Source organism: Syzygium oleosum, unplaced genomic scaffold (assembly GCF_021117445.2).
Source record: "Syzygium oleosum isolate NSW1041296 unplaced genomic scaffold, Sole_v2.1 Sole_v2.19, whole genome shotgun sequence".
Taxonomy (NCBI): domain Eukaryota; kingdom Viridiplantae; phylum Streptophyta; class Magnoliopsida; order Myrtales; family Myrtaceae; genus Syzygium; species Syzygium oleosum.
In genome coordinates, this window is record NW_026607503.1 from 2351587 (window position 1) to 2492686 (window position 141100).

The window sequence follows — 141100 nt, forward strand, 5'->3', positions numbered from 1 at the left end:
ATTCTCAGGCACGCAAATCCAATGCGCATAATTAGTTGCTAAATAATTAAGGGAAATATCTTGTTTGTTATCTCTCTGGCATTGAATAATATAACAAACGAATTTTCCTCCAAGGATTTGCCTTCTTTAAATGTACTCGTTGACAAAGGAATCTACTATATCTTTGTATTTACTTGTTGAGCTTTGTGCTCGTTCTTCTCCTTCCTCCACTTGCTTCAATTCCCTCGCCGGAAAAGGTACAACTTTTTCTTTTGTTTTCTGGCCTTAGGGTTTCACTGTCGTTGTTAAGCTTCAACCATTCCTATCATGGGAATTTGTTTCCTTTTTTGCTGTTGATTCTCGCTCGATCGTCAAAGGGAACGCGCTAAGCTTATTCAGTTTACACTCCGAACAAACACGCGATAGGTTGCGGAACTCATGGACGTGAGGCCTCTGGTTCAAAAAGCTCAATGGATGAACTTAAATGAAGGGCAAGATGTTCGCAGCTCCACGCAGTTGTGTGATTTGCACGATAAGATTCTTTGGCACGTCCTAAGTTTCCTCCGGCTGAAAGATGTGGTGAGAATGAGCACGCTGTCGAAAAGGTGGGAGTACTTGTCCAAGAACAATCCTAGGCTCGATACCTCAGAACGCAATTTCCCGGGGCAGACGCACTTTGTGAACTTTGTTGACAGAGCATTGCTGCTCCAGGACTTTCCCCTGAAAAGGTTTTCCATCTCCAGCCAAACAGATTTCGATAGATCTCGCATCGATGCTTGGATTACAGCCGCAGTGAGGCGCAGAGTCGAGGAGCTCCACGTGCGCAGACACGGAGGATTGCTCGAATACGTGTTGCCCAGTTGTGTCTTCAACTGCGAAACGCTGATCGAGCTCCATCTATTCATGTCGCATGAGCTGAGGCTCCCTGCTTTAGTTTGTCTGAAAAACCTCAAGGTCTTAACTCTTGCGTGGGTCGACTTTGGGGGCGACAGTTCAGTAGAGAAGCTTCTCTCGTGCCCTTCTCTTGAGGAGTTGTCTCTTATCGCCTGCAAGTGGAGGAGACTCAAGGTTCTTCATATCTCTGCTCCCAAGCTTTTGAGGCTGGACATAGTCGAAGATAGCTTCTATAAGAACTTGGAAAGCACCTTCTATGTAGGTGTCCACGGAGCTCGTATCGAGTCCTTTACTTATAGCGGGCAATTCATCGATCGCTATACGATATCGAGTTCGTCCTCCCTGGTTGTGGCTCGCATTGATATGTTCATCTGCGAAAGGCCTCATCATCATGTTGCTTACCATGGATATAAGCTCTTAAAGGATCTTTCTTGTGTGAAACGTCTTACTCTACATAACGTGGGTGAGGTACGTGTCTTTTTATTGTTATACTCTTCAGTGCTTCAGTATTGGATCATACAATGTATTTGTTACGGCACTGTTAACGTATGTCTTTCGGCCTTCTTATTCAGTTTCTACACGAGAGACCAGATCTTCTCAAGTCTCTCCCGGTCTTCTCTAACCTCACTGAGCTGGCATTGGACGCGTTTAATGGTTTGCCCTTAGAATCTAGATTCCTTGTTGCGATGCTCGATAAGTGTCCTCGCTTGAGTCATCTGAGCTTTACGCGGGTATGTAAATTGTCCTGCTGTTATTGTTTCCAGACGATTGTACTGATGAGATTTGATCAACTAACCCGTGAATGCAATGAATCAGGGCATTCATTCGGAGTCCGAAACGGTGGATGCAATATTCAACCCCACGCCTCGGTGCTTCGTATCGTCACTTAAGGTGATCAAAATCAGTAGATTTCAAGTCGGGGATAAAGCACTCTTAGCTATAAGAAATGTACTGAGGACTGCCGGAGTACTGGAGAAATTATTCGTACATCCTCCATGGGGAAAGCAACTCCCGGAGAGCTTGCTGCCACTTTTGAAGGGGCTTCCTAGGGCTTCAGATCAATGTGAATTTTTTCTAGGCTCGTGATCCTTTTTCCCATGTCTGAGTGCACGCAGAAGTCGACTTTATTTTATTAGTAAGTGACACTAAGATTTATTCACTTGTGATCGCAGTTTCTCTTTTGTCGAGATTTATCTTCATTAGTCTGTTTAACTTTTTTTTTTTATGTTGTTTGCCTTCATTAGCATCATCCTTTTTTAGTACACTATCAGCGGTTGTGCCTTCACTTTGGGTGAACTCCTGGAAGTCGCATAAGATATTTCATTTGTCTATTCATAATTTCTTGAAATGCTTACATACCACCACGTGACATAATTGTTCTAGTACCACTAATCTATCAATGAGCACACAAGTATGACGAAAGTGCAGTCAATACTATCAATGAGCACACAAGTAGTTCCTGTTCTATTGCATGAATCTTCTGCCGACGTCCACGATTAAGAGAATAGGTACAAGAAAGTAGACTTAAGAACAATGAAATAATCAGTTTCCACTTAAATGATGCCGCAGCAACATACATCACGTACCTGATGGAAATGTGACAGAATGGTGGACCGTCAACATGGAGCAGCAATGCAATAACCGGTAATGGGTACTTATTCTTTCGCAACGAGGACACGAAATCCATGCGGGCCACATAAGAAATTCTCAAGAAAGCACATTTATAGTCAGTTGTAAACAATACTAACAAAATGAGGACGTTCAACAAGCTAATCAAGGAAAGGAACCTTAGAAAATAAATGTGTCCAATCCATAATATGAACCTTAAGAGCCAGTGGCATAACACAAAAGCAGTTGTGAAAAAGTCAACACTTGCCCCACGCAACAGCTTTTGAACTTTTTTCATACGTAGGTTTATATATGTTTGTAAATATGTACACACATGTATGTTTATATATTTATACATATATATGTTTATATGTCATTAATTCATGTTGCGGCTCTCCCGAATGGGTGGGTTTGGGTTGGACGTGGGCTGGGTTGGGCGTGGGTTATCTAAATTCTTTAGGGAATAAATGGGTTAATATGAGTTAAATGGATGGATTTGGGTTAAACCCATTTATGACCCACCTATTTGTCGTCCCTACACGCAGCAACTCTCATGAGCTTAGTTCAAATTAAATTCAATTTTTTAAAGAAACTAATTTTCATATATTTAAACTATTGAAAATCGCAAATTTCTAACCTATTTGTGTACTATCTAATTGAAACTAAACTAATTCTAATACTAAAATCTAACAACCTAATCCGGGCAAATTTTTCTAATCTATTTTCCCTCGATGGAAAAAAAAAAACACCTTCAAAAGTGGGGAAATGATTAGAAAATCATTTCCCCTTTCTCCTTCTTTCACCTTCTAATTTTTAATTATTTTTTTTCTTTTTTTCTTTTTATTAAAATTCGAATTTTTAATTATTTTTTTCTTTTCGTTTTTTTTTCGACATACCGTGCCTTAACCCATTGGGCACGAGGCAAACCTACCCCAAGCTCCAAAACGGTCATGGGTTTGGCTTTTCCCGGGCTAACTTGGGTAAAACCATCCCAAACGCTTGCACAGAACAGAAAGGATAAAAAAGGAAGACGTTCAAGCGAATACGAGGGTTGCGGGCCCTCTCCAACTAGTGGCGAGGCCAGCGAGGGCCGTAGCCTTGCTTGGACTACATGCTCTCTCTCTCTTTGCCAAGCCCCGACGAGGCTCGCCAATGGCTATTACAAGGCGACCCCGCCATCCTCCGTTGGTGAAATAACTTTTTTTTTTTTTCTTCATTTTCTTTGCAAATAACGTTAATATAATTCGTGTTCAATTACTATGGCCTGATATGTGAAAAATCGATATGGTTCTTAAACGGCCACGTCAGCATTTCATTAATGTTTTTAATGGTAGGATCAACACGATACACACGCATATATATATATATATATATATATATGTATGTATGTATGTATATATACGTATACACACATTTCGGTAAAATATAGCGGCTCCCACAAGAACCCCCGGCATCGAGAGAGAGGGAGAGAGAGTAGTGTCTCTGCTTTGCGCGCTCCATGAACGCATCGTTCGCGAGCAAGCGGCTCTCTCGAGCTCTGCTCGCCGCTGCTGCCTCCTCCGCTCCCCGCTCGTCGGCGGCGGCGGCGACGACCGTCGCATCCTCGCTGTTGCACCCGCCGCCTCCGCCATCTTTCGAGAGCGATGGCGCAGCCAGGCCTCTCTTTCACTCCCCATGGTCCGTCCTCCAGCAACGCGGCGTCAAAGTCCGCGGATCCGACGTAAGTTCCTCTTCACGCGCGCATTGGCGCAGGCTAGCAAGAACTCGTTTTTCAGCAGATAGCTTAACGCGCTCGGCTTGCGTGGTTCCCCCATCTTGCTGGGTTGGCGTCGGAATTCGCGATAGTTTCGGTTCGTTCGATGCGCGAACAGTTTGGCGCAATGGGTTTTTTGTTACTTGAAAGCCCAGCTGAGTTGGGGTCTTGTAATGCTCAGGGCGTCTTGATTTCAACTTTTCATTCTTTAAAGTATGAGGTCGTGAGTTGTTGAGATAAGAGGTTGGAGAGCGCGTGATGTGTTTGATGTTATGCTCCATTCATTGGAGATGCGAATAGGGGTTCCTGGGTAGTTACGTATATGGCCTTGCTGTTATGTGATTATTGGATTATTCCTCTGTGGGTAAATTGTTCTTATTCTCAAGGATTTCTCTATGCTGGCTGCACTGTGGTCATTGGTCGAATTTCGTACTCCGAACATGCTTACTAACAAGATTAGTGAGTCGACGGTCTATTTAAATGGGTTCGTAGGTTTTGCGCAACAGGGTGAGTCCCCAGTTGATGAACTTGACATTTCAGGTGGCGAATTTTGAGATAGTTAGATTCGAGATGCGGCAGGATAAGTTTGGTGTGACTGTGAGAGATTCCTCCAAATAATTGGATAGGGATATCCAACAAACATCAAACAGCATACAGGGTAGCCAGTTTGATGAGTATCAGCTGTTTCATATTTGGACTTGATTGTTAAGTAGTAAATCAGGATTTGCGCATTGAGTGAGCATATCATGTTGTTCAGTTTGGTATTTTTCGTGCAGTAGTATCTTTATTCATTTCCAATCGCATCTTCAATATTGCAGGTAAGACCTGGCAATGTTGTTGAAAGAAAAGGTTGCATCATGATTGTATGGACTATTATAGCTTCACTTTTTGTTTAACTTCAACATACTGATGGACTTCACTCATCTCTGTACACTGATGTGTATTTCAGGTCGTCTCTACGAGGTTGGTTCAGTCTATTCATTTTAAATTTTGCCTGTTAAACATGTCTAAACACGATAACTTCTCTAATATTGTTAGATGCATTTGTTTAGGTTGTGAAAGCTGATCATAACCAACAGGGCCGAGGATCTGCCATGATACAGGTTTTATAACAAATGTCCATGTTTCTGCAACATGCTTTCACAATTTATTTTGGAATATTGTGATGTTTTTCTGGCATCAATTGTTTTACAGTTAGGGTGTGTATGTTTCCCATAGAATCTACAATTTGGAAAATACTTTTCTAATATTGATCACTTGTTTTTCTTATAAAAATTAAGGAATAATATTTTCAGCATCAACAAAAATGTTTAACCATAAATTTGTTGTTTATAATGAAAGTTTTTTCCTTTGACTAGTATTTCTAAACGATATAGAAAATTGTTTTTAGGAAAATATATTAACAAATCATTACTTTTTTATGAAACAAACACACGGTTTACATTTGGCCTATGATCTTCCATGGCTATCTCAATCCCTTATGATTTAATTTGTCTTAGTCAACTCATTATTTTATTTCATCTAAGTTTGGTCCAAAATTCTTACCCTGGCTTCTAATATGACATTCTGAGGCATGTTATGTTTACAACATCTTTTCTCTACAACAGAATTTCCAAAGTGAAGTACATGTCTCCTCTTCGTCTAATTTGGAGTGATTTAAAAAATAGCATGTGATTTTTGAATGTCATAAGCTAGAGAAAAGGAGTATGCAAAGTATTCTAGCCTTACCCATGGATCGAATTTGCTCATTTTATGCCACGGGCTTTGAGTGGGATTGGAACTAGGCTCTGAGCCAAATTGAGGAAAAAATACAACTTCAGGAGGTTGACTGTGACCTTTTAAATAGTAGAGGTTGACTGAGGCACTCCTAAAAGTATAAAGGGCAATACTTGATTTTCTCAGTTGCTTATTAAGGTTGGTCTACAAGAGGCAAAAATAACTGTTAGTGAAATGTTTGAGATTTTGTTCTCAGAATTTTATCCCAAATTAGTCCAAGAATGTTTTGACATTAATTACATGGGGTACGTGGAACGTTTGATCAAGTGGCATAGAACCGTACAGGTCAGATTGATGTTATCTGATGCTTGCTAGTGATGCGGGACCATTCGGTTATTGATTTTGCAATCTTAAAATCCTGATGTTCATTTGAAGTTGCTTAAGTGAATGAACAAACACTTGTGTATCTTGAGTGGATTTTGGCGGGGAAGGAGAAATTAGCGCATCTACATCTTTTCACCATTGAGCTAGGACAGATCTAGGTTGCAACGAAGAACTTCATCCTCACACGGCCACTGATCATCACCTGGAAGAGGACTTGTACTGGATTAATTTGTTTTGCAACAAAAAGTTGACATTATTTGACGTGTCTGTGCCAAAAGTGGTGCTGTCACTTGGTGCAAGTTGATTACCCAAAGGGAAAATTAGACAAGGATTATTATAGCTAGCTTCAACATGGAGAACTTTTAGGTGGGTGTATGTTCATGGATTTAACTTTAAAGGAGACTCTGTCTTTTTTCCTGATGTTTATTTTAAAACCTTATTTCCCTTTTTGTCTGGTGCCCAAGGCTTTCTACTTTTCAATCTTAAACTCTTTATGGTAGGTATTATGCTGATCAACCAATGTTGTAATAATCATTGCTGTTTCCGCAATATCTTTGACTGCTTGAATGAAAGTTATGTACTCTTTTCTGTTGCTCCTATGAAGATTCTGAATGCCTGGTCGCAGTATAATGTCTTTATGTTCATTCTCTACTGGTCACTTTATGTTAATTTCTTCTTTGTTGCTTTTGAGTTTGCACTAAATTGATTGCTTGTCATAGGTGGAGCTCCGTGATGTTGAGAGTGGAAATAAAACGAATGCACGGTTTAATACAGATGAATCTATTGAAAGTACGCATCCATCTTCCCCTTCCTTTCATGCAAATATTAGCCTAACTTAGAGAGATTAGAGAAGTTTATAACATACAAATGTTTGGGTTTTGATGTGGAACTGTCCTCCTCTGACATAGTCAGATCCAGTCGACCATTGCCATATTAAAATTAGAGCAGGCACTTCTTTCTACCTTTTCTGAATTATAATTTAGTCAATAGTAGAGACCCTTTGTAAATTTTTTTTCCTGTTTATTAGTTTAGAAAGCTTAAATTAATATTGTAATTTATTATTTTTTTTGGTCGAAATTGTAATTAAGTTTAGTCACATCGATTTGTTTTCTAGCTTCAGGTTTGTGGTTTCTGGAGTCTTGAGTGAATTTGGTAGTGCTTTAATAAGGGTGTTCTACTTTAGAAGTTGTGATTAAGAAGCGACCTGTGGATGCTTTTGCAGCTTATACTTACTACTCTTCTTCATATATGAAAGTTTCTTCAGACCTCAGTGGTTTTAAATCTTAAAAGCCTTTAATAAAAATTTTGTTTTTAGTATTGGACAAACAAATTTAGTCTTGCAAAGTTATATTGTGTGTTCTATTGAACTCCTAATAGATAAGCACCTCACAGCATTACTTGTCAAACACTTTATTAAGCACCTTCAGTGCAGCATTTTTAGGATTTTTCTAACAAAATGCCCTTTACACTAGAGCTACCTTACGAGTATACAACCCTGTAAAGCACAATAACTCCAACACTAAATGTCACGGCAAACCTAAGCAAGCTTTAAATCTACTTAATCACCTAACTTATTCGTCAGCCTTAACTCCGATCTTGCATTTGAAGATGGATTTTATCCCCTATAGGAAGATTCTTTTTAATAGTTAAATCATGAAACTAAATCTATTAGAGTATGCTGCCATCACATATGTCCTAGTTGGGCCGATCGCAAATCATTTGAGGCTTGCCTTGTCAGATCACTCCAAATAGAGAGTATGATCAATTATTAATCACCTAAGTCGTTCGTCAGCCTTAGCTCTGAACTTACATTTGAAGATGCATTTGGAACCCTGGAGTTGTTTCATTGTGGAACAGGTTGACCTATATGAGAATTCTTTTCCATAGTTAATCATGTGACTGAATCTCTTTAGAGTATTTTGCCATTGAAGAGTAGACAAGATCACCAAGATTAGTCCTAATTGGGCTGATAGCAAGCCGTTTTAGTCTTACCTTCTCAAAAAACTCCAATATACAAAAAGAGAAGAATGAACTCGTATTGTTCAATGCGTATTTAATAAAGTGAAGTAATTTTCTCTCTATCTTTCATCCGATCCAGAAGTATTTGTCGAGGAGAAGTCCTACACATGCATGTGCACGATGGCGGACGAAGTCGCCTTGGTAGAGTAAGCTACACCACCCCCCTCCTTTCTTTCTAGTAAAAGCTAGGTCTTCACCTTGTATATGCCACATGTAATTTCATTTATTATCAGCCCTCGGACATTTGAGCAAGTGGATGTGAAAAGGGATTTGTTTGGAAAAGCTGGTGTTTACCTGAAAGGTACGTAGAATATTACCTTCCGCGTTTGCTTTGAGAATATTGGAAGGAATTAAAGGAAAATGATAACATAGGGAATTTATTTCTTGCTTTCTCAATAAAGTTGGTGGGAAAGAGGAAAAATGGGAGGTAACCAATTCCTCATGGGCCTCAGCCTCCCAAAAATGGGAGGAAATGAGAGGGAAATTCCGCCAACTACCTTTTATGTTGTCTACACATGTGAATTGGTGGAGCCTCTTTAGTCCATTTTCTTACTTTATTTCCCTCCACTCTTTTCTATTTTAAATACACTCAAACAAGAAGAGGAAATTACGGTTTCTAATCACTTCTTCTTATTCCATGCTACTTAATCTATAATTAAGGTTGGCATGATATGTTTCACTGACAGAGGAAATGAAGGTCATGTTGCGGTTCTTTGACGATATACCGTTGTCAGGATCAGTTCCCAAGCGTGTGATATGCACTGTTGTGGATACTCCACCTCCATTGAAAGGGGTTTCAGCTACACCTGTGTATGTTTGGTTTAATTGTGCTTTCCTGTCCTTTTTATTCCTTGTTGTCATGTATATGTTATATGAACTATGTAACTTGTTTCAGTCTCGGACAAGATTTTTCTCATGCATATCCTGGAACAGCACTACTATATGCATGTATATGCTGCTAGCAGCTTTGAGATTGTTATCTTTTTATGTTGATTACAAAAAAGAAAAAACCCTGACTAGCTTCTATTTAAGAAAGACGACCAGTGGAAAAAAACAGTGCCATGAGTGTGTCAAGTACTGAGGGAAATAGAATGATTATGTTTAATTGTTACATCTAGATATGAAATCTGAGGAAAATTAACAAATCTTACTTTTCAACATCGATGTCTTCCAAGGTTCTCCTTTTTAATTATGCAGTTGTCAAATTTTAGGCCAGTGTTATTTTGATTGGGTTGTGCGGCTTGTGCCATGCATCTCACCGCAAGTTATAATCTTCTCCTTAGGAACATCCTATAAAATTACAGTCATGCTGTTGACTATTTATTTCTTTATTTCGTAATGGTGACTCTTGCTAGCTTTGTTAATGACACGTGGTAGTGCTGAATTGTCAATCTTTCTATCGCGAGAACTATAAAACAATATTGGCAAGTACCAACGTGACCAGCATGCTTCAAGTTTCTATAATTTCAACACTCGTCAGGTGATTGGTGACTAGGATTTTGTATGGTTTATGCTGATCTATTCTTTCAAGACTTTTTGGCGGCATATATTCTTTCCATTGTTGATTTTTTTCCCTGTTGATGATGGATCTGGCTGAGAAGAAAAAAGCTTTCATATGCAGGGAGAAAAGGGCTTTACTGGACAATGGTCTGACGGTGAAAGTGAGTAGGGATGACCTTCATCTTGTATTCTTTTCAATAAATGAGCTACAGAAGATGGTTTTATTTCTAATTTCCCGTAGTTTGTTCATGATGTTAAGTATTCTGTTTTGATGCTTTTAAATTGCTAAATATTCTATCCGATGTGCTAATTATTGCTTGCATTGCAACAAGTTTGTGTGAGTAGTAAATAGACTCAATGCACATGCACCTGGAAATTTTGACAAACTCTAGATAAGCAATTACCTGAACCGAACTATTACACAGCAGTGCCAAAAAAATAAAATACAGATTCTACAAAAGGAAGTTGATGCATACTCATTGGGGATGGCTTCATATATTCATCAAAGTAGTAAGTGCATGTCTAAACTTCAAAATAAATTTTTCTGGCATTTGAAAGAACAGGGAGCAACCAAAGCAGGGAAATGGGTGGCATGCTGCTGGTAAAAGGTGTCATTGGTTGCAAGTATCCTGTGATGCACATTGATCAAACCGAACATAGTCAGTTCTGTAGGCTTCCTGAATATTACCAAAGCCCTCATATTTCGTGAAACTGAGTTTTTCTGAGCTGTCCAGCATCAATTCTTGAGTTAGCCATCATCTGTTCAAGATGTTGTCCATTATCTTCCTGGGAATTTGTTTATGAACACTGCTGAGGTACTTTAAGAATGCAGAGACTGAGTGCTGTGTACTGGTACAATTTCGTGCACATTTACAGGTACCAGCTTTCATTGAAAGTGGTGAAGCTATACTTGTCAATACAGAGGACGACTCTTACATGAGCAGGTAAGTCTAGATATACGTTGTAATCTGAAACTTGAAATCAACTTTCACCACTTATGTTTTACTTGTATTAGAAGCTACCTCCTGGGTCAAATATATACAACCTCACAGTCGCTAGGAATGTTGACGGGTGCTCCGTTTACAGGGCAAAGGAATGATTGCAAGGTATTGGAGGTTATGTTCTTGGCTGTCTCCAAATAAGATTAAAGCAAACTCTTTTTGAGATTCTGAAAGTTAGAAGGCCGACGAATATGTTCTGAGAAATAGCTTCTCTATTGACACAGCAACGGTTCAGTGTCGATGACGCAGTCTTGTGGATTTAATTGTTTGTTGAATTAACGTGTCGTCATGAAGGTATCCAGTGTTATTCAAGTTTAGGAATGCTGCTTTTTTTTTATGAACTTATGCTTGAAACATTTGTCTGAAGAGCATGAAACACGATCTTTATGAGATCCAAATAGAGAAAAGGTGTGCTACTGCATTACATAAAGTGATCTTTACTGTTTGTTATTACTAGTATTTAACACTCAGTGCTTTGAGTGGTTAGCTCCTACTCCTACTCCTTCTTTTCCTTCACTGTCGTAGTAAAGCGTACTCACTCTAACGGCGTACCTTTTCATAATGGGTAAGCGAGGAAATGGGAACAGCAGTTTAAGTCATTAGGTGTAGGCACTTTCCAGGATTTCCCGAGGATCTAAAACTCAAATCCCTTCTGAGGGCCAAATACCTCCGATCTCTACCGTAGGTGCCAAAGAAGAATGAGAAGAAGCCCGAAAAAAAGCAAAAGGGAATTAGTCCGAAAAAAAGCAGAAAGGAACACAACCTCCGATACAATGGATCGAATAGAACCATTTTGAGGTCCTAGTTAACTAGATATTCTTCCTTTTCTAGTAAATTGCAATCTGCATGGTCACATTCACGAATGTAGTTTTTTTTACTTATCATTAGTGTTTGAAATTTAAGATCATTAGTAACGTTAATTATATGAGATGTGATAAAAAAAAAAAGAGAGAGAGAAGGAAATATCTATTGAATGATAATATTTACAACTCAGAAAAAAATTTGCAGCAGATTTACAGTTAACGGGAAGAAAATAAGCCTTATTAGTAAATTCTATATGCGGGTCAAATAATATTTTTAGTGTAGATAATTGTTATGTTTTTAGTGTAGATAATTGTTAGGTCCACCGCCCGCGCGTCAGTGTAGCAAAGTTTTTACACGCGTACCGTTGGATATTTGACATTGTGTACTTGGAAATAATAATACAATCGAATTCTTACACATATCAATATCCAACAGTAAATGTGTAAACCAATTTTTACATCGGTAATTAACCTAATAAACATCCTTTCGGTATGGGTAATATTCACCTCCGTAAAATGCAAGAAAATTAACGATATAATAAATGCGCCCAATTTATTTACATTTTAACTTCAATTTCTTCTCCACAAAAGTTCCAAATCTATTGCAATCCTCAATTCTAAAGGAAAAAAAAAGGGAGCATGTTAGTTTTCCTTCTCTTGTCCCCAGTCAGTGATTTGATATTCCGTTTATCGTCGAGTGCTACTTCGATGAGCATTATAGTAAAACCAGATTTACTTTCTTGCTAGCCAGCGACAAATCAGATTTGAAATATCAAAGCAATCACTCTTTTGGGACCTGTTGCAGCATGTGAAGTTTCAAAAGTGAAGCCGCATTGTGCTCCTGCTCAACGTATATAGCTGACTCTCGATGGCAACAACCAACAATACTCACTGGCCATCTTAACTGGTCATTCCTCGAAGCTAACCAACGGATCAGTATTTCTTTGACAACTCCACTTATTATTCTAGCCTGATGTTTTCGTTTCCTGGAAGAAAGAACACCACGTGAAGATTCCATGAAGATCGATCGCGAAAGCATAGGTTCCTCAGAAGACCTGTCATTTAAAAAATGTCACGTTGAAGCTTCAAACAGTACGGAAAAGCATTACCTTATAGAATGCACCAAGACCCTCCTCCTTGAGCATGTTTCTAGTCACCTGAGCAGCTGATCCCTGACCCAATTGTATCCTCACCTACACTCCACGACGCAATGAACCGTCAAAGTCTCCCATTTCTCTCTCTTCTTGGTTGTGAAGATGGCCCTGCGCGCGAGAGAGAGAGAGAGATGAATGGCAACTTTCAAATATGAAACAGAATCCCACGCAAGCAAAAACGCTTTCCTTCGGCTCGTGGGTGTGCATCGAAGGAATCTCTCGCTGCCGTCACCCTTGTTAATATGCAGAGAGTTATGGACAAAATAATATTCACGCACTTCCTTTTTGAAGTAAGTACAAATGATCCGTTCGAGATTTTCCGAGAACCAACTTAATAAATATCCTTCATTTCAAATTTCCTCAAACTCGGGATTATCTCGATATTTTCTCATCAAACTAGTCCACAAATAGTTGTTACTTAGCTCTTTTTGGTGAAAAACCTTGTGGTAATGTGGACACCATAGTTCTAAGGCCACTACAATCTTTTTCACTTGAATGGATGATTCTTTAGTAGTTTTCTTTCAGCTTCTCTATCTCCATCCACAGTACAAGTTACTCACAAATGAGAAACTTTTTTTTTATTTCTGATAAGAAAAAGTTTATAAGGTGGGGAGGTTACCCCATGCCAACGCCAGAATATACAGGCCTAAAGGTCATATTACAAATCACATATCAAAAGAGATTGCGGACATGATGCGAATCATCAATCGTTTCCAACTGAGTGATTGGTTCCAGAGTGGGTAGGTTCCAGACCTAAAATTTGGAACCTACCATGTTAGAACCAGTTTCCAAGTTTTGGACTTTGGAACCTAGCTTCTTTTTTTTTTTTCCGATTTGGTTTTAGGGTCTACCCAAGAACCGGTTTCTTATTTTTTAGCAAAAATCTACGAGGAACTAATAACAGTTTCAGCAAAATAGTACGAGGAACAAAATGGCTCAATGTTAAATATTGATACAAAACAAGCAGAAATATAAAGAAACAAGGAAGTAGAGTTCATTTATGAAAGATAAATTATTTTCTTCCAACTTCATAAATAGGTTCCAACCGTCATTTCTCGAGCGGGTGGGTTCAGAACCCAAAACCTGGAGCCTCCTTGCACAGTACTAGTGTGGACCTATTTTCTCTGAAACCAAGAATCGAACCTGTTTCCATGACCAGTTCGGTCTGGTTCCAAGGTAGAATTTGACCTATTGCACAGCCCTAGTTGTTGTGGCTATGAACTTGAACTGCTTGATTGTATGGGAAAGACTACGCACTTCCTCTTTTATCAACTCCCGCAAAGTGACTCTAACAGAAATTTTAATTGTTCATCTACATAGTAGATAATCTTAAGCTCCGTTTGTTTTGCGAAAAATGAATGATTTGAAAAATATTTTCCTAAAATTGATTATTTATATCGTTTGAGATAATTAGTCAATGAAAATATTTTCATTATCGACGATGAGTTTAAATATTTTTGTGGATAATAAAAATATTTATCGTTCATTCATTTTCATAAGCGATACAAGATATCATGTTTTTGAAAAATGGGAACCTTAATCTCCTCTTGCACACGCCTAGCCCATTAAAATTTAGCCCCTGCCTTGCCTCCCCTCCCCCTCCGACCACCATCATCATCACCGGGCCCAAGCTGGGAAGTGTCTCCTCAAGCAACCACCGCGATCGCCTCTCTTCCCCTCTCCGGCTAGTCATGTACGCCGAGCTCGCATCGACTCCATCGCCCCCCCGTGACGAATATAGCACCCAGATTTCGCAATTTGTCAATTGCAAGAGTCAAATTTCAAACTCATCGAAGGGAACGGTAACTCTCTACTATAGAAGCATAAAATGATCCGCTCGGCCACATCGCGCTCAGTCAAAACCCAAGGGGTCGTCCAGTTTTCTGCTTTTTATTATGATCGGGCTCCTTTGGAGTCATCAGAGATATTGGGGGAGTGCAATTGAATTCTCCACTCAAACTGCATGAAAATCAATACTTTGTCCACCAGATCCCCTTGCCAAGCCTATAGACATGCATCAGGATTCACATCTGCTAACCCACACATTACTGTTATTAGGTGTTCTTACACGAATCGAGATGGTGAGTATGAGACAGACGCGGCCTGACGGCAAACGGTAAAGCCGATGAGTTCGGAACGAGACAGCAGATTAGATCCCCAAGCGCTCAAACCGATCTACAGTGGGCACTTAGGGTGCATCCATATTTGCGTTTCGGGTGTATCCATCCATCTGTCTACACAAAAACATAGTTAAAGTTTGAAGCTTGAAAGAATTTTGATGGAAGCAATGCAGCAGAGGACCTCAGATCTTTCCAGACAGGTCTTCCATGCAATTTACTCATGACTGCGAAATTCCACAAAGCCCTACTGCTTAGAGCATTGGCAACAAAAATGGACAATTGCCAGAAAATTATAGTGGAACTCCACATTGTATACCAAAACTCAAAAACCTTCAGAATATAATTTAATTATTCACAAAATTTCAAGAAGCGACACCAGCCCCCACCAGCCCAGTGTTCAAATACAAGGTGCAGACCCAGTGAAAGAATTACAATGCATGATTTCCGTTGATACATTATGCCAGCAAGTATGAGCCGAAACAAAAACGGACGACACATAAACAAGATGGGACCAAAACTGCCACAAGAATTGCCTGCCAGACAATCCTCAAACCGCATGCACCAAAGGGATGTTGATCCTTTTCATGGCATAGTATGGGACTCAAAACTTAAGTATAGACTTAATGCTTGCACTATACACATGCTACAGAAAAAAGTTCACTTGTAGAGGTGACTCCACACTCATCACGCAGGAATGCTCTGAAGCATATCATGCAATGGTGTTGGTTGTTTGTTTGTAAAACAAACAAAATAGTCATTTTCTTTGTCACATAGAAAGTTTTGAGAAAGTGGCCACTTTATAACTGGAATATCTTGCTCTTTAGAGTGAAGACAATGGGGTGCTAGTCCACACAATACCTCGGGTGCGCGATTATTAGGCGCACTTAGCATTAATCCCTTTATATTTTTATTTTATTTCGTAAGATTATCTTATTAATTTTTATTATTTGAAAGGTTGTTTTTTTGTTTATTAAGTAATTTTCGAAATTATAAAATTCGGAATTATATATTTATTTATTTATTTATTTTATTCCGAATTTTACATGTGTCTTCCAAGAAACTTTTGGAGATTATATGTTTTCAATCTTTCGAAGCATCATGCAATGGCAATCATTTATGGAAAAGAATGGGTGACAAATGCATGTATTCGACCCACCGACTGGACAGCAATCCTTGAGAAGAGCAACTTGTCAACCTCATTTTGCCGGTTCTACGAAGAGAGGATTGATTGCAACGCAAGCTGTTGTTGGGGCTGCAAAGATGACCAGGTAGAGGCCATAGCAGATGGTGGCAAAGTTTGCTGTAGTTGCCTTGACAGACTGATCATCGGGTTTGCAGTTTGTTCAGTAGCTAGATCCTTGCCGCACAAAACCTAACGAAAAGATGCCGCATAATGGACTATCGCAAAAAGAATGAAAAGGTATCAGCAAAGTGCATAAAATTGACGAGACAGAGTCGGCATCTTCAAGTGTCAAAACACGAGACAAAAGAAGCAAAAAGTAACCTCTTGTCAGGTCATGGTGGTCCTGTCTCTACAACTCTCTTCTTGTTGTTTCACAATTCCTGCTCTCCTTCACTCCAATTATCCCGACATTTGTTCCCAAAACGTAGGCTCGGATCGTTGTTTTGCTCGTAGATGAGGAAGCCTGGGCAACGGCTGCCCAGGCGAGGCCGCTCTTGAGGTGGGCGACGGCAACCCTCACCTAGGAGAGGCCAACTCGTCATCATCCATGGCCGGTTGCCGGTCACCGGCAAAAGGAGGAAGAATAAAGGAAAATAAAATAATTGAAAAAAATAAATAAAAAAAAACATTAAAAAATTAATAAAAAGGAGGAAGACCATTTTCCGCTAAAACCACACTAACCCCGCTCTAAGCCTTTTTCTATTATGACCACGTCAAGCCCAAACTTTATCCTCGTGCTAAAACCCCCTTTTTTTCATTTTGGTCAAAATAAGCCCATTATTAGTTTCGTTTATTCATCTTTTTTTAATTTCCAAGTTTTTTTCTCCTCCCATCTTTTTTTAATTTCCAAGTTTTTTTCTCCTCCCATCGTCTTGTCCCTATCGTCTTCCTCCGGACAAACCGCGAACTCGCAAAACCACAATCAGAGATCATCGCACCAGAACATCCGGATGTCGAACGAATATATACTTCGTTCGCAATCGATCGCCTGTGTTTATCACAGGGCCTGCGCCATCAACTATCAACTTCCGGGCGCTAGCCCCCCTTGCTGTGACTTACCGAGATAGGTGGGGAGCTGAGGATACGAATAAAACCACTCCGGCCATGCTCTCACCGGGCAGTAACCCTCATTTATCGGCGTTGGAACGTAAAAACACAAAAACAACGAGACCCCAGAGCTCAGAAACAGATTTGTCTATTTGTCTATTGAGGAACCACAAGAACTCGTTACTTAAATGACTTGAAAGCCAGTTAGGATCGCTTAATCTGAGTCGACGTATTTTCGGGTTGTGCAAAAGACGAAGCTAGAATCCTCTCTGAGATCTGAAAGACGATTCATCGAACAGGTGGTGATCATCTCAAATAACAACCCTATTGCAGTGTCAAGGCGGCATCTCACCATGATCGTCTCCCAGGCGAGTATCAACACAGGTTTTGAACTCAGTATATACTTGCGAAATAGCCGAAACGAGGTATTCTCATAACTACTTTTTCAAAGTAATGCAGAACCGGTAGTAAAATCGGCGTTAATTTGGCTCGGGCATTCTATCGAACACGTGGTGTTCGGTCTGAAACAAGTATGTAGAGCAATGTACGAAACTCAATCCGTTCTATAACTGATCTCGGCTATGACAGAACTCAATCAAATCACGGACCAATTCATATTTCAAGGACTATTTTCATGTCACTCGGGATTTTTGGATATAACTCGTGAAAACAGAACAAGGTAAAATTTCTCAAGTTGATTTCGCTACTCCGTAAAATCACGGGCTACTTAAGAGAAGGTGCCACTACAAGATTGCAAATAGGAAACAGAAAAATGGACGCAGCTCGGGCAATACTAATAGCAATTTATTTCCTCGTGCGAGTTTGCATTAACTGAATCGCATGCCAGCCCTAGATCAAAATAGATATTACCTGTAATAGTGCACATGCAGATAAACTATTGGGACAAGTGGGGGAGCTAGAGAAGACTTGGATGATAGCAGCATGAGATGCTTACTATAGGGACAGGGGCAGAAGCTGTCGAGCAAACCCAGCTATATCGCAAGAAACCAAGCTTCTTGATTCCAGATATTCCACAACCAGACCACAAGTGCAGGTTCATATTCTCCCAGAAAACTAGGTGAAGAGATTCATGCTATGGGGCCACCATTGTGATGCACAGAAAGCCTGAGGGAAATGTAGATTGTCTAGCATGATCAGTTCAACTCCGTGTCGAGCACTCGACCGTGGATTTACTTGGCTAGCTATTCGGGTTGGCTGGACTTCATAGTGCATTACGGAAATCAGAAATTCATAATCGCTGGACAGATTCACAAGCCCTAGATACATCGATTTATCGAGCCTCGATTACTTGATCAAAACATAGAACAGCATTTCAGCACAGAACTAATCCAATCACCCATGTCAAACCCATAATGGAATTCCAAACCGCAAGGCCGATTTCAAGTAAACCGAAATGAAATACGTGCGACAAAATGCGTAACTTCGACTTGAAAGAACAAAGAGGTTCGCGGGTATAACCAAATACCTTTCCTCCAGTAAGTTCAGCTCAGGAAAATCTAAAACCCACCACGTTCTCTTTTTGGGAAGCGAGATGAAGAAGACTCCAGACGGTTAGCTCTCAAAACATCCCTACACAATCACCTAAGCAGGAGGCACTTCAGTACCATCCCCGAGCGAAGAAACTCGATCTCGATCTGCCAACAACGTCTGTCCGACAGAACAGATCCAGATGACGATAAAATCCACGCCCTCAATCGGTTCATTAACAGCTCTCTCCAAAAACTGTTGCGCCTCGTCCTCCAATCCCAAATATCTCAGATGATTCCATATCCGCACCCCTAACACCCATCTCACGAAGCCATTCCTATCTTCAGAAAGAGTGTCCAAAAAAGTCACCGACGCAGTCCTCACCAGCCCTCTCTCCCAGGCCCTCACCCATTCCAGCGTAAGGCGACTCAAAAAAGGTTCCACCGTGGCTTCAGAAAACCTAGTCGTGTCGATAGAGAACGCGGCCATGTATTGGACGATGCCCTCGTTCAGCTGTCGCATGGCGTCCCTGCATTCCGAAGAAAAGAAGAAGAAGAAGACGTCGTACGTCGAAAAGGCACCTTGTGGATCAGGGAAAAAAGAAGGAAAATATACGTGAGAAGAGGCTGGATGGCCGTACGTGAACATGGAGTGCTCGTATGCGAACAGAGACCAAAAATACATGACGGCTGCGTCTTCTTCGACGTTGTAGGTATGCCCTCCACGAAGAACCCTCGGAACTGGCGGGCGATTTTGGAGAAAAGGACTATCGGCATCCTCCCTAAACAGTCTCTGGGCTAGATTGAAGCCCGCTGGTGGTGGTGGGGGTGGGGGTGGCGGAGTCGGAGTCGGAGGACGATCCGTTCCACCAAAACGAAAGGTGAAAGAGAAGGAGAAGGAGAGCGAGAGAGCTGGGCCCGGCGGTGGCCGAGGAGGGCCTGGCGGTGGCGGAGGAGGTGGCGGAGGAGGTTCTTCCTCCATCTCAGTCAGAGGGAGGGAGGGAGAGGAGCTGGGTTTGGGTTTGGAGGAAAGGAAAGGGTGCTGCATTGCATTGCTTATAAAGAAGAATCAACGAGATTGAAACATAAAAAAGACAAAAAAAACAATAATAATAATAATAATAATAATAAAAGAAATAAAAGAGAAATAAAAAAAAAAGAGGATGTCGTTCTGTTTTTGGTTACTCTCGTTTTTTCTGCCAAACAATACAGTCTATACGATATAGAGAGCAATCATTGTGCTTGGGGTTGCAATGCGCTAGGAGTCTACCAACAAAAGGTGCTCTCTCATTTATTCTCCGCCGGTTGATGGAATTCTCGCCTTACGCGTGTGTCGTCTACCAAGAAGAAGAAAAAAAAAACTAGCTACGAAATTAATATTAATAATCCCATGCATCACTCGTACGTAGGCCTAATCTTTCCCTCGAGAAAAAGACTCCTCGTCGAAATTAGATACTTTGAAATTTATATCTAGCGTTCTTATTATTCCCCTGCTTATCAATTTCCCACACGGTATGAGAATACATAATTTGTTTCGTACTCAACTTAATAAAGTGGGTGCACCGTAAAAATCGTGTTTACAATTTCGACCAAAATATCCGATATTATCTTCAAATTTAATCGTGCGATTTAAATCGATTCATTTAATTTTGGGTGGTTAAATGCACGATAAGGCATTCATGCACGTGCGTATTGCATGATATATGAACTACACGTTGGTAACTCGGTATTGTACTCGGCGTATGCCGATATAATGATGGGTTTTAGCTTTGAGGATACATGGGACCGGCGATCGTCCGGTTTTGTTGGTCTTCTTTGTTTTCTTTGAGGTGTCGTTGGCTCCCGATGATTCTCGCTTCTGTAATTCCGGTTATCCTCGGCCTGATCGTGCCCGTTTTCGATCTCGGTGTTCATAAAGCCATCGAAGGTGCCGTCGATCGCGATGTCTCCGTCGGGTAATTGTAAATAGTCTATGTCCACGGAGTTGTATCAATTGATGTATGTCTATCCGATGTCTATATGATCTGTGCTTCTTCTGTTTTTTTTTTTGCTGATAGTGATAGATGATTCTTTACTCAAATGACGTGTCTTTTCAATCTCCTGATAAGAACGCGTCCTCTATTGCCGATTTCTTTCTGGTCAGCAAGTGCATTTTTCTTTGTCTCGTGGGTGGACACCCATGACATAGACTAATCAACCGGTATTGGCTAAATTGATCGACGCGAACTCATTGAGAATCCTTTTGAGGTTGGGATTGGATCGATGAAGGAAGAATTATTAATAGATAAAGTATTCATTCGCAGTATTATGATTGCAATTCTCAATACACTGACCCCTCTCGTCATACGCACAATTTATGCTTTGAGAATTGAATATTTCCTCATTCAGTATGCCTGGGGCACTCGTTAACAAGATCTAGTGTCTTCGTATTAGCAGTATGCCCACCGGGCTTGATGAGGAAATGTTTTCGTTTCCGATATAATTGTCATACAAGAAAAAACGGTGCATTGGATATGACGGATATTCTTTATCAAAATAGTTAGGAAGTGTCCTGAAAACGGTTATTAATACAATCCTTGGTAATAACAACATCTTTCCCTCTTTAAACGAACAATTAATCATTTTAAAAACTACCAAAGAATGGCACTTTCCTCACTTTCTGGATCTTTTGACCTAAAATTGTCTATGGGTTCCCTTCATACAGTTAGCGGCCAATGCTTCAGGTTGACTCCACCCACCAACATAAGGGTCCAATTAGACAAAAGGGCGTATTGTCCGCAAGTCTCTATCTATCGAACAAATTGTTATGTCTTGGTTCAACGCATAAATTAAAAAGTTGCATGAAGTTCAACCAAAAAAAAGAATCATTACTAGGATACCATCAGCAATAAATTTTACGGGTCTGCTTCTTGAACTTATGCCGCATAATTTTGATTTTCCCTCTTTATTGTTGGTTTTGAAAAATGATAATATATACGCGCGCACGATTTTCTTTTGTATAGTTAATGTATTTCAAAGGATTTCTAGTGTTTTATCGATTTCTTCCATGAAAATTACCAAAAAAGTCAATTATGCCAATCGAGTCCTAAATATTTTCATGTTTTGCCAATTGAATCAATCTAGTCAATTTTGGCATGAAATTGTGGACGTGGAGGCCGACCGTCCTACTTGGCATGACTGACGATAACGTAGATTTTTTATAATAATATTTTTATAGTTTTTTTAAATTTTTTCATTTTTTTTTACTTCTCTTTTGCTTCTTCTTTTTTTTTTTTTTATACAGTGGCTAAGGAGGGTTGCTAGACCCTCGCTTGCCGCTGGCGAGAGCCACAACGCATTCGTCGGCTGTTGGCGAGGGCTGCGATGCCCTCACCGACCGCAGGTGAGGGTTGCCGCGGCTCAAGGCTATCCTCGCCCACGGTAGGCTAGGCCATGGCGACACCAGCCTTACCTAGATCTAAGCAAGGCCATCGCGGCCGCCCTTGCCCAAATCTAGGCTAGGGCGTCGCGGGCCTCGCTGGCCACAATTAAAAAAAAAAAGGAAGAAGGAAAACAGAATAAAAGAAATTTAAAAAAATTTAAAAAGTTATTCGCGTCAGCGCTAGTTGCACCACATAAGATGGCTGGCGTCCAAAATGGTCGGATGGACTGAATTAGTAAAATATGGAAAGGTTTAAAACTTAATTGGCACAATTGAAATATTTATAACTAAATTAGCATAAGTGCAATAGATTTAAGACTTTTTTGGTTATTCTCCCGATTCCCTCCCCCGCCTATTTATTTTCTTTCCCTCATTGGTTTTCAAATAAAGCACAAAGTTGGAAGATCGATGTCTAAAGTGTGTGAAATCATGAGAAAGAAAAATAATTAATTCGTTTTGGAGAGAATGTGGAGTACTAGTACATCATTCGCTCAAGACAACGGTTGCCATCACCTTTCTATTCTATTCCTCCAAGTATGGTATGCAGTTATTTTCCAGTTCTCTTAGGATTTGACCTGCAAAGGGACTGTTTAGTCACGTCGCAACCGATATTGCAGACATTACACTGTGTTCTCCCCATTGTTTGGGAAAACCGAGATTCCTCGAGGTATGTTAATTTTTCATCAGGAATTGGATAACCGGGTGAAAATGAATGCCGAGCGATGAATGGTGAACGATGGTCGCGTCGGATGGTTTTACATCGACCTAAGTTTCGAACTCAATCCATAGGCATTTCTCTATCGGCGCAACCCAATTTAAATTCATTGTTTGACAGAAAGAATCAATCACAATTTCATTGTGAAGTATATGGACTCGACGGTGTTTGAAAAAAGAATAGAGTACATTTCTGAAAAATTACAGTGCATGGTGGCGTGCGGTGGAGAAAAAAAATTTAGTGTTGAAACTTTATATTTGGGTTTGATCGATGAATTTTACATTACGTGCACCGCCGGAGTAAGAAGTTTTTAACATATTAGGTTAGATTTCAAGGTTAAAAGGTCCGTCATTTAAATTTGTTTTCCAAAATAAATCTAATCGTCATACATTTTTCTTGTATTACCATTTAAACAAATTTCCTCATCCTGTGACCCTCTAAATTCATCTTCTAGAATGCCTCAAGTCGAAATTTAAAATTTTTTAAGTTTGTTTGCACAAGTTCGAGTATTTGGTTTTTGCTAGGTGACAATATATGTTTACGAAAAATAATGGAGTCTATTACAGTCCATATGAAGAAAGTAGACGGATAATTAAGTTTAAATACCACCCAGTGAACGCGTGTAAATACATATAGATCAATGAGTTAGTGAAGTCCATAGTATTTAACGCGAGGCTAATTGGTGGAGTCCATAACATTTCTTAAAGTTTTATAGCATTTTTCCCATCATACAATGTCGTTCAATTTGTTTACGATTAACTTTGGAAAAGCCAATTATCAACGACGGATAATAATTACATTGATATGGTTCGGTACTCGAGCTCGACTTGGCTCAAACATTCAAGGATCGAAGCTAGACTTTAATAAGTACTCAACAAGCTCGAGCTTGACTCGAATTGATTACTCAAGGCTCCATACTTAAATAAGTTTTCAACAAGTTCGAGCTTAATATGGCTCAACATAATTTGCTAATGAATTTTACTTGAAACTCCAATTAAAGTCAAATTTGAGCTCGAATTTTGGAAATACAATATAGTCGAAAAAAATAATACGACAAAATTGATGTTTATTTATCGTCTCTAATGAGCAACAAAAAACATAAAAACTCTTTTTTGGGCCCAAATTGTGCTTGTATTCACTAACTGAGATTTGCTATACGCACGCGCACACATATATATTATTTTTGTTGGGGGCAAGATGATACTTATTAATTTGATACTGTCGCAACCCTCACGAAGCAATCCTAGGTCGTCGAATATATATATATCTTTATAAGAATGAACGTTTCATAATCTAAGGACCTGAGCCCGAGAATCGAAGACCCGCGCACAGCCTTTGTGAACCCAGGCCTGAGTGCCGGTGACCAAAGCTCGAGTGTTAGTGACCCGAGCACAATCTTTATGGACCCGAGCTATGGTGCCGGGGCATCAGGCACGGGTACCAGGGCTTCGGGCCCGGGCACTCGAGTCCCCAACCGGCCTCGATGCACCCGGGTCCAAGCGCCAGAGACCTGGTCCTGAACGCCGGGGACCCGTCAATCAGTGATGGGGATTCTGTGTCCAAGCGTAGGGTTTCAGGCTCAAGTGTCGATATCCAGTCATATTTTAAAAAATGTTTTACGATTTTTCGAAGAAGAAAACATTTTCCTTGAAAATAAAAATAGGTTTTCCGTTAACTATGAAGATATTTTCCGTTGACTCATTTTTTTAAGCGAACCAAACGCCGAAAAATGAGTAAAATGTTTTCCGGATAATATTTTTCGCAAAGTAAATGGAGCCTAACTGATTATATGTTGAGATGGGGATTTCAAGCTGCCGGACTGACGTCAAATGGCCCCGAGGATGTAATCAGTGCCCGAATTGGCCTTCGAACTAAGGAAGCACATGCTGCTAAGTGGAGCTTGATATGTGACTTGCCGCTTGTGCAAGGAAACACACGCCAGTTGGAGATGGCTTCGAGCGGTCCACTCACAATTGGGTTCTCCGCTTCCTTCAGTCTTGCTCAACTTTTAAGAAATGCGTTTCCATAATAATATTTGTAAAAAAAAAAATTACCAGTCTGATCCTAGTTGTTCGACTCCCACTCGGAATCAGGAACTACTCAGAATCGGCTGGTTCGGTCCAAATCCAGTGCTCATCCCTACCTCCATGTAGCTAATTTAGGTTAGGGCTAACTATACACGATACACAGCCAAAAGCATTCAAAAGGCATCGTGTAAGGGTGGGTAGCATGCGCCCACAGAAAATTAAGTGTCAATATCCATGCTTCTACATTATAAATATTTCATGTCTACAGCTTGTTTATTTCTTTCTAGTATTATGTTATGCAGGAGCCCTACATCCGATAATTTCTAGGAAGCCCGTGAGAATCGAATTGAATAAAAAAGCATACCCAAGAAAAGCTTATAAAAAGACACATGATCCCATGAAATTGAAAGGGGGACGAAATGGACTATCGCAAAAAGAATGAAAAGGTATCAGCAAAGTGCATAAAATTGACGAGGCAGAGTCGGCATCTTCAAGTGTCAAAAAAGGGACAAAACAAGCAAAAAGCAACCTCTTGTCAGGTCATGGTCGTCCTGTCTCTAAAACTCTCTTCTTTTTGTTTCTTTCGGACCAATCTCAGATTTATCACTTATGGATGCCTAGAAACAAGAAGATTCTTGGAGATAAACTATTTATTTCGAGTAATGCCATATTCCCTGAGATTCATTTGGATATTTTGTATAGATTTCATTCCCGAATTGTGTTGATGTTCACTTGATATAGAACGAATGGTATCCATTAATTGGTGTAAACATATAGTCATTCAGGAATTTTTTTTTTATGACACTTAACAAAAACCAATTACTCGAACTTAAGCACAGAACTTTAAAAATTGAAATTTCAAAAGAAAGAAGAAAGCGTTTCACAACTCGAAGCATTCTAGGAGATGAATTTAGAGGGTTATAGGATTAGCAAATTTGTTTAATTGGTAATGGAAAGACAAATGTATAACTATCGGATTTATTTTGGAAAACAAATTTAAATGACGAACTTTTAACATTGAGATTCAACCCGGTACGATAGGTGACATAAATCCTTAGATTATACCCAAATGTAAGGTTTCAAACTTAAAACGTTTTTCGACAAGTTTCATGAAAAGCATGATGAATTAAGATGGTATGTCGTTGAGTGAGGGACAAGGTCGAAATTAAAATTTAAGATGAATCTCTAACGCTTTAAATCATAATTTCTTACATCCCTGATACTTTTCAAATTCAAATGAAAATCTTCCCTATCTCTGACAAGCTAAACCATTCTTACTTATCGAAATGTCGGTTTGACAATCTTTAGTATCTTAATAAATCATAATTTATTTTCAGGCACGCAAATCCGATGCGCACAATTAGTTGCTATATAATTGAGGGACAGATCTTGTTTGGTATCTCTCTGCCATTGAATAATATAACAAACGAATTTTCGTCCAAGGATTTGCCTTCTTTAAATGTACTTGTTGACCAAAGGAATATACTATATCTTTGTATTTACCTGTTGAACTTCGTGCTCGTTCTTGTCTTTCCTCCGCTTGCTTCAATTCCCTCGCCGGAAAAGGTGCTTCTTTTTCTTTTGTTTTCTGGCCTTAGGGTTTCACTGTCGTTGTTTAAGCTTCAACCATTCCTATCATGGGAATTTGTTTCCTTTTTTGCCGTTGATTCTCGCCCTACCGTCAAAGGGAACGCGTGAAGCTTATTCAGTTTACACTCCGAACAAACACGCGATAGGTTGCGGAACTCATGGACGTGAGGCCTCTGGTTCGAAAAGCTCAATGCATGCACTTAAGTGAAGGGCAAGATGTTCGCTGCTCCACGCAGTTAGGTGATCTGCCCGATAAGATTCTTTGGCACATCCTCAGTTTTCTCCGGCTTAAAGATGTGGTGAGAACGAGCACGCTGTCGAAAAGGTGGGAGCACTTGTCCAAGAACAATCCTAGGCTCGATGCCTCGGAACTCGATTTCCCGGGGCAGACGCTTTTCGTGAACTTTGTTGACACAGCATTGTTGCTCCAGGACTTTCCCCTGAAAAGGTTTTCCATCTCCTGCCAAACTGATTTCGATAGATCTCACATCGATGCTTGGATTACAGCCGCGGTGAGGCGCAGAGTCGAGGAGCTCCACGTGCGCAGACACGGAGGATTGCTCGAATACGTGTTGCCCAGTTGTGTCTTCAACTGCGAAACGCTGATCGAGCTCCGTCTATTCATGTTGCATCAGCTGAGGCTCCCTGCTTTAGTTTGTCTGAAAAACCTCAAGGTCTTAACTCTTGCGTGGGTCGACTTCGGGGGGGACAGTTCAGTAGAGAAGCTTCTCTCGTGCCCTTCTCTTGAGGAGTTGTCTCTCATCGCCTGCAAGTGGAGGAGACTCAAGGTTCTTCATATCTCTGCTCCCAAGCTTTTGAGGCTGGACATAGTCGAAGATAGCTTCTATAAGAACTTGGAAAGCACCTTCTATGTAGGGATCCACGGAGCTCATATCGAATCCTTTACTTATAGCGGGCAATTCATCGATCGCTATACGATATCAAGTTCGTCCTCCCTGGTTGTGGCTCGCATTGATATGTTCATCTGCGAAAGGCCTCATCATCATGCTGCTTACCATGGATATAAGCTCTTAAAGGATCTTTCTTGTGTGAAACGTCTTTCTCTACATAACGTGGGTGAGGTACATGTCTTTTTATTATAATACTCTTCACAGCTTCGATATTGGATCAGACAATGTATTTGTTACGGCAGTATTAACTTATGTCTTTTGGCCTTCTTATTCAGTTTCTACACGAGAGACCGGATCTTCTCAAGTCTCTCCCGGTCTTCTCTAACCTCACTGAGCTGGCATTGGACGCGTTTAATGGTTTGCCCTTAGAATCTAGATTCCTTGTTGCGATGCTCGATAAGTGTCCTCGCTTGAGTCATCTGAGCTTTACTCGGGTATGTAATTGTAATTGTCATGCTGTTATCGTTTCCCAATGATTGTACTGATGAGATTTGATCAACTAATCAGCAAATGCCATGAATCAGGGCATTCCTGCAGAGTCCGAAACGGTGGATGCAATATTCAACCCCGCGCCTCGGTGCTTCGTATCGTCGCTTAAGGTGATCAAAATCAGTAGATTTCAAGTGGGGGATAAAGCACTCTTAGCTATAAGAAATGTACTGAGGACTGCCGGAGTACTGGAGAAATTATTCATACATCCTCCATGGGGAAAGCAACTCCCGGAGAGCTTGCTGCCACTTTTGAAGGAGCTTCCTAGGGCTTCAGATCAATGTGAATTTTTTCTAGGCTCGTGATCCTTTTTTCCATGTCTGAGTGCATGCAGAAGTCGAATTTCTTTTATTAGTACGTGACACTAGGATTTATTCACTTGTGATTGCAGTTTCTCTTTTGTCAAGATTGATCTTCATTAGTCTGCTTAACTTTTTTTTTATATTGTTTGCCTTCATTAGCATCATCCTTTTTTAGTACTATCAGTGGTTGTGGTTGTGCCTTTACTTTGGGTAACTAGGAACTCCTAGAAGTCGCATAAGATATTTCATTTATCTATTCATAATTTCTTGAACTGCTTACATATCACCACGTGACGTGATTATTGTAGGACCACTAATCTATCAATGAGCACACAAGTATGACGAAAGTACAGTCAATACTATCAATGAGCACATAAGTAGTTCCTGTTCTATTGCATGAATCTCGTGCCGACATCTACGATTAAAAGAATAGGTACAAAAAAGTTGACTCTATTGGAGTTGGCGAATACTTCGGGGATCCTTGTTTCTCATACTAGGTATGCCCACGTGAGCTTAGGGAAACCGAAAAATGAACCGACAACATGTGACCCCTACGCACGGAATGTCGGGGGTCCGGCTGCCCAGATAGCGAGCGGGGGTTCCGCTCCCTGGTGAGCGGACGGGGGCTCGGGGGCAGCGCCCACAAAACAACATCGGGTTTGAAGACCCGTTTGTTGTGGGATCAAAGGGATGTTGATAGGCTTGGGCTTTGAGCCCATTTTAAATCCTATATATATTGTACTCGTATGAGATATCATTGTAACGAGTGGCTGTGGTTGAAAACCTAAATATGATAGTGGAATCCCTTTGCAAAACGTAGCCCTATTATGGGGTGAACTTGGGTAAACTTATGTGTCAATTTTTTTCTATTTTCTGTGTGATTGTTCTGATTCTGTTTAGGATATAACCCATCAATTGGTATCAGAGCCAGGTTCGAGGAATTAGGGTTTATTTGAGATGTCAGGAGGGTCACGAATTGAGATAGAAAAATTTGATGGAAAGCGGTTTGGTCTGTGGAAGTTGAAGATGGAGAATCTTCTTTGTGATCGAGATCTTTAGTCGGCAATCGTAAGGGAAAGGCCGGTTGCTGCGACGACTAGTGTCGTGATAGGCAAGGAAGCGGATGCAACTCCCAAATAGCCAGATCCAAAGGAGATTGAGGACTGGGATCGGATCGATCGGAAAGCAAAGGGTTTGATCCGTCTTTGTCTCGCGGACTCCATCCCGACGAACGTGATGAACGAACCTACAGCCAGGGATTTATGGCAGAAATTAGAGTTGTTGTACCAAAGTAAGTCGCTAGTAAATAAGTTGTTCTTAAGGAAGAAGCTATATAATCTTCGGATGCATGAGGACGACTCGTTTTCTACATACCTGTATGACTTTAACACGTTGATAAGCCAACTTGTATCAATCAGTGTTAAGTTCCAGGATGATGATAAGGCGATAACGCTACTCTGTTCACTGCCGGATTCATGGGATAACCTGATTGTAGTAATCGGTGGTGGAGACAAGGAACTGTCATATGAGACCGTGTGTTCGGCCTTGTTATCAGAGGAGACACGAAGAAAGGGGTCAGAGAGTTTCGATAAAGAGGCGTTGGCGGCTAGGGGTAGACCAGTAGAGAAGGGGCTAAATCGGAAGGGTTCAGATCCAAATCTCGTGGGCGATCGAAGAGTAGGGAGAGGAGGGTACAGTGTTGGAAATGTGAAGAGTGGGGCCATATGAAACGGGACTGTAAAAACAAGCTCGTTCCTAAGAAAGAAGACGAATCATCCTTAGGGAAGAAGGAGGTCGAGACAGGAGATATGTATGTGGCTGCTGCATGTATGGCGCAATCAGACAAGGATATTTGGTTCGTCGACACCGGTGCTTCATACCATATGACGCCTCATAGACACTGGTTTTGTGAATATGAGCAATATAATGGTGGAGATGTCACGCTCGGAGATGATATTGCAGTTCAGATTGTCGGGCGTGGCAGGGTGAAGCTGCAGATGTCTAATGGCATAGTGAAGACTCTTCCGGACATGATGCATATACCCTCGATGAGTAAAAACTTGTTATCAGTTGGTACGATGGCTGATTCAGGGATTATTTTCAGTTGTGATAAAAATTCATGCAAGATGACTCGGGGTTCTATTGTGATTGCACGAGGAGTCCGTTACGGGACGTTTTACAAGCTGCTCAAAAAAACTTGACTGCTGGTGGCGGGTTCATCTCTGAAAAGCCAAAGGAAGATAGATATGATACGTCCATGTTGTGGCATCAGAGGCTAGGGTATATCGGTGAAAAGGGACTGTCTACCTTAGCTTCGAGTTAAATGGTAGAGGGAGTACCAGATTGCTCTATGGGTTTCGAGTTCTATGAACACTGTCTTCACGGAAAACAGAACCGAGTTAGTTTCCAACACGTCGGTACGAGAGCAACAAGGATTCTAGAGCTGATTCACAGTGATGTTTTCAGGCCTACTACAACTCCATCTATTGGAGGATCCAGGTACTATGTATCGTTTATAAATAATTTTTCGAGATATAGTTGGATTTATTTTATTAAAAGTAAATCGGATGCATTTGAAAAATTTCAAGAATTCAAGACTTTGGTTGAAAACCAATTGGGCAGGAAAATCAAAGTACTTCGTACGGATAACGGAGGTGAATTCTGTTCGGACAAGTTTGAGCAGTTTTGTGTGGATAATGGTATTGCAAGGCAGAAAACGACCCTATATACCTCAACAGAATGGGGTGGCCAAAAGATTAAATCGATCACTCATAGAAAAGGCGATATACATGCTGAGTTGGGCAGGTTTGAAACCTGAATTTTGGGCAGAAGCCGTAGCCACGGCTAGTTATTTGAAGAACCGATCACCAACCTCATCAGTGAAGGATCGTACACCATTCGAGGTAGTGTTTGGGAAGAAGCCGAATCTGTCACATGTTCGGGTGTTCGGGTGTGACGCATACGTTCATGTGCCCAAGGAGAAGAGGGGTAAGCTTGACAATAAGTCTGAAAAGTGCATATTCGTTGGATACAAGGAAGGGGTCAAGGGCTATAATCTATGGAATCCCGAATCAAAGATCATCGTATACAGCAGGGATGTTGTCTTTCGTGAAAAACAATCTCAGGCAAGCACACAGGAAAATAATGAGCCCAAGAAAGTAATAGTGCTTGAAGAAAACCTGAAAGCTGAAACTGTAGATATGGTTCCACCAGGTACACCAGCGGAGTCTGATTCTGATCCGAAACAAGGGGACTTGGTTAATGAAATTGAGGATGCAGATTCGGATGAAGGCCCGAACACAGATAGCATGCCAACTCTCAGGAGATCAACACGGGAGAGGCGAGTACCAATTCGATACTCGCTTAGTGCATTGAGTACGTTTCATGCTTTGAGCATTACCGGGGATGATCCTAGTACTGTAAAAGAGGCGAGATCCATGGATGACGCGAATCAGTGGGAGCTCGCAATGATAGATGAGATGCAGTCGCCTGATCATAACGTGACATGGAACCTGTGTAAATTGCCTAAAGATAGAAAGGCAATTGGGTGTAAGTGGGTGTTCAAGCGGAAATTGAAACCGGATGGGACTGTGGAAAAGTACAAGGCGAGGCTCGTAGCCAAAGGGTATTCTTAGATCGAGGGAGTTGATTATGATGAAATTTTTTCCCCCGTGGCGAAATTGACCTCGATACAGTTTGTTCTGTCCATAGCAGCTGCATACGATCTTGAGGTGGAACAGATGGATGTGAAAACGGCTTTCCTTCATGGGGACTTGGAGGAGGAGATTTATATGAGGCAACCAGAAGGGTTTGAAGCAAAAGGAAAGGAGAATCTGGTGTGCAAGCTGAAAAAGTCTTTATATGGGCTGAAACAGGCACCGAGGATGTAGTACCAGAAGTTTGACACGTACATGCTCTAGCTTGATTTTGTGCATTCAAATTCTGACCACTGTGTTTATGTGAAGAGGGCAGGAGATCAGTTTGTCATTCTCATGCTATACGTGGATGATATGTTGTTAATCAGGAATAGCGTGAAGATGGTGAAATTCGTAAAAAATTTGTTGGCTAGGAAGTTCGATATGAAAGATTTAGGGCCTGCAAATTTTATTTTGGGCATGATTACCAGGAACCTTGGGAATCGGAAGCTATGGCTAGGGCAAGAGAAATACATCAAAGAAATGTTGAAGAAATTCAACATGACGGACTGCAAGCTTGTTGGTACCCCCATACCTTTAGGGACCAAATTATCTGCGAAACAGTGCCCTAAAACGGATGAGGAAACTGAAAAGATGGCCTAAGTTCCGTCCGCAAGTGCAGTGGGTAGCTTGATGTATGCTATGGTGTGCACGCGTCCGGATATAGCCCAAGCAGTGGGAGTCTTGAGCCGATATATGTCCAACCCGGGTAGAGAACATTGGAATGCAGTAAAAAGGGTTTTCAGGTTTCTTCGTGGAACTTGGAATTTTTCTTTATGTTTTGAAGGTACAGGGAATGAAAACATCCTCGATATCGTGGGCCATGTAGATGCAGATTGGGGTGGAGACATTGATAGTAGACGGTCTACTAGCGGGTATGTTTTCACATTATTTGGAGCTACGCTAAGTTAGATGAGTAGGAGGCAAAGCATGGTAGCGCTCTCTTCTACGGAGGCTGAGTACATAGCTCTTACTCATGCCGGAAAAGAGGCCATATGGTTACGGCGGTTGTGCTTGGAGCTTGGTTTTGAGCAAGGTGCCGTGGAGGTGAGATGCGACAATCAAGGGGCTATTTATTTAGATAAGAATCCAGCATTTCACTCACGTACAAAGCACATTGACATACAATATCACTTTATCTGAGAGAAGGTGGAGAAGAAAGTGGTTCGTCTTGAAAAGATCAACACGGTGAAAAATAGTTCATTCTTCCTTACTAAAGCTGTCACGGTTGCGAAGTTTAAATGGTGCTCTGCTGCAATTGGATTGAAGAGGAGTGATGTTAGTAAGGCCCTCGTCTGCGTGAAGTATCCACCAAGTGGGAGAATGTTGGAGTTGGCGAATACTTCGGGGATCCTTGTTTCTCATACCAAGCATGCCCACGTGAACTTAGGGAAACCGAAGTATGAACCGACGACATGTGACTCCTACGCACGGAATGTTGGGGGTCCCGCTACCCGAACAGCGGGCGGGGATTCCGCTCCTTGGTGAGCAGGACGGGGCCTCGGGTGTGCGTGTACCCAAACAACATCGAGTTTGCTCAATGACCCGTTTGTTGTGGGATCAAAGGGATTTGGATAGGCTTGGATTTTGGGCCCATTTTAACTCTTATATATATTGTATTCGTATGAGATATCATTGTAATGAGTGGTTGTGGTTGAAAACCTAAATATGATAGTGGAATCCCTTTGCAGGACGTAATCCTATTTTTAGGTGAACCTGGGTAAACTTGTGTGTCAATTTTTTTCTATTATTTGTGTGATTGTTTTGATTCTGTTTAGGATATAACCCATCAGACTCAAGGACAATGAAATAATCAGTTTCCACTCAAATGATGCCGCCAGCAACATACATACATCACGTGCCTTATGAAAATGTGTCAGAATGGTGGACCGTCAACATGGAGACGATATGCACTCGACCATCATACATGCGATAGCTGGTAGTAGGTACTTATTCTTTCATTCTTTCACTACGAGGACACGAAATCCATGCGGGCCACATAAGAAATCCTCAAGGAAGCACATTTATAGCCAGTTGTAAATAATACTAACAAAACGTGGACAGTCAACAAGCTAATCAAGGAAAGGAACCTTAGAAAATAAAGGTGTCCAATCCATAATATGGACCTTAAAAGCCAGTGGAATAACAAAAGCAGTTGTGAAAAAGTCAACACTTGCCCCATGTAACAGCTTATAAACTTTGTTCATACGTAGGTTTATATATGTATGTAAATATGTACACATGTGTATGTTTATATATGTATGTTTATATGTCATTAATCCATGTTGCGGCCCTCCCGAATGGTTGGGTTTGGGTTGGACGTGGGTTGGGTTGGGCGTGGGTTGAGTTGGGTTGCGTTATCTAAATTCTTTAGGGAATAAATGAATTAATATAAGTTAAACGGGTGAATTTGGGCCGAACCTATTTATGACCCACCTAAATACAACCCAGCCCACCCATTTGTCGCCCTTACACGCAGCAACCCCATGAGATTAGTTCAAATCAAATTGCACTTTTGTCAATTCAGTTATAAATCTTTTAATTTTGACAATTGAATCCTAAACCTTTTCAATTTTTGCCAATTAAGTCGATCCGGTCAATTTTGGCCAGAAATTGCTGACGTGGATGCCAGTCATCCTACGTGGCACGGCCGACGCTAACGTAGATGATTTCTAATAAGATTTTAGTGTTTATTCGATTTTTTTAATTATTTTTCTGTTTCTTTTCTTTTTTTCTTTTTTTTATTTCTATTTCCTCCTTTTGCCGGTGAACGACCACCGGCCACAGACGATGGCCGGCTAGAGGGCTGGCCTCACCTGGGCGAGGGTCACCGTCGCCCACCATAGGCGAGGCAAGGCTGTGCGAGGGCCCTGGGTGAGGCCGACCCTCGCCGGATTGAAGTCTCATCTCGTCCCATGTTTGTCAGTTACTGAAGCAGAGAGCTCGACTTCAGCGTGTGGATGCTCCCTAACCTTTTTCTCTTTTCGTTCTTTTGCAATACTACCTCTGCCGCACTGTCGGGGTGGCTTTGTTTCGCCTATTATTCAATCTCAATCGCCATGTTCGAAGAAACGAGAGGAGGTTTTCGTTTTAACCATTGCTGGTTAGTGAGGATTTGAAGCAACGCTAGCTACTGAGGTCCGCTAATGGACACGTACTCCTCCGGAGAAGACTGTTGTTAAGGTTTCACAATTCCTGCTCTCCTTCACTCCAATTATCCCGACATTTGTTCCCAAAGCGTCTACTCGGATCGTTGTTTTGCTCGTAGACGAGGAAGCGTGGGCAATGGCTGCCCTTGCCAGATTTGGCGAGGGAAGCCCTTGCCGAGACTCGCCCCTGCCCGGCCAAGCTGGGCCGCTCCTGGGGCGGGCGACGACGACCCTCACCTGGGACAGGCCAACTCGTCATCATCCATGGCCTGTGGCCGGTCACTAGCAAAAGGAGGAAAAATAAAGAAAAATAAAATAATTGAAGAAATTGAAAAAAAATATTGAAAAATTAATAAAAGGAGGAAGACCATTTTCCGCTAAAACCACACTAGCTCCGCTCTAAGCCTTTTTCTATTATGACCACGCCAAGCCCAAACTTTATCCTCGTGCTAAAACCCCCTTTTTTTTTCATTTTGATCAAAATAAGCCCATTATTAGTTTCGTTTATTCATCTTTTTTTAATTTCCAATTTTTTTTCTCCTCCCATCGTCTTGTCCCTATCGTCTTCCTCCAGACAAACCGCGAACTCGCCAAACCACAATCAAAGATCATCGCACCAGAACATCCGGATGTCGAACGAATATATACTTCGTTCGCAATCGATCGCCTGTGTTTATCACAGGGCCTGCGCCATCAACTATCAACTTCCGGGCGCTAGCCCCCCTTGCTGTGACTTACCGAGATAGGCAGGGAGCTGAGGATACGAATAAAACCACTCCGGCCATGCTCTCACCAGGCAGTAACCCTCATTTATCCGCGTTGGAACGTAAAAACACAAAAACAACGAGACCCCAGAGCTCAGAAACAGATTTGTCTATTTGTCTATTGAGGAACCACAAGAACTCGTTACTTAAATGACTTGAAAGCCAGTTAGGATCGCTTAATCTGAGTCGACGTATTTTCGGGTTGTGCAAAAGACGAAGTTAGAATCCTCTCTGAGATCTCAAAGACAATTCATCGAACAGGTGGTGATCATCTCAAATAACAACCCTATTGCAGTGTCAAGGCGGCATCTCACCATGATCGTCTCCCAGGCGAGTATCAACACAGGTTTTGAACTCAGTATATACTTGCGAAATAGCCGAAACGAGGTATTCCCATAACTACTTTTTCAAAGTAATGCAGAACCGGAAGTAAAATCGGTGTTAATTTGGCTCGGGCATTCTATCGAACATGTGGTGTTCGGTCTGAAACAAGTATGTAGAGCAATGTACGAAACTCAGTCCGATCTATAACTGATCTCGGCTATGACAGAACTCAATCAAATCACGGACCAATTCATATTTCAAGGACTATTTTCATGTCACTCGGGATTTTTGGATATAACTCGTGAAAACAGAACAAGGTAAAATTTCTCAAGTTGATTTCGATACTCCGTAAAATGACGGGCTACTTAAGAGAAGGTGCCACTACAAGATTGCAAATTAGAAACAGAAAATGGACGCAGCTCAGCAATACTAATAGCAATTTATTTCCTCGTGCGAGTTTGCATAGTTTGCATTACCCGAATCGCATGCCAGCCCTAGATCAAAATAGATATTACCAGTAATAGTGCACATGCAGATAAACTATTGGGACAAGTGGGGGAGCTAGAGAAGACTTGGATGATAGCAGCATGAGATGCTTACTATAGGGACAGGGGCAGAAGCTGTCGAGGAAACCAAGCTATATCGCAAGAAACCAACCTTCTTGATTCCAGATATTCCATAACCAGACCACAAGTGCAGGTTCATATTCTCCCAGAAAACTAGGTGAAGAGATTCATGCTATGGGGCCACCATTGTGATGCACAGAAAGCCTGAGGGAAATGTAGATTGTCTAGCATGATCAGTTCAACTCCGTGTCGAGCACTCGACCGTGGATTTACTTGGCTAGCTATTCGGGTTGGCTGGACCTCATAGTGCATTACGGAAATCAGAAGTTCATAATCACTGGACGGATTCACAAGCCCTAGATACAATGATTTATCGAGCCTCGATTACTTGATCAAAACATAGAGCAGCATTTCAGCACAGAACTAATCCAATCACCCATGTCAAACCCATAATGGAATTCCAAACCGCAAGGCCGATTTCAAGTAAACCGAAATGAAATACGTGCGACAAAATGCGTAACTTCGACTTGAAAGAACAAAGAGGTTCGCGGGTATAACCAAATACCTTTCCTCCAGTAAGTTCAGCTCAGGAAAATCTAAAACCCACCACGTTTTTTTTTTTGGAAGCGAGATGAAGACTCCAGACGGTTAGTTCTCAATACATCCCTACACAATCACCTAAGCAGGAGGCACTTCAGTACCATCCCCGAGCGAAGAAACTCGATTTCGATCTGCCAACAACGTCTGTCCGACAGAACAGATCCAGATGACGATAAAATCCACGCCCTCAATTGGTTCATTAACAGCTCTCTCCCAAAACTGTTGCGCCTCGTCCTCCAATCCCAAATATCTCAGATGATTCCATATCCGCACCCCTAACACCCATCTCACGAATTCATTCCTATCTTCAGAAAGAGTGTCCAAAAAAGTCACCGACGCAGTCCTCACCAGCCCTCTCTCCCAGGCTCTCACCCATTCCAGCGTAAAGCGACTCAAAAAAGGTTCCACCGTAGCTTCAGAAAACCTAGTCGTGTCGATAGAGAACGCGGCCATATATTGGATGATGCCCTCGTTCAGCTGTCGCATGGCGTCCCAGCATTCCGAGGAAAAGAAGAAGACGAACATCGAAAAGGCCCCTTGGGGATCCGGGAAAAAAGGAAAATATACGTGAGAAGAGAATGCTCGTACGTGAACATGGAGTGTTCGTATGCGAACAGAGACCAAAAATACATGACGGCTGCCTCTTCAACATTGTTGGTATGTCCTCCACGAAGAACCCTCGGAACTGGCGGGTGATTATGGAGAAAAGGACTATCGGCATCCTCCCTAAACAGTCTCTAGGCTAGATTGAAGCCCGCTGGTGGTGGTGGGGGTGGCGGAGTCGGAGGACGATCCGTTCCACCAAAACGAAAGGTGAAAGAGATGGAGAAGGAGAGCGAGAGAGAGCTGGGCCCGGCGGTGGCCGAGGAGGGCCTGACGGTGGCAGTGGCGGAGGAGGAGGTTCTTCCATCTCAGTAAGAGGGAGGGAGTCCCCCGCGTTAAAGTGAGCACGACACGCTACGCTTTAGAAAAACTATTAACCGTGATCGAAAAATCAAATTCGCACTTGAAGCATTACTACTATGTTGCTAACATCCTACGTACCATACTATCTTTGCAATACAAATTAATATTAATAATCCCATGCATCGCACGTACGCAGGGCTAAAAGGATACCGTACGTCTTTTTTCTTTCTTCTTTTTTTTGCCGTCTAAATATCGAAATATCTAATACTAAAGAGCGGTCTCGATTATTGAATCTAGCTCCTTTCCGATCTGTTTGAGCAAAAGCGGAGAGTCGTGAGAAGCTTTCTCTTTTTTAATATGATACGTGCTTCGGTACATATATATTTCTTTCCCTCGAGAAAAGACTCCTCGTCGAGCAAAAACTCTGCGTTTCGTCGAAATTTGACGGCAAGGTAGGTCGAGACACGATGAAAAGAAGAGCAATGGCACAAGCCCAATCAAGGTGAGGGACAGCAATTTATCGTCTTGCAATTACATTGCGTGTCTTGTTCTGAAGTAGCTAGCAAAAGAGCACGTGCTTTGTGTACAGATAATTCGCGTGCATGAACCGAAAGTTCAATAAATAAGTATTTTAACTTACCGAAGATTAAAAAAAAATTATACATGTTTAATTTCGAAAAGTATTAGAGATTTAAAAAAAATCTTTGATTTGAAATATCCAAAATTCATCTTGCTTTCACATTTCAATCTTGACCATTATGTACCATTTTAAAGTGTTAGAGAGAAGTAGCCCTACACTCCTACTCTCTACTACTTCGATTTTCCCCTTTTCATTCATCCACCTGCTCCATTTCTTTTTTATATAATCATCTAAACATATAGAGATTTGTTTGTTTATATATTTGGCAAGTCTTGATGCTACATAAGTACGATCCATCATCACTAAAGCACGACTTGATCTCACATAAACCAACCAACTTGAATTCATTTTAAGTGTAATTGAGATTAGATACTTTGAAATTTATATCTAACATTCTTACTGTTCGCATGCTTATCAATTTCCTACACGGTATAAGAATGCATAATTTGTCTCGTACTCGATTTAATAAAGTGGGTGCATTGTAAAAATCATGTTAGCAATTTCGACAAAATATCCGATATTATCTTCAAGTTAAATTGTGCTGTTTAAATCGATTCATTTAATTTTGGGTGGTTAAATATACGAGAAGGCATTCATGCACGTACATATTACATGATATATGAACTACGGCTGCGTTTGGTCGTTCGTATAAAACTCGGTATAGGATATGTTTTATCCTATCCCGTGTTTGATAGGTGTCCTGGATAGTATAATGTCGGATATAGAGGGGGAGGGGGTAGGATAAGGTCGGATAGGATTTCTCCTGTCCGTCATATAAAAGAAAATTTTTAGAAACCCTACCCATCATTCACGCGCTCTTCACCCACGCGGCTCGTCGAGATGCTGAACTGGAAGGACCCGCAAGAGGAGGAGATCAAGTGGTCGTCCGCGGAAATACTGTTGAAGCTTGTCGGGAAGAAGCGCTTTTCCGCACCTCGCCGGCGACATCAGAGAAGCTCCGACCCTCTTTGTCGCTTCTTCTTCTTCTTCTTCTAGGCGCGCCGACTGCTCTGCTCTACTCAGCTCAGGTATTGTTACTGTCCTCTCCAGTTTCGTACCGTCGTCAATGGCGTTCGTCGTGTTCGTCGAATGGTATCTAGTTCGCGGTGGAGCAAGGAATCGGTGGCCCTTCTTCCTTGCAATTGCTGATTCAGTTATGTTCGATTTGTCTGTTTCGAAAAACAACGCGATTGCGGACGATGAAGGAACCCACCATCTCGCTGTTTCGATTGTTTGTTTTGTGCTTGCGATGCTCTGTGGTTCGATGGAGTTGAGGTTTGGTAACTTGGAGCTTGTCTCTCCGCTCTTCGCGGCTTCAGTTGATGTCGAAAGATGGCTTTTTTATTTCACATTCGAGTTCCATCTTTGTTATCCCATTTAAGATGTTCTTCCGACGTTGTTATGTGTAAACCCTGGTATTTGATGCTTTTGCAGATCAATGGGTGGCCTGGCTGTTAATAAGAAGAAGAAGGGTGCGGGTGCGGTGAAGCCTCCGCCTAAGAAGAAGCTGAAGAATGATTTGTTTGCGGAAAAGCGCTCGAAGAAAGACGATGATGACAATTTTCTTGTCTCATTTGTTTCTATTTTCATTTTATTTTATTTTTGCAAAGAAATTTGAAAATCTAATAAAATGTCATATTTTCAAGTTTATTTGTGTATGAGAATGTTATTTTTATAGTTAATAAGATCGAAATATTTCATGAGCATCACGTTGGGGTATATATGTCCTTTATATTGATATACAGTTTCTACCAAACGCAGGATAGGATAGGATATGAGAATATCCGACTTTACATCCGTACTTCACCAAACAGTGGATAGGATATGGCCAAATCCCCAGATTTCCTATCCTATCCTATCCAATCCTATCCTGACCAGAAATACGGACGACCAAACGCAGCCTACACGTTGGTAACTCGGTATTATACTCGGCGTATGCCGATATAATGATGGGTTTTAGCTTTGAGGTTACATGGGACCGGTGATCGTCTAGTTTTGTTGGTCTTCTTTGTTTTCTTGAGGTGTCGTTGGCTCCCAATGATTCTCGCTTCCGTACTTCTGGTTATCGTCGGCCTGATCATGCCCGGTTTCGGTCTCGGTGTTCATAAGGCCATCGACAATGCCGCCGATCACACTGTCTCCGTCGGGTAATTGCACATAGTCTATATCAACCGGAGTTGTATTGATCGATGTATGTCTATCCAATGTCTATATGATCCGTGCATTTTCTTTTTCTTTTTCTTTTTCTTGCCGATAGATGATTCTTTACTCAAATGACGTGTCTTTTCAATCTCCTGACAAGAACGCGCCCTTTATTGCTGTTAATTTTCTGGTCAGCAAGTGTATTTTTCTTAGGAGATACTTGAATAGTGAAAGAACGAGACATTACCGCCAAAACTTGGGCGAAAGAAAATTTACTCACTTTAGTCTCATTGGTGGACACATATATACCAATCAAGAAGTATTGGCTAAATTGATCGACGCGAACTTATTGAGAATCCTTTTGAGGTTGGGATTGGATCGATTAAGGAAGAATTATTAATAGATAAAGCGTTCATTCGCAGTATTATGATTGCAATTCTCAATACGCTAACTTCTCTCGTGATATGCGCAATTTATGCTTTGAGAATTGAATATTTCCTCATTTAGTATATCCGGAGCACTCATTAACAAAATCCTATATGCAGTTGTGTCTTCAGATTAGTAGTATGCCCACCGGACTTGATAAGGAAATGTTTTCATTTTCAATATAATTGTTGTACAAGAAAAACGGTGTATTGGATATGACGAATATTCTTCATCAAAATGGTTAGTAAGTGTCCTGGACACGGTTATTAATAAAGTCCTTGGTAATAACAACATCTTTCCCTCTTCAAACGACCAATTAATCATTTTAAAAACTACCAAAGTATGGCACTTTCTTCACTTTCTGGATCTTTTGACCTAAAATTGTCTATGGATTCCCTTCACACAGTTAGCGGCCATTGCTTCAGGTTGACTCCACCCACCATCATAAGGGTCCAATTAGACAAAAGGGCGTATTGTCCACGAGTCACTGTCTTTCGAACAAATTGTTATGTCTCGGTTCAACGCATAAATTAAAAAGTTGCATGAAGTTCAAAAACAAAAAATCATTAGTATACCATCAGCAATAAATTTTACGGGTCTGATACTTGAACTTATGCCTTATGATTTTGATTTCCCCTCTTTATTGTAGGTTTTGAAAAATGATAATATATATACATACACGCGCGCGATTTTCTTGTATATAGTTCATGTATTTCAAAGGATTTCTAGTGTTTTACCGATTTCCTCACGAAAAATTACCAAAAAATTCAATTATGCCTATCGAGTCCTAAACATTTTCATGTTTTGCCAATTAAATCAATTCAGCCAATTTTGGCAGGAAAGTTTTGATGTGGACTCCTACGTGACATAACTAGACCTATCAAAATGGATCATAAACCCATTTCTTAATACATATATTATTAAATGGGTCATAATGGGTTAGTTATATTTAGTAAATGTGTCATAAATGGGTGTATGTATAATATGGGTGTTAAATGGGCCGTAAATGGGTTTACAACATATTAAACTCAACTCATCTCTCTCACCCTCACTCACTCCACACTCTCATATCAATTTATGTATGAGTTTTCCTAAAGTTAGAAGTGTTTTAGTAATATGGGTTGGGTCGGGTCGGGTATGGGTCAAGAAAATTGCATTGCGCATAAATTGGTCATAAACGGGTTAATGGGTCAATTTGGGTCGGACCATTTGTGACCCGACCCGACCCACTCATTTAATAGGTCTAAACATAGCCGACGGTAACATAGATATTTTATAATAATATTTTTGTAATTTGTTTTCATTTTTTTTCTTTTCTTCTCTTTTGCTTCTTCTTTTTTTTATACAGTGGCCAAGGAGGGTTGCTAGACCCTCGCCGGCTACTGGCAAGAGCCACAACGCATTCATCGACGGTTGGCGAGAGCTATGACGCCCTCACCGACTGCAGGCGAGGGTCGCGACTCGAGGCTAGCCTCGCCTGCGATAGGCTAGGCAATGGCTAAGCCATCCTTGCCCAGATCTAAGCAAGGCCATCACGGCCAGCCTCGCACAGATTTGGGCAAGGGCGTCATGGGCCTCATTGGCCACAATAAAAAATAAAAAAACAAGGAAGAAGGAAAACAGTATTAACTTATGTCTTTTGGCCTTCTTATTCAATTTCTACACGAGAGACCAGATCTTCTCAAGTCTCTCCCGGTCTTCTCTAACCTCACTAAACTGGCATTGGACGTGTTTAATGATTTGCTCTTAGAATCTAGATCCTTGTTGCGATGCTCGATAAGTGTCCTCGCTCGAGTCATCTGAGCTTTACTCGGGTATGTAATTGTAATTGTCATGCTGTTATCGTTTCCCAATGATTGTACTGATGAGATTTGATCAACTAACCAGCAAATGCGATGAATCAGGGCATTCATGCGGAGTCCGAAACGGTGGATGCAATATTCAACCCCGCGCCTCGGTGCTTCGTATCATCGCTTAAGGTGATCAAAATCAGTAGATTTCAAGTGGGCGATAAAGCACTCTTAGTTATACGAAATGTACTAAGGACTGCCGGAGTAGTGGAGAAATATTCATATATCCTCCATGGGGAATGCAACTCCCGGAGAGCTTGCTGCCACTTTTGAATGAGCTCCCCCGGGCTTCAGATCAATGTGAACTTTTTCTAGGCTCGTGATCCTTTTTCCCATGTCTTGAGTGCATGCAGAAGTCGAATTTATTTTATTATTAAGGGACTAAGATTTATTCGCTTGTGATTACAGTTTCTCTTTTGTCAAGATTGATCTTCATTAGTCTGCTTAACTTTGTTTTATATCTTGTTTGCCTTCGTTAGCATCATCCTTTTTTAGTACACTATCAGCGGTTGTGCCTTTACTTTGGGTAACTATGAACTCCTAGAAGTCGCATAAGATATTTTATTTGTCTATTCATAATTTCTTGAAATGCTTACATACCACCACGTGACATGATTGTCTGTCTTTATGGAGAATAGGACCCCGATAACACAAACAATGTTATGTAACTGATCCCACGAGACGAAATCTCCCATCCTTCCATTTTTTGTAAGGTGACTGAAAAGCAATAAGGTTAGGATGCATGTGGTGTGCTGGGAAACAGAATTGCTTCGGCCTCTTTCCAAGCATATCCAGTTAGTCAAATTTGAGGTGTAATCCCGTGACTCAAATGTTGCCCAGCACAAAGTGTGAAACAAAATTCAAAAAATTATGTGGTACCATAATATGAGAACATTTTGTAGCATTCGGGAATTAGGGAAGTCAAATTTGAAGATCTAACTAAATATCTTCCTAGAAATAAAGTATGGTTAGCTTAACCTGCAAACTCGTTTAAACCTAGCCAGGGTATTGTCCCCAATAATGATGCTGAAGTTTCAACAAAGGCCTCTCCCGTTTGTAACTTTGGCAATAGAAAACAATCATATTATGATTAAAAAAATTAATGGCACCAGTAACTTACTAGCTAAGTTACATTTCACTTATGCATGATTAGGAAAAGTATGGTACTTAAAGTGCCAAGATTTAATCCACACACACATATTAGTAGGGGGAAGAACACTAGAAGTGCCAAAACTTATGTGACTGCGCTCACTTTAACGCCGAAAGTTTTCACCTGGATCACTTAAGTGCTACAATGGCGAAATTCCGGCCAAATTAATACGTGACTTTTATAATTAAAATTTTAATCTAAGTTTGGGTTTTTTTTAAAAAAATCAGTCTATGTGCCATTTCCATATGTATATTTCGATTTTAAATATTTTTTTCTAATGTTTTTTCTTTTTTTCCTTCTTTTCTTTTTTCTTTTCTTTCTTCTTCTTCCACCTTTAGACTGATGGCTGACCGGACACCAACCACCGGCCATGCCGCTCTAGCCTCGCCGACGAGCCCGTCGCCCCGCCCTCCACGTGCGAGGGCCCGCCGACCCTTGCCCGGGCGAGCGAGCGAGCCCGGCGCGGAGGCCGCCGTGGCCCGGGCAAGGGCTAACCTCTCCGAGGCTCACTAGCTTAGCTAGTAAGTTACATTTCACTTGTGCATGATGAAGAAAGAAAAGAAAAAAAGAAAATAAGGAAAAAAAGAAAAAGTCAAAAAATATTTAAAAAATCGAAGTGTATATGCTAAACTACGTCGTTTTGAAATGTACATGTTGACTAAGCCTCCGGCGAGCCACGTCGGTTTCAGAAATTAATAAAAAATACCACTCAAATGACGGCCAGGAGTTGATCTTAAGTGATCGTTTTCAAAAAGTTTGGCACTTAGTGATCCGGCGGAAACTTTCAAAGACTAAAGTGAGCATCGTACACATAAGTTTTGACACTTCTAATGTTCTTCCTCCCATATTAGTATAAACAACAACATGATTAAGAAACTTACAGAGAAGTGTTTAATTTGGACTCGTCGGCTGCCCAAGTTTTCCCAAGAGTTGCCATGGCAACACGAGCCATGCTGACGAAGACTGCAGCAACTTTTGGTACATTTAAAGAGTCGTGACCCAAAAAGATTAGACTGAAAAGGCCTGAAGTCGACGTAGTACTTTCAAGGAAAGCTTACATGACTCCTTATGATTATGCAATTTTTTTGTTATTCTTCTTGACTTATGATTTAGATTAGGGTGAGGCTATTTCCAATTGCTGCATGACCAAATCCACGTCATTTTCGCTACGTAGACATAGTCGCCCTTGATGGTTTCTGTAATTTAGTTATTTTCCTTTTATGGATTCCCTTTAAATTTAAACTTATTGCTGTGTAGAAAATTGAAAGTTAGCCTCTTTTGCACCATTATTCTTTTCGCAACTTATTTAATTTTTCGTCACTTCTACCTCTAAGGTTCACCCTTTTGTGAAAGTGTTATTTGTTATTTGATTAGTTTCGTGAAACATATCAAGTTTCTTGATTTTCTATATCAAAGAGTTGGTTATGTTTGTTTTCTGCCGTTAACAAGATACTTTTACACAGAATATGTAAGAGTATTGAAGATACACTAGAAACAATGATGTAGACTAATTTTGCACATTGTGATACCTTGATATTTTTCATAAACACTCCACGGATGATATTAATCTTTGTCAATTCAAAAATAAATGAGATTTAATTGTCCTTTCAAAAAAATTATTCTATGCTAAGCTTTGGTTTAATTTAATTTCCTCTTTTAAATTTTCAAATGGGAGAATGTAATTGTGATTTTAATTTGGCAAATCTTTAAAAAAATGGCTTTTTATGTTTCATTTTTTTCATCCCACGACCCACTTTGGTATGTAACAAATGATTTATAAAAAAAAAAGTTTGACAGTGATATGCACAACACCAGTAAAAGTTCATAAATATCTAACTGTGGTAAAAGAATTGGTCGGGTTCAAACTTTTAAAAATTAGGCAATTAATCTATAAATTTGCTCCACAACATGGAAAAGAACTAGGTTTTTTGGAAATGTCTTGCACCGTAAATTTGAAAAAAGAAAATATACAATTACGGCATCAGGACCGAACGAAAAAATAGAAAAAAAAAAAAAGAAGAAGGATAATTAGTTCTTGAGGCCTGATTGGCTAGGATGGGCCGAACGAGCCATCAACCATGTTCTACTATGCTTCCAGTTTGTCCGGTAATGAGAACCAAAGCATAGCCAGGCCCCCCATCAACGACGGAGTCATACTCGAAATGTATAGGCCTAGTCTACGCTCTTCAGCGACCCAAGCTTTCACAAAATCATCCTTCAACACCGGTCGAGTCGACTCGACTCGGCTCGATTCTGTACCTTGCATTTCATGGTGTTTTCGAGATCATCGTCTCGGGTCATTGTCCTTTAATCGGGCCGTTGGGTAGAAATCACTTTCCAATTGCATCGATGAACTCTTCAGTCTTCTTATTTGCGAGTTCCCATCTTCCTCTCTCTTCCGTGTTCTCTCTTTTAAAGACTTCCAAGACACCAGAAGGAGAAGCTCATCCCCCACTCTCTATTCCTTTCTATTCCATTACAACCACAATCTATCATAATAGAGTAACTACTATTAGCTCAAAGAAGACCCCGGCAATGCCAATCTCGGATTCAAAACCGACCACATCAAGAAGGCAGCTTTCCTTGCTACCAGCTAGAGAGCATCGAAAGATTCCTGCCCCTCGTTTCAATAACACTAGCCCAACACTTTGTAACTCGTTCTCGTACATAAGTAAGGTTTTGCATCTAATTAAACTATGGAAAAGGACATCCAATTAGCGGGATAATCCAGAAAACATTTTGCCGGATTGTAGTTAGCATGTTCGATGGGTAATTATGATAATGGCTGGTTAATCAGGGTTCACGAAAGCAATCAAGATTAGCTAGGCTTCCCACTCATTGTCCTTTCTTTATTTGGAAGGTATCTTTTAAGGTGGAGTGGCTTGTTTGGGCAGAAATCCATATTTCAGCTCGTGAAAGAATATCGTTCCTGCCGCATTCTTGATGTAGAACAGTTAGCCTGTGATTATCTTGAACAATGTGATCGCCGTAATCATCGGAAATCTCGGCAGTTTTTCTGATTTTGGGGAAAACAACCATTCAAGCAGTTTCCTATATTATCATTTAGGCAGTTTCCTATATTATCAGTTAGGCAGTTTCCTATATTACCAGTAAGGCAGTTTCCTATATTATCATTTAGGCAGTTTCTTTAATTATTCGGTTTCCATTAGTATTAGGAGTTCTATCTCTATATATAAGATGTCCGTCTTGTAATCAAGAGTCCAAAAAACTCGAAATTTTTATTCAATAATACTGTGCTCTTGATTACAAGACGGACATCTTATATATAGAGATAGAACTCCTAATACTAATGGAAACCGAATAATTAAAGAAACTGCCTAAATGATAATATAGGAAACTGCCTTACTGGTAATATAGGAAACTGCCTAATTGATAATATAGGAAACTGCCTAAATGATAATATAGGAAACTGTTTGAATGGTTGTTTTCCCCAAAATCAGAAAAACTGCCGAGATTTCCGATGATTACGGCGATCACATTATTCAAGATAATCACAGGCTAACTGTTCTATATCATTCCCTCCCTCTTCGGAAAAACTCGCCCTCGAGTTATGATCAGGATAGAGGGGTGTATCAGAAGCATGATACTCAAATAAGTCTGCCACATTAAATGTAGGGGAAATATTGAGATCACCCGGAAGTTCAACTATATAGGCATTGTCGTTGATCTTCTTCAGGATGCGGCAAGGACCAATCTTCTTGTGCTTCAGTTTATTATAGTATTACAAAACGGACATCTTATATATAGAGATAAAACTCCTAATACTAATGGAAACTGAATAATTAAAGAAACTGCCTAAATGATAATATAGGAAACTGCCTTACTGGTAATATAGGAAACTGCCTAACTGATAATATAGGAAACTGCTTGAATGGTTGTTTTCCCCAAAATCAGAAAAACTGCCGAGATTTCCGATGATTACGGCGATCACATTGTTTAAGATAATCACAGGCTAACTGTTCTACATCAATTCTATAACCTTGGAAGACAAATCCTGTGCATCACATGAAATAATTAATGATCTGTCAATGGATTATTGTAAGGATGCAATTGATTTGATATTCGATGAATTAGCACAAAATCCTATTCTGTCTGCTGTGCATGGGATACCAAATATGAGAAAGGTGTTGCCATTCCATTGCCATTTCTCATTTTTCCTGTGGCTATCAAATCTAAAAGTGGGGTGATCATATCCAAGGCTCTCACTCTACTTCAAATCCCATTTCATTCTGACTTGATTCAACCCTGTCAAATTAGGCAACCTAGCTATTAGGAGACTGAAACGATCATAGTACATCTTAATCAGCTATCAAAATTAAAAGTCATCAAATGCATTGTCGTATGAGACTCACGTGCAAATAAAGCGCTATTCTACTGGGTTGAAGAGACCTCTCGCTTTTTCCTTTGAACATAAAGAAGGGCAAAAGGGAAAGACCAATCAAATTATCCCTTTTGACATCATAATAAAGATCTCACGTCCACTAGGTTTGAGTCATAACCACTTCGTCTACTTGAAACCCCAAAGGTTTGAGATTGACTAGCCAATCACCGCAGCCATACCGATGCATCAAAAGCCAGAAAATCTCTCCAAGATGCACAATAAAGCTAACTGAAAACTAAAAATTCTCTTTGGGCTTAGATAAACGGCGGTTAGTGCCGGCCATTATAATGATAACTATGTGAGTACTTCTAAATGAGGTGTTTCGTCCATGTGCATTGGGTTGGATCATTATAAATGGTAAAAAAAACATGGAATCTTAAGATTAAGGGGGTGGTGGATGGTATAGTTGTAAAATCTGAGTGAAAAAAAAAACCTCACATCATATAATTAGATAGGCCGAGAAATCGAAATATATTTAATTCGTTAAAAATTATTCGTTTTTATAAATAAAATTGATCCAAGTTATATTGGGAGCTCGTGCTTTTGTTGAGTTCATGTTATGATATTCCCTCGTGAGGTACTGAGATGTCAGTTCCATATCTCAACAACTGGTATCCAAATTGAAGGTTATTATGTTGGATTTTCTTCACATTTTCCAAGACTCTCACATCGAGTAATCATAGTTAGGACATGCTAATTATCCGCCCATATCACGATTATAGCTTAAGATGTTTGTGACACGTGAAGTCTCATGTTGAGAGTAAGTGCGGTTGCACAGGTAATATGTGAGTGAAAATTCGCTCCTAAATGTCATGCTCGGGGTAGTAAAAATGGTTGATATATTTGGAGCCAAATTGAACCGTGCTGGAAATTAGGTTTGTTGGGACTCACAGTAGAAAACATCACCAAGAGAAAGAGCCTAAGCTCGAAACTTAACCAAAAAGTTATGGTGAATTGGGGTACTTTAATTGCTTCGCATCACATAAATTCCTAATATGTGAGTATTGCCTAGAAACCTCATACATACACCTCAACAGAGCTCCCTCCGCATTAGCTCCGTTCCCCTTTAATCCCAGCATTCCTCTGCACTAACCTTATCTCAATTCAAATTCATACCGTGTCCTGCCAAGTTTGGCAAATGTCGATGGGCGAACTAGATATACTCTTCTAACACCTCCTCAGTTGCCTCGGCCTAGCCAAATCCAGTATATAGGAACACACCATATGCCACATTGATTAGGGAAATTCAATTGCATCCGAAAATTCATATCTTAAGATATAACACCAAGCCAATACACATTAGGGAGGCCACCTTTTAACCATTGATTCTGATATCACTTGTTAGAAACACACCATATGCCACCTTGATTAGGAAGATTCATTATGAGATTCCTTCATTGAGATATTCCACCAAATGTCGGTACACTCCGAGGGGCCATCAACAATACCACTTATCAGGAACACATGCGAGATTCCTTTTTTGATTTCATTGAATGTCAATACATATTTAGAGCAAAACCACCGATTAATCATCGGCTTTGGTCTTAGCTATTGGGTAAGTGCAGAAAAACTTGACCTAAGAGGGTCACCAAATGAGAGTCCAAGTCAATAGACCATAAGTATATCCGGTTGGACTTATATTCACTCAACAATTTAAAAGAATGGTTAATACCACAAAAAACTTCAAATCAATACATCTATAACATTTATTTTAAACTAATTTTTTTACCACAAAAAATCCCAAACTTGTGATAAATTTACCCTCCGTTAGTTTCCATTAAATTTTACCGTCAAATTGCGAAATTGGATGACACGTGACAGTTAACGGATGTGCCAGTTTAGGTTTTTACCCCTCTATTTGTCATAGATTTACTATTTTGTGATTTTTCGTGGTATTAATCTAATTTAACGGATGGTAAATTTGTCACAAGTATATCAATTTAGAGTTTTTGGTGGTTAAAAAGTTAGTTTGAGATAAATTTGTCATACTAGAGTTTTTTGTAGTCAAAAAATTAATTTTAGATAAATTTATCACAAATATATCAATTTGAAATTTTTCGTGATATTAACTTTTAAAATAATATATAATGATCAAATTAAGATATATTAAGTACTTCACACTACATCCATTCACGTGGTCACATTCATCTCAAACAAGGTCAATTGCCATCAACTCAAAGCACAATTTGCAGATGTCACGTGCATTTTTTGACTGGCAAAAGATCATCGAAGGCCGCCTAGTAGACTCTGATAATTGAGTGCCAGAGCAAGCCCTACTGCCTCAACCATTGATTGGCACTGGCAGCTTCTGAGGCACATCTCCGTTTTCCCTATAACTAGGGGTGACTTGTCAGATTGGCTTGGATATACTTGCTGGGGTTGCTTGTCACCCTTTCAAAAGTTTTGTCCTTTGGAAAGAATTTCGAAAGATAAAGTTTTCGATTTAACTCTTTCCAATACTCCACATAACGATCATGACTTAAGCCACAGAGTCCTTCAAATTTCAACTTTCTCTCATCACTTCTGTCATCAATTTAAATTACCAAGCTTGGCCTAGCATCAGTAGAACATCTCTCTCTCTCTCTCTCTCTCTCTCTCTCTCGCGGGGTCCACCTTCACATGTTCCGAAAGTGGAGCATGTAAATCCAAATGCATGGAGAGAACCTAAACTGCGTATGTGCCAAGGGAATAACAACTCAAATGGAGGGGCTTCTACTGAGTGACAAAACCCCGCTCATATTTTCCTTGTTTTTCTTTTCCATTCGTTGTACCGACATGGTTGTTTTCCCTTTTGTAATCCGCAATCCAAAGAAGAGAAAATATTCTGTCTTCGTTTTTGTTCTGCTAAAGAACAGCACCGCTTGGATTGTTTATAAACCCAGAGAACAAATGACAATATAATAACACACAGCATGAATTGAGTTGTGACTCCTGTGACCGAGCCACGCCACCACACCCACCACATATGCACCAGAGAGAGATAGAGAGAGAGAGTCTATTCATCAATCTATTCTATATCCCCGAGCATAACAGTTATTTTCCAGCAGTATAATTAAGCAAGAATACTCTAGTATTTAACACATTGAACTTTGCATCTCTCTCTCTCTCTCTCTCTCTTTCTCATTGCAGACATACACCCATTTTTCTGCCGGTGAAATAATACCGCCTTGAGCATTTTCTCGCTATCTGTATTGAGGGCTTGTGGGGTCATTCGATGCTAGGCAAAACATGTCACTGCACTGTGACCTGCAAGTTTACGTCAATGGTCAACAGACATTCTTCCTGAACGAGGTAATCTGAATCGCTCAACCGAAATCCTTCTTCTTCCTTTCCCCTGCCTTTGCTATCTAGTTCTTGATGGATTTTAACAGGCGCCTCCAATTTCTTTGCAGAAAATCATATCAGCATACTCGGGGAGGTTGAAGAAGATCATCAAGCAAGAGAAGAGGAGGACCCAGATCAAGAATTCCGGAATCGAGATCGACGACTTCCCGGGCGGCTCCAATGGGTTCGAGCTGGTTTTGAGGTTCTGTTACAGCGGCGGCAAGATTGAAATCACGGTCTCCAATGTGTGCCTCCTTCACTGCTGTGCTGTCTTCCTGGGAATGTCCGAAAAGGTCACAGCTTCTAATCTCCTGCAACAGACTGAGAAGTTCCTGGAAGACATGTTTTATTGGTCCTGGAATGATGTGGTTGCGAGCCTCAAGAGCTGCGAAACATTCCTCGGCTATGCAGACTCGGTAGGCCTGCTCTCGAAGCTCATCTGTGCACTGCTGGCAAAAATCGCTCAGAATTCAGATCTTAACCTAATTAATTCCTCGTCTTCATCGTCATCGTCCCCTGAAATGGCTTCCAGGTTCAGGTTCTCTTCCGCAGAGACGACACCTGACTCTAAGAGCCCATTTTCACCGAGCAAAGCATGGTGGTTCGACGATTTGACCGTCCTGTCTCCGCTGATAATCGAGAAGGTAGTAAAGAGCTTAGGGGCTCATGGGAGCGAAAACAACAGCCTGACCCTCACAAGATTCCTGCTCCATTACCTCAAGACAGTGTCTCAGAGGAAAGGCAACGCGACAGGGTTTTCGGCGAGCACAAAGTCCGACTACATCGGTCTCACGGACACGGCGGTTCACGGGGTCATCCTGGTGGGGAAGACTGCATTTTCTTGCCGGGGCCTACTCAGGGTGCTGAGAATCGTGTCGGGATTCGGAATCAGCAAAGATTGCAGAGTCGGCCTGGAGAAACTAATCGGCGGGATGCTCGATCAGGCAACTCTGGATGACCTCCTGGTCTCTGGCCATGACAGAGGTGTTTATGATGTGAATTTGGTGGTGAGGCTGATTAGGGTGTTTGTTAATGGTGATGGGTGGTCCACACAGAAGATGAAGAAAGTGGCCAGGTTAGTGGATAAGTACTTGGGCGAGATAGCCCCAGATCAAAACCTCAAGATCTCTAAGTTTCTTGGGGTTGCAGAGAGCTTGCCAGACTCTGCAAGAGACTGCTATGATGGGGTCTACAGAGCCATTGATATATTCCTTGAGGTGAACTATCTCATTACCTTGTCTCTCTTTGCTTTTTCTTATCCTTATATTTTCCAGATGACAAAAATAATTGAGAAACATGGGTTGGACATGGAAGCTAGTGAGATGAAAGATGATGAGAAAGATAGTAAATAAGACAAAAGATGCTTTTGCAATAATTGTCTTATCATCCAGTGATGGTTCCTAGCACCTAAAGTTTCCTTCTTTTTTTTTTTCTTTGGTAAGGTTAAAGTTTCCTTCTTTTTCGGTTCAGTATTTCTAATCCAGGCATGTAACGCTTCAGTGAGGAATATCTGCATTTTTTTGGTACTTCTGATTCTCTCGGAAGTACCAACTTGTTGAGAAGGTGTTACACTATCATATTATACTCTGCGAAAATAAAAATTTTGGGGAGTTCCACTGCTACAGCATAATTGGCATCTTTTTTCTTGGTTCTACAGCTGACATCTTGTGACAACTTTAATTCAGAGCAGCATCTGTAATGTAGGGACCAAAACACTTTCATATGAACTTCATGTATGCTGTTTGTTGAGCGTGATTCAAAAGGGTAGGACAGTTTTTCGGTCACTAAAATAACTGCATCATGTCTTATCTGTGATTTGGCCTATATCAAAACAAATCTGCTTCTATTAGTTCCTCTCTCTCTCTCTCTCTCTCTCTCTCTCTCTCTCTCTCTCTCTCTCTCATGCCTGATGCTCAGTTTCATTCATGGACGCTTGACTCGCTGCTGCTAGTTAACGATTTCGTGAAATTGTCCTCTACTTGAGAGGACAACCTGCATTCTATTACGGGAAAGTGTTTCAACTTGAGATCTCAATTCGCGCCCACCTTTCATGAGAAATGTGTACTCCCTGGCTCATCATGCTATAGTATGATCATTAATTAGAAAATACAGAACTTGTAGGGCCGACTTGCCCTGAAAAGTAGGGAATCATTCACTTGGTGGAATGTCCCATTAAATGCTTATGCTGCATTCAATATTTCCATGAAATGCTCATGTTTGGCAGTTAGATGTTTGAAGCATTGGAGTCACCCAGTAGGCCGATTCGGGAGAATCAATCAGCTAAACCCGTTTTGGCAATGACGTGATATGCAGAGTTAATCTACAAAACAGATCAATCATTTGGAACAACTTCCCTAATCTTTTGGCGGATATTTTGCAGTCGCACCCGAGCCTTTCCTTCGAGGAGCGGTCGAGGCTGTGCAGGTGCCTGAACTACAAGAAACTAAGCCTCGAGGCCTGCAAGGACCTGGCGAAGAACCCCAAAGTCCCGCCAAGAATCGCTGTACAAGCACTCATGTCACAGCAATCCTATGTGCAGCCTGCCGAAGACTTCCTCCCACGAGAAGTCACAAAAGAGAGCCCCGCGATGAACGACGGCCAGATAGTGGTCTACGGCGGGATCGACACCGACAGCATCGAAGAAGAGAACCATGACATGAAAATGAATCTGCAGAGGATGCAGTGGAGGGTGAATGAGTTGGAGAAGGTGTGCAAGCAAATGAAGGGTCATATGTCCAAGATAGTGAGGCACCCAAGCAGCAGTAGGAGTTTGCCCAGACTCTGTTGAGATCAAGGGCCTTGTCTTTTTTTTCAACTTTTTACTTATTGACCTTCAACTTTGCAGATATCTTTGTGGCTTTGATTTTGTAAAAGTTCCATTCCAGTGTGGTTTGAGATGGGAAACATGTCGATCCGAAGATCTATCTGTAAATTAATTAATTACTCGAGGAATTGTGATTTTCGGAGAGCAAACTTGGTCCTCAATTGTGGACCATCCCAAAAGAAATCAAATCATGTAATTAAACCAAACTATATATTAAAAAAAAAGCACTTTTCACGTGCATTTGATATAATTTGCTAGTCTGCATAGCTACAAAAACTATTGGCCGAGAAGTTATTTAAGGGTCTGTGTGCGTCATCAATATTCGATGTCCATGTGACAAGTAATGCCAGCACAAGTTTAGCCTCGTGATTAGCAGCTTCTGTTGCTTAAAAATGTGAACTTTTCTGAGCCACTTAGCAGATGATTTCGTCTTATATCATCTTTTGTTGCACTAATCTGTACATGCAGTATACTGGCTCTTGATCTTGCTCTCCCATGATTGTCTGCCCTCAAATAATAATGCCAACTTGCCATTTATAATAATGTTTTAGGATTGGTCCGTGAGATTATTCCCTAAATAAATTGCTAATGTTTTGCAATCTTATCGAGATCATTCACAAGACTGCTTCTTGAGGAGTCGATCGTTCACAAGATCTCATCACTGTCAATTGCTCAATTCCTCATCTTGAAAATAGTAATTGTGTAAAGATCAATGTACTGTTTGGATGCAATTTGCCATGTGGAAAGTCTCATGAGTTTCAAGTGTTCAAAGATTGCACAAATATGAAATTGCCCAGAAAAAAAACCAGACATATGAACTTAAACGAACTCTTTAGGAAGTTAATGACATGTTTTAAAAAGTAGAACTTTTATCTGTACTTCAAAAGTTACCAATAATTTAAGTGATTCACCAATATTTTTCTCCTTAAGTTATCACCTGATTTTCGCTTAGTAAATATTATTTGAGTCATTTACCTACTTTCTTAGATTATTTGGAAAGCACCAAATCATAGTTTACCAACATTTATTTACGGAACCTTACGAATATGTTAAAATTATTGACTTTTATACAAAACTACCAATTGAAATTTGAGTCTTTTACCAACTTATCACCGATTGAGTTACCGACTAATCTTAGTTATACGAACTCTTATTTAAGTCAATTATCAACTTCTATATGTTGTTTTGAAAATTATTCCAATCATTTACCCTTTTGTATATCTAGAGATTACTAATGTGTTCAAGTAACGAACTCTGATACAAAACTACCAACTCTTATTAATAATTATGGGCGAGCAAGATGGACCGACCGAACCGGAAATCACCCAGACCGAACCGGGCCGATTCCCAATTCCTAAAAGTGGAATCGGTGTCCAGACAGTCCGATTCCAATTCCAAGGGGGGAACCGAACCGCCTGGACCCCATTTTTTTTTTTTTTAAATATTTCGTGCACATCTCAATTGACACTTTGACTAGACTTGCAAGTGATCAGTCCTCTAGATGCTCCAAATCCAGCCAAACGAAGCCAACTTGCTCTTGCTAACAAATGACAAAAGAAGTGACCCCAGAAAAGGGGGAGAGACTACAGAGACTGAGGTCGACATTCAAGGTGGGCGACCCAAAACTGGTCGAAATCACATTGATTGGGATCTCATCGTTCAAGATTTCATATAAATCAAAGAGGTAAGACACGTGATTTGAAGATCCCACACTTGCATATGAATACACAGGAGTGGAGACAAAGCGTCTTTCAAGGTGAAACAAAGAGCTATCAAACTCCGTTCGCTTGCATCATCTCCCCCATCATGTCTTACAAAGACGTTCTGAACTGAATGGACCCATGGAACTATTCTCTTGAGTTTTGTTTATGCTCAATAAGAACAGTACGTCGTCACTAGTTAATTATTGGACAATAAAAAATTTATCGATGATGGAGAGCAAGGCATTCTCTCCTTGGAACTCAACCGGTTCCACTAAACCCCGGGAATCGGATCTAGCTAGAACCGATCACCCCTATTAATGATCCGAACAATCAACCAACACTTATTTTCATAACTCAGCAATACCAATGCGTTAAATTTACTAGCTTTTATAATATATGAATATATTCACTTTTATGTGACTAGCATTTATTTGATTGTTCGAAAAGTATTAACACTTGTGATAATTTACTAACATGTATTTGCCAAGCTTGCCTATGCATTATAATTACTAATTGTTATGGCAAAATACAAATTCTTTACAAAATTACCAACAATTCCAATAGTTAGTCAAAGTCTATCTGCGAGAGTTAAGTTACCAACTTATACGAAATTATCGGTCCTTATTTTAGTCAGTTACCTATATTTTTATTGTCTTGAAATCACCAACTATTCCAATAGCTTACTAACATTTGTTCACACAGCTTACAAACACCTTAAAGCCGCCAAATGTTATATGAAATTACCAAATCTTTTTTGAGCCCACATACCAACTGTAATTTTTAGATTGTTTCAAAACTGCTAATTTTTGCAATAATTTATAGTCAATTATCGACCAAGCTTACCAGCGGTAAAATTACATGAACGGTTGGCATTTTGAAACAATTAAATAAACTGTCAGTAAGTTGACTCGTATAAAAGTTGATAAATTCGTATAAGAGCTAGTAGCCTGTTATTTCTTTTCTTGATATCTAAAAATTGTCGGCCGATTTTTGTGAACCCAGCTAATCCCATAATGCAATAGTCTCTCGTCCCATATATATCGGGCAATTACCGAAGACGCACACGTCTATGCTCCGGGCAATAACTAGTAGCTTTATCACTTGGTAAGTTGTGCAAATAGTTCTTGGTAAAATGGGAACTATTGTTAGTTTCGAAATAATAAAGTACATGGTAACCGAATTGAATGAGAGCTGGGAAGTTGACAAATGAGCTCATCAATGGGATGAATTCACCGACTTTTAAGAAATTATCAACTCTTTTCAAAATTATCAATTATTCCAATAGTTTACCATCATTTAATTAATTGTTGAACTTAACTTACCAATTCCTATATGAAAATATCAACTCTTACTTGAGACAATCATCAACATTTATTTGATGAGTTCAATATCAATTGTTTCAACAGTTAACCAACTTTTAATTGCATAACTTACTAACATATTAAAGCCACCAACTCTTACTTGCCTCCGGTTACCAATTTTTCTTTTTTTTGGTAAAAACGAACCAATTGTTATTCGATTGCTTCAAAAAAAAAAATACCAACCATTCCAATAATTTATGCTTATTATTTGTGTAACTTGCTAACAAGTTAAAGTAAGGGATAATACCACGAAAAAACCCAAACTGGTACACCTATAATAATTTTACCCCAAACTATTTTTTTGACTACAAAAAGCCCCAAACTGATACATCTGTGACAATTTTACCCTGAACTAATTTTTTTACCACAAAAAACCCAAAATTGGTACACATGTGACAATTTTACCCCGAACTAATTTTTTTTATCATAAAAAATCCCAAACTGGTATACATGTGACAAATTGCTAAGTTTGATGACATGTGGTAATTGATGGGTGTACCAGTTTGGGGCTTTACTCCTCTGTTGTAACAAGTTTACTAATTTGTGATTTTTCGTGATATTAATCCAATTTAACGGAGAGTAAATTTGTCATAAATGTACCAATTTGGGGTTTTTAGCGGTCAAAAAATTAGTTTTGGGTAAAATTGTCACAGGTGTACCAATTTGGGATTTTTCATGGTAAAAAAATTAATTCAGGATAAAATTGTCACAGATGTACCAGTGTGGGATTTTTTATGGTCAAAAAAATAGTTTTAGGTAAATTTATCACGGGTGTACTAATTTGGGATTTTTGGTGGTCAAAAAATTAGTTCGGGGTAAAATTGTCACAGATGTACAGTTTTGGATTTTTCGTGGTATTAACCCTTAAAGTAACCAATTTTTATACGAAAGTACAACACTTTTTGAAAATGCCTAACCATTCCAATATTTGAGCAACTTTTATTTGCAGCGCCTAAGTTATTAACTCTCATATTAACTCCTATTTGAGTCAGTTACAAATATTTATTTGATAGTTTTCACATGGCCAACTGAATTTACCAAAATATATTTGCACAGATTACTGAGTTATAAGCTACCGACTCAAACTTGATTGTTTTAAAAGTACAAACTGTCTCATAACTCACCAACATTTGGTTGGAAGCTTATCAATGGGTTAAAATTACCGACTCCTGTAAGCAATTATCAACTCTTTTTCAAAATTACCGACCATTCTTATAATTTCCCCATGTTTATTTGCGGAGCTTAAATTACCTACTTTTATATGAATTTGCTAACTTTGTTTGAATCAATTACCTACGATTATTTTATCGATTATTACTTATATATGGTAGCATGTGACAATAAATGCTAATAAGTTTTGGAATAGTTAGCAACTTGAAAGGGTTTAATAATGTTGGCACTTTTCTTATAAGTGCTGGTAAGTAACCAATATGCAATGGGGTTAAGTTTGGTATTTTCTACCATGTATATATATTTTTAAAAGAAAGTCTTTGTCACTGTTTTGATTATCAGCTGACATTCGCTTTTTGTTACTTTTTCAAGGATTAGAATAATTGTAGAATACTAAATTTAATTAAATTTTTTAATTAAAGTTAAAGTTAAAATAAATATGGGACAATGCAAACGAGACGGTGACGCCTGATTGCCCCATGGGGAGTGGGGATGGAGCCCATAAAATCTCCCCATATGGACGGATATGGGACAGTAACCCAAAATAGAAAACTTATATGTCTGGAGTTACCAAGTGCAGTGAGAACTGAAGTTTTTGTCACTTATAATTTGTCTTCCAGATTAGTTTCTTTGGTTGCCTAGTACTTTCGAGGTTTTCATTTGTCTAGGTACCCCAGTTTTATCGTTTCCATTTGCCCACATACTTTCTTGAACAGAAATACGCTTCGATGAGATTATGGGAACTTCAACAGGCGAAGGCGAAGTCCAACACGGCAGCAGAAACCAACTTCATGTGAGAATAGTGAAAAGCAGCGAGAATGATTGATGACAGGAAAAAGTCGAGAGATTCAGCTGACTAAAGTCTATGACCAAAAACTGTCATAAATGCAACAGCGAAAAACCGATGAACGGACAGGTAAAAAGTTCGACGCAATGAACGGGACAGTAGAATCGACTGCAAAAGGAAGATGGGCACAGAAAGGGTAGAGCTGATCTTAAACAGGTATCGGCTGCGCCTTCGCTGGAGTCATTGCAAGAAGAGCGCAATGCACAAGAGCTTCTGAACTTGCTCAAACTGTTTTGAAAATTTTAAATTTCATTAGAGCCATTAACTCAAAAGTTTCATTCCAAGTTGTTCGATGCAATCAAGTTCTCCGGACCTAAATGCAGTCGTTGTGAATTGATCGGAAAACAAAAAGAACACGGGAAACAATGGTGAGAATTTAGTATCTTTACATCAATAGACTTGCACCGCCCGTACCGCGAAAAAAAAAATCAAATCAAATTAATGGGTGGAAAAAAGAACATCGGAGCCTAAGCCCTCATATGCTCAAATGTTCTTCCCTGGGCAAGCTCTGCACTGTGTCTGACCATCGTCCCGGTGAGTGATCGCTACTGTTGGACGAAACTTGAGCCTCGGCTCTCGCATCTCTAACCATCTTTAGGACCTCTCTCATGGCAGGCCGATTCTCGGGGACGATGGAGACGCAGGCCATCGATATGTTCAAAAGAGCCTGAAGTTTTTCTTCAGAGGCCTCATTACTAGAGGCCGGTTCGTCCCCGGACTCCGTTTCCTCCTCACGGACTGAGCGGACCCACCTCGGGATATCCGATCCGTGCTCCTGAACGAGGTCCTGAAACGGGGTTTTCCCCGTGAGGAGCTCCAGGAGGAGGACGCCAAAGCTGTATACATCCGCCGGCTGGGTGATGGGCCTTCGAGGGTCCCGGCACTCGGGGGCCCTGTAGAAGAGGGAAGTGGCGCTCGGTTCTTCGAGCGAGTCTGGGTCCCGGAATGACAAGAGGCCATAATCCGTGAGGCAGGACTCGAAGTCAGGGCCAAGCAGCACGTTGGAGGATTTCAAGTTCCCGTGTGCTAGTCCGTGGCTTTGGTGGATGTAGAGCAGTCCGGTCGCCAAGTCCTCGGCTATTTTGAGGCACGAGGTCCAGTGAAGAGGCTTACCACCACCTGAAGTCCTTGATCCTGCAGAGAGAAATGAAATTTCAAGCAAATTCAGCGCACAAATATGCTTCATCAATAATCTGTTCTACAAATTCGCATTAGCAGGCGATCAGTGAATCCACACAATATGATTCAGCAACAATCTGCACTGCGCTCAGCAATTTCCCTCTGATATATTGTCCGCAATATAGCTAAAGTTCTAGTTAAATGTGCAAAAGACAAAACTGGTGGTGACAAGTGAGATAACAACGCTATGAGAAATCCAAATCAGTAGCACCCAAGAGCAAGACGAGAGGTTACCAGTAAGAGACAGCAAAACATTCACAGGTCTTCTGACAATTAAAAAAAAAAGCAAAAGCAAAGAGATGCGATCAAGAACCACCAGAGCAGAGACTGATAAGCATAGTGCAGAGTGATGCAGCATGCACATGTCAACGTGAGTGAGAGCATGCAATGTAACTGACAAACGAACTCAGAAGGCCACTGAAAACATTAACCAAATGCTCGCCGATGATAGCATTGTCATGGTGGATTTAGACATAAACTCATGCTGTTAAAAAGACCCTTTTTCTCGCTTTTCCTTATTTTCGCCACACCGGTTCTCGCAATTCAAAAAACATACCAAGACACGGAGGTGACGGGTCGACGCAAGAAGACAAGGTTTGCGTCGTGAGATTAGCAAGCGCAATTACCCCAGTAACCATCCTCTAAAGAAACATTCCACAACCTGTAGTTTGCCCTAGCTGCTCTGGATCGTTATGCTCATTGCTCAAAGATCCAAGATGGTTAAACTTTTCCAACTCAAAAAACAGTGGCACGCTCAATAAGATGTGACAATGTGAGTTCTTGAAACAAGGACACAAATCTACCTTTGACTTTTCCTGCGACAATCAACCAGACAAAGCTTTCGCTTTGCCGTCGCATCAAACCGGAGGTGAAAAAAAAACCCAACAGTTGAGAAGTCAGCCTCCTCACAAGACAAGTTGAACATGGGGGACCGTACAAAAGCTGGTTGGCAATTTCGAAGCAAGAAGCTCTTTTAAGATAATTTAGATTTACACTCTAATAAAAAAAATTAAATAACTTGTCCTTGTGTTTTTCTTTTTTTTGGGGGGGTCAAATAAATAATTCGTCCTTTGTTCACCTAACTAACAGACTTTTGAGACCGACCGGTCGATACTAGAAGATTTCGATTTAAAGAGTCTTTTGGCGAAATTCTTTTCGGCACTTTTACGACGTACATAATTCGATACTTACTTCAAGTGGACCGCGTAAAAATTCTCACAACGCATAAATATTGACACGAAAAACCTGTAACAATGTTTTTTTTTTTTGCATGATCTTTTACAAAAAGAAAAAAATTCAGGGAAAAGGAGAAAAGCAAGATTTCATTTTTCAAAGTATAATTGAACGAGCCTTTTGGGTCTGGTAACTTATAGTAGTAGTGTCTTTTCATATGACTAGATGAGTAAATTTAAAAAATTAAAAAACTCAACTCTCAAAAAAATATTTTTTTTTAAATTCCAAAATGTCGTTGTGGGGGAGAGAAATTATCACCTAGAACGCAAACACGAGTTCCCCATAAGGATTGTCCGCCGTTAGATCCGCGGGTCCCACGCGAGGCCAGCTGGGTCCCGCCGATTCAATCAGTCAGTCTCGAAGCAGTTACTTTGAAATAGCGTCGGTTATTTTTATAAAAAAAAAAAAAATTTAATTCGCCAAGATTCACGTGAGGTTTTTTTTAAAATTTTATTTTTTTCATTTTCCAGACGAGCAGCTTTTTTTGAAAGATGCGTAAAACACGAAAATTCATGACCAGCATGATTAAAATCTAGAAACCCTAAACTCCATTTACATTATTTTCCTTTCCCCACATAAGTTTTCTACCATATTAATCAAAATGCCATGATTATTATATAAGCTAAATTTATTACGAAAAATAAATAAATAAATAAGGGCGAGACGATTCGCATTCGCGTCCATGGATTTAATAGACCCCACGAATGATGCGAGATCAGAATATTTAAAGATCATCGCGCAAGATTAATGCACATAAGAACAAAATAAAGACGGCAGACAAAATCGGGTCCCCTCTATCTTTTCAGATTGGCGAATCAATTAAATCGCGGCGAGAAAATTAAAAAATTTAGGAGCGATAATAATAATAATAATAATGGGGGGAGCCAAAAAAGATCAAATGCGATGGACCGACAAGAAGACAGCAACATGGGATGTTTTACCGTGGATGAGGGTGAAGAGGCTGCCGTTGGGGAAGTAGTCGTAGACCAGCAGCCGCTCCTCCTTGGCCTGGAAGTAGGCCCGGAGCGCGACGACGTTCGGGTGGCGCAGCCTGCCGAGGCCGTCTATCCGCCGCCGGAACTCCTCGATCCTCGGGTACCTCGCGTCCTTGAGCCGCTTCACCGTCACGATGTAGCCCGACTCCATCACCGCCTTGTACGTGCTCCCCAGCGTGCCCCGCCCCAGGGTCTCCGCCGACGCCTTCAGCAGGTCCTCCAGGCTGTATCCCATCTGCTGGTCCCCGGCCCCGAGGAACACCAGGCTCCCAAGCCCTTCCCCCTCCCACGAGAACCCCCCCGCCGCCGCCGCCGCCGGTGGTGGCGGCTTCCCCGCCCCATTGTTGCCGCCGGCGGACGCTTCCCCTGCCTCCTCCCCTGTCTCGACCCCGCCGCCCTTGGCTCTCGCCTCGCCTATCAATTGACACGAATCAATACAGCTCGGCATGATCGCGATTAGGATTAAAAATTCACAACGTTCGGCAATGATTTTGAATCAACGCGAATCGGTAATCTGAGTTTTTTTGACAAGTAAAGACGTGAATTAACCTGGAGCCTTCTTCCTCTGTCCGCGGCTCCTGCAGATCAAGCACAGCAGGAGCAGGCAGATCAACAGCAATGCGAATCCGCCGACCGTTCCCGCGACGATCTTGATGAGCCGTGAGCGATTCGAACGCGATTTCTTCGCGGCCGGGTTCTCGGGGTACGCGGGGCTCAGAGACGGGCCTCCCGACACGGTGCCGTTGCAGGGGTCGCCGAGCGGTGACCCGCAGAGATCGACATTGCCCGAGAAGGACGAGGCATTGAACCTCGACAGCGCGGGGGTCGCCGGGATCTCGCCGGAGAGCCGGTTGTTCGAGACGTTGAGAAACCGGAGGCTGGTCTGGTTCAGCGGGGGGATCCTTCCGGTGAACCCGTTGTCCTGCAAGTAGAAAACGTACAGCCTCCTCAGGTTGAGGACGGACACGGGTATCTCGCCGGAGATGCGGTTCCCGGCGAGGACGAGGACCTTGAGGCGGTGGAGGCCGGTGAGAGAGGAGGGGAAGCCGCCGGAGAGGGCGTTGCCGTTGAGGTAGAGGGACTTGAGGTTGACGAGGCCGGAGAGGTCGGGGACATCGCCGGAGATGGAGTTGTCCTTGAGGCTGAGGACGCGGAGCTGGTCGAGCCGGTTCAGGGTCTTCCCGTCCAACGCACCGGTCAAGTTCAAGGACTCGAGGACGAGCTTGGTGACGCGGCCGTCCATGCAGTCTCTAACCCCTGGCCAAGAGCAGACGGCGTCCACGTTCCCATCTCGCCAGGGCAGCGAGTCGAGAGGGTCGACGGCGGACTTGAGAGCGAGCAGAGCCTCGGCGTCGCCTGATCTGGCGGTGGGAACGAGGAACGAGAGCAAGAAGAGGAGAGAGCAGTACCCCGAAACGAAAGACCCCATTTTTGCGAGCCTTTTTCAATGAGCTACAGTTGAATCAGTGGGGATCGATCTTGAAGAAGAGAGAGAGCGAGGAAAGATTGGGCTTTTCAGATTCATCACTGTGAAGAAGAAGAAGAAGAAGAAGCGGAAGGAGAAGACCAAATGTTTGTCGAAATGTGAAGAGAGCCTTCATCATGATGAGAGGGGAGAGAAGACCCGCCAATCTGGGTCATTTTCAGAGAAGCTTAAGTTCGTGCTTTCTTCTTCTCTCCTTGGACTGGCCTGCTAAACGACAAGGCGTGAAAAGGTAAGGAGCCGATGATGGGGGGAGGGGCAATAAAGAAAGTGCATCCACTCACACTGTAGCCACACTGGCTGCTCTGCTCCTGCTGCTCCTTGCCCACCACTCGCTCACTCTCGCAGTGGCAGATGGGGAAATGGGGAGAAGAAAATATATTAAACCCTTGAAGTTGCAGTCGCAGAGAGAGAATTTAAGGGGCGAGAGAGAGCTCCAATGGTGGGAATGGAACTGTGAGCTCTCTCTCCTCGCACATTCCATTCAAATGAAGACAGACAGAGGGGGTGAGTGAGAGAGAGAGAGAGATGGAGGGAGGGTCGTGTGTGTGGCATCGTTTCTCCCAAACTTTTTCTTTAATTGAGGAGCATGAACTCACGGATTACTACGGGGGCGGAGGGCGCACAAAAACAGAGACAGAGAGACTTTCACGTGAGCTGAGCCGATGATCTCAGAACCCTTTTGTTTTCTCTCCTCCGCGATTTCTTTATTCGCTAACCTGCAGGCATTATTGAAACTAGATAATCCCCCCCCACAGCAATATAAAAATGCGATCTTTGGTCCCAGTTAACTCGAAGCACTCCGATTTTCACCTTCTTTCTTTTTGATTCCCAGCTGAAACGGAACTCTTGGGCTGCTGAACAAACGCTTTAGTCGCTCCCCATCATCGATCTTGAAACTTTCAGAAACAGGGATCGAGCAGCCGTGGCTGAAATCAAACGACCCACATGCTCTGCCACCGCAAGCATTGCAACGAGCGAGGAAGGAAGCGCGAGAAGGCTGGCTACTCCACGAAAAAGCCCTTCTTGAATGGCTCTTCAGCGGGGACAATCAGTCCATTAAAGATCTGTTAGAAATGAGACCCAGAGAGAGAGAGAGAGAGAGAGAGAGGTGTTGGTTGAGGGCCTCCTTTGCTGAGACACCATAAATACAGGGTCGATCAACAAAATGTTGGGTCAAGACTAGATCGCTGTGGGGTTCTTTGGGTCCCGAAACTTAACATACATTGACTGAGAGACAGAGAGAGAGACAGGGAGAGGACATGAAACACTGAAAAGAACGTCTCTTATTGCAGCTGCGGGTGTGTTTCTGAATTCTCTGATACCTCAAGCGCTCCCTGCACTCTGGGGCATGTTACTGCTGCGATCAATACGGGGTCCGACTCGTGGCAAAGGTCTAGACGGGATCCAGGTCTGTGGACTGGATACATCCCCGGCCGTTCGATTCCATAAGCGACCCGTGTAATTGACCTTTGCTTACGATTTAATGAGTATATGCATTTACGGATTGGACGCAAGACACAGATTCGATGTTTCAAATTATCGAGCATGCCAACAGCAATGCAGCGCTACTGGTAAAGGGTTTGGGAGCGAGGCAAGAGAGTATTAGGTCCAGGGTTTGATCCCCGCGAGCAACGCACACACGTGTATATGTATGGAAGAGAGGAGATGCGTATCGAATGAGACTAGGGTGTATAGTTAGTGGGGGTACTAGGAAAATTGCCTTGAACTTCCATTGAATTTTCAAATCTAACATGTTTGTTTACTTATTTTTTGAAATGAGACTATTGATACACAAATTGGTTCAATCGTTGGTATCTGAATCTTTCGACTCGAATCCGACTTGCGCACATTGATAGCACTTTGGGGCATTTAAGTTTTTTTCACCTAGATTGGCCCTTTGATCGTTGAAACCGGTTGGAGAAACGAAGATCACAATTAACCGAGGAACTTGAAGTGAATAATGTGAGCGTAGAGTTGTACCTGAACTTTTAGAATTGATAATCAGAGATAAGCTTACCTTCTTGATAGAAGATTCACCATTTTGGTCTAAAGGTGTGCTAACCTTCGAGACATTAGTCCTAAATCAATCGTGTGCACGTCAATATAGTCCTAAACTTTTTAATTTTGTCAATTTATTAGTCTAGTTATCGCTGGTCATCCTACATAATGCACCGCCACGTTAACGATTTTCGGCGAAAATTGATCTGAATGACTATATTGAAATTTCGCGCAAAAATTTGTACAAAGTTAGCAATTTTGAAAAGCTTTAGACGGAAGTGACGTATATACACAGTAAAGTCATAATTGATTGGGCGATATTCCCGTCAACCTTTCGAGGATCAAGTGATACCTGCACACATGGATAGCACTTTAGGGCATTTAATTTAGTTAAATGAAACTCGTCATTGTCAAACATCATTGTCAAACATCAACTTTCTACTGTCATGTTGGATTTTTTGTTGCCGTACATTTCTATAACTATATAATAGTTCATTTTTCATTAGCAAATGAATATAGAGAGAGAGAGTAAAGTAGATTACCTGAATTAGGAAGAATCACATGATAGTTCCAAGATTAATGTGAGTGGTAATACTAGGGCCCGTGTTGGCGCTATTAGAAAAGTAGCTTGACCTAAGTAAGATGATGAGTGGGACTCTCACCCTAGCATGTGAGAAGCCTAGTTCGTACTAATAAAGTCCGCACGAAAGAGTTCGCGCTAGCCCTAGCCAAAAGGGCGGGAACGGTTAGTGGCATTTGAATGTTCTAAGCAAGAGCGGGACAATCAATAAGGAGTGCTCGTAAAGTGAGATGGTTATTATTACTAGAGAAAGCGCAAGCGATTTGAGAAAACGTGAATTGTAACGCCCTGGATTTAATTCACTTGAGATATCGTTCGCTTTGTGAGCCTTTGGTCCGTCGTATATCGAACCTTCCAGAGCTATCATGTGGCGTACAGGTGGGCATTTTTCTAAGAGGTCATCCATCTCGATAACGCTCCCACCCGAGTTTGCTTAACTTTGGAGTTCCAAAACTAAAGCATTACCGTTACATCAAAAAGGGCCTCCGCGAGTTATCCCAAGCACGCTCTCATCATGTTTGGTGCGCAATTCGGTTCATTTCTGCTCCTTTTTGCCGTTTTAGAAACCTGCCAAGCAGCCGCTCAATGTCCGAACACCCTAGCCTTGACGATCACTCCCCGCCCTCATTGGATCGGATCGTTACATGGGTTTGACCCCATGGAGGGTAGACCTCCATGGGAGCTCGGGATCTATAAACAGAAGAATCAATGGAAGAAGGAGCACATGCTCAATGAAATGGTAACGTCGTACCACTTTAGGGTCAATCTTACACTTTGATTTCCTTTCAAATTCTATCATCGCACGCTGATTATCTCTTTTAATCTCCGGTCTCGCGCTTTAGATTCCCTTTAAAGACTTCTAGCTTTTCCCGACTCAATTTTCGCGCGCTCCATCTTCTTCTTCTTCGTTTTTTGTCGATTTTCCACCTCTTGTCATGACGTGTTGCCGTGATATTTGATTGTATTATTAACGAACGTGGCGGAAAGGTGAGGTGGAAGTCACGCTTCCTCTGCCGATGGCCATCATCCCAGCGACCGATGCCAGCTGTACTTGCCCGAGGTGGGCCTGGTGGGAACAGAGCAGCATTTACTTTGCCTCATGCATATGCATCGAAAGACTTTTAAGTTCAGTTCAGACATGTTTTCAAGATACCGCCGGTTGTTTTGAATCTTTTCCTCTTCTCACCAACAAAATCTTGCACTGTATTCTTCCTTCTTTTCTTCTTCTTCCTTCCTCTTCCTTCTTAATTTTGCTCGGGGCGGAAAAATCTGGTGCCTTAGATCTCATTTCTGTCCTGTACAAACGCATGTGCACGGCTTTCAAATGTCTCGAGGTTGTTTAAGACGGCGCGAGACTTATTTGAACACGCGGGGCTTAGAACGCGAGTAACCTAGGATCGGAAACGTGTGCGCGGCGCCTGACGTCTCCATCCTAGCTTTGCACATCTCAGCGACTCGCACCCCGCGCGATCTTTCGAGGTGACGTGTTGTGATTTGCTGGGTGAAAGGGTGTGTCGCTACCCCCCCTGTACTCGTGTATCATTGACACCCAATGAATTTTTGGACGTACGTCACTTGACAGTCCAGCACTCAACTAAAACAGGCTCTCTCATCTCTTCATCTCTATAAGCCTCTCTACTCGCTGTCGATGGGGCCTCCACCGCCACCTCGGACAAAGGGCGACGATATGGCTAGCCAGTGCGCTAGAGGACGACCGCCACATCGCCCGGTCCCTTTCTTCCCCCCTTGATTTTGTACACCTTTGAAATTGTGATTTTAGTCTTCTTTCATAGAAGCCTCAAATCTAAGAGTCACCATCGCATCACGTCAATGGTTGCCATGCGTAGAAATAGGTAATTCCCTCTTTCATAATTTGTATGTTTGGCAATACACATAAAAAAAAAAAAACACAACACCTAAAGACTTTTTGTTGTCCGTTGTGAGGTATTTCAGCAATTGATATTTACTGAACACCGTCGTACGAAAGTTACGACACCGTTTTGAGAAGCTTTTTTCGTTGTGATGATGGCTTGGGGTATCCCATCTTCTTTTTGTGTATGCGATTCATTACGTAGCTTGCACCCTTGGCTTGTGATCAATGTCAATGCTGGGGGCCCTTCCAACTTCAACTCCAATGATTAGAAAACAATCGTTTCCTTCATTTCTTTTTATTTTCTCCTGAAGAAAAATATTTACAAAAGGAACATCGTATCAAATTGGAAGTTTCGTCTCTAAAATTTTGTACTTCCAAGCAATATGAAAAGAATGAAAATTGCTTCATTGATTTTCTAATGCATCTAGAAAATCAATTCTCTTTTCCTCAAACATTAGATACTAGAATCAAATGCAAGGGGCCAGTTATAGTTTATTCGTCAATACATACCTTTTGTATCGTGATTTATTTCGGAAGTAGAAAAGATGACTCGCAAAATACATGACGAGCTCGAAGTAACAGGACTACGGAACATTATTAGGAGATATGGAAAAAAAAATGACCATAAGTGAAAATAATGCATTCTACTTGCGCGACTCATAATGCACTTTTGTTTCAGGAATGTTGAGATTGGTAATTTTTATTTAATCTTAAATATTAGTTGCAATCACCATGTCGACATTGCAAATTCGTTTTATAAATGACTGATCATGCACACTTAATGAAAATTTGTTCTCAAGGTACATATTTTTTAAATGCTACCATAAGGTTAAATAAAAGAGTAATTGCGCATCAAGGGTGAGAATAGAAAAATAAAGCAAAGTGTGGATCGAGGGAAAGTTTTCCATTGAAGAAATTCTAGACCACCCACATTATCCCTTTACTATTTGATTTTTTTTTGTAGTTTTATTGATTTGAGTTCATTTGGAAAATAAGAACTTATACAGATATTAGAAGTCCTCCAATAAACATCATCTTGTACTCATCTTGACCATTTCATCTCATTACTATTAATCATCCGATCACATTAATATTGAGAAAATGATACTAGAAGTGTCACAATTTTTATATGGTACTCATTTTAGTGCCAAAATTTTCTAAACAAATGCTTCAGTCGATCACTTTAGTGCCATGACCGATTTAGGCTGCCTGATTATATGACATGGTTATATTTCAATACTTTCCCAACGATGGGGCTCGTCGGCAAAGTGAAGTCAGCAAATATAGTGCCAAATGCTGTCGTCTCCACCATTTGTTTTCCCCAAATTAATGAATTGGGGCTATATCCCAATTGTTCTTCAAACCCGAATCCTATTTGGAATATTGGGGCAAAATTAAAGTCGTGCATACTGTTTTGGATGGTTTGAATCGGTCTTTTTCTACCATGTTTGCCTACTCTCAAAAGTTGTTGAGGCAGGGATTCAGAATCCAAAGAATCGACATTACTTGGGGACTCACTGAATCGTCGTAATGAGCCTACAAAGATTGAATGGAAATGCCCATCGCTTCTTTCGACGCTAATGACTATAGAGCTCGTCTCTTTCTCGAGAAGCCGTTCGTTCGTGGATGGCCAAATCTGTATAGAAGCTTACGGGTGTTCTAGCTTTAGCCATGGTTTGGGCAAAGAAAATGAGAGGTCGAAGAAGAACAGAGAAAAGAAATGTAAGAAAATTTTGGGAAGAGAGAGAGAGAATCAGTTTCTTTATTCAACAGATGTGGTGGTGACTGTGGAGCTCTGTCTCTTTCTCAGGAAGCCATTCATTGGAGTGGCCACACCCCTTTGTTGGAGCTCGAGGGTGTACTAGTTTTTGCCATGGCTATGGTGAAAGAAACAAGAGGTTGAAAAGGATCAGAGAAAAGAAACAAGAGAAAATCTTGGGAAGAGGGAAAGTAACAATTTCTTCAAATGTCGTTTTGGACTCCCAATTGCCACGTCATTTCGTACATTTTCCACTCTGGACTTGATTTTTTTATTTAAAAAAGTCACTTGAAACTTAAAAATCCATTAAAGAAGCCATTTAGGATTCTTTGCTAGAATATGTCGCCGACAACACTTGAGTAATCGTTTTTCGATATAGCGCTAAAGTGATAACTCGAAAAGTTTTAGCACTGAAATGAACATCTTCCTTTTAATACATATAGAATTGTCCCATGCATTAATCTGGCGTACAAGGGAAATGCAATAATGCCGTAGGAAAAAATCAAATAATTTGTCTAGTTAGAGACCAAAACAAAGTATACACAAGTCAACTACACAATCTGTACTTCTCATCATTTCATCTTTTATACTTAATCTAAACAAACCAAGTTAACAAGGACAGTAAACAAAGTCGCACACTTAAAGGGAAATATCTGTTTGCAAATTTCTAATGGCGTGAGCGATGTCATCAGAAAGCAAGTATGACTTTCCTGTATAAACCTAGACTTTGGGAATAATCTTCAATGGTTTTCTTATTATTATTATTATTATTTTTAATCTCTTTTTGAGTGGTTGATGAGACTTCGCAACACACCCAGATCAAACAAATTATAGAAAATAGGTGAATTTAGGTCAAGATGTTGGGAAGTGTAGACCCGCTCGGGCCCGTCCAGAAAGATACAGACGGTATTTAGGTGGAATGTCAGAAATCCTCAAGGCCAATTATATGATACCAAATCTTCTGAAAAGTATCTTTGAGTGGAACCTCATCAAATTCAAACCCCCTTTCACCTTTTCTTCAATTTTATATGAGATTGTTTTTTGGGGAAATGTATTAGTCAGTCAACTAACAACACTCCCCAATTTCCAAAAAAAATTCATGACATTTCATTTGGAAATTGGAAATTTTCTCTATTAGACATGCTTAGAGTACCAGTCCACATGAACCCTTTTTGGTTCATCAAGCAATTGGTACATACTCAATCGGTTAGATTAGATTACAAAACATGGGTGTCGTGGGAAATAATGCAGCAAGTAATATGTGCTTTCTTCATCCACGGCAGGGTGGTTGAGCGGTCTAATTAAGGGCTAACGTGGATTAAGATTTGGGGTCCAATTGGAGTGCAATGCTTGTCTTTGATCGGTCTCGTTAAAAAAAACTTTTTGAGCATTTATGGTCACAGCTATCTTTCGTAGTCGCCTAAGGTTGGGCAAAGCATTGTTTTGTCGGTGGCATGTTATGACAATCAAGAAAATTTCAAATAACAATCCGAATAGGTACCGTTCTTCTCAAAAGAGTTTTCAAAGCGAGCCTCGTCTCAAATAAAGTCATGAAATGGCTGGCTTAATTTCAAATGAAAACCCGAACTCACAAGCCTTATGGTGGTGAAATATTGAATACACATTAGCACAATCATCTTTTCGTTAATTCAAAACGTTGAAACATCCGATTACCTACCAAAGGCTAAGTCCGTTTATTGTGATTGTGATGCAAGTTACTGTTGTTGTGAAAGTGTCATTAGTCATCTCAGTTTACGTGTTAACTAACTAAAGATTTTCAGTAGGTTTACGAAAGAGCTTGATTTTTTTTTTCACTTTTATCTAAACCTAATAAAAGACCCATGTGGCCTAAATACGATTGCTATTTCTAAAATTTAATTTCGTCCACCATGTCAAACGCATCACGAGAGTAAGACTAACATTTATTACCACTCGTGTTAGCTGCGTTGGTTCCGGAATTACCATCTTAATTTAAGCATTCAACAATTAAAAATAAACATTAAAATAGAAACATTTATTTGTTTTCTTAAAGGAGTGTGCATAGAATGCAAACCTGAGCTTTTCACTCACGGTTTACCTAAGAAGCCCTTTGATTTACAGATATTAGCAAGTCGCCTCCAATTACAGTCATAGCTAAGACAAAATTGCAACAATGAGATCACCATGTAGAACAATCCATTCTTCTTGCTTGGAATAAAACGAGCAAAAGGTTTGGATCATTTGAAGAAGCAATTGACTTCACATCCTGTAAGGGAGAAATCAAAAAGCAAGAGAAATGAAAAATTTTATTGCTACCACACTTTTCAGATGTCTGGAGTTCCTGATCGACCACACCCATTAGAAGCAAAAGGAAGCAATGGAGGACATGTACAATACGAATAGCCCAAGTTAGCTTCCTTGTTGCGAACGGGAACGAGCTGCAGCCTTCTCCAATGCCTTGAGTCTGTTGAGTTCCATGCGAGCTTTTTGCTCATCCGAGATCTGGCTTTTGGTTGATTTGCTAGTTACAGTATTTGAGACTTGATTCTGTGATTCATTTACTGAACCCAAGACATCATGCCTTTGTGAGCTCCGAGGTGGATCCTGCAGAAATCACAAAAAAAGAGGGGGGAAAATGAAACCTCGAAGTTCTAAGCATACACGTCATGCATATAACCTGAGTTCATCACACCTCGGGCGATAATGTCCCGGAGGTGATGACGATATTTGACAAAGGAGCAGTAATACTGCCTAGATTCGGCAAATTTATATTAATGCAGACAAACCCACTGCATCCAATAAGAATGGAGACCATTAAGCTTGCGTTTGGTCGGCTACGTATGAAATTTGAAAGAAAAAGATTTGCCATATCATGTCTTCGGTCAATTTACTGGATTGACACGGGAGGAAAGGGTTTATGGAGAGAGGGATTGCCTTATTCTAAGCTGAAGGGATGATGAGAAAGAGATAAATCCAAACGAGGAGAGGATGAGGGTAAATAAGACATACGGATTGAACAAAGATATGCAAGACCTCAACTCCAGTTTGTACCTTATTGAACCTGATCACGTGATCGTGAGGCCTCACATAGATCTAACCAAATGTAAGTCGGCTCTTCAAGCTGCAGCATGAAATGTACCATGGCTAACAAAAGCTATGGTCTAGCAAAGAAGTTATTTTGCACACAAGAGATATTGAAAGTCGCTAAGGTGGAAGACAATTTTCTTTCTTTTTTTTTTTTTTCCTTGGGATCCTGGAGAGGCACTGGGTGCTCGGTTTTGAAGCTGATAAGGCAGGACTCATTCCAGATATACTAAAACTCCAGTCAACTCAGCTGAGTTTATGTACAGGTGTGTGTGTGGATGTACACTTTAGGACTTCGCAGTACTCTCCACAATTGTTGGAGATGATTATGAAGAAGTGGAGAGGATGGAAATGCACGGCAAAAAAGAAAAAATAAATCTTGGTTTTTTAACCACAGTTGTTAGCACCAATAAGACTTAAATATCTGGGGAAATTTCCACAAATTTGAGAATAGGAATAAAAGACGTCTACGTGATAGACTGACCATTATACCAGATAACCCGGACAAACCAGCTTTTGTCAATATATTCGGTAAATTCTGTCACAAACATAATATAAAACAAGTCAACCTGGCATGGATCCTCTACTTTTGATACATACTAAAATCTACAGCTACCACCAAAACATTTTGAATCCTTTAACTGCAACAGCATGAAATTGTGGGAAAACATGAGTACATATAGAGAGTGAACACTTACTTCAGTAGCTTTCTCATAGATCTCATGAAGTAAGTCTTGTGGTAAGTCATCAGCATTGGTGTTATTTGATAATTCTCTCACATGTTGTCTTGGTTCCTCAGTATCCATGGGTTCGCAAGGTGTTGAAAGTCCTACGAAACAGTAGTACAGGATTAGGGGCAACCAAAACATGCTGCTTTCAGATACATATCTTGTTGCAGAAAGGAAGTTAGAGGTTAGCTTTCAGAATTAGTCCAATGCTCAGTACAGATCCTGATGGCTCAATTGAAGCTCCAGAAAAAATGACAACACAGAATTGATCCTCTTCAGTGACTATTAAAAACCTGCTTTTCACACCACCAGAACCTGTGCTGCCAGCCTAAAGCTAACACTGACCAATCTTCATATTAGTACATAGAATTTTAAAGATAGCATTATCTGATCGGACCAACAAGATCAAACAAACCCAGAAAATAACCAAAAAAATGGATGTTCCTGAATATACAGCCAGAAAACTGGAGCTGCAACAATGGCGGCAGATTATTTCCAGACTAGGCATAGAGCTCCATCACAAAGGAACGAATCTTAAAATACATTCTGTAAGCATTTACTTTCATCAGAAAGAATGGCATTCCATTAAGCTGGTAAGGCCCCGTTTGGTTCAGCTTTGGGAAGAGGCTTTCGGGCTCGAAAGCCCCTTCCCAAAATGCTGAACCGTTTGGTTCAACATTTGGGGAACGGAAAGCCGAAAGTTAGCATTTGGGATGCTGAAAGCCCAAAGCTGGTCCGGACCAGCTCTGGGCTTTCAGCATTCCACAAATGCTGAAGCCTATTTTTCCCTTCCCAAATTGCCCTCACTCAAATTTCTTTATTCCGGTTTAGCCCCTGTTACTGTTCATCTTCTTCACCGCGAGGGAAAAAAATTTACCAAACACTACTTAGGCCAAAGTAGCTTCACAAAATTTTTTTTACCAAACACCACTTATATTTCCCCAAGTGGCTTTCACCTAAAGGTATTTGCATTCCCCAAATTGCATTTGAAAAGCCGAACCAAACGGGCCCTAAGTGGATAACATTTGGAAGTACATGAAGACCAACCCTTTCATTATGAAGTCGTAGATTTCCATATGCAGCACCTACTGAGTCTCTGTTAGAAGAAGTTAATGAGACCAAAAGTGTTCTTCCAAAAATTCGTAGACAACATTACAAGAATCTAGCTAGGTGGGATGAAAAGGTACATATGGGATCTCAAATGTCAAGGAACAATTTGCAAGCAGCAACTATTTGCAAAAGACATATGCTCCTAGAAAGACAAAAAATTAAAAGAAGTTTTAGGCCACAAGAAATGGCAAATGATCTTTCTCACCTTGGTCATTGTTTACGCCATCTTCCTCAGGTGGAGGTGGTTCATGCAACTTTGTTGGATCCCCACCACTGGCAACTCTCTCCCTTAATTCTTTGATGCATTTCTGCCAAAATATTGAACAGAGAATTATCAAAAGGATTATCCACCGAAAAAATGTACCCAGTCCACATTTTTCAGTTCATTCACTTTTCCTTGCAGATATCACTATCACTTGCTTATCCTTAAGCTACCTCCATACATATTGAATATTAGATCTGTCATCTGAAAGTCCACAAGATTAAAGTCCCTTCCATGCACGGATTTTATAAATCACATTAGAGAGGCTGATGTAACAGAAGCATTAGATTCATGATCACAATTCATCACACAGTATCACCAATAGTGGTTAATCTGCAAGAATTGGCTAAAGGTAATCAGTCAAAGTACATTCCCAAGTGATAGATGATCTTAGCCAAAAGATGGACAGGAATTACCAAGTGATGGCACTGACTAATGGGAAAATGATTTTTTTATTTTTTGCCTTTTACTACAATATTGACACTTTGAAGAAATTTAACCCATATTAAGCATTGAAATCCCGATGTGGCTCAAAGGAGACAGAGATATCCACTTAAATAAATTACAAGTTCAATAGTCACTCTTAAGCCTGGTGTCCAGCCTTCACTGGACCAACTGCATATGTGATAGTCATCATCTCTTCATATTAGAGGTCATAAGTCAGTTATTTCTTGCAAAAAGAAAGAGAAGGAATTGAAATAAAGCATCAAGTAGGCAATGGCGTATCATCTATACAGGATATCAACCAATATATGGAAAATTTCTTTGCTTTTCTTTTTTCTTCTTGATCAGTCACAAATAGTATGAATGCCCATAACAAACAAAATAGAACTCGTCTTCATAGCCCTTGAAAGTTCTGTTTCTGTAACCAAGCCTTGCTCTTATTAGAGATCCTAATATACTATTTATTGCCTTGAAAAATATATGTGTTGCTATATTGTTAGATAACAAAAACAGAACTTAAGGGAATATATAAAACTAAAGGTAGAACAAAAGCGCCTGAACAAAAGTTTCAGGACCATAGAGAAAAACACACTCAAATCAATTATGTTCATTACAGCCTCTGACTGTGCTCACATTCCTTCATCATATACAAACCCCACATGTTAAACCTAGACAAGCTATACAGTGAAAACCGTAAAAATGAGATGGAATTAAGCTAAAAGAAGCATTATACAGTATGTATATTTGAGACAATTAGAGAAAGAAGTGTGCTTGGGGAAAGAAGGAAGAGGAAAGACAGAAGCTTAACCCATCAATATCGATGTAACTTAAGCCCTGAATTGTACTTTTTAACCTACAGTATTTGATCTTAACACAGCCAAAAACAGATGATAAAGACAATCGAAAAATGTGAAGAAAGCGGGCTATTCATTATGAATTACAAGCCATAACTTTAATTAAACAGGTAGTTCTACTCCAAAAAGAAATTCGATAACCCACATTGGCCAGTTATATTTATGGACATACCAGACAGACAATCATGGCAGTTCACAGAAGAAAATCAACTAGCTTTCTAGGCAACCATGTAAGTAGATCACTCAAAATCAAGCAATCAGACCGCAATTTATATTTCCACAGAGTTGTGTGATTTCTGAGATCAATTAAAAGTACTCAAAGGCAGACAACATCTTCTTACTTTGGAAAGGGTTCTTGTACGCTTAACAGTTTATTACAGCTTGATCTATCAGGGCCTTTCCATTAATATAAGACAGAAGTAACCAAGAATAGCATATTAGAGAAAAAGTTCTAGTAAAGTAAGCTTAACAGGTTTATTATGGCTTAATTTATCAGACTGAAATGACCAAGAACAGCTTATCATAGGATGCTGACAAGTAGATAGTCCAGATTCGCCATAAAGAGATATATTTCGATTAGTAGCAGACTCAGTCAGATAATAGTTAATAAACTAAGTTACATAACCCTGTAATGTTCAGATTAAGTACAAGAATCAGTTCTCATCTCTTCTCAAATTTGTAGTTCTTTCGTATCAATTACCTTTACTTGATTTGTGGCAGCCACTTGTTCTACCTTATGAACAAACTGATCAAATGAGTAATAGGGAATCAAATGAGAGTGCCATTCCCGGTACATGCCGATTAAGTTTCCCAGATCGCTAACCTGCAAATCTTGAAAAAGAACATCATGATAATTTTGCAAAGTCAAAAATATATTTAGTAGAAAGACGGAAACAGCTCATAATATCATCATCTAATCAAAGAACTGAAGATTATAAAATAACAGAAAACGACAGGAATGTGGATTCACAAAGATCTTATTTCTAACTTTTGTATGAAATACTTCTGCACTACTTAGTTGATAACCAGAAAATTGAGCTTGGGGAAACTGACTAAAGAATATTTTACCCTGCTCTCTGCTCGCAAAAATCCTACTTCCCATATGAACAAAACAGGATACAAGAATTACAATGCTAATCTCTGGAACATAAGCTTGCAGTTAGTCATTTTGATGAAAATTGAATGTGGATTTTTCACTTCTCATTCAATTCTTATGTTGCTCTAGCAAAGGTCAACTCTTTCTGGTTATTAGAATTACAAATTAATGATCAACCCTGTCTAACAAAATTATTGAAAGTATCGAAAGTCAATTATGGAGAGCATTACAGACAAATACATAATAAAAATTCATGAGGTTTTGCAGCCATCACTGCAGTCATATGCGATATCTCCAACTGAAACAACACATAACTTACTTGCAAATATGTAATGCAATTAGTGAGTGGGTGATTGAAACTTCTGTGGTAGGACTATATATTTCCACGAGTTAAAAATTGGGGAATGTTTTATAATGTTCGCTACAGTAAAAGGAATGTTAAATCTTAGGAGGCCCAAATCACTCAGCAGTGCCACCCTCAGCACTTCGAGGTTACACAGCTAGCTAGCAAACTTTAGAACGTGAATGATTGCGAGGGATGCCACATACACATGATGAGCGAATTGCAGGATGCAAGTTTGCAAGTTCATTGACAGCAACTTTGGTCAAACCCCATCTCTGAAGCGAACCAGAGAAGGTAATGCAGTTTGAATTATCTTACTTTCTCCTTTCTTCTCCTATATCTCAAAGCGGGCATCAGAACAATGGAAAGTGCGACGTAGAAGATGACAGATAAAGCGCTTGGTACAATGGATCAGCAGTCGATGCAATGAAAAATCTTGCCACGCCCTTCCTCACAGAAACTCGACAAGATATCGAAGTAATCGACGGAGCGTTAGCTTTCGAGGACAACATCATGACCAGAAGAGAAAGAGAACCTCGTGGCCGCGGCCGCGATACTTGAAGTTGCGAGGGAAGTGGCGGAGGACGTAACCGAGGCCGTCGTCGGAGAGGAGGAGCTCCGGCGTGAGCTTGGGTCGCTTCGCGGGGACCTTCTTCGGCTTCGCCGCCGGCTTGTCGTCGAAGCCGGTGGCCCTAGCAGCTGCTGCGGCACCACCGGCGGGATTGGGAATCGACGACGAAGGAGGAGGAAGGGCGGATCTAGGGTTGGGGACCGAGTTCTGGATGGGATCGGCCGGGCAGTCGCGGGACCAGTGGCCCGGGAGGCCACACTTGAAGCATCCCGTCGGCGCCGATTTTCCGGCGGTCTCCATTTTTTCCGATGGGGATCTCCGATCTGGCCGTCTCTCTCTCTCTGATTTAGTCGCAGTTTTTTTGGGGGATTTCTATTGAAATATTCGGAGTTGCCCCCTATAAGAGCTAATTTTCCCGCCATCGGGCTCGTCGTTTTGGCGGGAATGGATCTGGTTGGAGGGAGTGTTTTGGGCCGGATCATTCGGCCCGGATCCGATTTTTTTTTTTATTGATTAATACGATTAAAAATCTCAAATTGGTATCCATCACACGCGTTTATCCCGAACCGATTTCATCTCGCGAAATAAATTTCGAAGTGGTACTCCGTGTTATATTTCACTCGATTTAATTTTCATTGCATGGAAAAACCCAAATTATCGACCATTCCATACAATGTCTCGTTAAAATGTATACGCATCAACACAAGTGGCGGACGAATGCAAGACAAATCTGACACGGAGGATAATCGACCGACCATATATTAACACATGGAATTTTAGTGGAGGTTGGATTTAGGTTAGAGTAACAATTCGAGATTTTTTATGAGACGAAAATCATTTTGACATAGATAGATTTGTCATCGAATTGTCGGTTTTGTGGTTTATGTTCTGAGATGAGAGTTAGTTTGTCATAGATGTATTATGGGTTATCAATTCGAGTATTTTTGCGAGACAACAAAGAAAATGCGGCGTGTTGTCAAATACCAATTTGGGTTTTTTTTTTTTTTAAGGGTATTAACCCTTTATTTTCCAAAGCATTCGAGTTACATACTCAGAAGCGGTTTGCCAGCCATACTGCCAGCGCGATCCACTCATTTCAAAGTGCAAATTGTCAACTTTGAAAGCACAGTTCATTCAAACAGTTTAGACTTTGTTCTTGGCAAGTCTAAACGTTACAGTAATATGTAAAATCACTTAACTGAATGCAAACAAAGCCCAGATGCCGGGAAAAAAGAATAAGAAAACTTGATAACTTGTCGTCTTCGGCGCGCACGTCGGGACAAACAAGCATATACCTCTATCGTATCCTCGAATTTCCATTTTAATGGCTTGGGATGGACTCGCAATATTCAGCTATGTACAGTATATAATTGGCATCACCTCGACTTTCCTCATCGCTCAATGTGATTTATAAGTTTAGTGTTCTTCCATTTTTCTACCCACGAGAATGGTGCCGGTTGTTGCATCAGGAATTTACAGACCAGTCATAGTTTTGGTAGGCGAGGTGAATGGGACCCCCGTCGCTTAGGAGATGCGTCAAGAGACCTGCCTTGGTCGCGTCCAAGTAGCTGAGGATCCACCGTGGGATTTCCCTGTCCTGTCCAAAATCAGCACTGAACCTGAAACAAACACACGGAACCGTGTCACGTTTGAGATGCCATTTTGAAGTAAATGCAGACGGGACGAAAGGCTAAATAGAGGTCGCGTACCACTTCATGATTCGAGTGAGTTTAAGTGTCCTCTTGTCCAGGTCCACATCAACCCCGCCGCTCTGGAAGAACTCCCTGGCAGCGCATCTGAGTTCAGATTGGACTCCTTGAGGAGAGAAGAATCTCACGGTTGGGCTCGACCTCGTGCCGTCACATAGACCAAAATGTATAAGGGGGTTTACTTTAAGAACAGCAAGCTGCAAGCATATGAACTAACTGTTAGAAGATTTTTCTTGCGACACCAAATCAAGATCTGCAAGTACAACTGCTATCATATAAGCAGACAGTTAATTCCGACACGATATGGGATATTAACTTGCTTATGTGAATGTGCCAACTACCTCTAAGCGCCTGTCTCCAGTGCCAAAGGGCTTGGCCAACGAGTACGGAGGTCTCCGATTGTTCCTTAGTATTCCATTTCTTATTGTGCTAAGGGAGAATGGATACCCGCCAACCACGTACTGGAAGTCAGAGTCGAAAGATCTCCTATCCATGATTCCTTCTGGGAGGCCGACCCTTATCACAGCATGAATGACCATGGCATTATGCAAGTTCAAGAAGAATGCCAGGCTTTCATCAGGTGAGAGTTCCAGTAGGTCCACCCGGTGAAGTTTTTGAGACAAATTTACGTATCTGCATACCATCAGAATTAGGAAATGAGGAGGGAAAACAACAATTAATAAAATGCCCATTAGCAGCAGTCTATTGGGCTTTTGTAAGAAGGTTAATAATGGATGGACTACTTCTGCATATAGCTTAATGAGGAGAAATCTATGAAAGCTGTTATGAAATAAGTACAAGAGCACTAACGAGTTAATAAAGTAAGAGAAAAAGAAAGAACAGCACAGATCTGTCGAGTAAATTTCCCGTGTTGATGGCTTTTCCCATTATAAGTAAACTCTATACAAGAGTTTCTTACCGTTTACCACCTAAACTTTATCCGTATTTGCAAAGACAAAATAATGATCCTATATGCATTTCTTGGATAGAATTGTACTTTTGCACATCTTAAAAACATATAGAGCAAATTCATGAGCAGACGCAAATCCTGATGTCAGACAAGGTAGCACTGGCTGGGAGAACATACTAACCCCAGACAAATAAGATCAAATATTTATTTTAACACGTCTCAAAGAGGAACTGTAAACATCATCCATGCTTAAAACTTGTTAACTCATTGCCTTAAGGGAACATAACAGATGGAAGCCAAAGGCATGAAGAACTTGACTGCAGTGCTTCAGTTGAAATATAAGTTGCTGTCAATATACAAAATAATTTTTCATCACCGGCTCAATAGCAGCCTTCTGGGTTTAATTCCTTTACGCATCTCTAAAATCATCGTTTTTTTTTGCACAAAAGATGGCTTACTTTCCTTATCGAGGAAATGCTAACTGTCTGGTACTTTGACCTCTGGCAACTAAACCCCTTTTAGTCAGCATCAATAGGGAAAGTTAGATATACTGTAATCTTTCGATGATCTCAGCTAATGATTGCATTATGTATTATATCAAGGTAAATGAATGTCACGGAGTCGCTTTACCTTCTGAATTCTTCACTTTTGCTGATGGCTCCATAATCAAGATGGCGCCTATCTTCAGAGGCATAAGACTCAAGTATGGCAGACATTATCTTGGTCATCCTCAAGCCAACTTCAGCTGCTCGCTTTGGTTCACTGTCATTTGTAGATCCTCGGAAATTGAAGCATCTGGGAATATATGGTTCGTGCTCAATGAAACGATAGAAGTGGTTTCCGTCTTCAAAATCATTCTCCCTGCAGTAGCAGAAATACCAAAGAAACTATTGAGTTTAAGGAAGATCGATAAGATCATTGACCTAGCTGTGTCTGCACAATCCACTTACCCAAAGACATGATGGAAGAAGTGTTTCTTGGCTAACTGCTTTCCAATCTCAACAGCCTACAATGTGCAACGGAGGAGAAACTCAGACACAACGAACGAATTAAGGACAGTTTTGGGGGAGTTTTGATAGATCAGAAACGAACATACTTGTCTTCAGCCAAAAACGTTACAATGCTATAGAATATATATGCATTTCCTTAGTAGCAAAGTAGAGCATAACTGCATGAAGGTCTAGACACAAAAAGATATTCTAGACTTCTTTTGCGCCTTACTTGTATAATCGCTTTCTATTTGTATTTGTTTACATTGTTTCTGACAGCTTGACAATAACAGGTGGAACGTTAGCTAAAATCAGGTTGAAAGGAAACAACATTTAAGATGTGCTTTGAGTCACACATTATAAACAAGAAGCAGAATGTCAATAATTTCCAAGCATAAAAGCTGATCTACCACGTCCATATTGCGACCCACGTATGACATATCCGACATTTTCTTAAAACCGGCAACAGCTGCAGCAATTTCACTGAACTCAATAGACACACGCGAGATAAAAAAAAAAAAAAAGGTTTTGAAGACCTTCCTTTTATCTCACGTGCGAATATGTGACAGCTAGATGGAGTGAACTCACATGAGTGAACAACAATTAGAATAACAAAAGGCAAGTTATCAGCAGTTGAGTAGTATCTACTAAATACTTCGGGAAGTTACTGAAGATCCGCCTTGGTTCTAGTCCACTATAAACGGCACATTACCTTACGCAACCTGTGGAAAAAGCTAATTAAGCTTAGTTTACCATATTAACTGTGAAATTTTTTTATTCTGGACAGATTCCCCCAACGGGTATTAATAGAGACGTTGAAGAATGGAAGACACCGAAGCCGTCGGACACTATTAGGCCCCCCAAAAGAAAGCATGAACAGTTCAGGGTCTTCGATATAAAATAAAAAAAAAAGTTCAGGGTCAAACGGTTGCTTTTGGCCAGTGGAGCCAAGGCTTTGGGGACTGTGGAACTGGGGAAAGTTACGACATGGACCCCCGACCGAAACAACTGTTTTGAACGCTTCCAACTTTTCGACCTCCTAAGGTATCATTCCTCGTCACGTGGTCGGGGCTCCTCTCTTCATCATTTTTTTGAACTTCCCCTCCTCGATTAAAGCAAATGATTTCAGCTCACGGGGCCAGCCTCCTCCAAAAGGCTGACACAATGACGACAGAAATCCTCTGACAAAAACCCTTTCTTCTTTTTCGCTTTTTTCCGGTCGTTCAAAAGCTTTTTCTTTTTTCCGTTACCAGACAAAACAAAGAATAATTAAATGCGTCTTGAAGAAGGCTTCAAAAAATATCGGGGATGAAGTCAATCGGTCCGAAATCGATTAGCACGACGAAAAGGGGGACAGCGGGCGTTCGAATGTAGATCGATGAACCCTCCATCTGTCCCCTTCTACACGGTGCTTTGATCATAGTATCGTACTGAGTAGCTTGAGTTTGGTGAGCAACGCTGCGGTCGCGCAACCAAACTCCAATAATGCAAACTCCCTACGCCCTATCCCATTGTCTCCCCACTTTTTGGGGGTACCCATCAAAGTGGACAAGACCTTCTATGCACTTCCCCCGCAAGCAACCGCATATTCGGCGGCTCTCGCGAATGCTAGAGACACTTCATCTGAGTATATTCCAAAAGGAACAACTCTATTTTCAAGGTGCCGATTATCCACAACACGAGGTAATGAGCGGATTGAAAACTGTAAAGTGCCCACAAATCGGTCGTCAACATCATCCCACCATAAAAAAAAGCGAAAAAGAAAAACACCATCCCACCATAAAAAGGGAAAGAAAATCAAAACGCGCAATTCACTCCTAAATTGCGAATCTAATCATTCCACTTTCCATTTCAACTGTGGCCCCTCGACATTGACGCGAGTGAATTCCCGAATTCGGACATGGCGAAAAAAAGGCGCGGTCTGGGGACACAACCCCAAAGTCCCAAGCAAAATTACCAAAATGCCCCGCTGGAGTGATATTTTTTTCGTGGGGAAAACGACGGAAGTTAATTATTACACCGCGTTCGCAGGTGCAGGCAGCTCCCCTCTTTTCCCTCGACCCCGCCCTTGCGAGTCATCATGAAGCTGACGAAGGGGGGGCGGGGGGGGGGCGAGATGGTCATTTGGCATCATCACCACCGTTTGACTTCGCACCTTGATCCTCGAGACATACCGTTGTTGACCGTCCGTTGCTGGCGGCTTAAGAGCGGGATTCAAAATGCGAGCAAAAGGGAAAAAAATCTTCCAAACCATAATCCTTCTTAATTAAGCAACTAAATCTGTACTTAACATGTAAGCTTTGACCGGGTGATCTCGAGGAGTTCGGTTAAAAAATCTCTACTCGCACGACCCTCGCGTGACTCAACAAAAACTCGGCGCACGTGCGCACGCGCGCGCATCGCAGTAACAGTCGAAAGCAAGGGAGGAAGGACAGGGGAGCGTGGTTACCTTTTTCCGGCCGCAGTCGAGGTGGTGGATGAGCACCTCCACCATCTCCGCCCCGGCGAAGCAGTTCTTCACGATCTTCATCTTCGTCAGCCGGTCCTGGATCGGCAGCCTCTGCCTCACCACCCTCACGATCCCCACCGCCTCGTCCGCCCGCTCCTCCTCCTCCGGGTCGTCGAACCCGTACACCGGCGGCGCCGGCGCCTCCCCGGAGCACTTCCCGCCGAGCATCTCCTTCAGCCGCCGGTCGAACCCCCCGCTGTTCCTCAGCGAGTTCAGCGCCACCAGCCCGCCGAAGAGCTTCTCGTTGAAGAAGATCTGCGGCACCTGGGAGCTCCCCGTCCGCTCGATCAGCTCCTTCTCCCGCTGCGGGTACACGTCCACGTTGATCTCCACGAACTTGAGCCCTCGCTCCCGGAGGAAGCATCGCACCGCGGTGCAGTCCCGGCAGTTGGACCGCGAGAAGAAGCTGATCCTGCCTCGCAGCTCCTTCTCCGGCTGCTCCTCCGTCTTCAGCCTCACCACCACCTTCAGCCCCGAGAGGTTGATCTCCGTCACCCCGTCCGGCTTGAAATCGGAACCGCCCCTCCCGCCGTCGTCGTCGTCGCTCCCTATTTCCTTGAGAGACGACAGCCGCTTCACGATCGCGGCGGAGAAGCTGTTGCTCCGGTCCCGGATGAACTTGCCGATGGCCGGCATGTCGACCGCCGCGAGGCGGCCCGGCATGGACTGGGATCGGCCCGATATGGCGGCGGCGGCCGCGCCGACGTCCCGCGGCGGAGAGCACGACATCGGCGGCGCCTCCGGCTTCGGGAGCTGCGAATGAGGCTGGACCACACTGATCACGTCAGAGCCGCCGCCGCCGCCGTCGACCCTCGTCCCGTCACCAACCGCGTGCTCGCGATCCTCGGCCTCCGCGCCCTGCTCCTCCCCCGGCTCCTCGTGCGCCTGAGCCGCTCCTCTGGCGCTGGCGTCGATTTCGGGGACGGGGCCTTCTTCCCCGATCGCCCGATCGCCGGGATTCGCGCTCGGCGGTTCCTGGTCCGGGCGGGGGGACAAATCCACCTCGAGGAATCCGTCGGGCTGAGGAGGGGGCGGCTTCCCGCCGGCGGGGTCGGGGCCGGGGACGGGGGATTGACCGTCAATGGCCGCCGCCGCGGCGTCGCCGTGGGGCTGCTGCCGGTGACCATTGATCGTCAATTCCATGGCGGAGCGGGGAACGAGGCGGGCGGGTGGCGAGGGCTTGTTCCCTTACGATGGAGATACGCGCATGGAGAGAGAGAGAAACACAGAGAGAAACAGAGAGAGCGGTGAAATCGGAAAGGGGGGGGGAGGGGAGGTTTAATGGAGGAGAAGGTGGAGAATAATATTGGGGGAGATGGGGTTTTAAAATCTCTCCCAATTTATAATCCCACAAAAGTTTCTAAATAAATGAAAAAAAAAATTTTGAATACGCACATAGATATCCTCGAAATATATTGATAAATAAATAAATAAATAAATAAAGGAGGGGGAAGAAGTCAAAGACGTGAAAACAAGGAGACCCTTTTCATCGGGGGGGTTTCGTGTGAAAACGGGGCCGGGTCAGCTCCGACCCGGTCCGGCGATTCGATACTTACGATCGCCAAAAGACACGCACGTCTCTGTCGCCGGCCCCCGAACGATGAACGATGATCACGGGGTGGGGCCCCCGTAGCTCCTCCCTGTCGATTTGACCAAACTGCCCATCCCCCGCGTCGTTTATACATTCTAGAGGCCCGTCGTATTACAACGCAGAGCGGGTAAATTACCAACTCATTCCTAAATTAATCGTAGGAATACTAAATCAGCAGTAATTGGGATTTTGGCGCTGAAATTTAGCGCTACATTGATAAAATTGAAAAAATTTATGACCGAATCGTTATGCGTACAATAGAGTTTATAGGATTGGTTGCGTAGTCATCACTACAAGGAGTAGTGCGCAAATGACAAAAAAACAACATAACCATTCCCTACCTTATTAAATTTGATGAAGTTATTATTGGAACTTTTTTATAAAAAAAATCCATTTTCACATTGGGCAAATTGGAAATCGTTTTGAAAAAAGAGTATTTATTGGAATTTATAAAAGAAAGAAAAAACCATTTTCACGATTAAATCTTACAAGGCCACAACCCCATTATCATCGATGCTAGACTTGTCAAACGGGCGTGTCGAGTCAAATTTGAATCGAGTTGAAAATGATCCGACCCAAATTGTCTCATTTAACCAATTTTGATCAATTTTCACGCAATACAAATTAGTGACTCGTACCCGACTTGAACACATACCAAACTCAGACATAACCCGATCCATATCGTCAAAACACTTTCATCATATCAAATATGGATTAAGAAATTGGGTTTATAACCCATTTCGACGGATCTAATCAATACAGGACGGTAGTAGCTGTAGTGCGAACGAGGCCCTTTTACATTGACGGAGTCCCGTAGCGACCTCGACGCGCGAGGCGGGGAGGGTATCGACGTAATTTGCGACCGACGTGAAAATGCGGCCGTTGATTATGTGGTGGTGGGGGGAGAGCCAATCGCGGGGGAGGAATAGCGCAAGAACAAGCGACGGAGGAAGCTGCGTCAAACGGCACTCACCTTCATCGTCAATGGCTGGGGGAGGCGGTTCCAGTGCCACTCACTGAGTGGACTGGACCGAGTCAAACTTGGCTTTTCCCCAAGTCCCTTCTCCCCCACCTCCCCAACCGAGTGCCGAGTCCTCTTCAGTTGTTGCGTGATTGCATCGGCGGATACGTCGCGCCACGAACCGAGTCAATCCCCCGGCGCATGAGTCGCGAGTGCGGGACTCGCGAACGACTCGGCTCGCCGCTCGGTTCACGCCGTCGCCCGTGCCTGTTTTGCCACGCCCTACTTCGTGCCTTTTGTTCCCACGCACGACCAGCAATGATCTTGGACGAGAAAATGCAAGCCCCTGAAAATTGATTTCGATGAGAAGTCGAAGCGCTAAAAATAATGATTTTTATAATGATCGAAAGTGCAGTATTGATATTATTATCTCTCCTCCTAGCGTGGAGCGGGGCGGTGGGTATAATTGGTAAATCGTAACGAGACAATTGACAACGTTCTAAATGCGATTTTAAATCATTCGAATAAATTTTTTATTATTATTATTGGCTAGATATTCAATTGAATGAGGTAAGTAACTAGCTTTTGCCCCCTTGTTCTGCCCGGACCCGATCAATTAAGTCGGAACTCCTTAGTTGCACAAATCGCGCGATCTCACCGAGTGCCGATTAATTTAAGCTCACGGCATTTCGATAAGTTCCTCGGACCATTCTTCCCATAATATTGCACGAGGGACGACCGTGTTTCACCGGCACGCTCTGCGATTAGGTGTGTACCGATTCAACATTAGGTATGTTCCATAAAAGGAAATTGCTGTTGAATTCTTTTCTCTTTTTCGTAGCGATGTTTTTGTGAGACGAACGTTACGTCAGATTGACGAGGTTGACTTTTCCGCATGTTTTTTTTGGGTTTTTTTTTTTGTGTTTAGGTTCGATTTGACCGGGGCTGCCGTGGCGCTATTGCCACGTGGACGGCGGTGACCCTGATGAACACGGCAGGCGTTTTCGGGTGTCCATTTCCAGCATCGCAAATGGCAGCCGTTGATTCGGGGGGCGAAGTCAATTATACGAAAAGGAAACGAAATATGTATGGGTGGGTTGTGGATCCACTTTGTTGAGTGGACAATGGATGGGATCTGGACCATATGGCTTTATCACGAGACAATAATGTCTCGCCGGCGTCGGGCGAGGGTCGCCGGCGTCGGGCGAGGGTCGCCCTCGCCTGATCTGGACCATATGGCTTTATCACGAGACAATAATGTCTCGCCGGCGTCGGGCGAGGGTCGCCCACTCCCGACTCAGGCGAGGGCGACCCTCGCCCGACGCCGGCGAGGGTCGCCCTCGCCTGACTCCGGCGAGGGCGGCCTTGCCTGGGCCGGCGAGGGCCAGCCTCGCCTGTCGCCGGCGAGGGTCGCCTCGCCCAGATCTGGCGAGGCCGCCCCTCGCCGGCCATGGGCAAGGCCGCCCTCGCCCAGCCCTTCCCGGGCTTCGCCGGTGGCCGGCCGGCGAGGGGAGAAAAGAAAAAAAAGAAAAGAAAAGAAAAAGGAAAGAAGAGGAAAAAAAATATTGAAAATTAAAAATGCTGACTGTGCACGCTGGAAAAAATTATTTAAAATAAAAAATGCTGACTGTACACGCTGACTCAGCCTCCCGCGAGCCACGTCGGCGTCAAAAATTAATAAAAAATGCCACGTCGGATTTCCGGTCAAATTAGCACTAAAGTGATATATTTTCCTTCGACTTGACACCAAAGTGATCCGAAAAAAAGTTATGGCACCAAAGTGATCGCCGTACACAAGTTATGGCACTTCTTGTGTACTTTTATTTTCGTAACTCATGAAAATGTTAAAGAATGAGAATTAGATCGATACGTTGTAAGCCACGACCTGCTGCAATGTGAGATTATACATGCTCGTTTTCCCGCAAAAGGGACTTGACGTTAATATCGTCACTGAAATTAGGACCGTCAACCGTTCGGTTTAAAATTTCGTTATACTTGAACCAAAACGTTCGGGTATGTGTTCGCTTCGTCCCGAACCGAAATCACGGTTCTATTCGATTCGGTTTTCATTTTTTTTTTTTTTTAGGGGGGTGGGTTAACACGACCGCACATAGCGGGATCAGCTCAACGACAACATGCTGGAACGAAAACAAACAAAAGGCGGAAACGAATATGTTAGGAAGGCGAAATCAAACTTGCGAGAGTTGTACCATGAATTCGTGACGAGTTTCTAATCAGAGAATACGTGCACTCGAGCACACTGCCGGCATGGAGATCCGACTGAGACTACACCGAAGGGGATCGGCGACGAAGAGTCGCATTGCTTGAAGCAGAGGAGAGAAGCAAGCGAGATTCAAGAGCTGAAGACCCTAGGCAGATAACAGGGGTTCGTGAAGAAGAAATGCGTGTGTGTGAGAGAGACGGTGAAGACCGAGATTTGTTTGGGCAGGGAGTCACAATACCCACTTGCCTTCACTTCCATTCTTTAGGGATTAAGAGATGATTGTTTCGGGTCGGTTTGGATACATGACATGAACTGAACCGAATCGTCAAGATACCCAAACTTTTTACTAACTACCCGAACTGAAATTTTCGATTTAGTTCGGTTCGATTCGGGTATTTTTTACACCCTTAGCTGAAATAAGGGGTTAGAGCAATCTAAATTAGGACGGCAAGACATAATCTCATTAATTATGGACTTGAACCTAAGTCATTTTAAAAGTCGAAAGATGCTGCATAACTGAGGGGAGCTCAGTTCAGAGGGCCAAAACTTCGATTGATCCAAAGTTTTGTGTTTTAACAATAAATCATCGTGTTGACACGCTATCCGTGTTAGACAGAAGGATTCGATGACATAAATTGTGAAATTTAGAAGGCTCAATCGAGCGAAATCGAAAGTTGGAGGGTCAAATTGCACTAAAAACGAGAATAAGAGGACTAGAAGATGTGCTGGAGCCAAAAATTAGATCCCGTCATAATCTGCGGAACTGAGTTGAGAAGTGACCCGAGGGATGTTGTGTTATAGGCAGCCATTTTTGTTTTGGAATGTGGGACTTAGGGCTAAATATCCATCTTCTCGAGGCCTTTCTCTCTGGCCCACCATTTTTCGAGAGTTTTCAATTCGACCCCTGCCTCCATCTTTGTTGTTTTCGTCCATAAACCAAATTGCTTGTGGCGTCGTGTTACACTTGCCTTTTGATTCTGCAAAATTGGGGCGAAAATCTAAAAACCATTGAAATGAGGGACTTGTTTAGAGACCCTGCCCTTTCATGTAATCAACGGTCAGCCTAGAAGTCTGAATTTGATTTTTCCATTCCAAGTTTCATCCCCTCCTCTTCTCTGACTTTGAATGTTTAGTGATGTTTGGACCATATTGTAAGATAGAAAAATTTAGAAACACGTCAGTTTTGGCTCAATACTGGCTAGGTCAAATCATTGAATTCCACTTTTGGTCCATGAATTCAAGCCCTCGAACTTAAATGGCTATTCTAATCAAGTCCCTCCAATTTCAAATCAATTTCATCGAGCGAAGCGGATGCGTTTGTCGGAATCGACACAAGTATGACGCGGAATCCTCGATTTACAGTGTTTATGTCAATAAACCTGATCGCCCAAAGCCCGGTCGCGACCTCTATGTATGGCATCAACCAATAGTCCACGCCCACGATGGCAGAAAGTTTTTCCTGCTCGGGCTCGTGATGACTCCGATCGGACATGCAACTAAGAGTGGGAGGGACTCAGTTAAAAAAATATGCACATGTTTAGAAACTAAGAGTGGACTTTTGCCTTTTGGAACGAGTTTGAATGATGTGTATATTTGTCACCTATGGACATAAAAGAGCTTATCTATCTTCATAAGGTAATGTTGTTTGTCAAGGAAATTCAACAAACCAGAGATAGAGAGTTAGGCCGCGATTATTGTACAAGGCTAAAATGCACAGTTGAACGTGAATTATGGACTGAGCACACGGTCCAGTGGTTGGGATTTGGGGGGTGGGAACGCGAAAAGTGAGAGGTGCAGGGATCGATTCCTGCAATTGAGAAGAGAGCATTCCTGTGTTGTACCAACAATACCTAACACTAATTGTACTAACAACGACCAGAAAAATAAAGGTAAAATGACACAAATAGTTTATGAATTTTGGTTCAATGTATAATGTGATCCTTAAACTTTCAATTTGTTCAATGTGGTCCTTGAACTTTAAACCAATGTGCAATATGGTCTCTAGAATTTTGGTACATGTTCAATATAGTCCCTGAACCTTTGGTACATGTTCAATTTAATCTTTCCATTAATTCAAGATCGGAGATTATATTGAACATTTTCATATAGTTCAGGGACTACATTGAACATGTACCAAAAGTTTAGGGACCGCATTGAACATTGAATTAAAGTTTAGGATCACATTGAACAAATTATAAGTTCAGAGACTGCGTTGTACATTGAGCCAGAATCTGTAAACCATTTATGTCATTATCCAAAAAAAAATAAAAAAATCTTCACATCACTCGTTTCCATAACCATAATTTCTCGCTTCATTCGCTCCGTCAATCCTCTCCGCGATCCATCACTTGTTTCTCTCTCTTCATGGCATTCCTCTCCATAATCTTCACATCACTTGTTTCCCTCTCTTCACAGACACCACTTCTCTCTATCTCTCTCACCATCATTTCTCACTTTACTAAGTCAATCCTCTCTAGAATCTTCATAGGCACCACTTCAGTGTCTGTCACTCTCTCTAAGCATATTTTCTCACTTCACTCGCTCCGTCAATCCTCTCCAGAATCTCCACATCACTCGTTTCTCTCTCTTCACAGACACCACTTCAGTCACTCTCTCTCTCTCTCTCTCTACCAATCTTCAATCGATCGCCTCTCATCTTCAATTTCGCCCCAATTTTCACCCGATTCGGGAAGTAATATGGAAATCCCTAAACGCATTAGAGTAAATATGAAGCACAAAATTTGTGTGTTTTAATGGGAGAATGGAATTGGCTTTCCTTTTCCGTAGAAACGAGTGTCTCCATTTCTCCACCAGTTTTTACCAAACGCACAACATAAGTAAATGGGTGATAGAATCACAATTACATTCTAACCTCAATTTCTAACTGCATGTGCTTCCTTGGCAAGCATTCTCAAAGTATTTTAGTCATGTGGTCACAACAGTCCGACATTAACGGCGAGAGCTAAATCAATTAATAGCATCTCACTTTTGAATAGCTTTTTGATAATTCAATGGCACAAGCATAAAGACACATTACCTAGAGACTCATGATACACCATGTTAAAAAACCCTTCTGAGTTTTTACCTCAGTCCCACCTTGCATCATTCATCTTCAACATCATAACTTTGCAACATCACTTCTATAATTGCGCATCACAATAATGTGAGTTTACCATGCCATTTTCTTTTCCGAAACATCCTTGCTTACTTTTCTATGCTCGATCACCGACGACGGCAAACCGGCCGGGCCGGCGCATTAGCCTCGACAGGCCAGCGCAGCACGAGGCCCATGGGCCTGCTGGCACGGCCCATGACCTATTTTTCTAAATTTCATTGGGCCCAAAGGGCCAGTTTTAGTATTTAATTTTGGGGCCCCGGTCGCCCTTCTGCAAAAACTCAAGCGGGTCGTGTGTGTTTTTCTCTTATGACGTACTCTTTTTCCCTCTTACAAAACAGTTTTTGTGCCATGGACCTTTCAAAGGTCCATTTCAGTGAAAGGGAACACGGTCCATAACAAAGGGGGACACATGTTCTCAATTCGACTGTCCATTATTGTACTGTCTGTCAACTTCAAATGGTAGATGCTTCGATTCCTTTGTTTAATTTGATACCCAACAGTCCCTTTTTTCTTTCTCGTGCATATGAGCATTCCTGCCCGTCATTTGCGCCGGAACGAGTGACAATTGATTTCAATGATTCAATGCGCCGTACTCTTTTGTTCTTTACAATCATTCAGTGTACCGGCCTATGATCATACGTACAAGCAGCTACTTAGAGGGGAACTCATCTTGGGTATAGCTAATAGTCCGGCCCATAAAACGCTCGCCGAACGTAACGTATCAAGTAAGCCGCGAGCCAACATTATGGTCTTCATAAATGTGGCTCAAAACATAGGTTTATTTGCACTTCGAGGGTGCCAGGTATCTAATTTTGAGAAGAAATTTCTTCTTTAGTCAATCGAGAAACCAATTTTGTGAGATGGGATGACTTTTTCTAAGGTAGATGTACATTTGTGGTAGATATTGACTTTAATGCAGTCGACAGAGACCCCCACCTGTCCTTAGTATTGGTTAAGAGATAATCCCACTAACGAAGGAAGTTTTCGCTCTTACGAGAGCTTCCGTGGCCTGTTCCAATCTTGTGAGACGGGCTCTACTGACACATTCTTTATTTTTAGTTACACTCCGACCTTCTTTTGGGCCTTCCACAATGATTGAGGCAATTGAAGTGACTTTTGGAGGAGAGATTTCCATCCGGATTGGATACAAAGGTTGAAAAAATGGATCTAGCGTAGGAACAAATTTTCCTTCTTGAAAGAGTTTAATTTGCCTACATAACGTTTCCATTTCAGCAGTTTGATCTTCCAAATAATGATAGGAAATGTATTTCCCTGATTCCATCTGTTGGAGTTTCTTCTGAAACGTCTCAAGCAACTTATTTGTGACCAAAGCCGTTTGATCAACCTTCTGATCAATGTGATCAAGACGGGCTTGGACAGTTAAAAGTTTTGTATCAATTGTGTTGAGAACATTATTTTGCGCCAGGGCATTTTCTGACTGCCAATTTAGAGCAGCTTCGGCGGCAGTAACTTTATTTTGTCTCCCATGATCATTGATATCTGTAGGGTTTGGAATTTTTGGCATATGTCGGAACCGGTGATGTGCGTCTGTAAATTCTTCCAATGCCGGGAAAGGGGCACTATAATTGGTTCTTTCCAAAGACGGAAAGTCCGAAGGTTAGAACATGTAGACAGTTGGGAGTACTGGTGGTGGTTCAGGCTTTGAAACACATGAAAGCTGGGATGCTTTGGGTAATTGCAAGGGATAAGAATTTTTCCTAATCCATTTTTGAATGGGTTTATAGAAGGGCAAAATAACTGGCTTTTGTGGTTGAGCTTTTCTGGGTGGTGATTGTGGTGGTGAAGGAGGGTCACAAGATTCAGGAATTGCAGGAGGAGTTTGTGGCCGAGGTGGTCCATATGATACCATAAATTAGTATCTTCCTCCTTCCTCATCAAGGGGTTGCACGGTAGGATCTCCATCAAGATATCTCTGATGGAGACTATCTTTAGGCCGTTTCTTTTTATTTTTGGATGGTCTGTCATCTTCTTCGTCATCAGGAAGGCTTACACAAAGGGAACATTGGCAATCAAGATCCCAGAAACAGTGTCCTATTCGAGGATCCTTATAATAATGGATAGGTCGTCCCTCTTGATCAAAAGACTCGATCATAGTCTTCAGATCTGAGTTGCCCTCCTCAATTGGAACATCTGCATGACAAGATTGCATCATAAAAATAGTAGGAAAAATAGAAGAAGAGGCTTTTTCCTTACTAAATCTAATAACAATCGTACCATCTTTCTTTTTTGTGAATTGGGATTCCATGGACTGGATAGGCCTGGAATTCTGGTGAAGCTTTTCATAGTTAGTTACCCAAGTGTCAGAGAGTAACTTAACTAGTTGATCTCGAGGAATTTGTCTGGGTACATGGACGCAGGAAGTCTGATTATTGTCCGCTGAAATAAAAAGAGCGTCCTTTGTGCCTGGGAAGTTGAGATCAATAGCATGGTTCTGAATCCGGTATACCATTTGGTAGTGTAACGTTGCAACTATAGAATTAGAAGTCTGAGAAGCTCTAGTTAGCAGTAGCTGAACTTTAAGAGCAGAAAGGAGTCTTGGGTCCGTAAGGGCCATGTTGAAATTTGGAAATAGTGTAACAAACACTGTTCCAGCATTTAGCGTGGTTTGGATCGTACCAATATAGGCATGTTGGTAGTCCAAGAAGCGAGTATCTAAAAGGGCCATGCGAGCAATAACGGGTAATCCTTTTTGGCCATGGAAAGAGAGAGTAATGCGGATAGCACCAAAGTAGAGATGCGTGTATCCTTGCTATACCCACCGACGTGGAAAATCAGAAGGTATCTAGAGAGTAACGAAATGTTCTTGCTGAGTAGTAGGAATAGGATGCTGGTCGAATCGGGATGACTGAACATATTCTTTAACTTCCCGGGGTGTGTGTTTGATGAGTTGTTTGATGGAACGGAGAGGAGAAAAAGAAGGTGGTTTGGCGAAAGCAGAGTAAGGATTAATAAGGGGGAGATGAGTTTCCGAAATTTTACTATCTTTATTAAGGTATGAAACCTCATCAAGATAGTCAATTTTAGAAACATTTAAAGTGCAAAGATCTAAAGGGGCATTTATAGTGACTGATGGAGTAGTATCAGTAGAATCAGTCATGATAGAACAAATCTACCTTTTCCACCTGGTGTTTCATCTAAAAACAAACAAGTATGCTGAATAGAGTGCTGGCTCTGATACCAAGAAGAGGCTCTAAGGCTCCGTTCGTTTGGCGGAAAATATTCTTCTTTTGGAAAATATTTTCCCGGAAGTCATTTTCCTGGATTTTCCGCCAAACGAACGGAGCCTAAGATGCAAATCAGGGAAAACGAAGACAAGGCTTGTGGCAGGTATGCTTTCTCACATACAAATGGCTCTCCAGGCCTTTATAAAAGGGACTGCCTTTTAGCCACCAAGCCCCTTTTTTGAATTTTGATTTGCACCTTAGAACTGCTTTATAATAGCATAATTCTGATGCACAGGTTCCATATCATGGCAAGTGCAGAGCATACTACTAGGACTAATTATTAGCACACGTTTGTTTAGAGAATCATACCAGGTAGAAAGGTAGAAGCAAAGATTTAGGGATTCATAACACAAGTTTTATTTCTTGAGGCTTTTTTTCTGAGAGCATATCGTGCCTCCAAATTTTACAAGCGTGGCCTTTTATAGGCTCGGACGACTATACAAACGAACAATTATTGATGAGGTTCTGAAAGTCACCAATAATTTAACACTCTAAGATTGACACTAAAAACTTTTACATTGACATAGGACTCGTTCAACCTACAGATGACTGACAAACACATAAAAAGCTTTCGGACGACATTTTTCTTTATTGCTACAGTGCCGCTACATACAGCTACAGTGTCAAACAGTACTTGAACAGTGCGCTACAGTGCATGAACAGTATTTTTCAGATAACGAGCTGACTTTTTCAAACGCGCTTGTCACGACTTCAGCAGTCATATTTATGGATAGTTTCTTCGGTATTGTCATCATCAGAGCTATTCGAACTACATCCGTCCTTTTGTCTCTTGTAATTTCTGAGGATTCGTTCAATTTCCGCAGTTTCGATGTCCACATCTTCATGAAGTTCCGAAGACTTTTGCTTTTTTCGTGAAGACTCTGGAACGTCTGTAGAACTTGAGGCGATATCAGCAGAACTTGATGGCATACGTGGTTGAGAAAAATTCTCTAATTGCAGTGACAGATTATCTTTGTCATCGCTTAGACAGAGTGCTAGTTGTAGGTTACTGTAATCATATGAGTTTTGCGATAATGGTCTTCTCCATGGATCTTGTGATTGAGAGGCTTGGGATGGGGACGGGGCCTCTTGAGATGAGGATGAGGCAGCTTTATCTAAAGTAACAGCAGCATCCATATCTGCTTGCATATCTATGCCATAATATTATTCCAATGCTATATCAATTATCGCCTGATATTTGTGATTAGCTGGATGATCCCAAGACACACTGGTAGAACTGGCTGGCCTTACTTCTGCCCACATGCCTCGCACCCTAATTTCCCTTGTATATTTGTCTTCCCTTAAGAGAGGGAATACTCTCTAGTAGTTTTAAATCTCGGTGATCCCAAGGTCCGAATGAAAACTAAGATCAAGCCTTTTGGCTACGTTTGACAATCCGAATTTGAGTCCGGATATGATAACAAAATATCCTATCTAATGTTTGGCGATGTCTTATGGACCGGATAAGTAATCCGGGTTAGGGGGTGGGATAGACCCTAATTGGATAAAAAAGTTAAAAAAAAAACATAATAATTTCCTTCTCTAGCTTCGTCGGCCACCACGGAAGGACCGCCGCCACAACAGCCTATCACTATTGACCACCATGCAATCGTCATCATCTTTGACCAATGCCGATTGTCATCGTCGTCTAGCTGATTGTTCTTTGATGATTGTGGAACCGAACCATCCAGAACACAGGAGGTTTTGGGTGTTCATACGTTAGTCCTGAACAGTGGTCACCTGATTTTGCCGTGATGCTTCGACGTCCAATCCTATCCTCTATAGAGATATGAGACTCCGTGTTGACAATCAGAAGATTTGAAAGGAAAAGAAGGAGGAGGAGCTCCAGCGAAAACAGTGATCACTCAAAATGGTGCAAGTCTCGGCCATGCGAGACTACGTCAAGAGGATGCCGCCCTAAATTTGGAAAGTATCACCTTTACGAGCAAGTGAGATTTTCAAAAATTTTGTATTCTATCTTGGATAGAACCAAACACTAGAAATGATTTTTTACAATCCAGAGGATATTTGAAGGATTTCTAGGTTCTATTTGTTTCACAAAAAATGTTATGTTTCTGGAAAATGTTTTCCAAGAAGCCATTTTCCTGGAAAATTACACAATTTTCCAGTGTTCAGTTGAAATCTGAAAAAATCTCTGATCATATTTTCCGTTGTTTGGTATGGAAAATGTTTTCCTCATTGCAATACTTTTAATTATTTTTGAGGTGGTCGGCCTCGCTGTGCGGGCGAGGCCGAGCTCGCATCGCCGACGGTGCACCCACTCAGATCCGGGCGAGGCGGCTCTCTACGGCCGCCGGCGAGGTCGGCTCGCCCAGGCAAGGGCGAGCCGAGCCTCGCGATCTCGGGCGAGGCTCGGCCGCCCGGCGGGCGAGGTCGGCCTCGCCTAGCAACGGCGAGGTTACGCTCGGCGAGGCCCACGGCCTACTGCAGCGAGGTCGACTCGCCACCGCCGGCGGGCCGAGCCTCGCCAGATCGGGCGAGGCTCGGCCCGCCTGACCGCCGGCGAGGTCGGCCTCGCCCGGCACGCGGGCCGACCTCGCCGGCCGCCTCGGGCCGTTTCTGAGCCAGGACGGCTGACCGGCGGAGGTTGAAGGTGAAACAAAAAAAAAGAAAAGAAAAGAAAAAGAAAAAATTCGAAAAAATAAAAATAATATTAAAAATTGGATGAATAGTGAACGGATAGATTTGGGACAAAAGTAAAGTTTGGGTTTTTTATGAGACAAAAAAGTTTGGGATATAATTGGGACAAAGGCTAAAGTTGGGGGTTTTTAGGAATTGGGCCTTTTTAAAATGTTTTTAAATTTTTCTTTTTCTTTCTTTTTCGTTCTTCTTCTTCTTCCTCGGCTGGTCGCCCGCCATGGCGGCGGGCAGCGATTGGTCACAGGCGAGCTTGAGCCTTGCCACAAGTCGGTGAGGCTCGTGCTCGCCAAATTCCGGCGAGGTCGAGCCTCTCTAGCCTGTGGCGAGGCTCCATCTTGCCTAATCCGACAAGGCTGAGCTTGCCCAAGGCCGGTCGAGCGAGACTTGAGCCTCGCTCGAGGTTGCCAGACGTCGGCGAGCCTCTGGTGAGCCTCACCCAGCTCGCTGGATCTAGCTAGGCCCAAGTTCGTCGGCGACCGATCGGCCCAAGTTCACCGGCGAGTACTCAGGCTCGAGCCTTGCCACAGGCGGGCGACCGGCCGGAGAAGAAGATAGAAAAGAGAAAGAAAAAGAAAAAGGAAAAATAATAAAAAAAAATTAGAATTTAAAATAATAAAAATTAGAATTTTAAAAAAGAAAATAAAAATAATTATAATGAATGTCGAAAGAAGGAGGGGGAAAATGTTTTCCCCTTCTCAAAAAGTGGAAAACATTTTCCTCACTTTTGAAGGTGTTTTGTCTATTGAGGGAAAATGTTTTCCATGACTAGTTTATTTTCCGTGAAACGAACACCGAAAATTCCAGAAAATATTTTCATGGAAGTTATTTTCCGTTAAACGAACAGAGCCATAATCTCACCTTATTTTCACCTTATTTTAACCTATCCTTTTTGGCCTGTAATTTTTTGTGGTCGAAAATTGGTTTTAATGCTGTCCACAGGGGGAGAAAGCCCACCTGTCTTTGGCATAAAAACTGAGTACCCAAGGGCACTCAAACCGGCGAGCCAAAAAGAGAGGAGAAAGATAGAGAGTAGGGGCAATGGCAGGAGAGGCGGAAGCAAGCAGCAAGATCCTCATCTTTGGCGGCACCGGATACATTGGCAAACACATGGCGAGGGCGAGTGTCTCTTTAGGCCATCCAACTTACATTTACGTCCGCCCCGCCGCCGCACCCCGGACCCGACCTTCGAACCTCGACCTCCATCGCGAGTTCCGCTCAGTCGGCGTCCGTATCATCGAAGTATGCGTACCTCTCTTTCTCTCTCTTGTGTGATCGGAGCACAATCGGATGCATTCATGTGTGTGCATGCACCTTTTTTTTTCTTTCCTTAATCAAGAGGTACGAGCGTGTAGATTCCACGCGCACAGGATTATTAACAAAGGCTATATTTTCCTCCAATTATATCTCCGACTATTGTGCTATATGTTATGGATATCATCACCTAAAACACATTGTGGCAATGAAATAGGGAGAGCTAGAGGAGCATGAGAAGCTTGTGGCAGCACTGAAGCAGGTGGACATAGTCATCTCCGCTCTTGCGTGCCCTCAAGTACCTGACCAGCTGAAGATCATCCACGCCATTGTCGCCGCCGGCAACATCAAGGTAAGTTATATCTTGTCTATCTAGGAAATCGGCCATTCAATCTCTTTTTCGTTTTTGATGGGGAGGTTCTTTCTATGTTCTTTCTGAAAGTTGAATCCACCTGGTTTAAGCATACGATAAATCACTTCTCCTAAAGAGTTTGGGTGCTAAAAGTACGAATAAAAAATCTATCTTTAATTCTCGCTTTTTCAATTCAAAAGTCTTGGTCTTAACTATCTAAGCTACCTTTTACTCTAAGCAGATGTAAGAAAAAGATTGTTCTCTTTACTTTTCTTGTTCTTACTAAAAAGAAAAGAGTAAATCTATTGTATTGAATGATCGGAGCAGAGTTAGTAGAGACATAATTTGTGAACACCAAAGAGAAAAATTCGGAGCATTGAAAACTGCCCCTTCAGTGGCGCACGCCAATTATCCCCTCGACAATGGATCCTAGACCAAATCCTTGTCGTAACTCACTAGAGTCTCGAAATTAAAGTGTAGAAAATTACACTAGAGAGCTCTACATTTCTTTATTTATATACTTGGTACTATATTGGGTTGATCCAACGGGTCATTTTTCTTGCATTCAAAACCATGGTCCAGAATTAGTTGTGAATGTAACGAGGGCACAGAACAACAATGCGTCACCTTGGCTTTGCTGCCTTTAGTTCCATACTAAATTTTGTCAGCCGTACAATGTCTGATGTTCATGTCATGTCATTATTTATTACATTTTGCTGCCTTTAGTACCATATTAAATTTCGTCATCTCATCTTGATACGTACCTTTTCTTTTGTCATCTCTCTTAATGGGTACCTTTTCTTGTGTCATGTCACCTTCTTACTGTTCTAATCCCCCTGATCTAAAAGGTATAGTTTTTTGTTCTCAATAAACATCCAAATATTGGCAACGGTTAGGTTAAAAATTGAGAAAAGGATGAGATAGAATAACCGGATCAAATACTTGAAGCTTATAAATCAACATCATCAAAAAGTCTATGGGAATCTTACTTTGTGCCGAACCTTTTGATTCTATTGATCCCTACAGATATTGCATGCGAAACATAGTACGTTGGAATTGGTCGGATGATACCGGTGAAATCCTAGGGCTAACCGCATAACATTCATATATATGTTAGATTTCACTCTTGTTCTCAAACCAAATCATCATCATCATCATTATTTTGAGCAGAGGTTTGTGCCATCTGATTTCGGATGTGAGGAAGACAAAATAACTCCACTCCCTCCATTCCAAGAATTATTGGAGAAGAAGAGGAAGATCAGGAGGGTCACCGAGGCTGCAGGCATTCCCTTCACCTTTGTCACGGCGAACTGCTTCGCTGCATACTTCGTCAATGTCGTCCTTCATCCCCACGACCCCCAGGATGAAATTGTCGTCTATGGCAATGGTGAAGCCAACGGTACTCTCCCTCTCTCTCTATCTCTCGGCTCGGACTTGTCTGGACCTGGATCCACGCGGTCCGGCTCCATCGGAATAATTGATCTTGTGGATCTTGCTTTTGCGTCCCACGTGATGCTCTGATTGATTTGAGTCCACGGACTTGTATCAATCACAATGTACGAGAAAATCGTGGGGTCCTTTAAAGAATCTCCAAGGTTATTCGGTTAAAGAAAGACCCTCCTCCGTTCAAAAAGTCCGTGTGAAGTTCCAGAATCACATGAATAATAAGGCTTGGGGTCTGGTCTGATTTCGAGTGAAGGGCTTTATCCTGATTTCTCTAAAAGGGCAAAATCATTAAATTTACTTTGAGTCCAAACCTTTCTGCTTTGGTAATGTCGTCCCTGAACATTGTTTTCTACGAGTAGATTTGCGGACCATACTTTTTATCTATTCATATTAGTTTGTCCGACGAAAAAGTTTAGAGACTTTCCCTGCCATTATCCTATTTATTTACCATCTTTAAATATGATTCTATCTTGTGTTTAGCCGTGCTTAATTACGAGGAAGACATAGGGAGGTACACGATCAAGGTGGCAAATGATCCGAGAGCGTGCAACCGGGTCGTCACTTATCGCCCCGAACTGAACATAATTTCTCAGCACGAGCTGATTTCGCTGTGGGAGAAGAAAACGGGTCATAGCTTCAAGAAAGTCTATGTGCCCGAGGAAGATCTGGTGAAGCTCTCTCAAAGTAAGTTCAAATCACCAATGTCACTGTCCTATTTCGCATTGATTTTGATAATATCATCGGCGTTTATCCTAAATTAATCGTGGTACCGCCCCCACAAATTTCTTCCAAACACTCATCACGACCCTGACATCGGTCGAGACATGATTTTCTCTGCATTTTGCCTCCTTCCATGAATGGGTTCAAGAAAAGTTTGCTGACACTTGATGGTTTTCATGTCTTTTGTTAAGCTCTGCCACCTCCAGAAAACATACCCGTCTCCATACTTCACTCGATATTCGTCAAGGGAGATCTGGTGAGCTACGAGATAAGCGAAGATGACCTTGAGGCTTCAAGATTATACCCGGAAATGCAGTACACCACCATTGATCAGCTCCTCGACATCTTCCTCACAGATCCTCCAGAGCCAGCTAGGGCTGCTTTTGAATGAGATGATTCCATTAAGGTTGAACTTTAGCAGTTCAGCAGTAGTATAATGTGCCGAATTACAACCAAACATTACATCGCTTTGGTGAGTTTGAATGACTGAGTTGAAATCCTATAAACTGTTTCTTCTCTTTCCTATGTTTTGTCAATTGAGACTCGGTTCCCATCGTGCCAAGCCCTGCTATTTCTGTCCATCGTCTGTCGAAACGACAGTTTTCGTGTGCAGCACGAGGATATCGGTACAGCAGATTAGAGGCTGTGAGTTTGTAACAAGCCGCTAAAACAACCTAAAAGAATCACTGCTCACTTAATTTGTTGAAATATCTCCTCCGAGAGACAGACATCCTAAGCCGTTTGCGGAACATCGAATCGTCTTGTTGTATAGGAACAGGAGCAAGACTTGGCGTGGAGTTTGTTACTACAGTGAACAGATTGTATATGGTAAGAGTACAGATTCCGACCAATTTTCAGGATGTGAGAAGCAAAGGCTATCCCTGTTGACCAAAGTTTAAGAAGTGTGTTACTCGTTCGACATGTGAAAAGACATTGAAAAACAGGAAGATATGAGAAAGCAGGCGTTCGAAGGTTGATACACTCGGAGAAAAGGCAGGTATGAAGCCATTTAATCTCCCACAAAGAAATCAATTTCATCGAACGAAGCGGATATATTTGTCGGAATCGACACGAGTATGATGCGGAATGCTCGATTCACAGTGTTTATGTCGAGAAATCTTATCATTCAAAGTCTAGCCATAGTTTTCATGTCTGGCGTCAACTGATAGTCTCACGCCTGCGATGACAGAAAGTTTTTCTCACTCGGGCTCGTGATGGCTCCGACCGGACACGAAACTCCGATTAATTAGATTTGGAGTGGGAGGGACTTGATTCAAAACATGCACAGGTTTAGAAACTAAAAGTGGACTTTTGCCTTTTGGAGCGAGTTTGAATAATGTGTATATTTGTCATCGTACGTACGTAAAAGAGCTAATCTATCTTCATAATGTAACATGATAGAGACTTAGACCGCAAATATTGCACAAGGTTAACATGCACGGTCGAACGGGAGTTATGGTATTTGACCCAAAAAAAAAACAGTGAGTTATGGTAAAAAATCGTAAAAGAAAATTAAATAAGATGGAAATAGAGTGGAGTAAGGAATGAAATGAAGATAATAATTAAATGGATTGAGTATTTTCATTTCTATTTATTTTCTTGTAATAGAGAAATAGTATGGAAATCCTAGATGTATTAGAGTAAGCATGATACAAAACCCTGAAAAGAGTAGGTGAAATTGAAGAACATAATTTGTTGTTTTTGAGAGTGGAATTGGCTTTATCTTCCATAGAAGAAAAAATTGTAAATATCACCATGAGTTTTTACCAAACACAAAAAAATAAAATAATAAATGAATGGATGATGGAATGGCATTATTCTCAAAGTATTCAGTCATATGATTACAACTATTCAATGTTAATAGTGAGAGCTAAATCAATTAATGGCATCTTATATTCTCCAATTTTTTTTTTAATAATTCGAGGATACGAGCACAGAGGCCCGGCTATTCAGAGGCTCACGGTACACTATGTGAAATGCCCTTTTCGAGTCTTTTACCTCAGCCCCTCTTTGCATCATTCATTCTCACACTTTGCAACCTCACTTTTATTAATTTGGCCCTAGACTGCATCTCACAGCAAGACAATAATGTGATTTTGCTTTGAAATTTCCTTTTCCGAAACATCCTTGCTTACTTTTCTATGGTCGACCACCGCCGGCGGCAAACTAGCCGGGCTGGCGCGTTAGCCTTAGCAGGCCAGCACGACACGCGACCCATGCACATGACAGGTCGGCCCATGACCCGGTATGGTTTGGCCCTATTTTTCTAAATTTGTTCGGCCTAACCACTTGCAGCATTTGATTTTGGGGCCCCGGTCCCCCTCCTGCAAGAACCCCGAGTTGTTGTCCCACTACGATGTGTTAACCATAGTGGCCTCAATCCCGACTCTCCAGTCCACATCTCTCTTTATATAAGAAACGACTTCATATGTGGGTTTTGTGTGTTTTCTCTTCACGGTACTTCCGTTTCACTCTTTTTAAAGCATATGCATCACGGACCTTTTAAGGTCCATTTCAGTGAAAAGGAGCACTCTCCACAACGAAGGGTCGCACATGGCAGATGGTTGTAAGTCATTTTCCATGAACATGGTGGACATGCACATTTACATGTTCTCGAGTGGATTGTCCACTAGCGGTAGTCAATTTCACGCTCCCTCGCGTACCTTTGTGCAGGGTTAATCCATGGAGAGCATTGTGCATCTCACATGACTATTTATTTGCTGTGATTTCTCCGTGTTATTTGATAACCAACAGTCCCTTTGTTTTTCTCATGCATAGAAGTATTCTTATGTGTCATTTGATTCCGAACGAGCGACGATTGATTTCCATCATTCAATGCCCCGTACCCTATTTCTTTTGGCAATCGTTCGGTGTACCGAAACTATGATCATACGTAGCTAACTTGTGGGGGAACTCATCTTAGGTAGGTAATTGTTCGGCCCATAAAATGCTCGGCCAGCATGCCGTAGTAAGTAAGCCGCGAGCCAAAATTCTGATGATTAAATATGGCTCAAAACATTGATTTGTTTCGACTTCGAGGTAAATGTACATTTGTGGTACATATTGGTTTTAATGCTGTCAACGCGTCCCCGGCATATAAATAGAGTACCCAAGGCACTCAAACCGGCGAACCAAAAAGAGAGGAGAAGACAGAGTAGAGTAGGGCAATGGAAAGAGAGGCAGAAACAGGCAGGATCCTCATCTTTGGCGGCACCGGATACATTGGCAAACACATGGTGAGAACGAGTGTCTCTTTGGGCCACCCAACTTACATTTACGTCCGCCCTGCCACGCCCCAAACCTGACCTTCGAACCTCAACGTCCGTCGCGAGTTCCGTTCCGTCGGCGTCCGCATCATCGAAGTACGCATATATCTCTTTCTCTCTTATGCGATAGGAGCACAACCGGATGCATTCATGCGTGTGCTTGCACCCTTTTTTTTTGGCTTTTTTTAATCAAGAGGTACGAGCGTGTAGATTCGACGAGCACCCGATGATTAACAAAGGCTATATTTTCCTCCAATTATATCTCCGACCATTGCTCTATATGTTAAGGATATCATCACCTGCAAAAACATTGAAGTTGTTGTGGAAATGAAATAGGGAGAGCTAGAGGAGCATGAGAAGCTTGTGGCAGCACTGAAGCAGGTGGACATAGTCATCTCCGCTCTTGCGTACCCTCAGGTACCCGATCGACCAGCTGAAGATCATCGACGCCATTCTTGCCGCCGGCAACATCAAGGTAAGTTATCACTCGCCGATCTAGGAAATCGGCCATTCAATCTCTTTTTTCCTCTTTGATAGAGAGGTTCTTTTCTCTCTTCTTTCTGAGAGTCGAATCCGCCCTGTTCAAGCATACGATAAATCACTTCTCCTAAAGAGTTTGGGTGCTAAAAGTACGAAAAAAAATCTTTCTTCAATTCTCGCTTCTTAACCTGAAAAATCTCGGTCTCGACTATCTAAGCCACCTTCTCTTACTCTAAGAAGATGTAAGAAAAAGATCGTCCTCTTCATTTTTCTTGTTCTTACTAAAAAGAAAAGAGTAAATCTATCAGCCTGAATGGTCGGGGCAGAGCTAGTAGAGACTCAATTTCTGAACACTAAAGAGAAAATTCGGCGCATTAAAAATCGCTCCTTCAATGTTGCACGTAAAGGTAGATCCGTCAAACTGAATGGTCAAGGCAAAGCTAGTAGAGACTCAATTTTTCTGAATCAACAAGAAAATTTGGTGCATTGAAAATCTCTCCTTCAGTGGCGCACGTGATACATCCTTGGCAATCCGATTATGCCCTCGACGATCGATCCTAGTTCAAATCCTTATCGTAACTCATTAGAGTCTTGAAATTAAAGTGTAAATAATTTTACTAGAGAGCTCTACATTTCTTATTTATATACTTAGTACTATATTGGGCTGATCCAGCTCGTTATTTTTCTTGCATTCAAAACCATGGTCTAAAATTAGTTGTGAAAGTAGTGAGGGCTCGGAACGACAATGCGTCAGCTTTGGCTTTGCTGCCTTTAGTATCTACTTTTTCCCATCTTATCAACCGAAAGCAAAATCATACTTCCCATCTCATCTTGATATGTACTTTTTCTTATGTTGAAATAGGTCCAAGCATAAATTTTAGTTTAAGATCCGTTTATTTCGCGAAAAATAATTGATTAGAAAAATATTTTTCCTAAAAGCAATCGCTTGTATAACTTACAAAATTGAATAAACGAAAAATATTATCATTGTTCACGAAAATATTTAGACATGAATTATTACCGATAATGACAATATTTTTCATCGACAAATTACTTTAAGCCATACAAGCAATTATTTTTAGCAAAATATTTTTCAAATTATTCATTTTCCGTGAAACGAAGGCGTTTTTAGAAATTGTAAAAGGACCAATAGTCAAAATTTCTAGAAAATCCCCAAAGAAGCAACATAACCTTTTTTTACTGTTCAAATCCCCCTGATCTAAAAAGTATAGATTTTTTGTTTTCAATAAACATCCAAATATTGGCAATAGGTTAGGTAAAAATCGAGAAAAAGGATAGAGATAGAATAACAGGATCAAACGCTCGAAGTTTAGAAATTAACGTCGCCAAAAAGTCTATGGAAATCGACTCTCACTTTGTACCACACCTTCGTTTGATCATCCACGGATATGGCACGAATCGGATGGTCGAAATCTGGCTAATGATATTTAGAAATTAACGCCAAAAGTCTATGGAAATCGACTCTCACTTTGTACCACACCTTTCGATTTGATCGATCCCCACGGATATGGCATGCGAACCGTCGTGCGTTGGAATCGGTCGGATGGTACCGACGAAATCCTAGGGCTAATTGCATAACATTCCTTGTTTGGTTGCTGCTTACGACGACAGAAAACACGAATTAATATTTCACTCTCATTCTCAAATCAGATTATTATTACTAATAACAAATGTTCCTTCTTATTATCATTATTTTTTTTTAATTTTTTGAGCAGCGGTTTGTGCCGTCTGATTACGGGTGTGATGAGGACAAAATAACGCCACTCCCTCCGTTCCAAGTGTTCTTGGAGAAGAAGAGGAAGATCAGGAGGGCCACCGAGGCTGCAGGCATTCCCTTTCACCTTCGTCACGGCAAACTGCCTCGCTGCATACTTCGTCAATATCCTCCTTCATCCCCACGACCCCCAAGGATGAAATTGTCGTCTACGGCAATGGCGAAGCCAACGGTACTTACTCCCTCCCTCCCTCTCTCTCTCTCTCTCTCTCTCTCTAGGCTCGAAACTTGTTTGGACCCGGATCCGCAGCTGGATCCGCAACTGGATCGGTAATGTCGTCCCTGAACGTTGTTTTCCGCAACTGGATCGGTGGACCATATTCTGTTCATGTTAGTTTCTCCGATAAAAATCCGACGAGAAAATTTAGAGACTTTCCCTGTCCATTATCCTATTTATTTACCTTCTTTAAACATGATTCTATCTTGTGTTAGCCGTGCTTAATTACGAGGAAGACGTAGGGAGGTACACGATCGAGGTGGCAAATGATCCGAGGGCGCGCAACCGGGTCGTCACTTATCGCCCCGAACCGAACATAATTTCTCAGCATGAGCTGATTTCGCCGTGGGAGAAGAAAACGGGTCGGAGCTTCAAGAAAGTCTATGTGCTTGAGGAAGATTTGGTTAAGCTCTCTCAAAGTAAGTTCAAATCACCAATGTCACTATCGTATTCTCTCGACGCCCCCCTTTATTTTGCATCGATTATGATGGGAAAAATGACACTAATGATCTTCAATCTTTGATCCAATATGCAATGTGGTCTTTGAACTTTAGCTCATTGTGTAATGTGATTCATGAACTTTTAATTTGTTCAATGTGATCTCTAAACTTTTGATACATATTCAATTTCATTGTTGAACTATATGAAAATGTACAATATTGTCCCTGATTTTTTATTTTATGAAAGGACAACATTGAATATTTTCATATAGACCAAGGACTAAATTGAACATGTACAAAAAGTCTATGGATCATATTGGACAAATTAAAAGTTTACGGATTACATTACACATTATGTTAAAATTCAAGGATCACATAAATAAATTATAAGATCATGGACCATTTGTGTCATTTTCCCATTATGATAACATCCTCCCGTCTATTGAAATTAATTGTGATACTGCCCCGCAAATTTCTTTAAAACAAAGTCGCGACCCAGACATCGGTCAAGACATGATTTTCTCTGCTTTTTCCTCATTCCATGAATACGAAAGTTTGCTGACACTAAATGGTTTTTATGTCCTTTGTTAAGCTCTGCCACCTCCAGAAAACATACCCGTCTCCATACTTCACTCGATATTCGTCAAGGGAGATATGATGAGCTACGAGATAAGGGAAGATGACCTTGAGGCTTCAAGATTATACCCAGAAATGCAGTGCACCACCTTTGATCAGCTCCTTGACATCTTCCTCACGAATCCTCCAGAGCCAGCTAAGTCTGCTCTTGAATGAGATGATTCCGTAAGGTTGAACTCTAGCAGTTTAGCAGTAGCACAATGTGCTGAATTACAACCGAAGCATCGCTTGGCTTTGGTGAGTTTGAATGACTGAGTTGAAATCCTATAAACTGTTTCTTCTCTTTCCTATGTTTCGTCAATTGAGACTCGGTTCATATCGTTCCAAGCCCTGCTATTTCTGTCCATTGTTTGTAGAAACAACAGTTTTCGGGTGCAGCGCGAGGATATCGATATGGCAGATTAGAGGTTGTGAGTTTGTAACGAGCCACTACACAACCTAAGAGAATCACTGCTCACTTTTGTCGAAATATCTCCTCCGAGAGACATCCTAAGCCGTTTGCGGAACATCGAACCGCATACGTTCGAAAGAAGTCGTGTTTTATAGGAACAGGAACAAGACTTGGTGTGGAGTTTGCTACTACAGTGAGCTGATTGTATATGGTAAGAGTACAGATACCCGAGCAATTTTCAGTATGTAAGAAGCAAAAGCTTTCCATGTTGATGAAAGCTTACGAAGCGTGTTATTCCTTCAACATGCGAAAAGGCATTGAAAAACAGGAAGATATAAGAAAGGAGACGTTTGCAGGTTGATATAGTCGGAAAAAAAAAAAGGCAGATATGAAGCCACTTAAAGTTTCACGCATTTGGTTTGATCAGTCAACAGAAAATCATTTAGGGTCAAAGAAAATATGTATGCAAAAGTTAGGAAAATGAATTCTCTAGCCTAAAAAGGGAAAAACATTTTCTTGAAAAATGAATTCCTGGAAAATCTTTTCCTTTGTCATGTAATTTTCCTCGAAATAAACACACCCTCTTTTACAAAGCTGCAACATATCCAAGGCCAGGTCTCGTTATGCTCTAAATATTGGAGTGAAGAATGCGTTGGAGTTGAAGTGAAGTGAAGCATCTGACAAGAAGAAAGATGAAAAACCGAGAGTAACTAAATGAAGGACATGGGGAAGATTAATAATGAAACTGCTAGTGGGCATTGATCTGTAAGAAGCTGCAAATGGGATCGCAACTAGGAATGAAGTGTCCTATCCCAAAGTCTTGCTTAGTAGAGGAAGGATGGGCACTAAGCTAACATAGGATGGTGTGAAATATGACAATTTTGAAGTTGAGGAAGCATCGGCAAAAGCCCACCAGAGAAAGTCCCCAGCAAGCTAAGTAGTGAAGGAACTTACGGTCGAGATTGATATGGAAGCGATTACCAGAGAGTGAATACGGAAAAATGTTCATGGCCGTTGGAAAACAGAGCCTCAGAGGATAGACATGAGTAAATAAGCAAGAAGGCTCAAAGACCCGGACTGGAACTTGACAAGAAGGATGAAGATGTATAGATTGGCTAGTCATTGCAGTTTAAAAGAAGAGCCTTGGACAATGGGCAACACAACCCCCACTTTCTTTGCTAGATCACCCTGTGAGTTCTGTAAAGTCCCCCCCCCCCCCCCAGTGGATACCAAAAACCACTTCAATTTGCATAATATACAGGGCAGTTTCTGCACACACTAGTCATTCGTGCATCCGAGCAAGCAACACCGACAAAAGTCCCCAAACAGAAGCCTACATACCTCTAGGGAGTGCAAACAAACTCGGCTTGGTCAAGAGTAAGAATCCTAGAGTGTTCTGAAGATAGAGTAAAGGATCGAGTTGTTAACCAAACCTTCAATCTCATAATCCTGCCGCTAATGCTGGCAAGCGTCTGTTCAGCCAACATGGGGATTTTATTAGCCAGAACAATAGAGTGTGCTATAATTGCGACTGGAGTGATGCTAGGTATATTAAGATTAGTCTGTAAGACTGATATACAAGTAATGTTGCAGACTGCAAGCAGGCAGTTTAACAAGTGAACCAATTCAACACTTAGGCGATGGTTTGCCACATCACAGTATATCCATCTTATAAGCCAATCTTCATGTACCTAGCATCGTTCTTGCTACTAAATAAAGGAAACGAGCTGCTTCTGTAATCGAGACCTACTGCTCGTAAAAAGGTTTAAAGGGCAGTTGACCATATCTTGCACATGCTCTATAACTCACTAAATCCATTTAGCAGTTGGCCTTCAAACTGCTACCTAAATTCTCTTACAAACTACCATCGCAAAATTCATGGAGGCATTAGAGAGAGTAGAGAGGATAATTGCACTGCTCTGTCGATGCAATGACAGTGATGAAGACTAAAATGAAAACAGACTATGTTACAAATATGAATTGGCTTGCTCATCAAATTACCGAACATCAATGCAATGAAAGAACTGACCCGTGTGACTAGGCAACAAATATCCTAAAGAATTCCGTCCCAGATACCAAAGACGTACCAAAGCCGCGGATCAACCGGCCGAAGTAATGATATTAAGACATCGAACTATGCTCAGCTTCAGCATGTATTGATTCCATTCTTGCAATCTTTGGTTAAATTGTAGAAAGTTTCGACTCGTGTCTTTGCCCGGTATAGTACCTCAGTGTCCACTGCCACCCTCATATAACCATCGAATTCGACCGGATTCCCATTGTTGAGAAGTCTGGTCTCATTGTACCACTCGCTCTTATTTCCCCACAGCTCCCTATAATCATCCAGCAGATGCACCTTGTATTGAGACCTCAATTTGTCGAAGTAGCTGTAAAAGGGCTCGTTCGTCGCCACGTACAGATTTCGCCACGGCTTAATCACCTCCCGAAGCTTAGCAAGAATAGCATCAGGGGATGTGTCGGAATCCAAGTGAGGCCAGAGCGCCTTATTCTGCGCCTTCTCTCCGCGAACCACATGGACCACATCGAAATCCCAGTCCATCCTCCCACTGATCTCCGTGACGATGTTCATCAGCCTCTTCGACTTCCAGATTGCCTGCCACGGCCTGTGGACGTAATTCGCAGCCTGCCCTTCGCAGACCCTGTACCAGTAATTATCCTTCTCCTCCGGAGCATTGAACTGCCTCCATATGATCGTGCTCTTATCTTTCTTGAGCTGCATCGGCGTGACTTTATAAGTCCCGACCTTCTTAACCGGCACCTTCTTCTTGTGAGTCTCATCCCATTTCTTCCAATCGCTCCAGAACTCGCCCTCCTCCACGATCGAAGCCGTCTCCTTGAGATGCTCGAAGTCGAAATAGAACCGGAAATCCTTCCCTTCCTCATCTTTCTTACTCGGGTTGTACGTCGCCGCCAGGCAAAGCTTCAGATCCATCACGAAGGTGCGATTGAGGTACATCGCCTCGCCCAGCCCGCAGAGGAAGCTCCACATGTAATGATTCATCCCTTTACAGTAATCCGCCCCGCGCGAGTAGTACAAGTATCTCCCCTTCCTGAAACTCGTATCGGACCCCAGTGTCGGTATAGTGTCGTTGATCTCGTCGTCCCTAGCCGGAGCTGGAACTTTCGGTTTCTTGCCGCCCCTGGTGGCGTTGAATCTGCCGCCTTTCGGCGGCCGCGCATTGACGCCCGAATGCCAAGCGCCCGGGTGCACCACCCTGTAAGTGCAGCTCTCTCCAATGCCAATCTTAAACCTCCTGAAATCCCTGTACTTCCTCCAAGATTTCTCCCTCCTGTTCCTGAACCTCCACGCCACGTCGCACTCGTCGGTTTTCGAACCGTTAACCGGAGCCTGATACCCGAGGAACACGATAGACCTGAAGGCTCTCGCATTGAACCTCTTGACGGCGGCCAGAACGCGGGGATCCGAACAATTGACGGGCAGCAGGGCCGCCTCATCGCACGAGGGCTCGGCCCTGGTGGTCGAATTCGCGATCACCTCCTCGGCCCCCTCAACCGCCGGCGACGGCGGCGGCGGAGCGGGAGCGGGGGAGGCGGCGGGGGAGAGGAGGGGAAGGTCCTCGCCGGTCTTGAGGACGGAGTCGTCGTTCTTGAAGGTGGCATTCTGGGTCTGCGTGAACAGCCTGGTGAGGGCGGGGGCGGACTGGAGCCACGGATCCGGGGGCTGGTAGGTGATGGCGACGACGGTGACGATCAGGACGGAGAAGACGAAGACGGAGAAGCAGACATTGCTGATGAGCTTGATGAGGTTCTGGGCGATGGGCTCGGCTCCTGGATCTGAATCTTTCATTGGGGGCGGCCGCGGGGGGTGGTGACTGGTGGGTTGCTTTCTTGCCACCGAGTCCCGGAAGCGCACAGACGAAATGGGTGTCGAAAAGCGAAGAGATTTGAGGTGGGTTTCTCGCTTACAGTCGAGCTCTGAGCTGCGGGAATGGAGATGGAAGGGGACTGGTCAGGGGCGGAGGAGGAAGAAGGTTTCTGCAAATCTTGCGGACTTCAGCTCGGTGAGCTTCCTTGTGTCGGTGTCGGTGATAGAGGTTGGGATGTCAAAAGATTTTCTTTTCCTCTTTTTTTTTTTTGAGTTTTTGCGATTTGTTTTGTTGAAGTGTAATGCCGTATCTAAATTTTTTAATTTGTTCAATTTAATTTTTATATTTTAGTTTAATATTTAATATGATCCCTAAATTTTTTATTTATTCATTGTCATTTCTCAATTTTTATTGTATGTTCAATAATATATGAAAATGTTCAATATAGTTATTCCATTAATTCAAGTCCATGGACTATAGTGAGCATTTTCATGTAATTTAAGGATTATATTGAATATGTACTAAAAATTCAGGAATTATATTAAATAAATTAAAAATTTATAAATTATATTAAATATTAAGTTAAAATTATATGTATCAAATTAAAATTCTAGTATCAAATTATATGTGGAGCCAAAATTTAGAGGTAGCCTGGATCATTATCCCATTTGTTTATGTCGTGGTATTTCTCTTCTGGCCTGTCTCTCTGTCGCTGTCACTTGTCGTTGAGCTCGCTTGCTACGGACGTTTTGCTCGCGCACATGGGACAGGTTTTGTTTTCGAAATAAGGACAGATCATCATAATATGGTATTATTATATGCTGTCATGATTGATGTCCATACTTATCGTTCGAAAAACTACTCTCTCTCCAACCAGGAATGGATGGATATGTAACCCTCCTTGAAGAAGCAGGAGGGGGGGGTGTCGAGGGCTCTGTACGCAGGCAATTTCATGGGCAATTTCATGCATAACCACTTCGTTCCCCTCTAATTTAACTGGAGAATTTACAGCACGGTCCTAAAACTCGTGGATTTCGTGTACTTCAGATCCCGAAAACTTTCGATTTGTACAATTAAATCATCAAACTTATTAATTTCGTGCACTTTTGGCCATTTCGTGGGGTCGGTCAATTTCAAGTGGACGAAAATGCGCACGCCTGCTTGTGGTGAGCGCGCCATGGCCCTTGTCGGTGGTCGATCGAGGGCCCTCTGTGATTTCGGTGAGGTGTGCCGGTCGGCCCCCCATTGTGCCAAACCCCTGAAGGCCATTGGCAAAAAGGAAAGGTATCCTGTAAACCAAAAATGAAAGCTCATTTGGCAAATGCAATGCATCTCCGATGGCTTTTTTCTCAAGGCAAGGGGGTGGCTTTGGCTGTCTAGTATTTTCAGAATGCTAAGCCCAGGCTTCATTATTTTTTTTATTCCAATTTTACCCTCACCGATGGTTTCGTATTCCTTTTGTACCCCTGAACGAAATCACTGTTCATCGTCTTTGCAAAGCCAAGGGTCACCGATGCTTATCATTGTGTGAGGATAGCCAACGGCTTGCCAAGGTTACGCGAGGGTCGCGGAGGTCAAGGCTTGCTTGTTGAGGCTGCTTGAGGCCGCCGCTAGTCGCAACGAGGGTCGCGCGTCTATTTAAGATTTATTTGGTCTCGGCAGTCTACCGCTTGAACTTGCCTCTGTTTAAATGTGCCTTGCAGCTGTTCTCAAAAGTGACTTGCCTGAGGTTGTGCGACCTTGGTGTCGTCTTGCTTGGGGTCATGTGACCTCGGCAGCTTGGGGTCGTGCCACTCTAGGGATACCTAGCCTAGGGTTGCGCAACCTCCACAACGACTGTGGCCAGAGTTTCCAGTTTTGCCTGAGTTGGGTCACTATTGTAATTTTTGTTTTTTCTTGTTTTTTAAACCAAAGGCGTTTATGCAAATAGCATTTACCAAATATTATTTACATTTTGTAAAAACCCTTTAGCCTAGAAGCAAATAGTATTGACATATAACCCTTTAAATGCAAAGGCATTTCCCAAAAGTTCTCTCGAACGCACCCTTAAACCGTCATTCCCGAACCTGTTGTCCTTTTGTCTTTCCTTTTTATTCTTGGTTTTTTTTTTCCAATTTTTCGGATTTCATGTATTATTTTCAAAATTTTATTTTAATTTTCTAACGTGGCATCACCCAACTATACCCTTTTATATTCACCTATTGAAAAATATTTAAAAACCACGCAGCATTAAAAAAAATTGATAAAGAATCATGTGTACGTTTCCGTCCATTTGAAATTAATGGACTTGACAGAAGAGCATAAGCTCGCGAAATTAATGGACTTGACAGAAGAGCAGAAGCTCGCGAACTTAACAAGATTTAGGACTTACATGCACGAATCGAAAGTTTTAGAAATGAATTAGAAACGAAGTGCACGAAATTTACGACTTTCAGGACTTTGCTACGTAACTTTCCCAACTTAAATCTGACAATCTTAGCTAACATGACCTTCCAACTCAAGGATCTTGTGGTGTTGTGTGCGACTTTGGAGTTGCATATAAAAAAGCCCATAACGGTGGGTTAATCAGATTGTGGCTGGGGAGGTGGTTGGGATGACAATGACTGCATATCCGACGATGAATCACATTTCTTTTCCACTTTTGATGTGAGCACGACACCAGCAAGCAGCAAGAAGCACCAGCTCATTTCAAACACATATTCCTTGTACCTGCGGCTCTGCTCGTTTGTCGTTGGAACAGATCGTGGAGATGACTCGAAATCATTCCCGAGTCGGCAAGCAAATAGTAGTAATGTCTATATAAGAAGCAAACGATCCGACTTCGTACCAAACATGCGCAGGACGATTCAAGTTCTGATCAAATTTTCGCAAACATTTTGCTGCAAAGTGTTCTGTCCAGCATCTAATGACTACATGGTTGCAGATTTTTATTGTGACGAGGACTATAAAGTAAGAGAAATCCCATCATAATCACCACAGATTGCGCCATAAGAACACTAACCACCCACTAGTTTCGTAATCACTTGCTTCGCAAATATGGTATCCGAATTCCATCTCTTTAGGTCTTTAATCTTTAAATATAGGAGGCTACGTTAAGTTATGTACAAAAGGAATCTCCACGGAGATCAGGGAGAGAAAAAGGAGATATTGAAACTCAGAACTTAGCGGAAGGCGTGGTCATAGTCATGGTACCGGAAATTCTTGTGGACAAAATGAGCCAACCATCTGGATGCCCCGAAGAACAATACCGCCATCACAACGAGTGTAGTTCTTGCTATGGCCGACAACGCGTTTTGTTTCGCCGCGGCGACGATTCCCAGAGAAGCTACAGACAACACCTGTAAGGTGACCTCGAGTGCATTCAGACCTTTGTATGCATTGTTGCAGCTGCGGCAGTTCACCACGTGAGACCAGTACCTGCGAAAATTGCAACCAACTTTCTCTATCAAATATGCTCAATGGGAAAAAAATTGCATTGGAAGTCACTGCGAACTTGATGATTTTCTCTACCACCCTAAATAAGAACCCTAAGGAAGCTAACGAGAACAACTCGAGAGAAACGGAATGGACTGACTTTTCTTTCCGGTTGACATGGACGGTAATTTTTCTTATGATGGCTTCAGACATCTTTTCGCTTTATTATCAGAGCAGAGACTTCAAAAGCTCGAGACAACTAATTAACTCTCAAATGGATCACCTGTCCATCAGCTGTTCTCTGGGAGGAGTAGCAGGGAGAGCACCACTGAACTTGCCCTTCCAATCAACTTGACCGCCTGCATACTTGTTTAACCACTTCCTGAAACCGACAACAAGCGCATCGGACTTTGTTGGCACGAAACAGGCCTTTTGCCAATTGGAAGAGCCCACCTCCATTATCTTTCGCTCCTGAAAGGCACAAGGAAGTTAATAACCACTAGACTCAGGTGAGTGTCTAAGCAAATACTGGGGCTTGGCATGCATTAGGGATTAATTGAAAGCCAGGCATCTACTACAGCAGCATTCTTACGTTTCTATCAGGAAGATGCTACACACTCAGATCCTCAATGAGAAGAGACACAAAAGAATAAGCAACTTAGGAGAAGGTGTAAAAATCTTCAAGAAAAAACTTAAGACAACTTAATGATAGTTACGTCACTCTGTGCTAGGCTTGAAATGACAACAAGCACTCGTAGTAATCCACTGAACGTTTTTGTACCCTTTCTACAGCCAACCACTAGTCAACAGTTTACAACTTTCTTTCCGTTGAGATTTTTTGTCCCTAGTGACCACTATCTGCATTTAGTGTTCCATGCTAGCATTTGAACATCCTGCGCATAATCAGCATCTAACAACAATAGCTGAGGGATGAAGGTCTTAACAAAAAGACTACCTCAACATGAAGAAGATATAAATCTGAATCCAGAATCAGGTTCTGTCCCACATGAAATATCCATCGTGGAACCACTTGGTCGATCCATACTCCAAAATTTCTTGGGAAGGTCCATATCAATCTGCTGTTACCAGGACTCACTGGAATGCAAATGAAAATCAAAGCCATTCTCCGTTTCGCAGCGGATGCTGAAGACTCCTGTGTCTGATGATATATAGTTGGAAACTATTATTCAGAGCAAACAAATGGATCAATTGCTAATAAATTCACCTAATTTATGTATCATCCATACCATTTTGCTTCCATCTGACATAGCAGTCACATTTCCCGGATCCGATGGACGTTCAGAATAAGCATAAAATATGCATGGTGACATGAATTGGCTACTTCCCCACTCCTGCTTTGCTAAGAAACCATCAATATCGAGTTTCTTTATACTCATCTCAACTGGCCTTCCCCCTTCTCTATCAGCTTTCACAGTGAAAAGAACATACGAGGTGTTGGATAAGCTTTCAAAGAAAGTCGAAACGTAATTAGTGGAGATACCATGGAAAGAAAGTTCTTATCTGTTTTTTGGCCGTTGAGTTCGCATTATACCATAGTGGGCATATGGGACGTGAGCAGGATCCATAAGATTTTCAATCAGCACCTCGTAACTGAAAATGCAGATTCACATGTCTCAGAGCAGTCAAGTGCAAGCTGGCGATAGGGCAGACCTGCTAAAATACCTTCTATGATGATTGCCAAAGTAAAAATAACGCTTTCTTTAAGCACATGATATGCCTAAAGAATGAAACCACTATAGCTACGCAAAACACAACAGTCTACATAGAAAAAAAAGAGTCATGGCGTTCGTAAAAGGAAGAAATTGCAGAAGATGCCATCATACCCATAAGGAATCTCTCTATTTCCCATTAGCTTTGAATAAGATGGATCGTCTAGTTCTGGAATGTACGGGGGTTTCTTCTTCATAATAATGTCTTTGTACTGAGGATCACTATTTGGCCAAAACCACACAATATCATGCTGCACAGTACTTGGATAAACGGCCACACATGCTTTCTTAAATGTGTGAACCTGCGAATGACAGGAAATGACAACTAGTTACAAAAATTTGCTCCAAAATATAGAAGTTCCGATACTTTTGTTTAGAAGAGATAAAAGAGGGAGAACAATAAATCTTAACTGACCACCACCAAGCTCTTCAAAGGAGAAATTCATAGCTTACCTTCAGTTCCATACCATATTATGCCATGTTTAACTCAATTACATGCAACAGGTGTGCCATGGTGCACAAACTGCACCACTACTCGCATTATATGATTAAATCCTTTATCGGATAGAAAATGCTTGAAGAAGCACAGAATAGGCCAGTCTCCTCCTCCGGGGGAAAGATGAAGAATTTCTTAACAGATGTTCTCTAAAAAATACCTAGCAGAGACACTATCGTCTCCCAAAAAACAGAGATTTTAACGTACAATACATTCTCACGACATAGCTTACAGTTGGCATCAGAAATATTTAGTGTTGTTGCTCATTGATGTGATTTAAACATGCTTCATGAGACATTTTACTTCCTCCACCTAATGTTTGACGCCTTTTACACAGCAAAACAGCCACATTTATACATCCATGACATAGACCACTATGCCAATGCCTTCAGGACCACATTACTCATTTGTTGCCCTATTCCACATGCAAATGCAAGAGTGTTCCTTTTTCCTTCCGAATTGCTCGTGAGAGTGGGTTTTTAGTGTCTTTCACCATTCTGAATTATGTAATTTAAAAAGCACATGATTTTGACAAGGAATACTTCGTCATTGGAAAAGGATGAGATTCTCATTGAAGGAAGCCACTCTAATATCGCGTTGGACATTCAATACAAGATTCCAATAAGCCAAGTAATCTTAAACATCTATCGTCGCTGAAACCATTGAGTGATAAACCATTTGCTATACAGTTCGGATTAGTGCTATCAGCAGCCAGAGAGTCATGGACATCAGTATGCCAGGAATACCACTCCTATGAAAGACAGTCGACGGAACTGGAAGCTACTGATATTGATATCCCTGTGTGAATCCAATGGAAGTTCATAACTCCATCTCGCTTAGCGGGACTTTATCATCCAAAAACATTTTAAAAAGAACAACAGAACAGATAAAAAGTGAAAGCAGAACTACTCATCGGGTCCGCAAGCAATGGATAAAAATAATGATAACAAGAAAGGAACGAAAGTCACCGGAGGGCCGTCGGGAGGCGCTTGAGGAATGAACTTGCAGTCCCCGGATCCACCGAAGCACCACCCGTGGTACACGCACTGCAACCTCCCCCACTGATCGATCCGCCCCTCGGACAGCGGCGCCAAGCGGTGAGGACAGCTATCATCGAACACCTGCCAGGCCCCCTCGTTCCTGTCCCACCACACCACCACGTCCAGGCCCATCACCTTCTTCGCGTGCGGCCTCCTCTTGTCGAGGTCGCAGACCGGCATCACCGGGTACCACTGCGAGAACCAGTCGAACTTCTCCCCCGTGGCGTCTATCCGAGCCTCGGGCTCCACCGGAGTCGTCGCCGCCGGTTCTGCCGAAACAGGAGACGCCGGCGACGAAATCGCCGCGCAGAGCTTGGGGCTCGCGATTCGTTTCGGCCGAAGGATTGGCGATCTGGGTCTGATGGAAAGGCTCTTGGGATGCGGTTCTCGGATGCGGACGGAGGGCAGAGAGGAAGCTACGAGAGCTTCCATTGCGGGTTCTTCCTGGGTTCTCTCGCAGAGCTCCGAACAGAGAGACTAGAGGAGGAGACAGAGGATGCGATGACGGTCGATTTTGTGAGTAAACGACAGAGGGTAAGAAGACTCAAACGCAATGGCGATCAAACGGAACTTGAGGCCACAAATTCGTTTCGCAGCGGTAGCTGTAGTTGATGAAGAAAGAATTTGTGGAAGGGGGAGCGAGGGAGGCGCTTGAGCAGACATGGACATGCTCTGTCCTTTTCTTCGCCCGAGAAAGTGTCAAAGAGATTATAGGACAGGGTCGTTAATGGCGTTAAGAACCCGCCACGTCACTGAAGTTGCGGTGGCGTCCACAGGATCGACGGCTATAACATTGTGGAGGGAATGTCAATGAATTTTGGCCGATATGCAGTATAGTTTGAACTCGTAATTTGTTCAATATTATAACTAAATTTTTAATTTATTTAATGTGATCCATAAATTCTGAGTATTTCCATTAATTCAATTTCAGAAAAAATTTCGTATGATTAAGGGATTAGATTAAACATGTACCACAAATTCAAAAACTAATTGAGCTAAAGTTTAGGGACCTCATTGAATAAATTTAAAGTTCATAGACTACATTACATATCGGACCAAAGTTCAGGGACCATTTGTGTAATGGAGAATATTTTCCTAAAAATAATGGCCCGTATCACTTAAAGAAATGAAGGAATGAAAGAAATTATCACCCACGAAAATGTTTAAATATAAATTTTTGTTAATAATGAAAATATTTTTCATTGACTAATTATTTCAAGTGATATAATTGATCATTTCAAATCGTTCTTTTTCCACGAAAAAAATTGCCCCTAATATTAAAACTTCTGGTGACAATGGAAGAAAATTCAAAGCGTTGGAACTAGAATTATAGGAAACTTGAAGGAAAATACACGAAATTATCATAAACTTTGAAAGTAGTACACATTTAGCTTTAAACTTTCAACTGTCACACATTACTTTCGTATACTCTCATTTTGTTATAGTCAGTTACGTATATTTTCTATTAGCATATGACCTATTAAGGATAAAAGTGTATTTTCATTTCATTTTTTTTTGAATAAAATCTCTCTTTTACTCTTGATTTCTATAAAAAAAAATAAAGAAAATAAAGAAGGATAAAATATTGATATCATAAGAAAACATATATATTAATATTTCAACGTAGAAATTGCTAAAATTTAATGAATATATTAATAAAACTAATAAGATATTTTAAGAAGAAGAACTAGAATTAAGTAAAATGAAAAAAAAAAGCTTCAATAACAAAAAGTTCAAATTACAAAATTGGATACTCATTATGTATTTTTAAGAGTTAATATCGCGAAAAACTCAAAATTTGTGCACTTATGATAAATTTATCCTAAACTAATTTTTTGACCACCAAAAATCTCAAATAGGTACGTTTATGACAAATTTATTCTACGTTAATTTCCGTTAAATTATATTAATATTACGAAAAATACAATTCTCTGACCTCTTTGGGAGTATGGTGCATAAGATGTCTTATAGACCTAATGAGGGAAAACGATGAAATGGGTTTGGCAAAGGCTGAGTATGGGTTCATGAGAGGAAGTTGCGTTTCTGAAATCTTTGTTTCATCGCTAAGAGAGACTTCGTAGAGATAGTCTATCTTAGAAGCATTTGAAGTATGAAACTCTATTAAAGATGATGAAGAAGATAATGGAGTGAGAGAAGCAGTAAGAGTGATTGGAGTAAGGTAAAACCCCAAACTGATACACCCATCAAAATAGAGAGGTAGCGTCGTTGCCTCCTTAGTCCCTCGCCCTCGCCTGCTTTTGGTGAGCGCCATGGCCCTTGTCGGTACTCGAGCAAGGGCCCACTGTTTCAGTGAGGTCCGCCGGTCGGCCCCCCATTGTGCCAAGCCCCTGAAGGCCTTTGGCAAAAAGGAAAGGTATCTTGTAAACCAAAATGAAAGCTCGTTTGGCAAATGCAATGCATCTCCAAAGGCTTTTTCTCATGGCAAGGGAGTGGCTTTGGCTGTCTAGCATTTTCAGAATGCTAAGCCCAGGCTTAATGAATCATTTTTATTCCAATTTTACCCTCACTGATGGTTTCGTATTCCTTTTGTACCCCTGGATGAAATCACTGTTCATCGTCTTTGCAAAGCCAAGGGTCACCGATGGTCATCATTGCGTGAGGGTCGCCAACGGCTTGCCAAGGTTACGCGAGGGTCATGGAGGTCAAGGCTCGCCTGTCGAGGCTGCTTGACGTCGCCCTTGGTCGCAACAAGGGTTGTGCGTCTGATTAAGATCTGTCTAGTTTCGGCAGTCCATTGCCTAAGCTCTCCTCCGTTAAAAATCTATCTCGCCGTTGTTCTAAAAAATGACTTGCCTAAGGTTGTGCGACCTTGGTGTCAACTCACCTGGGGTCATGCGACCTCGCCAGCCGATCGCCTGGGGTCGTGCAACTCCAACAATGCCTAGCCTAGGGTTGCGGCCTCGAGAATGACTGTGGCAAGAGCTTCCAGCTTCACCTGAGTTAGGTCACAGTTATGATTTTTGTTTTTTCTTCTTGTTTAAACCGAAGTCATTTATGCAAATAGTATTTACCAGTAAACACTAGTTGCATTACATCAAAAACTTTTAACTCGAAATTCTTTGCATAAAATGCAAAGGCATTTCGTTAAAGTTCTCTCAAACGCACCCTTAAATGCTCATCCCCGACCCTGTTGTCCTCTTCCCTCTTCTTCTTATTCTTGTTTTTTCTTTTCCAAAAATTTCAGATTTCGTGTTTATTTCCAAATTTTTCTTTTAATTTTCTGACGTAGCGTCACAAAACTTCGCCCTTTCATATTCACCTACTGAAACAGTTTTTAAAAAACAACACAGTATTATATACACGAATCGAAAGTTTGAGAAATGAAGTGCACGAAGTTAACAACTTTCAATTTCCCAAATTAAAATCTGACGATCTTAGCTAACATGACATTCCAACTCAAGGATCTTGTAGTGTTGTGTGCGACTTTGGAGTTGCATATAAAAAGCCCATAGCCATAATGGTGGGTTAATCAGCTTGTGGTTGTGGTCGTGGAGGTGGTTGGGATGACCATGGCTGCATATCCGACGATGGAATCGCATTTCTTTTCCACTTTGATGTGAGCACAGCACCAGCAGCAGCGAGAAGCACCAGCTCAGTTCAAGCACATATTCCTCATACCTATGGCTCCGCTCGTTCGTCGTCCGAACAGATCGTGGAGATGAGTCGAAAACGTTCCCAAGTCAAAGAGCAAATAGTAGCGATATCTATATAAGAAGCGAACGACCCGACTTCGTACTGAACAGGCACGGGACAATCCAAATTCTTAGATGTATCGTCATCTTTCCTCACTCTCACAGGTCGATTGTACAATGCTCTTCTGATCAAATTTTCGCAACATTTTGCTGCAAAGTGTTCTGTCCAGCATCTAATGACTACATGGTTGCAGATTTTCACTGAAACTAGGACTTTTAAGGTAAGAGAAATCCCATCATAATCACCATGGATTGTGCCGTAAGAACACTGACCACCCACTAGTTTCGTGATCACTTGCTTCATAAATATGGTATCCGAGTTCCATCTCTTTAGGTCTTTAATCTTTACACATAGGAGGCTATGTTTAGTTATGTACAAAAGGAATCTCCGTGGAGATCAGGGAGAGAAAAAGGAGTTATGGAAACTCAGAACTTAGCGGAAGGCGTGGTCATAGTCATGGTACCGGAAATTCTTGTGGATGAAATGAGCCAACCATCTAGATGCCCCGAAGAACATTACCGTCATCACCACAAGTGTAGTTCTTGCTATAGCCGACAACGCATTTTGTTTCGCTGCGGCGACGATTCCCAGAGAAGCTACAGACAACACCTGTAAGGTGACCTCAAGTGCATTCAGACCTTTGTATGCATTGTTGCAGCTGCGGCAGTTCACCACGTGAGACCAGTACCTGCGAAAATTGCAACCAACTTGCTCTATCAAATCTGCTCAATGGGATAAAAATTGCATTGGAAGTCACTGCGAACTTGATGATTTTCTCTGCCACCCTAAATAAAAACCCTAAGGAAGCTAACGAGAACAACTCAACAGAAACGGAATGGACTGACTTTTCTTTCCAGTCGAATGGATGGTAATTTTTCTTATGATGGCTTCAGACATCTTTTTGCTTTATTATCAGAGCAAAGACTTCAAAAGCTCGAGACAACTAATTAACTCTTAAATGGATCACCTGTCCATCAGCTGTTCTCTTGGAGGAGTAGCTGGGAGAGCACCACTGAACTTGCCCTTCCAATCAACTTGACCGTCTGCATACTTGTTTAACCACTTCCTGAAACCGACAACAAGAGCATCCGACTTTGTTGGCACGAAACAGGCCTTCTGCCAATTGGAAGAGCCCACCTCCATTATCTTTCGCTCCTGAAAGGCACAAGGAAGTTAATAACCACTAGACTCAGGTGAGTATCTAAGCAAATCCTGGTGCTTGGCATGCATTAGGGATTAATTGAAAGCCAGGCATCTTCTACAGCAGCATTCTTACGTTTCTATCAGGAAGATGCTACACACTCATATCCTCGATGAGAAGAGACACAAAAGAGTAAGCAACTTAGGAGGTGTAAAAATCTACAACAAAAAACTTGGACAGCATAATGACAGTTACATCCCTCTGTGCTAGGCTTGAAATGACAATTAGCACTCGTAGTAATCCATTGAACGTTTTTGTAACCTGTCTACAGCCAACCACTAGTCATCAGTTTATAACTTTCTTTCCGTCGAGATTTTTTGTCCCTAGTGACCACTATCTGCATTTAATGTTCCATGCTAGCATCTGAAGATTCTGCGCATAATCAGAACCTAACAAGAATAGCTGAGGGATGAAGGTCTTAACAAAAAGACTACCTCAACATGAAGAAGATATAAATCTGAATCCAGAATCAGGTTCTGTCCCACATGAAATATCCATCGTGGAACCACTTGGTCGATCCATACTCCAAAGTTTCTTGGCAAGCTCCATATGAATCTGCTGTTACCAGGACTCACTGGAATGCAAATGAAAATCAATGCCGTTATCCGTTTCGCCGTGGGTGCTGAAGACTCCTGTGTCTGATGATATATAGTTGGAAACTATTATCAGAGCACAAAAATGGAGATCAATTGCTAATAAATTCACCTAATTTATGTAACATCCATACCATTTTGCTTCCATCTGACATAGCAGTCCCATTTCCAGGATCCAATGGAAGTTCAGAATGAGCATAAAATGTGCATGGTGGCACGAATTGGCTGCTTCCCTGCTCCTGCTTTGCTAAGAAACCATCAATATCGAGTTTCTTTATACTCATCTCAACTGGCCTTCCCCCTTCTCTATCAGCTTTCACAGTGAAAAGAACATACAAGGTGTTGGATAAGCTTTCAAAGAAAGTCAAAACGTAATTAGTGGAGAAACCGTGGAGAAAAAGTTCTTATCTGTTTTTCGGCTGTTGAGTTTGCAGTATACCATAGTGGCATATGGGACGTGAGCAGGATCCATAAGATTTTCAATCAGCACCTCGTAACTGAAAATGCAGATTCACATGTTTCAGAGCAGTTAAGTGCAAGCTGGTCACCTGCTAAAATAGCTTTTATGATGATTGCCAAAGTAAACATAACGCACCCAAAGTAAAATAGCTGGTCACCTGCTACCCACCCATGGGTAGCTCAGTTAGTTAGGGCGTACTTGATATTGTGTGGTTAGGCGCACTGGTCCCAAGTTTGATTCCCCAGCTGAGCTTTTATGATGATTGCCAAAGTAAACATAACGCTTTCTTTAAGCACATGATATGCCTAAAGAATGAAACCACTATAGCTATGCAAAACACAACAGTCTACATAGAAAAAAAGAGTCTTGGCTTTCGTTAAAGGCAGAAATTGCAGAAGATGCTGTCATACCCATAAGGAATCTCTCTATTTCCCATTAGCTTTGAATAAGATGGATCATCTAGTGCTGGAATGTACGGGGGTTTCTTCTTCCTAATAATGTCTTTGTACTGAGGATCACTATTTGGCCAAAACCACACAATATCGTGATGCACAGTGCTTGGATAAACGGCCACACATGCTTTCTTAAATGTGTGAACCTGCGAATAACATGAAAATGACAACTAGTTACAACAATTTGCTCCAAAATATAATAGTTCCAATGCTTTTGTTAGAAGAGATAAAATAGGGAGAACATTAAATCTTAACTGACCACCACCAAGCTCTTCAAAGGAGAAATTCATAGCTTACCTTCAGTTCCATACCATTTTATGCCATGTTTAACTCATTTACAAGCAACAGGTATGCCTAGGCACACAGACTGCACCACTACTCTCATTAAATGATTAAATCCTTTATCGGATAGAAAATGCCTGAAGAAGCACAGAATAAGCCAGTCCCCTCTTCCGGGGGAAAGACGAAAAATTTCTTAACAGATGTTCCCCAAAAAATACCAAGCTGAGACACTATCAGCTCCCGAAAAACAGAGATTTTAACTTACAATACATTCTCACGACGTAACTTACAATTGGCATCAGAAATATTTAGTGTTGTTGCTCATTGACGTGATTTAAACATGCTTCATGAGACATTTTACTTCCTCTACCTAATGTTTGATGAGTTTTACATGGCAAAAGAGCCACATTTATTTATCCAGGACATAGACCACTATGCCAATGCCTTCAGGACCACATTACTCATTTCTTGCCATATTTAGTGTTGTTGCTCATTGAAGTGATTTAAACATGCTTCATGTGACATTTTACTTCCTCTACCTAATGTTTGATGCCTTTTACATGGCAAAAGAGCCACATTTATTTATCCAGGACATAGACCACTATGCCAATGCCTTCGGGACCACATTACTCATTTCTTGCCATATTTAGTGTTGTTGCTCATTGACGTGATTTAAACATGCTTCATGAGACATTTTACTTCCTCTACCTAATGTTTGATGCCTTTTACATGGCAAAAGAGCCACATTTATTTATCCACGACATAGACCACTATGCCAATGCCTTCAGGACCACATTACTCATTTCTTGCCCTATTCCACATGCAAATGCAAGAGCGTTCCTTTTTCCTTCCGAATTGCTCGTGAGAGTGGATTTTTATTGTCTTTCACCATTCTGAATTATGTAATTTAAAAAGCACATGATTTTGTCAAGGAATACTTCGTCATTGGAAAAGGTTGAGATTCTCAGTTGAAGGAAGCCACTCTAATATTGCGTTGGACATTCAACACAAGATTCCAATAAGCGAAGTAATCTTAAACATTTAACGTCGAAATCATAACTGAAACGATTGAATGATAAACCATTTGCTATACAGTTCGGATTAGTACTATCAGCAGCCAGAGAGTCATGGACATCAGTCAACGGAACTGGAAGCTACTGATATCGATATCCCTGTGCGAATCCAATGGAAGTTCGTAACTCCATCTCGCTTAGGGGGACTTTATCATCCAAAAACATTTTAAAAAGAACAACAGAACAGATAAAAAGTGAAAGCCGCACTACTCATCGGGTCCGCAAGCAATAGATAAAAATACTAATCTCCTCAGCGGTAATCAATTACAAATCTATCTAATGAATGAGTTTTCCCTACTAAAATGCGATAAAAACACGACAAAAAGCTTCGAGATGACACTCAAAAGTCCAGAAGTGCGAAACACAAGAAAGGAACGAAAGTTGCCGGAGGACCGTCAGGAGGCGCTTGAGGAATGAACTTGCAGTCCCCGGATCCACCGACGCACCACCCGTGGTACACGCACTGCAACCTCCCCCACTGATCGATCCTCCCCTCGGACAGCGGCGCCAAGCGGTGGGGACAGCTATCATCGAACACCTGCCAGGCCCCCTCGTTCCTGTCCCACCACACCACCACGTCCAGGCCCATCACCTTCTTCGCGTGCGGCCTCCTCTTGTCGAGGTCGCAGACCGCCATCACCGGGTACCACTGCGAGTACCAGTCGAACTTCTCCCCCGCCGCATCGCCCCGAGCCTCGGGCTCCACCGGAGTCGTCGCCGCCGGTTCTTCCGAAACAGGGGAGGACGAACTCGCCGCGCAGAGCTTGGGGCTTGCGATTCGTCTCGGCCGAAGGATTGGCGATCTGGGTCTGATGAAGAGGCTCTTGGGATGCGCTTCTTTGATGCTGACGGAGGGCAGGGAGGAAGCTACGAGAGCTTCCATTGCGGGTTCTTCCTGGGTTCTCTCGCAGAGCTCCGAACAGAGAGACTAGAGAAGGAGACAGAGGATGTGATGACCGTCGATTCTGTGAGTAAAAGAATCGCGAAGAGTGGTAGTCGAGGCCATAAATTCGTTTCGCAGCGGTAGCTGTAGTTGACGAAGAATGAACTTGTGGAAGAGGGAGCGATGCTCTGTCCCTTTCTTCGCCGGAGAAGTGAAGAAATTATACGACAGGGTCGTTAATGACGTTAAGAACCCGCCGCGTCACTTATGTTGCGGTGGGGCCCACATGACCTACGGCTATAATGATAGTAAGAGAAAACGACATGAATTCGTATACGAATTTTGGTTCAATGTGCAATGTAGTTTCCAAACATTTAATTTGTTCAATATGGTCCATGAACTTTAGGTACTTCCGTTAATATTGTATGCTTAAGGGATTGGATTAAACATACACCTAAAGTTCAGATATTATATTGAATACATTAAAAGTTCATGAATTACATTTCATAATAGACTAAAGTTCAGGGACCACATTGAATACATTAAAATATCAGGGACTATATTACATATTGTGCCAAAGTTTATGGACCATTTGTGTAATGAAGAATATTTTCCAAAAAATAATCGTTTGTATCATTTATAGAAATGAAGGAACGAAAAAAATTATCGGCCACGAAAATGTTTAGACACTCGATAATTTACTAATTATTTCAAATGATACAAGCAATCATTTTCATGTAACTCAGGAATAAGATTGAACATGTATCAAAAGTTCAGAAATCACATCGAACACATTAAGAGTTTAGGGACGGCATTACACATTCGGCTCACGGATCGCATTGAACAAATTAAGAGTTCAGATATTACATTGCACATTTGGCCAAAGTTTAGGTTTCCAAAAAATAATTGCTTGTATCATTTATAGAAATGAAGGAACGAAAAAAAAATCACCCACAAAAATGTTTAGATAATTTAAGAATGAAAATATTTTTCATTGATTAATTATTTTAAACGATGCAAGCGATCATTTTTAGGAAAATATTTTCAAAATCATTTATTTTTCGTAAAATAAACGCACCCTATATCAAAACTTCTAAACATAATGGAAGGAAATTCCAACCGGTGGACTAGAATTACAGGAAACTTGAACTGGCAAATAAAAAATAAGGAAAAATTACGCAAAATTCTCATAAACTTCGAAAGTAGTACACATTTACCTTTAAACTTTCAACTGTCACACATTACATTCATATACTCTCATTTTGTTATGGTCGGTTACGTAAATTGTTAAAATTTGATGAAAATAATAATAAAACTAATAAGATATTTTAAGAAGAAGAACCGGATTAAGTAAAATGGAAAAAAGCTTCAATAACAAAAAGGTCAAATTACAAAACTGGATACTCATTATGTATTTTTAAATGGTTAATTATTGCAAAATGAGTGATCAATAAAAAAATATTTTAAAATATCACAGTGGATTTTAATTAATCATTTCCTTTTATGAGTTGTGAACATAATTTATATTTATAATTTTTTGTACAGATTTTTGTTAGTCAACCATCTTTAAGTTAATTAACCCTTTAAATTTATATAATAAGTAATCAGTTTTTGTTATTTGACCTTTCTTTTAGGAGGGTATTTTCCCATTTTATTTAATTTATGCTTATCTCTTTCTTGAAATATCTTATTTGAACTTATTAAAGTGGCCATATGATCAAATTCTAACAAATTTTTCTCTCAATTTTTATAAATATTTGTTTTTTTACAGCAATTGAATGCAAAAGAGAAATTTCTTTTAAAAAATGAGATGAAAAAGAAATACTATTATCCCTTAAAAGTTATGTCTAATTCCCTAAAAAACCTCAAACTTTAAGGTTTGTCCCAAAAAATAATTCCCTAAAAGTTATATGCACCGTACTTGTTAACAGTCATCCCCATATGTGGAAATAGGAAATCTACTTTTCTGACTCATCTCCTTAATTACTAAATTTATTTGTAGGGAAAATGACACAAGTAATCCCCGAATTTTGCCTTAATGTGCAATGTGATCCCTAAACTTTTAATTTATTCAACGTGGTCTTTGAATTTTAACTAATGTGCAATGTGGTCCCTAAACTTTTACTTTGTTCAATGTTATTCTTGAACTTTTGGTACATGTTCAATTTATGCCATGGACTAAATAATCCGGAGACTAGATTGAATCTAGGGATATACTAATTCAAGAACTAAATTGAACATTTATAAAAAAATTTAGGGATCATATTGAATAAATTAAAAATTTAGGGATCGCATTCATATTTGGGCAAACTTCAAAGACCATTTGTGTAGTTATCCCTTATTTGTATTAGGAGTTCCGTTAGCACGAAACCGTCTGACCCTCTTGAAAGAAGTTGACCTCATGTTTTGATGGGCTGTGTTCGAGCAGATTGTTTTGATGGGATGTGTTAGGCCCGTAAGAAGAAGGATGAACAGATAACTCAGTTTTTCGATGCAGATTACCGCTAAATTTCGAGCATTTTTCGGCACCGTTTCTGCCTTTATGAACTCAAGAATGAATAACATTAAGGTGGAGAAAGAACTTTGGCCATTAATCATAGGACTGTTTCGGCATCGCCATTGTCTCATACTCAGATGTCTGCTGAAAGATCATATTAAGTATTTTTCACATGGATATAATCCTGGACAGACTTTTTCCTTGTTATTCAGAAGTGGCCGATTGGATCGATACGCCGCACCGATGAGAAATCACTAGTCGTTCATCATGCAGAGAAGTCGGCAAGAGCTTCACAGACAAGTAAAATGGATGAAGCGTTGCCTTTCTTTAAGGGCATCGAGACCGTGAAATTATAGCGTTTTAAGCGCGTATACAACATGAATTGGAACATCGCGTGCCCGAAATGCACGGGAGGATTGTCACAACATCCCTATACAACACTTCTCATGCCTATTGTTCTGTTTTCGTTTTCTTGTCACTTCTCTTTCTTCTATTGGATAGAACATGTATCAGTCTCTATTCACAGAAAAGAATGAACGAAGCAAGAATGTCATATGACTAAGAAAATGGATCGACCGATGTGCCTCACTGAAATAGGGGAGGACTTCTTTACCCGCCGCGAGCGAGTTCACTGTTGTTCCATGGCTGGTGTTGCCTGTGATGTCACCGAGCTTAGTCCACTAGCGGTTCGAGGGGAGAAAAGCGGTCTAGAAGGATCCAGGCTTCGAGGAGACAAGTTCACTTCCTCTAGAGCTCGGAACTGGAGCTCCGGAGGATAGTTCCTCACGCAGCCAATGCGTGGCCCGGCTCCTGTAGTCCATTTGCAGGACAACTGCTTTCCCAATTGCAGCGACTTCGGTCTGTTATGTGAAGGCCTTTCTACGACTTTCTCTACTTGAACTGATATTGCTAAACTCTCTGCCCCTTCAGCATGAAGGATAGGCTCTGGGACGATGCAATCTGGTGCCGAAGCATGTACTTCTTCCTCTGCTTCCTGACCTTTGACTTTGGATCTCTGCAAGAAAGTGTCTTGACAGGATCCATCCGGCAGGTCACCGTTCCCTTGTCTTCCGGACAGTTTGCCATCCGCTGATATTTCATCATCAGTCAGCTTTTTCCAGAAGTTACCAAACTGCCTTGATTTGGAGGTGGCAACAGTCTCTTCCTCCATCAAATCCTGAGTCAAGTTTTGGACATCTATCTTGTCGGTCCCTGACACTTGCACACTTTGCATTATTTCCTGCCCGGATGAATGGTTCCTTACGTGCACGCTGCTCCTTTGCTGGCTAGTACAGCTTTCTTCATCATCCACTGGACTCATCTGAGGCAATTGAGAAAAATTTGTTCACATGAAGTGTGATCCACATTTACAGTGGATGAAAAACAAAACAAAATCACTTGCAAAAACGATCTTCAATTCTACCTTCACGTTTGTGATATCCACATCATTCTCTTTGAGAAACAAAATGAACTCATCAAAGTTCTCTTGTGTAGGACGATAGTGGCCACTATGAGGCCAAACTGCCTGTCAAGAGAAAAGTGGAAATGACCAATAAGAATACGTGCCTGTTAGATTAATCGAAAAGTGAAAATTCTCTAAGGTAATGCCACTTGACTTTGCATTCCCCCATACCTTCAAGGTTCCATTTTCAACAACTAATCTCCCTGCAGCAGAAGTGGCGCCTCCAGCCAGGAAGCTGGAATGCTGGAATTCGCCCTTCTTCTTTTTACCGACATACAGTGTCTTAGATGTGCTGAGTACAAAAATCCACTTGGTGTCCGTGGGTCCATCAACTGTGTGGAGGAGGTTCCCGGTTTGCCTGTAAAGGAACTTTCCGTCCTCGACCATAACTTCATGTGCCTTCCTTTCGTTCTGTATTAAGAAAAGGTTATTTGAGAAAGAGAATAGCCAATAAAAGTACCGGCACTGTCACAAAAAAGAGAGAGATGCCCCACCGGACCGAGATACTTGATGCACTGTTGCTGAAGTTTGGATCTTGGGCACTTATCAACGAGATTGACCTCCTTCCCTTCGCCTATGTCCAACCTGGAAATTTTAAGGTAGATAGTTCCCGTGAGTACAAATTGCCAAACTTCAAAAACAGAAAAGACAAGGCACGAAAATTGTCTTGTTAGCTCAATACCAGTAAAAGAAGGGTTCTCTACTTTGACAATCCAACCATTTAACGTAGTAAAAGTGAAGGCTATGTCCATAACGATGACGTGGATCAATCTGTATTCCACAACAAGAAAGGATTGAAATCAGTGACAGACATGGGAGAGGAGAGAACAATAATTTCATCTTGTGAAGGACTTACAGCTTCTAGCCAGTGTTGCAATGCAAGTTTCTGAGCTCTATCGTTCTTCAGTAAGCCTTTGCCGACCTATGAAAGAAGGCTGGTTAGAATAGGAGCAATAACTTGTATAATTAGGAGGCCGTGAATGAATCTACTATGCATTTACCTTAGCAGCTTTAGTTCTTGCTCTTGACCAACGGGAAATGGCGGTTTCGTTCTTCTCCAATTCGAAGAAAGATATAGAGCTCCGCTTCAGTTCAGCAAAATCTAAGAGCTTCCACCTGTGATAAACAAAGAAAGACATCAGTAAAACTCAGATGCTTGGTCATTGTGCGACAATTATCACGAGCCAAAAAATAAATATACCAGCTCTGCTCCACAAGCACCGCACAATCTGCTAGCTTTCGTCTTGTCCGAAAGCTTTTATAAACTTTCTGCAGTTTCACGGCGGCCTCATGTTTTGGGCTGTCGGGATCAACAGGAGGCAATTCTTGAGATACCCACATGGAACTATTCAACTTTTGGGATTCGTTGACCATTTCTTTGGCATTTTCCATTGCAAAAGTGACATCCTTCTTTTCATTTGAGAGAGGAGCCCCAATTGAGATAACGGTTCGCGACTCCCTTCTTTTGAAACTAATAGATCCCTCAACTATTGTCTCTCCAGATCCCAGGGATTTCACGATGGTGGGTTCGCAGTCTCGACCATTGAAACTGATGGATCTCACTGGGGTTTTCTCATGGTCTTTTCCAAAACTTACGGATTTCACAATGACTGATTCGAATTGATTCTCCAAGTCGCTGTAGTCCGAGAACGGACACGAGGAAGAGATTCCCATTTGAAAAAACGAGGGATTTTTTGGCAGCCTGTCTGATTCAGAAGCAGTCTGTTGAACAAACCAGCAATCAGCACAAAAACACTAGAAACTCAGTTACAAAGAACTATACAGAAAACATGAGAAACAAATTGGTAAAGGGTGCCATTTCAACACCATCTCCGGCTCATATTCAGCTAACATAGAGCAGATTGAGCCACCTAGCATGAGCTTGTCACATTCCAGGGTAATTCAATCTGATACTTGTGCATACCATCTACACTACAAAAGGTTACAGATCTGCAGAACTAATCCTATAATAAAGACAAACCTTGAAAAGATACAATTTCTCAGGATATAATCTTCATTGTCTCCAAGAACAGAAAAGAAGAACCAAAAACAACTGAGAAACGACCACGAATCCAGGTACCAGCTGTGGATCTAGAGACACGCAATGGACACATCATTTTCACAAAGATCACCACCGTTTCCCAATTTGAAACAGGCAACGGAGAGAGACCCACATTAGCAACAACCATTCAGAACCCAGAACCCCATACCCACACTATCAAAACCTTTCCTCTCCGCTAAAAGAAACAAACACCATCCAAACAAACGCCTCAAAGGAACAACTTCAACTTAATATGCAAAGAAAAATATTGAAAAAATACACCCCAAATGAAAAAAAAAAACAAAACCAGGAAGGAGAAAGACGCATTACCTCGACAAAAGAACCGGCGAGCCAAGAAACGAATGTGGTATCGGAAACAAAGGCCAGAGAAGATGGGAATTTTTTTCTTCTGGCGAGTCCTTTTCTTGGAGGGGGTTAGATGTGTTCTTGGTAGTTACGGATAATAATGCTGCACTCAAAGCTATAGCTACTTCGAAAAGCCTTGAGAGGGGGGTTGAACGCCTTAAACTACAACTGCTGACTGACTGTCCAGTCCTCGGCCTCGCTAGTTGTCACTCCCCCCTCCCGTTTATATAAGAAAGGGGACAGAAGACAGAGGAGACCATTTCATTATTCCATTTTGAAATTCATTTACTTCCAGCAGAGTTCGTCTTCTTCCCTTTTTTTCTCACCCCACGTGGATTGGACGGCATCAGCTCAACTCAGCGTAATTCAGGAGGCCGTGTCTGGAAAGGGTTCGACCAATATGTTCTGTTTTCTGTGTTCTGTTTTGCTAATTAATGAAAGCTTAAAGAAAACAGAAATTATTTCTGTCTTCTGTTAATCTGTTTCCATCTTCCATTTGCATTAAGAGGTGCTCTCGGACACTCGTTAAGCGTCTTTAATCTCGAATACTTCACTTTCCATAGTAATAGCTATCCAAAATACGATAATAGCCGATGCATTGGTGACCGTAAAAACCTCTTTAATTAAATGTTTAACCCATATTTTCAAAAGGGTTTGCTTCGTCTCAGTTACCTTATCCACCGAGATCTTTAGATACTCTTAAAGTACTGTTTCCTCAATAGCAAGTAGAGGGAGAAGCAATATCACGTTTCATAGTAATTGAGAAAATTTGTAGAGTGGACAAGTTGTCGTGGACCGACGGTACCTAAAATCTCCTACAAAACATCTCAAACGATTCATCTGTAAACTCCTGTGACGAAATGGTGGTGTACTTCTCTTGTTCGTGTTTTCTTTGAATATTCATTTGGGTCACCGAATCTATGAACGTTTACCAATTCCACGCCCTTGACGAAGAAGCAACTGAGAAAATGTTTCATCTCTCTGAAGAGTCATCTTCAATCTTATGTCAACATCATTACTAATCTCTCTAAAGTCCAAAGAAGAACGAGATTGACTAGTTCACAACCACCAAAAGCATAGAGCATACGCTTGAAATCTGAATCTTTTCATGCGAGCTTTGCACAGCCGTTTGATTACGAAGGCTCCCCACAAATATATATACATATATATTCTAGTTTTATGAAGAAGAAAAGTTGAACCAAAATAGGGTTCCTTGCATCGAATTTCACGCCTTGGAAATTCGTGATTCTTGGGAGTGGAAATCGGGTCGGTCAGCCATTTTGAGGACTTGGAAATGCTCGAAAAGGTTTGTAGAAATTCTGGGGGGGAAGCTTCAGTGCGTTCTTCGAGGGGATGACACGGTGACCCTACGAGTTTGACTTGGAAAGTGATCGATGAGCTTGATAAAAGATGCAAAAGTTCCCCGTAAAGTCTACACCTTTCAGCACACTCTCTCTTTTTTTAATCATTCATGCAGGAAACGTTCGAGGTCATAGACGTGCGCGTGATCCTGTTCATGAAGCATTAGATTGGGTAAAGACTAACGTATAGATTCAAGATCACGCCAAAGGAAGCAAGTTCTTCCAAGGACTTTTCGTGAAAAATTAATTGGTCGATCGAGGTCCTCCGATTAATCCCTTTTTAATGACCGGTGTATCGGCAATTATATGAAAAGGTTCGGTCGAAGACATGGTCACCGGAACAATCCGATTTTTATCAAGAGTGTTCTCGCGGTTTCGGAGACGTCATACTCCAAATCCAAAGAGCAATGTTATGTATGCTTACACAGTTACACTGGCTTACAGGATGTATACTAAATGATGCAGCGGACTATAAGTGATAAATTAAACGAGTGAGTAATGTTCAACCTCAATAACAGCCTATCACATTACTTTGTACATGGACTTTCTAAACTAGTTTTAATGTGCCTAGCATTTCTCAAACCCAAATTTCCTATATTATCATTTAAGCAGTTTCCTATATTATCATTTAGGCGGTTTTCTATATTACCAAGTAAGGCGGTTTCCTATATTACCATTCGGCGTTTCTTTAATTATTCGGTTTCCATTAGTATTAGGAGTCCTATCTCTATATATAAGATGTCCGTCTTGTAATAAAAACACACAGTATTATAGAATAAAAATTTCGAGTTCTTTTGAGTTGTTCCAAATTTACGCTTCTATCTGCGTCAATTTCTCAAACCCAAATTTCTCTCTCGTTGTCCATCTAGTTCCACGCCGAAAGACGAGAAGACGACCACCACGGAGGCTACCCACGTCATGCGACCATAATCGTCATAGATAGGAGTGAGCATGGTCTGGATGGGCAGTTCCCACCATAGAACCGAGAATCGTCCATTAATGACCGGTTCCGAAAAATTGGAATTGGGAATCGTCTGTTAGTTCCATGGATCCACTCGGGATTCGAACCGACCCATGGAACCGGTCTCATCAAACTTCACACAAATAGAGGTGACCAAGTGCGAGAGAGGGAGGCAATGAACGGCCGAAGGCGCAGCCGTGAGTTGATGGGAGTCGAGAGTCAAGGCAGTGAGTCGATAGGCGTTGAGCTTAAGAGTCGAAATTACGAGTGAAAGATAGGGAGACGACTCAGACAATGTGAGAATGAGATGAGACGAGCACTCAGTTGATGGGCGTTGAGCTTCAAATTATGGATTTAAGGTTTTCATTTTTCTTAATTTTTTTCTTTTTTTGTTGGAAATTTTTTAAAAGAAAATTATATATATTACTAGTCTAGTTCAGGTGGGCAAGCGGGCGGTTCCACGCCTAGAACCGGGAACCGGACCGGTACTCTCCGATTCTAGTAAATTGGAATTGGAAACCTCCGATTCCGGTCCGGTCCGATCCAGTTCCGAGTGGTCCGGGCGGTTCCCGGTTCCTTTGCACACCCTTAATTGTAGAATGTGCACGACCCTTCACACCCGCGCGCTCACAAAGTGTTCCAACGGGACTTTCAAGCAACTAAATAAAAAAAAGATTGTCATTTTTAACGCCAATTTTTTCTCGTGGTATTTGTAAAAAAATTGAGTATTTCATCTTTTGGTATGCTTAACGTGCCAATTCCAATAATTATGAAAACCCATATGAGATACGGAGGAATAGGCTATTGTTTATTTCAAATCAATGCTCCCGACACTTATTGACATGACTTACGTAATATCATAAGAAGCACAAGTGCAAATTCGCTTGTGTATAATTGATGATTATCTTACTTCTTCCACCCACTTCAGGCGACCGATACTAAATGGAGAGGAGACAAGATCTACCAGCCTATCTAATTATCATGTCGATGGATCATCAAAAAGCATTGCACTTTTAAGTCTTCTAATTACCAGATCAATTTGACAATAAAGTCGACCGTCGTCGATATATCTAAAGTCGATCTGGTCAAAGGTTAAATTTTTTTCTTTATCAGGGGGGAAAAATTCTTGAAAACTAGTGATTATCTTTTGCAAGATTAATACCACTGAATATCTCGAATTGGTACATCCGTGATAAATTTACAAAAAACTAATTTTTTGACCGCGAAAAATCTCAAACCGGTACACCTGTGACAAATTTACTATCCGTAAAATTAGATTAATACCACAAAAAATTACAAATTGGTAAACCTGTGACTAACGAAGGGGTAAAATTCCAAAATGGTACACTCGCCAACTGTTATGTATCATCTAACTCAGTAATTTGGCAGTAAAATTTAACGAAAACTAACAGAGGGTAAATTTGTTACAGGTTTACCAGTTTTGGGTTTTTTGTAATCAAAAAATTATTCTAGAGTAAATTTGTCACAAGTGAACCAGTTTGGGATTTTTCATTGTTTTAACCCTTTGTTTAATTCCCTCAAATTGAAACAAAAATCTTGTATCATCGAAAATCTTCCAGGAAATAAATAAACTAATTGAACGTGCTTCACTTTCGGCCCTTTGAACAGATTTTGGTCTCAAAATTCACGAATTCTAACATGAAACCCGTGAAAGAATATTCAAATGCAAAAGCAAGAACGCTTTTGCTGCCCCTTATATCCAAGTCTAACGTGAAAAAGCTGCCGAAAGTATCATGAAAAAACATACAAAAATAAATTTTAAAAATTTAAAAAGGAATGCCGGTGCTAGAGAATCTTCTCGCCGAAAGAATGTAATCTCAAAGGGACGATTTTTAGTATAATGTTTCGCATAAATTGACTACGTACTAAATAAAATATTACGCGTCCACATTAATTTTGTCGAATAGGGCTCGTTGCTTTACAACTCAGGGATTGTTCATTCAGGCAAAGATGACGTGCATGTTTTGTGTTTTTGAAGTACCCATTTTTGCCAATTTTGGTTTATATATGCACCATCCTATGATATGACTTACCCTGTAAAGTGCATCCCATCGCATTGCAACACACAAATTCAAAAAGGGTGTGTGTGGGAAAAGTCGTATTTCGTACTAAGGCACATATATCACGTGACAAACGAAATTGCAAGGGTGTTAGCCGAATAATTTGTATCTATCATGAATTACCTCGTGACACTTTTTCCTGTGTTTTTTATGTACTCATTTTGCCAATTTTGGTTTATACACACCATCCTATAATCTGACTACTCTGTAAAGTGCATGCCATCGCATTGTAACCCGAAAATTTGAAAAGGGTGCGCGTCGGAAAGTCGCATTTCATATTAAGATATGTACTGCGTAACGAAAGAAACTGAAACGATTTGAGCTGAATAATTTGTATCTATGGTGACACACCGCTCATGTGTTTGGACGGAGTTCGATTGCTAGAGATAGGACATGAACGGCAGTCAAAGGGTGCGCTGGCGGTGGCTATCTCCTCGTTGAAATTTGAGGACCCTCGACTTATCTTGCTCCGTCTCGATTTAAGCGTACGGTATTGTTGGGTTAGGAATGGATAACATCCACCGCTCAAAAAATTGTCTTACAATGAAATAAAAAAGTCTTGGATCTACAAAATTGTTAGGTAGATATAACTTTTAAAATTCGGATTAGGTTATTTGGGATATCATATCATATAAGTGGTCCAAAGTAGGTGTTCGCAAGTGCATATGTCTCTTGTTCCTCTTGCATTTCTGTTCGCGGTTATGCTCTTAGTTA

At 41.5% G+C, this 141100-nt stretch overlaps 11 protein-coding genes and 2 pseudogenes across 18 annotated transcripts; 6 read left to right on the plus strand and 7 right to left on the minus strand.

The window, feature by feature from the left end:
- Window positions 1-417: 417 nt before the first annotated feature.
- LOC115670340 (F-box protein At4g22280-like) lies at window positions 418-1959 on the plus strand. The gene is made up of 3 exons (XM_030591597.2): window positions 418-1341; window positions 1446-1604; window positions 1690-1959. The coding sequence occupies exons 1-3, from the start codon at window positions 418-420 to the stop codon at window positions 1957-1959; spliced, it is 1353 nt and encodes a 450-aa protein (XP_030447457.2).
- A 1911-nt stretch (window positions 1960-3870) lies between these two features.
- LOC115670544 (uncharacterized) lies at window positions 3871-11284 on the plus strand. 4 transcript variants are annotated; one of them, XM_056320063.1, is made up of 11 exons: window positions 3871-4201; window positions 5053-5083; window positions 5184-5197; window positions 5287-5337; window positions 7054-7123; window positions 8433-8499; window positions 8587-8654; window positions 9040-9163; window positions 9975-10014; window positions 10730-10797; window positions 10872-11284. In XM_056320063.1, the coding sequence occupies exons 1-11, from the start codon at window positions 3980-3982 to the stop codon at window positions 10993-10995; spliced, it is 879 nt and encodes a 292-aa protein (XP_056176038.1). In that variant the 5' UTR covers window positions 3871-3979; the 3' UTR covers window positions 10996-11284. The 4 variants fall into 4 exon arrangements, with proteins under 4 accessions (XP_056176038.1, XP_030447716.1, XP_056176039.1 ...); XM_030591856.2 differs by having other exon boundaries at window positions 10940-11284; XM_056320064.1 differs by lacking the exon at window positions 5184-5197 and having other exon boundaries at window positions 5053-5097.
- A 15275-nt stretch (window positions 11285-26559) lies between these two features.
- Window positions 26560-28106, plus strand: LOC130140542 (F-box protein At4g22280-like). Its single transcript, XM_056320174.1, has 3 exons — window positions 26560-27483; window positions 27588-27746; window positions 27837-28106. Exons 1-3 carry the CDS (start codon window positions 26560-26562, stop codon window positions 28104-28106), a joined length of 1353 nt encoding a protein of 450 aa, XP_056176149.1.
- Window positions 28107-51514: 23408 nt separating this feature from the next.
- On the plus strand, window positions 51515-55014 carry LOC115670500 (BTB/POZ domain-containing protein At3g19850-like). Of its 2 annotated transcripts, none has more exons than XM_056320076.1 (3): window positions 51515-52008; window positions 52110-53258; window positions 53727-54406. In XM_056320076.1, exons 1-3 carry the CDS (start codon window positions 51946-51948, stop codon window positions 53832-53834), a joined length of 1320 nt encoding a protein of 439 aa, XP_056176051.1. In that variant the 5' UTR covers window positions 51515-51945; the 3' UTR covers window positions 53835-54406. The 2 variants fall into 2 exon arrangements, with proteins under 2 accessions (XP_056176051.1, XP_030447659.2); XM_030591799.2 differs by lacking the exon at window positions 53727-54406 and adding an exon at window positions 54422-55014 and having other exon boundaries at window positions 51527-52008.
- A 5143-nt stretch (window positions 55015-60157) lies between these two features.
- LOC115670451 (inactive leucine-rich repeat receptor-like serine/threonine-protein kinase At1g60630) lies at window positions 60158-65966 on the minus strand. Its single transcript, XM_030591731.2, has 4 exons — window positions 65650-65966; window positions 63903-65555; window positions 63300-63767; window positions 60158-61080 (listed from the first exon to the last, which is right to left on the minus strand). Exons 2-4 carry the CDS (start codon window positions 64780-64782, stop codon window positions 60422-60424), a joined length of 2007 nt encoding a protein of 668 aa, XP_030447591.1. The 5' UTR covers window positions 64783-65555; window positions 65650-65966; the 3' UTR covers window positions 60158-60421.
- A 7155-nt stretch (window positions 65967-73121) lies between these two features.
- LOC115670120 (uncharacterized) lies at window positions 73122-79880 on the minus strand. 2 transcript variants are annotated; one of them, XR_008818447.1, is made up of 6 exons: window positions 79485-79880; window positions 78211-78333; window positions 76156-76258; window positions 74811-74941; window positions 73384-73632; window positions 73122-73294 (listed from the first exon to the last, which is right to left on the minus strand). XR_008818447.1 is itself a non-coding variant. In XM_030591312.2 (5 exons), exons 1-5 carry the CDS (start codon window positions 79818-79820, stop codon window positions 73438-73440), a joined length of 888 nt encoding a protein of 295 aa, XP_030447172.2. In that variant the 5' UTR covers window positions 79821-79880; the 3' UTR covers window positions 73306-73437. The 2 variants fall into 2 exon arrangements, 1 of the variants encoding a protein (XP_030447172.2); XM_030591312.2 differs by lacking the exon at window positions 73122-73294 and having other exon boundaries at window positions 73306-73632.
- An 860-nt stretch (window positions 79881-80740) lies between these two features.
- On the minus strand, window positions 80741-86825 carry LOC115670458 (uncharacterized). The gene is made up of 6 exons (XM_030591743.2): window positions 85578-86825; window positions 83090-83145; window positions 82770-83000; window positions 81571-81862; window positions 81230-81426; window positions 80741-81139 (listed from the first exon to the last, which is right to left on the minus strand). The coding sequence occupies exons 1-6, from the start codon at window positions 86778-86780 to the stop codon at window positions 80986-80988; spliced, it is 2133 nt and encodes a 710-aa protein (XP_030447603.2). The 5' UTR covers window positions 86781-86825; the 3' UTR covers window positions 80741-80985.
- A 13623-nt stretch (window positions 86826-100448) lies between these two features.
- Window positions 100449-103729, plus strand: LOC115670268 (eugenol synthase 1-like). Its single transcript, XM_030591498.2, has 5 exons — window positions 100449-100676; window positions 100906-101040; window positions 102211-102439; window positions 102967-103170; window positions 103398-103729. The coding sequence occupies exons 1-5, from the start codon at window positions 100476-100478 to the stop codon at window positions 103595-103597; spliced, it is 969 nt and encodes a 322-aa protein (XP_030447358.2). The 5' UTR covers window positions 100449-100475; the 3' UTR covers window positions 103598-103729.
- A 2300-nt stretch (window positions 103730-106029) lies between these two features.
- On the plus strand, window positions 106030-110386 carry LOC115670269 (isoeugenol synthase 1-like; annotated as a pseudogene).
- Window positions 110387-111749: 1363 nt separating this feature from the next.
- LOC115670267 (uncharacterized) lies at window positions 111750-114300 on the minus strand. 2 transcript variants are annotated; one of them, XM_056319923.1, is made up of 2 exons: window positions 112461-114300; window positions 111750-111880 (listed from the first exon to the last, which is right to left on the minus strand). In XM_056319923.1, exon 1 carries the CDS (start codon window positions 114258-114260, stop codon window positions 112578-112580), a length of 1683 nt encoding a protein of 560 aa, XP_056175898.1. In that variant the 5' UTR covers window positions 114261-114300; the 3' UTR covers window positions 111750-111880; window positions 112461-112577. The 2 variants fall into 2 exon arrangements, with proteins under 2 accessions (XP_056175898.1, XP_030447357.2); XM_030591497.2 differs by having other exon boundaries at window positions 111750-111903.
- A 2990-nt stretch (window positions 114301-117290) lies between these two features.
- LOC115669298 (protochlorophyllide-dependent translocon component 52, chloroplastic) lies at window positions 117291-121595 on the minus strand. 2 transcript variants are annotated; one of them, XM_056320055.1, is made up of 7 exons: window positions 120888-121595; window positions 119538-119725; window positions 119215-119304; window positions 118941-119127; window positions 118649-118846; window positions 117977-118164; window positions 117291-117696 (listed from the first exon to the last, which is right to left on the minus strand). In XM_056320055.1, exons 1-7 carry the CDS (start codon window positions 121389-121391, stop codon window positions 117441-117443), a joined length of 1611 nt encoding a protein of 536 aa, XP_056176030.1. In that variant the 5' UTR covers window positions 121392-121595; the 3' UTR covers window positions 117291-117440. The 2 variants fall into 2 exon arrangements, with proteins under 2 accessions (XP_056176030.1, XP_056176029.1); XM_056320054.1 differs by having other exon boundaries at window positions 118649-118852; window positions 120888-121593.
- Window positions 121596-124924: 3329 nt separating this feature from the next.
- On the minus strand, window positions 124925-129792 carry LOC115669774 (protochlorophyllide-dependent translocon component 52, chloroplastic-like; annotated as a pseudogene).
- A 2630-nt stretch (window positions 129793-132422) lies between these two features.
- LOC115670162 (IQ domain-containing protein IQM2-like) lies at window positions 132423-136191 on the minus strand. Its single transcript, XM_030591364.2, has 9 exons — window positions 135948-136191; window positions 134778-135298; window positions 134578-134692; window positions 134433-134498; window positions 134259-134347; window positions 134071-134161; window positions 133748-133987; window positions 133538-133639; window positions 132423-133435 (listed from the first exon to the last, which is right to left on the minus strand). The coding sequence occupies exons 2-9, from the start codon at window positions 135248-135250 to the stop codon at window positions 132743-132745; spliced, it is 1869 nt and encodes a 622-aa protein (XP_030447224.2). The 5' UTR covers window positions 135251-135298; window positions 135948-136191; the 3' UTR covers window positions 132423-132742.
- Between the last annotated feature and the right edge of the window lie 4909 nt (window positions 136192-141100).

Excerpts from the sequence above, each read along its gene's own strand:
- LOC130140542 (XM_056320174.1), top strand. The coding sequence starts at position 26,560 with ATGGACGTGAGGCCTCTGGTTCGAAAAGCTCAATGCATGCACTTAAGT. Across the intron at positions 27,484-27,587 it reads CTCTACATAACGTGGGTGAG|TTTCTACACGAGAGACCGGA; the intron begins GTACATGTCTTT and ends CTTCTTATTCAG. Across the intron at positions 27,747-27,836 it reads GTCATCTGAGCTTTACTCGG|GGCATTCCTGCAGAGTCCGA; the intron begins GTATGTAATTGT and ends GCCATGAATCAG.
- LOC115670268 (XM_030591498.2), top strand. The coding sequence starts at position 100,476 with ATGGCAGGAGAGGCGGAAGCAAGCAGCAAGATCCTCATCTTTGGCGGC. Across the intron at positions 100,677-100,905 it reads TCGGCGTCCGTATCATCGAA|GGAGAGCTAGAGGAGCATGA; the intron begins GTATGCGTACCT and ends GCAATGAAATAG. Across the intron at positions 101,041-102,210 it reads TCGCCGCCGGCAACATCAAG|AGGTTTGTGCCATCTGATTT; the intron begins GTAAGTTATATC and ends TATTTTGAGCAG.
- LOC115670500 (XM_030591799.2), top strand. The coding sequence starts at position 51,946 with ATGTCACTGCACTGTGACCTGCAAGTTTACGTCAATGGTCAACAGACA. Across the intron at positions 52,009-52,109 it reads AGACATTCTTCCTGAACGAG|AAAATCATATCAGCATACTC; the intron begins GTAATCTGAATC and ends ATTTCTTTGCAG. Across the intron at positions 53,259-54,421 it reads CCATTGATATATTCCTTGAG|TCGCACCCGAGCCTTTCCTT; the intron begins GTGAACTATCTC and ends GATATTTTGCAG.
- LOC115670267 (XM_056319923.1), bottom strand. The coding sequence starts at position 114,260 with ATGAAAGATTCAGATCCAGGAGCCGAGCCCATCGCCCAGAACCTCATC.
- LOC115670544 (XM_056320064.1), top strand. The coding sequence starts at position 3,980 with ATGAACGCATCGTTCGCGAGCAAGCGGCTCTCTCGAGCTCTGCTCGCC. Across the intron at positions 5,098-5,286 it reads GAAAAGGTTGCATCATGATT|GTTGTGAAAGCTGATCATAA; the intron begins GTATGGACTATT and ends GCATTTGTTTAG. Across the intron at positions 8,655-9,039 it reads AGCTGGTGTTTACCTGAAAG|AGGAAATGAAGGTCATGTTG; the intron begins GTACGTAGAATA and ends TTTCACTGACAG.
- LOC115670120 (XM_030591312.2), bottom strand. The coding sequence starts at position 79,820 with ATGGAGACCGCCGGAAAATCGGCGCCGACGGGATGCTTCAAGTGTGGC. Across the intron at positions 78,334-79,484 it reads ATCGCGGCCGCGGCCACGAG|GTTAGCGATCTGGGAAACTT; the intron begins GTTCTCTTTCTC and ends CAAGATTTGCAG. Across the intron at positions 76,259-78,210 it reads CTGCCACAAATCAAGTAAAG|AAATGCATCAAAGAATTAAG; the intron begins GTAATTGATACG and ends ATATTTTGGCAG.
- LOC115670162 (XM_030591364.2), bottom strand. The coding sequence starts at position 135,250 with ATGGGAATCTCTTCCTCGTGTCCGTTCTCGGACTACAGCGACTTGGAG. Across the intron at positions 134,693-134,777 it reads GTGCTTGTGGAGCAGAGCTG|GTGGAAGCTCTTAGATTTTG; the intron begins GTATATTTATTT and ends TGTTTATCACAG. Across the intron at positions 133,436-133,537 it reads TGGATATCACAAACGTGAAG|ATGAGTCCAGTGGATGATGA; the intron begins GTAGAATTGAAG and ends CAATTGCCTCAG.
- LOC115669298 (XM_056320054.1), bottom strand. The coding sequence starts at position 121,391 with ATGGAAGCTCTCGTAGCTTCCTCTCTGCCCTCCGTCCGCATCCGAGAA. Across the intron at positions 119,726-120,887 it reads CGCCTCCCGACGGCCCTCCG|GTTCACACATTTAAGAAAGC; the intron begins GTGACTTTCGTT and ends TGTCATTCGCAG. Across the intron at positions 118,853-118,940 it reads TGTCAGATGGAAGCAAAATG|ACACAGGAGTCTTCAGCATC; the intron begins GTATGGATGATA and ends ATATATCATCAG.
- LOC115670451 (XM_030591731.2), bottom strand. The coding sequence starts at position 64,782 with ATGGGGTCTTTCGTTTCGGGGTACTGCTCTCTCCTCTTCTTGCTCTCG. Across the intron at positions 63,768-63,902 it reads ACAGAGGAAGAAGGCTCCAG|GCGAGGCGAGAGCCAAGGGC; the intron begins GTTAATTCACGT and ends GTCAATTGATAG. Across the intron at positions 61,081-63,299 it reads CCTCTTCACCCTCATCCACG|GATCAAGGACTTCAGGTGGT; the intron begins GTAAAACATCCC and ends TTCTCTCTGCAG.
- LOC115670458 (XM_030591743.2), bottom strand. The coding sequence starts at position 86,780 with ATGGAATTGACGATCAATGGTCACCGGCAGCAGCCCCACGGCGACGCC. Across the intron at positions 83,001-83,089 it reads TTCTTCCATCATGTCTTTGG|GGAGAATGATTTTGAAGACG; the intron begins GTAAGTGGATTG and ends CTGCTACTGCAG. Across the intron at positions 81,140-81,229 it reads CTCACTCGAATCATGAAGTG|GTTCAGTGCTGATTTTGGAC; the intron begins GTACGCGACCTC and ends TGTTTGTTTCAG.
- LOC115670340 (XM_030591597.2), top strand. The coding sequence starts at position 418 with ATGGACGTGAGGCCTCTGGTTCAAAAAGCTCAATGGATGAACTTAAAT. Across the intron at positions 1,342-1,445 it reads CTCTACATAACGTGGGTGAG|TTTCTACACGAGAGACCAGA; the intron begins GTACGTGTCTTT and ends CTTCTTATTCAG. Across the intron at positions 1,605-1,689 it reads GTCATCTGAGCTTTACGCGG|GGCATTCATTCGGAGTCCGA; the intron begins GTATGTAAATTG and ends GCAATGAATCAG.